This window comes from Nesoenas mayeri (assembly GCF_963082525.1).
Source record: "Nesoenas mayeri genome assembly, chromosome: 3".
NCBI classification, from domain to species: domain Eukaryota; kingdom Metazoa; phylum Chordata; class Aves; order Columbiformes; family Columbidae; genus Nesoenas; species Nesoenas mayeri.
In genome coordinates this window covers 100,218,557-100,362,735 of record NC_137544.1, presented here as the reverse complement: position 1 = coordinate 100,362,735, position 144,179 = coordinate 100,218,557, and the positions used below count along the sequence as shown (strand labels likewise).

At 42.7% G+C, this 144,179-nt stretch overlaps 5 protein-coding genes across 12 annotated transcripts; 1 reads left to right on the top strand and 4 right to left on the bottom strand.

Annotated features, from left to right (window-relative positions):
- Positions 1 to 1,016: 1,016 nt before the first annotated feature.
- On the bottom strand, positions 1,017 to 4,832 carry HLX (H2.0 like homeobox; the record flags this gene model as incomplete). The annotated part of the gene is made up of 4 exons (XM_080341183.1): positions 3,616 to 4,832; positions 2,840 to 3,019; positions 2,165 to 2,349; positions 1,017 to 1,367 (listed from the first exon to the last, which is right to left on the bottom strand). Exons 1-4 carry the CDS (start codon positions 4,187 to 4,189, stop codon positions 1,017 to 1,019), a joined length of 1,290 nt encoding a protein of 429 aa, XP_080197309.1. The 5' UTR covers positions 4,190 to 4,832.
- A 34,661-nt stretch (positions 4,833 to 39,493) lies between these two features.
- LOC308039183 (mitochondrial amidoxime reducing component 2-like) lies at positions 39,494 to 49,400 on the bottom strand (the record flags this gene model as incomplete). The annotated part of the gene is made up of 7 exons (XM_080342298.1): positions 39,494 to 42,089; positions 42,630 to 42,701; positions 42,790 to 42,851; positions 43,884 to 44,024; positions 45,714 to 45,876; positions 48,761 to 48,934; positions 49,129 to 49,400. The coding sequence occupies 7 exons, from the start codon at positions 49,398 to 49,400 to the stop codon at positions 41,960 to 41,962; spliced, it is 1,014 nt and encodes a 337-aa protein (XP_080198424.1). The 3' UTR covers positions 39,494 to 41,959.
- Positions 49,401 to 50,407: 1,007 nt separating this feature from the next.
- PFN3 (profilin 3) lies at positions 50,408 to 50,812 on the top strand (the record flags this gene model as incomplete). Its single annotated transcript, XM_080341465.1, has 1 exon — positions 50,408 to 50,812. The coding sequence occupies one exon, from the start codon at positions 50,408 to 50,410 to the stop codon at positions 50,810 to 50,812; it is 405 nt and encodes a 134-aa protein (XP_080197591.1).
- An 11,204-nt stretch (positions 50,813 to 62,016) lies between these two features.
- Positions 62,017 to 64,766, bottom strand: LOC308039349 (required for drug-induced death protein 1; the record flags this gene model as incomplete). Its single annotated transcript, XM_080342598.1, has 2 exons — positions 62,017 to 62,136; positions 64,458 to 64,766. 2 exons carry the CDS (start codon positions 64,764 to 64,766, stop codon positions 62,017 to 62,019), a joined length of 429 nt encoding a protein of 142 aa, XP_080198724.1.
- Positions 64,767 to 68,948: 4,182 nt separating this feature from the next.
- MARK1 (microtubule affinity regulating kinase 1) lies at positions 68,949 to 128,361 on the bottom strand. Of its 8 annotated transcripts, none has more exons than XM_080341528.1 (18): positions 127,736 to 128,361; positions 104,672 to 104,875; positions 103,931 to 103,984; positions 97,035 to 97,083; positions 95,818 to 95,883; positions 94,747 to 94,817; positions 93,719 to 93,775; positions 89,775 to 90,011; positions 89,566 to 89,685; positions 85,339 to 85,438; positions 84,644 to 84,756; positions 83,197 to 83,371; positions 81,885 to 82,078; positions 79,270 to 79,370; positions 76,869 to 77,030; positions 75,804 to 76,058; positions 73,007 to 73,051; positions 68,949 to 70,896 (listed from the first exon to the last, which is right to left on the bottom strand). In XM_080341528.1, exons 1-18 carry the CDS (start codon positions 127,784 to 127,786, stop codon positions 70,542 to 70,544), a joined length of 2,409 nt encoding a protein of 802 aa, XP_080197654.1. In that variant the 5' UTR covers positions 127,787 to 128,361; the 3' UTR covers positions 68,949 to 70,541. The 8 variants fall into 8 exon arrangements, 7 of the variants coding, with proteins under 7 accessions (XP_080197654.1, XP_080197655.1, XP_080197656.1 ...); XM_080341529.1 differs by having other exon boundaries at positions 75,804 to 76,055; XM_080341530.1 differs by having other exon boundaries at positions 83,218 to 83,371.
- Between the last annotated feature and the right edge of the window lie 15,818 nt (positions 128,362 to 144,179).

Genomic DNA, 144,179 nt, shown 5'->3' with positions numbered 1-144,179 from the left:
GACGTCACAGAGCGCCCCCCCCCGGGCCGCGCCGCCATGCCGTGACGTCACAGAGCACTATCTTCCAACCCCGCCTCGGGTGTCTGGCGCAAAGGTTACACGGCAAATCAGGGAGACACCAAAGCAAAGCAAACCCTCTCACCTCTCTGCACCCCCAGACGCACCTGAGAGTCGAGGGGAGTCAGGCTGCCCAGTCCCGCTTTCCGTCAAAAAACAGAAGTCACCTCACATGATACACATATGTACGTACACGCATGCGGATCTACAAATGTAATTGGCAACTTTCTCACCGGACGCACAATTTCGCGTAATCAAATCCGGTCATCTCCTCCATTAGAAAAGGAAGGGGTATAGGACAACGAAAAATTTTTTAAAAAAAGAGGAAAAGGCTGCCTGAGGAGACTTTCAAGGTGAGGAGTGACAGTGGCTGCCTTTGAACGGGGAGAAGGATGGTGGGGCAGCCTCACCAGCCCGCTGCCCTCGTCAACAGAATGACGTGGTTACAAATCATAGCAAACATTTTATTTACAGGAGATATATATATATATATTTATAGATTTTTGTCAGTGCAGTATTTCTCGGCCGGATTATTCGAAGCAACACGTTGCACCTTGGCAAAATACTTCACATTGTAAATTGTTTGGGGAGTGGGGAGGGATTTCGGGGCACGTTCTCGGAGTCCTTCACTTGGATTTTCCTGGAGAGGTCGAGGGGCGGGAGACGGAGAATAAAATAAAATTTTAGAAAAGAAAAAAATAGAGAAATCCCGCTCTCCGGCGAGCAGCATGGAGGGAAAGGCGGCCGCCTCACACACAGCCGCCCTGGGGCTCCCCGCTCCGCCCGCGTCCTTGGCCCCTCGCCCGGGTCCGGATCAGGCGCTGGCCGCGGGTGGGAGCGGCCGATGCCGTGTCGGTGCCATGCCGGTTCCGTGCCGTCGTTGCCGCGCTCCCGGGGCGGAGAAAGGGAGATAAATTAGCGCTCAGGTCCTGGGCGCGGGAACGGCGGGGCCACACCGTCTATAGGCCGCTCCGCGGCTCGGGGCTGGCGGCGGCGGCCGGTGGCGGGGAAGGGAGGCCGGTGCAGCCGGAGGAGTTGCCGAGCCCGGCGGCAGGCAGGCTCCGCTCCGCGCCCTCAGTCCGTTCTGTGTCGCTGGGGGCCATGCCGAGGGAGTCGGCGTCGCTGCTGTCGCTGTCGCCCTCGGAGCGGCTGGGGCTGCGGTCGGGCTCCGCGGCGGTGGCGGGCGGTGCGCCGGCTCGCTGGGCCGCTGTCTCCGGCTCCGGTTCTGGCGGCGGCTCCTTGTCTTTCTGGGCCTGTGCCTCTTTGGAGTGCCGCCACTTCATCCGTCGGTTCTGGAACCACACCTTCACCTGCGGCCGCGCCGCCCTTAGACGGGCGTCACGGCCCCCACCGCGCACCGTGCACCGCACCGCGCACCGCACCGCCCCAACGCCTTTACCGGGGACAGGCAGCGCGGGGGAAATAGGAGACGCCGTCCTCACTTCCCTCTGCCCACACCCTTACGCGACTAAGGTGTCTTTATATTTGTTTTTTCTTCTTCCCCTCGTTTGCGTGTTTGAATACAAAACTCCCCCTCTACTCCTCCCCCCCCCCCCCTTTTTTTTTCTCTCTCTTTCTACTTCTTCCAGGAAACCAAATCTTGCTCAAGAAACCACGGCGTTATACAATTCTGCGTGCTGCGGGCCCTCAATAGTGGAATCATTACAGAGTGGCGTTTAATGATTCCGTTTGAAGAAGACTTTTCACTTCCCCAAAACTAAGGATTTCACAACGCGGTGAGAGATTTAGAGAAAAAAAAAAAAAAAGACACAAAAAATAGTGTGTTCTCTTCTACTTCCTCTGACCTAAACTGCCTCCTACAGCGAGTTGCAGTTGAATAAAGCGCACGCTAGTGATCTGCCCCGGCCTCGCTCTCCTCTCTGCTCGGCCTGCTCCGCGGTGGCCAAAACAAAGGCGAAAGCTCCGCGCCGGGCCGCACAATGCCGCGGAACCTGCGCACAGGAGATGCTCGGGGAGAGGTCCCACTCCTCAGGCGGCCCCGCCAAAGATTAAGGAAGGGAAAACGCTTCGCAACCGCCTTCCCCCCCACTCTGGTATCCCTCTAAACTGGACGTAAGTTTCGAAATAAAAGCGAAGCCGTTCTTACTTGAGCATCTGTCAACCCCAGCATCGCCGCCAGTTGCTTTCTGTCCGGTTTGGTGACATATTTTTGGATTTCGAAACGTTTTTCTAAACCTTTCCTCTGCAGGTTGGAGAAAACAGCCCTGGACCAGGAGCGTTTCCTCTTGTACGTCTGGGGCAGCGTGTCCTTGGTTAAAACTGCATACGGACCTAGAGGGTGGGGGAAGAAAAGCGGGGGGAGAGAGAGGGAAACGGCGTTATTTATATCGATGCCTGAAAGAGAGCCTTAAATCGATCAAAAGAACAGCCAGATTGAGGTGTACGGGGAAGGCCCGGGCCAGCGTGGCCCCTGCCTGCTGAATGGATACGTGTCGTGTCAGCATGTGCTTTCTCGGGCAAGGATGGAGCGATTTGAAACCCGAATTTATTTCTTTCCCCCCTCCCCGCCCCTTCTCTCTCAGCCCAGGTATTATTTTGTACTAGATGCGGGTCATCCGGGTCAGGCCCTAGCCAGCTCTTCCTCCCCCAACGCAGCCCGGCTTTCGCCCAAAATCTGAGCCTCACTACAAAACATACGCCCTGGTCTTTCAAAAGCACCTGGCGGGTCCCTTCAGGAGGAGAGCGCCTGGGGCCGGGGGGGGTGCTGCTCCAGAACGGAGTGCCCTGTGCCACGAAAGGGTCAACGAGGGACGAGATGTACCTGGAAAAGTGTCTTGAAACTGGTGCTGAACTGAGCTCCTTGGGTTTGTGTTTAAGGGACCCAGAATAGCAGAGGCCTCGTTAATGGGGTCTAGAGACGCGAAGAACTGGCCGGCGGAAGGCTGCAAGTTGGGGAGATGAACCCCAGTTTGGCGGCTGGTAGTTAATAAGGAGGTCAGATCTGTGAGTACAGGAACAAGGAGAGCTCTGTTACACCGCAGTCGAAACCGACACCCCGGTACGCTGCGGGAGACAGGGACGGGGGCTGGAGAAGCGGGTCCCCAGCCGGGGAGGCTGAAGGAGGAACTGGGCAGCCGCCTACTCGCCCCGGGTGCTCTCCTGGAGATAGGCGGCCGTGCCCCGGCAATCAGACATCCTCTACTATATTTACTCCATTGATCAGGATGTTCACACGCCGCGAGGGGACATGCGCTGCAGCGAAAGGCTTTAAAATGGGCTGTGCCCTCTGAGGCAAAATCCTAGGCCCGCTTTGAGAAGTGGAGACCGTTTCGTTCGCTATTTTTACGCTATCGCTATTTTTCGCAGCGGCGCAAGTCCTGTGCCGCGGGCTGCTGCCGTGCGCAGGGCCGGGGGTGTGGGCTATTTTAAGGAGCGCTATCAGAAACTCTGATTTAGAACTCTTTTTTAAAAAATAACTCTTTTATCGGCTAGATCGAAAAGTTTTCAAATCGCGGGTATATTCGCTAAAAATAATATAAAATAATAAAAGAGTAACAAGCGCGCTAGCACGGAAAGCGGACGAGCCAATTTTTATACCTCTCAGCGTGTTGCCTTCCTTGACTTTGGGGTCAAACTCCGCCGATAAAATGCGGTCGATGCCGAATTTCAGGTCCTTGCTGGCGGGCGCCGGCGCCGAGCCGTGCGTGTGGCCGCCCGGCAGCCGGGCGGGGGCCGGGGCGCCTCCGCCGCCCGCCGCCGCTGCCGCAGCCGCCGCAGGGGACCGGTGCTGCGGGGGGCGGTGGTGGTGGGAGTGGTAGGCGGCGGAGAGCGGCGAGAGGCGCGGCGGGAAGGCGGTGGCGGGGGTGTCGGGGGCCACGACGGGCGTGGGCCGGAGCGGCGAGGCGGTGGCGTGGAAGGGACCGCCGTGATGGACGGCTCCCAACGCCGCCGGCATCCCGGTGCCGGGAGCTCCGGCCAGGCTGTCGGTGGGTCCTCCCGCCGCTTCGCCGCCGGCGTGGAGGATGTCGGCGATGCAGAAAGACGGTTTCTTCGCCGCCGCGGCGTCCAAAGGGAAGCAGCCGGCGGCTGCCGGCCCCGATGCTGAGCAGTACGCCGCTGACCACAGGCTGAAGTTGGAGGCGTAGAAAGGAGCAAGCCCGGCCGTGTACATCCTGCTCGGGGAGGGGACGCAGCTCAGCTCCCGGGTGCGCGCCGCGGAGCTGCCCGCTGCCCCGGGTGCATGGGGAGGGATGGCCGGGACAAGAGGCGGCTGGCGGAGCACTTGCCGGAGGGGCAAGGCGGGGGAAACCAACCACCCAAAAAAAAAATAAAAAAAAAAAAAGGAAAAAAAGAAAGAAAAATTCCCCAAAACCCACGACGAGATTGAGAGTGAGAGCGGACGAGGAGAGGAGCAGCGCAAACAAAACAAACTCAAACCAACCCCCCTTTCTTCGCACTGGGGAAAAAAAAATATTCACCCCTCCCCAAAACTTTCTCTGGCAGTGACACTCCCGGCTCCGGAGCAGCCCTTGCTCCCTCCCCGCGCCCAATCCACGATCCGCGGGGCCGGGCAGCACCGCCCGCTGACACGCCCACGCAGGGCCGGGGCGCGGGTACGGGACACTGTGCCCACAGCGCGCAGTTGAGCGCTGTTTGCGTGGTGACTCGTACCAGCGACTCGGGCCAGTTTGCCCCAAAGAGTACCCGCCTCTCCCCCCCACATCTCCTTAAATTCGGCCCTCGACTTTGAATTCCCTTCCTCCTCCCGCCCCCTCACCGAAAAACAGCGCAAGGCGCTGCGCTTGTCCGCGTGATTACCAAACGTTTGAAAGAAACGCGCAGGAGAATCTTGCCCGATCGGAGGCAGGTCTGTCCTCTTGAAAATTACTTTCAAGAAAATGTGATTCCTGGATGAATGAGCCTGGGGTAGTCTGAAAGAAAATAAGTCTATGTTCATGCACGCAATATATGTATTTGTGTGAGGGAGCTTCGTGGTATTTTGGGCCCAGCACATGTTGGATCCTGCGTTAGCAGCGATTAATTAATCCTATCTTGTCAACGACGTAATTTTATAGATTTTTGCCTTGTTATCCAGCCGGGTGGCTGCGTCTGCTTGCACACCAATTTAACCTTAAAGACTAGTTCGTAATTTCGCAAACCTCTGACAACCGAATTATATATTTATATATATATATATATATATAAAATACAATCATAAGATACATTCGCTGCAATAATTTAGGGATGAATTTATTAAAGCGTCTTTTGCGCTTTCCCCCCTTCCTTCTAACATCCACAATCGCCCGCATCTGACACTGAAAAAAACCATTAATTTTTGTTTTCACACACATAAAGCAGTCACTACCTTTTTTCAGCAGGCTCTTGTGTCGGACGATTGAAGATTTGCTTTGATTTTGTTTCCCCCCAAAAATATATTTTTTTTTCAAGTAACTTCCCAAATTCTGAAGTTTTTTGGGGGAACTGCCGGAAAATAAAACTCTTTTTCTTTCGCCAGCTATAAGACTTAACTTCTATGTGAATGTTGAACCCACCTGCAAGCAAGAGTGAACGTGTTGCTTAGGCTGACCCAGTGCACAGGTAAAGGTGAAGCTGTTGCCCAGGAAAAAACAGGCACATCTCTGCTTTGGTTTGGTTTGGTTTGCTTTTTATTAACTAGACGAAACCAAAAAATAAAAGACATGTTTGCCAAGATGTGTGCGAAAACCGAAGTCGGCGAAAGAAAGGGTTGATCAGATTTGAACTTTTCCTACTTCGACAGCGGAAAACCCCTTTTCGTCGCATCTTTCCTCCCACCCTTTATTCCCCCCGCGCAGATGACCCGACCCCAGCCTCTTGCTCTCAAATCGGATCGAACGACTCCAGTTTCAGTTGCGTTTCCACCGCCGGGCAGAGCCGCGCCATCAGCCCGACTGAAGGAAGGGCAACGAAGTCTGCTCTGACCACTGCATCCCAGCTGCGAACCCCTTCCTAAAATTATTACCGTAATTGCCACGGATAGCGATACCGTTGTTGTACGACCCCGAGGCTGCTCGCCAGGCGGTCGGGAAAAATAAACCAAACCACCACGGTGTTTTTCTTTATTTTTAGGAGCTTTATATTAGGAGCTGCGATTAACAGCATCGGAGGGAAGAGCCTGTTTGCGGGGACTCCCTGCAGCCCCGACACGGGGTACAGCTGCGGCTCCGCCGCCCTCGGCGCTGCCGATGCCCGGGAACTTGACCCCCGGGGTGGGTCTCGGAAGGGCGAAGGAGCTGGGGAGCCCGAGCCACGGGGGCAGGCACCTTGCCCCGGCCCACCCGCTCCGCGCCCGGCTTGGCAGCGCTGCGCCCCCGCGCATCCTCCGCGGGCGAAACCAGGAGCACCTGCCTGTCTCCCCAGGCCGCTCCCTCTCCCGGGGGACAGGGCTGTCCCCTCTCCTCAAAGGCCTCCTCAGGCCTTCCTCTGTCCGCGCACCTTCCTCCCCGGAGGAGAAAGGCTGCGCGGCCGCGCTGGCCGGGGGAGGCGGCAGCCCCTCCTCTCCGCGCAAGGAGGGAGAAGGCTGCAGGAAACCCGGGGCTCGCTGCAGTCCAGGTCATCTCCTGTTTTTTGAGAGGTTCCAACTCGGACTAAATGAGCGGATATGCCTGCGAGATTTGTCCCAAAATAGAAGCGGCTTTAGTATTTTAGGATACAGCAGAAATCCTTATTTCTTCCGGAGAAAAACTTCATAATGAGCGCGAGCACTTCCCTTTTCAATATTTGTGCAACTTTATCTCGACCAGCAAGTTGCTTTAGTGACGCAAATCCGCCCTTGTGTATTGCAACTACAAAAATAAATGCAAGGAAATCAATTCCCTTCTAGCAATGAAAACATAAATATACAGCTGCGACTTTCCCCTTTAATCTTGCTTTCCGAGGGACTCGAGAAGGAGGCGAATGAACTGAGCAGGCAGGAGAGATGCTTTTTTTTTGAGGAATGGTGTCTCAAAGGACTTTTTTTTTTTTTCCCCCGATGCCGACGAAAGAGGTGGATAAAAATATTATTCGAGTTCTTCCGAGGGGAAAATCGAAGGGCTAACACTGAGGCGTTTCTGCTCCCCGTCCCCACTCGTGGGCAGCGGGCCGGGAGCATCCTGGAAAAGGCCGGGCCCCACGGGGAAGACAGGCCGCTCTTTTGGCTATCCCTGCCCCTTCGAGCCCCCCCGTCCACGCGTCGAGCCGCGGCCGACAGATAGTAGCCAGAGCCCCCTGGCCGCCGTCCCCCGCAGCCCGGCCGGCAGCGAGCCCCGAGCGGTGCCCGTCCGGAGACGGGCCATTCCTTCGCCTCGCAGCCCCCGCTAGGGGTTCGGGGCCTCCGCCACCGCCGCAAACAGCGCTCGGGGTCCCAGCTGCTCTCTCCCCGGGGCGATGGAGCCTGGTCCGCACCCCCGAAGCGGCCCGGGATGCTGCCGGCGCGGCCTCCCGACTCTCCTCCTCCGCCCACGGCCAGCGCGACCGGGCGCTGGGTGCCTTGCCCGTTGGCTTTTAGGCTTATATATGTCGTTCTGTTTATACCTATATCTGTATATAGAGACATAGGTTTGTAATATATAGAAATAAAGACGAATAGTTTTAAAATCCTACTCGCTCTCTAGGAACACTTTTAAAAATAATAATTTAAACTTCGTTGACGGTTTCCTCGGGCAGCGTTACCGGGATGGCTGCCGTCGCCCCAGAGATCCCGCCGAGCCGCCCTGCCCGCGGCCGGCGCTGCGCAGCGCTCAGCACCCGCGGCCCCGGCCCGGCCCAGTCCGGACACAAAGCCCGTTCTCTGTCGCCATCTGCCGAGCGGGCCGGGGCCGAGCGCGGAACCCCCTCACGCAAGGCACTCACTATAGGAGGCTCTCCCCTCCAAACTCCCCCGCTCCCTGGTCTCTGCGAGCAAGGAGCAAGCAGATTTGGGGAGCCAAGCCTGCCTCCCCACAACATAGCGCAAAGCTCGTGGTTGCAGGGTGGGCAGGAGCCTTGTGCAGATTGCCGGGGGGCGTTTCTGCCGGCTGGTGCTGGTGCTGGTGCTCCCCCAGCGCCGCCCCGGGTAAAATGGGGCAGCGGGGCCGTCAAATCTGACCACAGACCGATCCCCCACCCCGGGGATCTGCAGCTGGAGGCAGCCCACAGGTGTGTGCCACAAGGCTAGTTGGACTTCCCTCAGCTGGTCAACAATTTGTTAACTGGAATGCTCAAGAGAAGCCAAGGCACTCTGGGCAGGAATTGCACAGAACCACACGTGAATTAAGTGACTGAGCTGGTCAATTCCTTGACATTTCCCGTCTATCGTTTCATGTGCTGTTTAGTTGAATACCTGTGTCAGTAAGTAGCTACTGATGTTATGCCATCTGTTGAGTGTGAGTGCAAGGTGCCAGAAAACAGGCAGGATCTGGGTTTCCATGCACTAGGACAGGATTTCAAGTCTCCTGTGGGTGCATTTGCAATAGCTGGGTTTTAAGTTGGGTTATGGTGTGGGGGAATCACCTAAACCTGGTCACTTGCAGCTTTGCATCATTGAGAGGCCTCAGCGTGGACAAGCAGGTATCCTCAATGGGAACTAAGTCCACAGAGCATGTCAAAATTACTCTGATGGAAAATCCCTCTGAAATGCCAATTACAATTGTTTGAAAATTCCGTAGGTCACACAGCACAGGTCCACATGTTAGAGCAGATCAAACCCCGAGGCTCCCAGCTCCAGGGACAACATGCTGGCCACTGAGCTGGAGACCTGTTCTCACACGCACATTTGCACTGTCTTTCTTTCAACTGCTGGTTTAATGAAATACATTAGATCATGTGAAGCTGAGGTCTTTCAAGTGAAGAGAATTTTTGCATTCTCTCGAATGCTGTGTAGTTCCTCGAATCCCTTCAGACAGAGGGGGGACCTGAAAACACTGATTCCTCTCTGTCCCTGAGTGTCTGGCTCAGAGATCCGGGATGTGGGAGGGCACTGCATCTTTCCACAGCCATGTTTACAGGGTAAGGGGTGACCTTCCCTTACTTCCCCCCCCCCTTTTTTTTTTCACATGAAAAGCTGTAGATACATAAATCTTAAAGAAGGGTTAGAGTAATAAATAGCAGCTGGAAAGAAGCGCCTCTCTGCAGCTCTGGGAAAGGAGGCTGCGTTCTGAGGAGCAGCAGGGTCAGGACAGTCCCTTCCTCAGGGTTTCCTGTGGGTTAGAGCAGGCAGGTCCTGCCCACTGTGTTGGCTTTCATGAAGCCCATTTTTAGGCATCTGATGCTGTGCCTGGAGCTGGGCACTGTGAGCCTGCAACTCCGTAAGGGTTTAGCTGCTGGAAATTGAGTGCCAATCTCCCACATTTGCTCCATCCCTGCCTGCCTAATTCCCATCCCCAGGGATGTCCAACTGTAGAAAATTAACTCTGCCAGCAAGAAAAGATTTTTTGGTTTTTGGCTTTTTTTTTTCTGCCATAGTTCCCCAAAGTACCTTCTTTACTGTGTGGCTAGCCAGGGTGAGGAAGCTGGGGGAAACACACATTAGCGGGGGGAGAGGTGGCAGAACCACTATGACCCTCTTCTAGTGTGCTCTAACCAGTCACCAGGTCACCCGTTAATTTATGTGCTGCCTCTTGGAGTTGCTTCCTGCAGTCTAAAATGAATTCTTCTTGCATGGAAAGACCCTGAGTTTGCTTTCAATTCCACCAGCATCACTGATTTCATGAGTTACTCCACCTTTACACCGCGTTTGGACCGTAATCTGCTTGCAGAGGGAGTTATCATGAGCTAGTTGTGATTTTCCAGGTCACACCAACAGAGAGGTCTGCAGAGAGCTGGCCTGCAATTAACCACTCAGTGGCTGATTAAAGGTGATGTGATGTGCAGAAGTGCTGACCTCCCACTCCACTGGGCAGCTGCCCCCGATGAGGGAAGCATTTGCATGCACATGCTGGATTTAGTTTGCATAGTGATTAATAACAAGTGTCATTGCATAAAATGAAGGTGATTCGACTCTCAGAACAGAAGGATCATTTGTGGGTATTTCCTAAATCTGATAGGAGAGTATAATTACACCTATTTTCAGCTGAGACCCAAAGAAGCAGCTCTTTAACTGAGGCAAACTGCTGCTGTTGAGGACAGGCTCAAGATATCTCAGTTCAAATTCCATATGTAGGTGTAGGTAGAGACGGAAACTGAATGAGGGACTTTTTATTCCCATAGTGGATCATCACCTCTGTGATTTTGTCAGAGCAACCCCCTCTATTTCCATAAACCCAAGCCGATGCTTTAGGCCCTACCACCCCTCCAGCAGCAGTACGTTAAAGGCACTGTGCAGAAAACCCATTCTATATCAAAGACGGAAACATTAATAACTGCCTAATAAAAGTTTTAGTAAGAAACAGTTTCCCCCTTCTTGCCAGCAGTGGTCAAAAATGTGGGGAAGTTGGAAATAAAGCCATCAGAATGCAGCTGTATAAAAGGAAAAATCAACCCTTGAAGAAAGTCAAGCTTCTAGAACAAAATTACTCTGTAAAACTCATCTGGATTTGAGAACAGTTATTGTTTTTCTTCCAACCCTCCTTTCATGCTCTAAGCAGACTTAAATGTAGTAGGTACACATCAGTCTGGCTTTAAAAACAGCTCTTTCCTTGCTATTAGAATATAAAAAATCCCATCAGAATAATGCCATCACAGCCCTTAAAAAAAGAAATAAATTTAAAAAAATTTCCCATTTTAACCCTCTTTTGCCCAAGGGAGATGCTTTCTGGTGGATGCCAAATGTAAGTGCCAGCCAGGGAAGTTTTACAGTCCAATAAGCGTGCATGCCAGATTATATAGCATGTATGGAGCACCCTCGGGACCTGCTTCTCTCATTGGAACTGAATCTGCCCTAAACACAGTCCCGCCGTCACTCACTGCTCAGCTCCGTGGGCAGCTCAGGGCTTCCCTATGCCAGGCTCCACCAGGTCTTGGCAGACGCAGGTCCCCTCCCTGTGAAACACCCAGGAAGGTGGGGAGATGCTTTTGGAAGGGAGCAGCATGCCGTAAGGTATCCCTTTCCCAGCCGCGGGTCTGGGATGCTGCCTACAGCAATAGCCGCTCCTCTGCACCTCCAGCAAATGGAAACAAAAACAGAGGAGGTGCAATCAGCAGAGCAACGCAGCACACAGGGGAAGTCATTTCCTACTGATACCTCTAACACATCATTTTATATCTCGGTGCCTGGGGTCTGGTTACCCTTATCTTAGCCAAAAGACTGTAACGGTCATAAAATGTATTTTGCTTTTATTTCTTCTAGAAAACTTTATCATGAGATTTTGATTATCTGTCCTGCAGTAGTGAATTCCAAAGGTTCTTTATCTGCCATGCCTGCATTCACTGTCCTTACTTTTTCCTTCTAATTTCTCAGTTAGTTCCTTGCAGCATCCATTCATCCCCAAATTGTGAAACGGAGAGAAAAAAAGCAATGCTGACCCATTTTTCCTTTCATTTGTCACTATGTCTAACCCCAATGTTTACCCTTGCCCCCAGATGTATAAACTCTTTTCTAAGCCAAGACATTCTCTTTTTCCCAGCTAAGCAATTTGTTTCATTTTGAGGCCATGCTGAACAGTAATACGAATCTCAACACATTGCAAGTCTCAGCCTAACTTTGCAAGGAATAAAGACAGCGAAGACTGTCTCATTACTGCGACCTTTTCCAAATACTGATGGAGCAGCACCCTCTAGCACAAGCTAACAATAAAATCCACAATAACAACAACCCTCCTGGGTCAAGTTGAGTCTTGGTGCATCGTCACTGGAACTGCTGGGGATGAGGTCAGCCACAAGGCTTTTCCCTTCTGTACTCCAAAGCTTTCCCAGATTTCCTCTGCTTGGACTCCCATGGGTGCTTTGGGCACCTGTCAGATGCTGAACATGGCTCAAATCTCAAGCAGACCCAGGTGCAGCACTGGCCACAGGCAGGCGACACAGGCTCACCATTGTGCCATGCTGCCTTCATTTCTATGGGATGCTGCTGCCTGAGAAAGCCTGGAGATAACAAATGTTCATTGCCCAGAGTCTGCCTCACATCTGGGGTGTTTTGAGATTTGCAAGAGGAATCCTATCCAGTTTCATAGAATCATTTTGGTTGGAAGAGACTCTGAAGATCATGGGGCTCAACCATTAACCTAACTATGGCACTAAACCATGTCCCTAAGATTCTCATCTATAGATCTTTTAAACACCTCCAGGGATTGTGACTCAACCACCTCCCTGGGCAGCTTCACAACCCTTTCCATGAAGAAAATTTTTCCTAATATCCGATCTGGACCTCCCCTGGCACAACTTGAGGCCATTTCTTCTTGTCCTATCACTTGCTACTTGAGAGAAGAGCCCAACCCCCTCCATGCTACAACCTCCTTTCAGGTAGTTGCAGACAGCAATAAGGTCTCCCCTCAGCCTCCTTTTCTCCAGGCTGAACAGCCCCAGTTCCCTCAGCTGATCCTCATCAGATTTGTGCTCCAGACTCTTCACCAGTTTTGTTGCCCTTCTCTGAACTCTCTCCAGCACCTCAATGTCTTTCGAAAGTACCAGGGGCAAAGGGAGGGTGAAAAAGGGGTTGGCTGATGCAGGGAGGGGGCCAAGCCTGGGGCTGGGCTGCAGGAAGCAGGGCTGGGGTTGTGGAGGGGGGACCTGGACTTTCGCTTGGAGAAAGGTGATGGTTGCTGGGAGAGTTGGGGACTAACCGTGTGTGAAAGCTGAGGCTGAGGGTAACGTGGTGTTGTATTACTTCTGGTGCACTTTTCTCTCATTACTAGCAATTTCCATAGGTTTCACCAGTTTTACTGTTGTTAGGAGGAAGGAGAACAAGAAAATAACGTGATTTTGGCAGACACTGAGAAGGCTGGGGTGAGTGAGGGGGAACAGGGTCATTCCTGGATGCTATCGGCCACAACATGGAGGCAAGTTAACTGTGTTGTGTCCCATGCAAAATCCCATCACTGCAGTGCACAGCTAGGGATTTTATGAAAACATGGATCTCCCTTCTCATGCTCTAGAAATAACAGTGACTAAACAGCTACTCCAAATTTCATAAAAATTATTAAAAAAACATACCTGCTTAATGAGAGGTGGAAATTTTCTCAAGCATTTCAAGGCTAGACCTTCCTTTCATTAAGAACTAGAAGGGAGCTGCGATGCTCAATCTGGGGAAGAAGAAGGAAACCCTCAGTGCTAAACCAATGTGCTGCTGAGGTCCAGGAGCCAGCATTCAGCTGCACAAATGTGGGAGGGAGCCTTTGCCAGGGGCACATGCGGGTCCTTACAGGACAAATACCAAAGTGGCAAAGCCAAGTGCCAGAGCCCTGGGAAGAACAGGCGAAGCACCAGAGCTAATGAGCTATGTGGTGGTTCCACCTTCCCTTTAACGCTTCTGCTCTTTAATGTATCAGGCACATTTTTAGTCTATTTGTGGCTTCAGTGTTAAAGGGGAATGTAAGGAGTGATGCTTTTTCTTGAGATGTGATAAATAATGTCCAGGGCTGAGATTTGTTTTGGGGGAGTGCTATTTTTAGGTTGACAACAAGGAGTTCCAAGGTGAGGTTGGATCATGTGGGTAAGGAGGTGGAGGTAGCCCAAAGCCATCCCAGTGCTCTCCAAATTTGAGGCTGCTTTGGGGAGGAAGCAGGGGCGGCTGGAGGGAGGTTGGACCCCTTCCCTCACCCAGCCAGGGGAGGTCTGCAGGAAAAGGGGCAGCAGCACTTTGCCTGGGGCTGTAGGGATGCTCCAATTTTCTGGAGTAGCCCTTCTCCTCCAGCCCTGCTCCCTACCACCTCTAGGAGCCTCTGCACCACAGCTGGATACAGCCCTGCTGGGCTGGGAAGGGGATATCTTACAACAGCCACAAAACCCCACAGCACTGGAGAGAAGAAACGGCTCTGTACCTTCTCCGTCTCCACACTGTATTTTACTATTTTCTTCAAATGAAGCAAACATCATTATTTCCCGTTAGGTGTTCCTGGTGCAAGAGTATTTCATTGAAAAATGGTTCTTAAATGCTAATGGGAATTATACTCCTGGCGTGATTTATATTAATAAGGCATGTGCAGTTCCTTAGTACATTCAGACCCAGATGGGAAATGAGATTTTTTTTTTTTCTTTTTTGTCCTTCCACACAACATCTGATGAAGTGCTCCAAGCATACAATTTAACAAGCTATTCTCCTCTGGCCTTACAGATGAAAAATAGTCCGTTGTGTCAACTCCTCAGATGCCTATTTTTACACCTTCTGTTTGTTCTTAGTTTGACGTTGTTAATCACGGTCCCACCAAAGCCCCATTGTTCAGCTCTTCAAGAAGAATGTTGTTATATTGACTGTTTGTGCGTCAGCCCAGCTCTCTCTGGAGCTGCACTTGGATGAAATTAGATAATTTCCATTAGGAGAACAGGCATTATTAGTCCCCAATGCCAAATTGAAAAGAGAGCCAAGATTACTATTTCTGGCCGTGTTCACCTCAGGAAGGAACCTTCTCAGCTTTAATGGGATTTTGCTATTGTTGGTTGCCTTCTGTTTGACACCAGGCCAGCAGGGTTGAAAATTGTTTAGAAAGCTGCATGAAATATAATAGAGCCCAAGCCATTTGCTGCAGCACATTCCAGAGTGATGTTTATTTTGAAAAAAAAAAAAAAAAAAAAAAAAAAAAAAGGAAAAGAAATTATTGTCCATGGCAGAAAAAAAAAAAATCCCACTAACTTGACTCTCAGAACATATGCTTCTTGTTGCTGTTGTGCTTCCAAAACGTGCTGCCAGGATTGGTGCATTACGTACAGAAGTGATAAATCTGATACTATTTGTAATGATCTACAGGACTCACAGAAGTAGTTTACAGGCACAGGCAGCAGCCTCCAGGAAAATAAGGTGAGGGATGACACCAGGTCAGGCCCAAATGAAGAAGTCAGGACCCACGCTTGTCAACAAAATGTGCATCTTCATGTTCTGTGGCTCGTTTTTTCCATCTGTAATATGGGGCCAAGCAAACATCTCTACCACTCGAAGAAATTAGGAGGACATGTGCTTCCCAGACTTTGTCTTGGTACATGCTAGGGGTCTTCTGAGTAAGGCTCAGCCCCTCCATGGCCCTGGGAGCACAGTCCTGCCCGTCCCACCACTGGCTGTCTCCAGCAGTGGCCGAGGTCTGCTGTGGCTCTTGATGTTCGGAGGGTGACTCTGCTTTCTCCCCTTCATCATGTCCCTCACCGTCACCTCACCCACACCTCAGGATGCTAATCCTCAACAGCCAGCCTGAGAGTGGGGGCGGTTGGCTGAACTCTTGCTCAGCACCGAATTCCCCATGGGTCTCTTTCTGCTCCATATAGTACTGTTTTGTTCTGTGAACGCCATCTTAAAATAATTATTAATGAAAGCAGAATTGACTTTGCAGCAAAAGTTTCCAGTTCCTCGGCATTTCCAGCTTGTAAGTTATCTAAGGGTACTGAAATGCAGGACACTTTTTGGATGAGATCAGAATCCAAAACCACATTTTCCCTCCAGGCTCCTTTGGAGCCAGACCCACCTTTACTGCACTTTATCCCTTTTCTATTCAAGCTGGTAAGAAGCTGAGCAAATAGAACAAAGTTACCCATCTTTAGAAAAATAAATAGAGCAAGAGATCTTCAAAGCCCTCAGATGAGGATCCATACAACAATGCCAGCATTATCCCTGGGCAATAAACCAGAGCGCTCCTTTGTTTATATTAACCTAGTGTTTACTTCTATTTTAATCAACAAACATTGATGGATTGCATAGCCTTGGCTCGAAACCATCTGACAAATAATTAAAAATACAATTAAGATAAAAGGAAAAAACCCATGGCAGATGCCAGCCGACATGTTTCCTCTACACAAAGCTGCCACCCGCCTGCCCAGAGCTGCTCTGACTCAGTGAGAGCAAAGCAGTGATTGCCCCCAGCAAAGCCAGCAGCCTACCCCCTACCCAGATCCAGTGCATTGGCCACCCTCCAGTGTCTGCCCCCATGGACGCTCTCGTGGAGCTGGGGGTTCAATTCAAATTTGGCAGGTGCTAGGTTGAGATGACTCCTTAGCATGATTGCTCATTTCCCACATCAGCTACCCAGTGGCACTGGCATTTTTAGGAGACGTCAGGTCTGAAGTTGACCTCAGGCTGTCCCTGCTCAGAGCTTCCTTTAGCATTCATCTGACACAGGAGAGGTTTTGGGTAGGCTGTAGGAGAAGAAGGTGCCCCTTCACTACAAGGTTTGGCAGCGTGGGTCCCCTGGGAGGTTTCCTTGGCCCCTTTTTCCTCCCACCGCCCTGAGCCATGGGAAAGTCCTGTGTCACCATGCAGGTTTTGCAGCTCAAGAAATAAACTGGTCCCAGTGCAACCTGTTGTGAAAAGTCATCTGTGACAGCTTGCAGAGGCACATGTGTCCCCCCAAATCCCATCCTAATTGTCACCCCTGGCAGCTGCAGGAAGTGGGGCTCTTGGTATTCAGACACATCAGGGTGAGGTTTATGCGTCTCAGATGGAAGTTGCTCAGACGACGCTCAGGTCCCCATTTTCACCTCTCAATAAACCTTGGAGCTGACTCAAAGAGTGAAACATTCAGAAACTGCAGGTTAGACAGAAAATAATCTGTGTTTACAAGGCTGGGGGAGCTCATCTGCACCCTGGCTATCTCCTCACATAGAGCGTTTGTCTCCTCATCGACCTTTTCTTTCCTCTTCATGCTGTGAAATGTTCATTGTGTCCTGCTAAGGAAAGTTTGATAAGGATCTTGCTGAGAGTGGCTTTTAGGAAAACCCCATTGCTCCAAAAAGGAACCAACCATTGTAGAGCCAGCACTTCAAAGTTAGAGCAGTATCTTGTGGGGTTTTTTTGTACCAAATAAATAAATAAAATGAAGATGAACAATGTGTTTCCATTTAAGGGGGAGTGTGGGAAAATTCAGGTCTCCTCAGACTGGGAAGCGGAATGGTATATGCTGACTAAGAAACTGGAAATAGCACGGCTGTCAATTGGAGGAATTCAGGATTGAATAATCACATCAGTCAATGTCAGATGTGAACTGCAGCCCCAAACCTGATCATTTGAACTCGTCAGAATTCACATGATAAAACACACACTGACTGTTCGAATTGCATGTGGTTTCAGGAGCAGCTCAGAGCTGGGCTATCCCCACTGCCAAGCAGGCACAAGTGTGCAGCCAGCCGGACACCCACCAGAGAGCTGAGTTTCCAGCACAGGAGGTCATGCAGGTTGTATGTGCCACCTTATGGTGCAACCCAAGCTGGTTGAAGTCCTTGCAAAATTCCACTCCTTGGCTTCAGACACCTCCATGTGGGAGCTCACTGCCTTGATGTTCAACCTCATTGTCTGCTTGGCACTTTTGTTTGGTTTTGAGACCAAGGTCCTGGTTCACAGAGGGAGAGCAGGTCGCTACCATTGCCTTCACTATGGCATTTGTCACTCCATCTGGCACTGGCCAACATGTATGCAGCCTTAGTCTAATACTTCATGTCTAAGAACAGTGCATGTTGTGTCTAGCATGACCCAACCTCAGGATGGTGGTGATGACAGGACACTAGTCCTTGGCTGCTCCCCCTTCTTGCATTTGCACCCTAAGTTGGGGGTGATTCAGCTGCAGGAGATGGGAACCTATGCCATGGCCACTTCTTGCCCCATTAGAACCCCTAGTTCATCCCAGACGTCAGGGATGATCCAAGTGTCCTTTAATGTTTTCTTTTATAGATAATTAGGCTTTTTTTTTTAATTTAGCTGTTGAAGAAGGGAAAATAGAGCAGGAGAGATCCATCCTTTGGTGCTGTGGGACTTGATGCTGTTTTAATAATAATAACAACAAAATATTGGAAAGGAAAAAAAAAATTCAGCATATCAGCATGTTTTTAAGGTTGGTGGGAAAAAAAAGACCTTCTAGTCCCAGCGGTATCAGCGAGGAAAGCAGCCATTGGATTCTAGTTCTTAAAAAAAATATCTGAGTCATGCAGAAAGTGCTCAGCTTGGGTAGCTTGTGGTTACTGGAGTGCTGGGAGGGGGAAGGGAAACAAGCTCCCAGCCTAGAGCCTCATCATGATAATTAACACGTATGTGGAGATCTGTTCTAACGAGGAGGCTGCTGCTTCCCTAGCGGGAAAGGGAAAAAGAAGGTGAGGAGGAGGAGGGAAGGTTGATTTCCATTTCACTCCAAAGTTGCTAAATTCAGCCCTTCATTTGCTGAAGAGAAGAACTAGAAATCACACTCCACCTGGCAAGATAATTTTTTCCCCTAGTCATCAAAGGCTGGAAAACGGGTGTCTACACTGCAGGAATTTTTCTGAATAGGTGATGACAGTTACAGCTTTATTCCTTTTTCCACTATGTTATGGAGATTTAAGTGAGTCCTCCAATCTGTACTCACAAGAAAGCCCGCTTCCCAAAGGTGGGATCAGGCAGAGACCCTCCATACCTGCAGGGAGAGGGTGATAAGTACACATGTGGTCACACATACACACGCTGGCATGGGGCAAAGGGCAGCACCGCACGAGAGAGCCCAGAGCACCGCACAGACACTTTGCTCAGAGGCTGGAGCTGGGGTGATGAAAGGGGAGGAATGGATTCAGGTATTTTGCTTTTTTCAAGCAAGGAGCTTCTTTGAAGGTAGGGAAAGACACAGGGAGACACAGCAGGGGACGAGGGATCAGGCCACGTTACTGATTTGACTGGATTGCAGTAGATCCCCGCAGTGGATCCCACGCTGTTCTCTCACCATATCTCTGCAGCAGCAGGTGCTGCCTCTCCCACCTCTGGTGGAAATAACAGTAGCATCAGAAGCAATCTCTCCTCTTGGAGATGCTCTGGAGAATCATAGAATAGAATCAGAGAATCACTTTGGTTGGAAGAGACCCTCAAGATCACTAACTGTTAACCTGTCACTAAACCATGCCCCCAAGAACTTCATCTCTGCATCTTTTAAGCATTCACAAGGGATGGTGACGCAACCACTTCCCTGGGCAGCCTGTTCCAATGCCTGACAACCCTTTCCATGAAGAAACTTTTCCCTAATATCCAATCTAAACCTCCCCTGGAGCAACTTGAGGCCTTTTCCTCTTGTCCTATCACTCGCTACTTGGGAGAAGAGCCCAACCCCCTCCATGCTACAACCTCCTTTCAGGTAGTTGCAGACAGCGATCAGGCCTCCCCTCAGCCTCCTTTTCTCCAGGCTGAACAGCCCCAGTTCCCTCAGCCGCTCCTCATCAGACTTGTGCTCCAGACCCCTCACCAGCTTCGTTGCCCTTCTCTGAACTCTCTCCAGCACCTCAGTGTCCTTCTTGTAGTGAGAGACACGAAACTGAAGACAGGGTTCAAGGTGCAGCCTCACCAGTGCTGGAGCTGGGAAACCTGAGTGGGGAAAAAGAAAAGCAGCCCCCTCAGCCAGGCTCCCTGCCCCGAGCCCAGGGCAGCCCACAGGGCCCTTCCAGAGGGCACCATTTCTTACTAGGGCACACTCCTATGATTTAGTCCCAAACATAATGTCGCTTTTGGTTTGATGGTTATATTAAAGTCATAAGATTTAGGAGCTCATTCCTCAGGTTCAGGCCTGCTGCTGGTGTCTTAATCCATCACCAGCTACAAGTGAGAAGAGATTTCCTTCCACCCCAAAATGCCGTCAGTGAGAACATCCAATCTTTCAAGTTTTCAGTAAAACTGGAAAATGTCCACACGAAATGTTGCCAAAAGAGAAACCTTTCATTTTTATCAACAGTTCCCAAGGACATGCATTTTCTCAACAGCTCTATGGACAGGCTATGTGAGTGAGAAAGACACAAGTTTTAATCACTGTTCCTCAGCCAGGCCAAGTGGAAGGAAGATGTTTTTTCTGTGGCGTAAATAGAGGCTTCATTTCTAAAAGAAACTGGTGATAGCAATGGGATCCATCATTGAGACACTGGCTCCTCAAACTTTCTGAAACGTCAGACCAAAATGAACAGCCCAAAAGGGAACAAGACAGAATCACAGTTCCTAAATAAATAAATACATAGCTGAGTTTTTCTTCCCATTCACATGCAGGCATAGGAAGGAGCCTCCCAAGGTCCAGCTCCAGCTCTACAACCACCCCAAATGAAGAGGACTAGTAATTCTCTTTGGACCCATCTCTCCAAACATGCTGCAAATCCCTTCACAATGAGAAGCACTTCATAATCTTTCCATTTGTGATCATCCCTGCAAATTTAAATGCACATTTAAAAAATAAATAAGGCATGGGTGATGTGCACGAACAGGATTGCTGCTTCCCCCTTTTTAAAAATCAATAAAACATCCTTAAAGTGGCCCCTCAATGAGTTCTGTTCATTTATTTTTCTTGGAAACATCAGGATCCTTAACTCCTTTTAGACACATAAGAGGTGAATGATTAAGTTGAAACTATTATCTTTGCAAAGAGCATCTCTGCTGGCTGCCGGCCAAGCGGAGAGGAAAAGTGAAATGAAATAAACAGGCTGGAGCTATTGTGTCCCCGACTGGTCCCTGTGGCGAGGTGCTGGGAAGCCTGGACAAGTTGAAAGGAGGTCTCTGGGTGGGGACTGTAAATGAGGCAGGGCAGATTTTGGAAGAATGTTTTTCTGGCCAGAAATAAGAGCATATGAATAATTTAATGTGAGACAAAGTCAGCCCTCGTGTAAACAGGTGCCACTTGGAGCTGCAGCGCGCTGGCGGCCATTCCTGCCAGCTGTGGCTGCACCCTCCTGCTACCCCAGATAAGCCATCCTCCTCCTGTCCTCTGCCACCCCCCCAGGACAAGAAAGCAAACCCTTTGCCAGCAAAGGGCACGAAATGGACATGACCTGGCAATGTGTGCTCACAGCCCAGAAAACCAACCATGGCCTGGGCTGCATCAAAAGGAGTGTGGCCAGCAGTTAAAGGGAGATGACTCTGCCCCTCTGCTCTGCTCTGATGAGACCCCACCTGGACCTCTGAGTTCAGCTCTAGGGCCCTCAGTAGAGGAAAGACACGGATCTGTTGGAGAGGTGACAGAGGAGCGCCATGAAAATGATCAGAGAGATGGAACACCTCTCCTGTGAGGACAGGCTGAGAAAGTTGGGTTGTTCAACCTGAAGAAGGCTCCTGGGAGATCTTATTGCAGCCTTTCAGTACCGAAAGTGGGCTTATAAGAAAGATGAGACAAATCTTTTTGTAGGGCCTGTAGCAATAGAACAAAGGTAATGGTTTTAAACTAGAAGAGGGTAGATTCAGACTAGATATAAGGAAGAAATTTTTATGATGAGGGTGATGAAACTCTGGAGCAGGTGGCCCAGAGGGGTGGTAGATGCCCCATCCCTGGAGACATTCAAGTCCAGGCTGGAGGGGGCTCTGAGCAACATGATCTGGTTGAAGATGTCCCTGCTCATTGCAGGAGGTGTGGACTAGATGATCTTTGAAGGTCCCTTCCAGCTCAAACCATTCTATGAAATAAATCAAGCTTCAGAGTGCCCTACTTTGTGAGGGTTTTATGTCCACTACTATTTGGAAACTCTGTGCTGCTACAGCACTCGGGGGCTGGGGGCAGGGAGAGGGACCCCATGGTGCTGGGCCAGCAACAGGTATGCTCCCTCCCTCATGGGACATTCACTGATATGAGCCCCCACATGAGATCCACAGCCATTGCTCCTGGCTCTGCCACCAGCTGATGGTGTGCCAGTTGGTTATAGCCTCTGCTTCCATCTTCCAGTTGACATACAAGCTTTGAGCAGATGTTGCCAGATGAGTCTGGGAAGAATTAAAGTCTTGTACATAAAGAGATGAGCACCCTCAGGGCCCAGTTCCTGGGGCTCCAGCAGTGGTGGTTAGTGCTCCCTGAGGCTGGTGTGCAGCTCAGCGACAGCACCAAGGCACCGAGGAAGCCCAGGGCCACATCCAGCTGTTGGTGCAAGACACAAGCTCTGGGGTTGTAGCTGCCTGGGGAGGGGGCTGTTCAGAGCCCTGGAGTGACACACTGACACAGAATGCCCAGGGAAGGGCTGTGCCAAGGGGACAGCAGTCAGCTGGACTGCTGGTCTCAACGCAGGCACAAAGGGACATCAAATGTGACAACTCACTGGGCTTCTCCTTACAAAACACCTGGACAAGTGAGCACCTAGAAAGGTTACAAACACACTCTGTTATAGCCAGATCTGATTCAGCAGAAATTACATGACATCCTGAAAACGAGGTGATTTAAAAGACCTAAACAGTTTAATCCAGCTCTTTTTCCAGACTTCAGACCATGGAATTAACTTGTCTTCAAGGGAAACATGAGATGCAAAATACTGACTGATTTATGACTCCAAAGGATTTACAAGCAGCACTTCAATATCTTGCTCAGGACAGAGACTTCAGTAAGTCAGCAGGTAGAGTGGTGGGATTCACACAGGCAGTTAAGCAGGATGCATATTGAAGCTGCTCCAAAATTCCATCTTACTTGTTAATTTATTTTTAAAAGTGACTTGTAAGGTATAGCAAATTGTCCCTGGACATATCTGAATCAAGGAAAAGCTTGAAATTACCACCACAGGCCCATATGTCAGTTGACTGTTGCTTTGGAATCAGCCCATTGGATTACTTCAAAAAAAAAGAGAAAAAAAAAGAGAAAAGAGAAAGAAAAAAAAAGGCCAGAAGTAACATTTACGTCACAAGCCACATCTGCTCTTGTAATTACTTTCCTGTCTGTTTTTGGCGGAGAAGGAAACCCGACAGAACTGGTATCCAACAATGGATTACAATTCACCGCCTTGAAATCTCCAGTTTTTCTGAAGGGGGGAAAAACCCGCGGCTCACAGCTGATCCTCAGCGTGTTGCCATGAGGACAACAGAAGAATCAAATGCTTGGCTTCGACAACGTGTTTACAGATCACTCACCAGGAAAGAAAAGCTTAGAAGAATCTCCCCTGTGAACTTCCTACGTGCATACGTAGCCCCACACAGCACAACAATGCCCAAGTCACCTGCCAGGCTGAGCTGCTGCAGGAGAGGAAAACTCATGTGAACCTAAGGGTGCCGGCTCATTGAGGCTTAATCTTCAAGTCACACGTAATCAAAAGACAAACAGTCTGGCAGCAATAGCGGCAATAGCACATGTGTGCAGAACAATAGCACAGCAGCCAGGACAAGCTGTTTAAGTGCGAGTCACTTAGAAAAGCGCGGAAAACCTGGCAGACTACAGAAAAAGAATCAAAATTTAGTGCAGCGCAAGCAATTTCCAAATAAAACATGTAACATGCACAAATTATCTGCTAGACAAGAAAGGGTGGGTTTTCTGCAAAGGTGAAAATGAGGGATGACGCAAAGATCCTTTCGACTATACGCCTTAGCTTGGATCGGCTAACAGATAGCTTCCTTTGCCTTCTCCAGAGCAGAAAGAACAAGAGGCAGCATCTGTTCACTGCCGCAGCAGAGCTAAAATTTTCTTTGGATTTGAGACTGTGATAGGTAAACCCCGAAGCATTTCAGCATCTCAGCGCTAGGGCACAGAAAATCCTTATTCCATTACTGCTACTGAGTCTCTTGGCAGTGGCATCGTGTTTCCAGCCTGGATGCGCCCCTGGTGCTGCAGCAGCGCGTCTGAACACCAAATTCTCTGTGGAGATGTCCTGAGGAGAGCTGAGCTCGCCCTGGGCTTGCTCAGCCCCTCATTTCGCTGCCACCGTGGCAGCGATCTTGCCCCTGCGTGCAAGAAAAGGTTTATTTCCCCGCACACCACCCAAGTTTTGTATTTTTAACTTATTTTTCGGCATTCGGTCCTGATGGCGGCGGGCAGCCACAGCCCTTGCTGCCTCAGCCTGCCAGAAGGAAGCTTTGGCTGCATCCCCGTGTCAGCTGTTGGGAGAGAGCGGCGGTGACTTTCCCAAGCAGATGGGAAAATGATCTGCCAAGGAGAGCTGGATCCAGACGCTTAGTGTGACTTTTAGCATCAGGTCTTTGGGGACCGATTTCTGTGCTTCGCCTGTCAAGCCCAGAGCACCAATCCCATTTCATCTATCTTCATTTTCTTGCTTTCCTTAAAGCAACTCTAAAAATTACATCAAAACTATTGTTTTAACAGACATACAATAAATCAGACATCCTAAGGGGAGAATGCTGCTGTTCCCTCAGCCAAACACATTCCTTCATTTCCTGGCCAAGGATGGTGACCATCAAGACAAGCATTACATTTCAACTTTGCTTGGGCCTGAAGTCAGCGGTCGGCAAGAGGGTCTCCATCTGGAGTAATTTTATAGCACTAGAACGGTTCTCCTCCAGTGGCAGCCCCCGCTTGCTAATATAAAAATACTTGGGAGAAAAAGCAATACATTTTATTAGGTTGGAAAGAGGTTAAAAAAAAAAGCAGCTCTATTCAAGCCTTCCATTAATTTTTATGAATATCTCCAAAGAGATTTATTTTTATGACAAGATTGAAGTAAAGGAATAAAACCCGAGTTTCTTGACACTTGCAATTACGATTTCTCACCAGAGGCAAGTCCGGAGTGTCTGTCGCCAAGACTTGCTCACCTTGTTCACACAAAGAACACTTCTTACAGCCAGAGCCTGGCTGTAAGAGGAAGGATGGCCCGATGGTTGGCATTCAGGGGACCCATGCTCATATTTTGGTGCTGCCACAGGCTCCCTGCACGACCCCCTCTGCTGCCCTGTTTTATCCCAAAGATGTTCAGACCTGTTCCTGGAGTCCCACCAAGTGCTGAAGTAACCCATCCCACTTCGGAACCTAGCCTGTGATAATCTGAGGTCATCTTTTGCCTATCAGAAGCTTAGGCAAAAACTTAGTATTTTTACCCAGTAAATGCAACATACCCTCTCTGGACTCAGCATTCACATTGCCCACCCAAACGCCAGTCCTTTTCAAAACCTCCCATATTGCTGGTCTCCGCTATCTCCTGTGGTGGGGAGCTCCTCAGCCTGAACACACAGTGTATAAAAATACTTCCTCTATCTGTTTGGAATTTGCCACCTTTTAATTTCATTGAATGCCCCTTTGTTCTAGAGTTATATGACACAGTCCCGCCAATCTATTTTCTCTAGGCTATTTATTATTTTCCTTTCCCTCTTAAAATCTAAAGCAATGTTACAGAAGGAAAAAGAGGGCGAAAAATATTTAAAAAAGCTCTCCAGGAAATTGTTCTAATAAAAAAATGATTATACTTCATGGTGTGGCCTTGCTGCTCTCTACAGCTGTTGCAAACATAACCAGTGTGGCGTTGAGCGGTCAGGACCGAGGCACCACGCATGAGATGCACACATGTGGTCCACGTGGTCCAGATCCACCGGGGAGCAGAGACAGTCACCAGCCAAGGCTGTGCCTATGGGCACCGGCAGCATCCCCAGCACTGCCAGCATCAGAGCCAGGAGTTTGTTTGTTTGGATTTGAGGCTGGAATAGGCAAACCCAGAGACATTTCAGCATGCCTGGCCACCCTCACCACTGCCCCAGAGGCACAGGTCCCTCAGCTGCCCGAGCACATGCAGATGCTCACAAGCCATCCTCTCACCAACCCAATAGGAAACATGACAAAAATATCACTCTGATGAGTAAAAGCCTCTCAGCTGGGAGCACTTTCCTAATGATATTTCTAACACCAGCTGGGAAACAGCTGGCCAGCTGAGGTGCTTGCAAGGCTGCTGGGGCAGCTTGTGCAGCTCTGGGGGTGTTCTTCACCCTGCAGCCACTGCAAGATGTGAAGCAGAAGGGCCCCTGGCCAGCCCCCCAGATGCAGCTCCATCCCACATAGTTTATGTTTTCAGTTGCTTTTTCAAAGCATAGCTGATTTCTCTGTTGGTATGCTGCCTGGTGACTGTATGGCTCCTACTGGGAAAATCTGGGCAGCCTGCAGAAGCTGGGTGAGATGGCCTGGCACACGGAGGAGCACGGGGACCAGACTGGGGATTATCGCAAGCACAGCAATCCCACTGGCCCCTGCTGGGCTTCTACAGTCCAAGGGGATGGATGAACAGCACCTGCTCAGTCCTGGCAGCAGACACTTGTCCCTGGTTGCCCAGCCCACCATCCACCTCGTGGCCAACAACGTGGTCACGAAGTACTGAAACATTTGAAGTAACAGCTACATCTTTCGGCCCTAAGCCAAGGGACAGCACTGACATTTTTTAAGTAGTCCTGAATTAAATAGGGCTGCTAGCTTCTTGTTCCAGGCTGGCTGCAGACTTGTACTTATGACAACACACTGATTTATACTGGGATCACCATGTTCTTCCCTACCACAAAAGCCTGGTTGCCTTTCCTCTTCTGCCTTCCTTTAAACAAATGGAATGATAAAAGCTCAAATTCTGCAAGGCATCTACTGCAGCCATTTCACAAGTGATGCTTTCTAGCAATTCAAGCAGCTGCATCCTCCCATCATCCAGATGCTCTCAAATATCCAAGCAAGAAGAAGACTTTATACCACAGGGTGTGGTTCCTCGGGGTATACTGTTCCTCCTTATTCCCGGACGAACAGATCAGGCCTTCACAGTTCTGATGTTGACCTTGGAGTACCAACCACCACTGGCTCTTAGCACTGGATCTAGGGCCACAGACTACCACGGCAAGACAATAATCACAGCCCTCCTGCCTGCTTCACCCAGCAAGCGACTGTTGTGGAGGGAAGGATGCTGGGATGCAGAAACAGCAGCTCCTCACACACCCCTGGCTGGAGCAGAAGGAAGAGGGATGGACATTCAGCCAGACGCTTCAGCTCACCATTCCTTCCCTGGAACAAGAGGGGTCCAGCCTTGGCCCCCTATACAGGCTGACAACATATATACTTTTCAAGGGTCCTAAGCAGCCTTGAAGGGCTCAGAGCAAATCCTGCAGTGAGCAGGAGTGGTGCAACCAGCCTGTTCACGTACTTGTAAATGAAAAAAACCCCACAGCTCTAACAGGACGTTGTTTGCTGAAGTGGAGACAAAGTTCCCTTTGCTGGAATGGCAGGCAAGTGTTCTGTTTGTTGTTTTTGATTTTTATTTTTTTTCTGGCGAGAGAGGATCTGCCTCCCTGCTCTGCTTCCAGCAACCAAGGTCCCAGAGGGCAGGACGTGCCACGCATGAGAACAGCACATGTTCTGCTCGGTGCAGAGCGCTGGGACTGTCTCCCACTGCAGTGAGTAAAGCAACTAAAGGCAGCTCCATTTTAAACTCAGGAAGATACAACTTTTAAGGAGGACAATTTTGCACCTCGGTGCAGCACATCCCTGTGGACCCTGCTCCCAGCGCGAAGTAGAAGCTCCATGTACCAGCAGCGGTCTGTCCAACTCCTGAGGAATATCAGGCTCCGGGTACAATGAATCCATCTCTCTGTCTGTCCAAGGCGGTGCAAGTTTATTCAGGCCAGGGCAGGCAGGCCAGGGAAGCCAGCAGCAGGCTCAGCCCAAGCCGGGCTCCCCGCAGCGTCCGCGGTGTCCGACTGCCCTCTACCCGGCAGCGCTCGGCATGGCTGGCCGAGCAACCCGCCCCATCCCTCCCCTCACCAAGTAACGCCATCACTTATTAAAAAATAAAAGCATCCATCCCTTAGGGCATACTCTCTTTAGTTTCTCAAGACTCATGCCACAGTGCCCCGAGTAAGGAAAATGTGCCACTGCAAATGTTTATAACGTTTGATTTAATGTTATGCAGCTTCTCCCAGCCATAAGCCAGAACAAATACTCCCAAGATTTATTACATCCTTTCCTCCAGGGCCTTAAGCAATTGTGCTTGATTAATTCAGCAGTTAAACAGCACCAAGCAGAAGCATGATAACTTCACATCCAGGATTCCTAAGATGCATACTGTTTTCCACAAGGATTTAGGTCTAAAACCAGAAAGATGAGTCTCTTATCCATTTGCATGGGGTAACAACATGCACTGGATGTTTTCTGCTTGCACAGATGCTGAGCTAAGTTTCTTCTTGCTCCCTGATGTTAAGAATTCCTCATCACTTTTTGTTGGAGTAAATACCTGGTCCTCAGTTTACATTCTGGGTAGGAAAAGTATTCTCACTGCCTTACTGCAGTGTTAAGTGATAGAAATATTTATTCGGTACCACTGTTCGCAGGAGTGAGACCTTCTGGTGCATTTCCCCTGTAAACATCTATTTGGTCAGCTCAACATCTCCTGCAAATAGAGTGAAGAAACTTCTCTTTGCTCCAAACCCACACACAAACACCCAGATTTCCCTCGATGCTGCTTTCTTGCAAGTCTATGAAAGAGTTTTGAAAGTTCATTATTTCCTTTCTCTACATGAATTCCTTACAGCAAAGTCTCCACAAGGAGAGACTCAGTTGTGTAGGTAGCACACTGGTACAATGACAAGCAGTTTCCCTCCGGAAAGGCATTAGAAAAAACAGAGACTCAAGAGTTTCTTACACATCTCCTCAGGACCTCTCCTAGCATGACAAAAGCTCTTTGAATGCTAGCTAGAAAACATGAATGAGAGCTGGAAGAAAGTACGTAGCTTTTCTGCTTCATAGCTTCTTCCACAGTCCCATTCTGCCCCTGTGTGCCCAAGGAAGGGTATAAGCCGAGGAAGAAAGCAAACCTGCCTTTTGCATATGGTTAATGAATTCATGGAAGCAGAAAGAAGCACTTGTGGATGGTGTATTGGCTTTGAAGTGCTACAGCAACTGAAAATAGCGAGTCTACTTTATATCATCACTGCAGTGAGCAAAGGGTACTAAACAGGGTGTACTTCAGTTAACTATAATGCACAGAATTTATTGCAAATTAAACTGTTTACTGTACAAGGCAGTTTGCAAGTCCTGTCATGCTCACAATGTTTTTACTGTTGATTTTTCAAGTATTAAAAAGCCATCAAAACAATATTAATGGAATGCTCCCATGCCCTTCCATATTCTCAAAGACATTTGCACATCTTCAAGTAATCGAGAAAAACTACCTAGATTGTTTGCATCTGACGGGCCATTACTGTTCTACAATACCCCCTGAAAAACGCATGTTAACAGTGGTTTGACAATAATGTATTTGAAGTTGCACAAAAAAATCGTGGAATGTATAGACTAGTGCTTCAATTGATTTGATATATGCTCTAGCATTTGTCTTGGCTGCATTAACAAGGTCTGTTTTACCAATACATTTGTATTTATGATGACTAAGGGCAGATTATAGTTGTTAAAATTTGTCCTCCTGGCATGAAAACACCACTTTGTCATTAATACATTTTGTAGTATAAACTATGATGTCAGGTCAATGTAAAGGGTAAAAACTTTCCTAAAGTATGCACACATCATTTTTTTTAAAGCTATTGAGCCTAATGGAATAACAAAGGTCATAATAACAAACCATTACAGCTTTGGTCTTGGCAACCATGTCCGCAGAAGAATCCTCCAAGAAACAATCATCATTTCTCCAATGTTATGGCATTAAGACGACAGGAATGGTTCACAAATGAGTCATGTGAGCCCAGAAACGCAGTAGCTATGTGAAAGCTGAGCAATCAATTATTCATTTGTTTACTGAGAGCTTTCTCAGCTGACATTAACCAGAACTTCTTAAAAAGAAGAACTTTACAGCTGTCCTTGGCTGTCCTGTGAGGCTGTGCTCAGTGGCTGAAAAGATTGCTTAATTTCTCTGTACGTAATCTGGTATTTTTATTGAAATAAACAACAACACATGAACTAATTAACTGGGTTCAACCTGACACCCAGCAGGTGTCAAAATATCAAAGACCCAGGGCTGGGGTGATGATAAAATGGGAGATCAGGCCAGGGAAAAGGAGGTTTTAGCAACCAAAATCTACCTCTTGCTCAAGATTCAGTACATTAAATCCCAAGTAAGCTTTTCTGTACATGGATTATTGAGGACACATATACACATTTTTGTCACATTAATACACACAATTAATCTGCTCTAACTGTGATTAAATTACATTTTTCTCATTTTGTAGTGATTGTTTACCCTAGACCCTAACAAAGTTCATACACTGAATTCTTTTTTCAACCACAAATGAGTATGATTTAAAGAGGTTTAAATATCACACCCTTCAACTCTCTTTAATTGATGTTCTTTTTGCCTTTTTTGGTTTGAAAGGCCCATCCAAACCAAGGAAAACTGCCATAACAAAAGGAACTGAGGAAATCTGGACATAAACACAGTGTAATCAAGTGCAAAGCAAGCACCTAAAAAGAGCTGATCTGAAAAGAGCCAATTTTTTTCTTTTTTTAAGAGAGTTCCCTTTGATAAAGAAGATGAGCAACACTAAAGCTTAGGATAAATGCAGACAGTAGAAAAATGTTTATACATGGGTCCCTACTGAATTACATCTGAACTCCATTCATATTTCTAGATGAAACAAACTGAGGAAAACCTGGAAGAGTAAAATCTTTCATGCTGACATTCCTGTTGTGGTCAGGCTAGATCCTCAAGATGCCATCTGTGATACCAAAAAGTAGTAATTAGGGAGCTGGAGATTTTAATCCTTCAAAATTGTTAACAAATCAAAAATCCTACCTTAACCTTTTGATATTTACCCTGGTCAGTCAGCCTCAGTTTCATTTTATTTTTCTTTTCAGACAATGTAAAAAATATGTCCGTACTTTAGGAAACACTTCACCCTTTATATTGACTTGCATCAATTTCTAGGAATAAGGACAGTAAAAACTACACTGTTTTAAGAGCGCGCCTTTAAAAAGCCTGTTGTATTTCTAGGGTTTGTAGTAAGAATTCAGATTCTGACAAGAAGAGAGTCCAACAGGATTTGAGAGGCAGCGTGGCACCGCTGTGAAATCCCCTCACTGCAAAATAAAGGAATCACCTCACTTTTTGGATGCTTTTTTTGCACTTCCAAAGAGGCCTCACCTACCCACTTCGAGCATGTTTCTTGAACTCACTGTGCCTTCTCCATCGTTTATAAAAACAACTGAAGAAAACCAGTAAACCCCAGCACGTATTGGAAGAGCAGCAGGTATTGCTGGAGTGCCTGGCTAGCCAGGGGAAGGCTTGGAGAGGACCCAGAAGTCCAACTTTTACTTCTTACCCTCATTACGCCTAATAACACTGACACTTCAGATAGTTCATAAGCCCAGCTCCACCTTCCTACTTTATGAAGAAAGCGAGTACCAATCCACCAATCCACCCATGTCAGAGACAAAGTACAGGAGGCTCAGGCTGTGCTGGGTCACTTCAGGCAGAGCCAGAAACAGAATCCCCATCTAAACAAAAGCCTCATCCATTTTGCTCCACTGCTCTTCTCCAAATGATTATGCCAGTCCTATGAGCTTTAGGCTGCCTATAGGTAAAATCCCACACATCTACTTTCACTAACAGACAAATGAAGATATAACCATTAACAAAAGAAAAAGCAAATCAGTTCTGCATTAGCCACTGCAAAGAGGAAATTCAGGAGAATAGAGAAATCCTGATTCCCATCGTGCAGCTACAAGCAGAAAACAGATGGATAAAATGTGCACCACCACCCTTCCAATATATTATTCTCTATTACCATGAGTTGCTTCCCAAGATACTTAACCATCTAATACATAAATCTGTGAAGAAGGAACCCAGTCAATGTTGCTTTTGATAGACATACCTCTAAAAGCAGTCATCTCTTCTTTCAAGCATGTGACTTGTTACCTGAGAATTATGGGGGTTTTTGTTTGTTTGCATTTTGTATGGCTTGGTTTTTTTTTTGGTTGGTTGGTTTTGTTTTGTGGCTTCATACATAAGTTTATGGATGGAGATGTATAAAACACATACAAAGTCTAAGAGCTGATCAAAATGAAAACCTGTGACATGAAGCCATGTATATCTAGAATCCTTTGAAAAAGAAAAATCTGATTTAAACAAACTTTTTAGCATTTCAGTTGATTTGAACTCTTATATATGAAATGCACTGTAAATATACACACTTATTGGAAACACTGTTCATTTGCACAAGATCTGAGCTGCTTATTCAAATCACAGAATGAAGCAGCCATGAGTAAAAAGTGAGAGCTATTACTCACAAAAGGTTGAACCTTCCTAAGGTCACATACCCTCAAAAGAGTCTCCACCTTTCGAAAATCTGAGTTATAGTCCCATCTGCAACAGACAGTATACCATTTAATGAAGCTAGTTGGAAAACTTATCCCAGAAAGTAATGCTTTTTCAATGGTAATAATGACTGGACAACATTACTGTATTTCTAATGTAATTCTAACAAGGTAATGGAACCCAATAATGCTACGTTAACGTGTAGCATGAAGGTAATATTGCTGCCTGAGCTTTCTTTTCCTAAAAAGGCTGACTGGGGGTAATGTAGATGAAATAATATTTTGATTTATTTCACCTTCCCATACCCACTTTTGTCACAGATGACTAAGCCTCTCTGGTACTCCGACCACTCTCTTTTCAAGCAGTCCAGTTGAAGAAAGGGCGACTATACATGGGACATCCGCGGTACAGAGGTAGATAATTGCTGCCCCAACATATTCTTCATTTCTGGAAGCTGCCACTGACACCCACACCTGCTACCATGCTACGTGCTGGTTGTGGCTGCAGGAGGGAGCATCTCCTCTCAGCGCTTGCACAAAGGTGCAGCCAGCTCCAGCTCAGCAGGACCTGCTCGAGACTCTGCTCAGCACCGCTCAGGCAGCAGCAGAGCCCAGAAATGGGGCACTTGCTCTCCAGAACCTTGGCACTTGTCAGAGTATCTGCCCCTTCAGGAAAAACCTGTGAGCACAGACAAAGCAAAACCACAAGGACATACTAGCACAGGGAGAGCAGACAGGTGGTGAGGGAAGCAAATGAATAAATACTGTTGCAATACAGATAGTGAGACTCATGATGAAATGACTCACCACAGCCATTTGACAGCTTGACAATATTTTTTCAGGACATTGTTCAAGCTATAATAGCATAGAAAAGAAAGCAAAGCCATCCCATCCCTCTCCTCTAACCTGTCTTCTAGTTACACTGGTCTCCTAGAAAAAGTACAGTAAACCAGGACTGCCTTCCTTGTCATATTCCTTCTGCCTCATAACTCTGCTGATCAGATAAAACATATGATCTAAAACATACTTCATATTCATTTCAGGACTGTTGTTCTACTAGAATGGATAAGCTCATGCCATAAAGAAAACCTGAAGATCAAACATCAATATATCACCTCATGACATGACAGGAAAGAATAAATAAAGTTTGGTGAGTCATAAGATCTGTACAGGGATATTATTTTTCCAGAGGTCTATGTGATGCAAAACCCAAATCCAACAGGAATACAGTAGTTATTTCAGAAACGTGGTTCAGGAAAAAAATATTGTCAGATAGCTGTAAGTGTATTCCTTTGCTCAGTTTGTAAGTGGGAGCTTGGATTTGTCCATGCACCTGATTGTCTTTGCTTTCTTCATAGTTAGGAGAAGACAGAGGCACCTCTTGAGGGTGCCTTGGCACCACTAGCTCCAGACTCCTCTGCTGGACCCTGCAGCTAGGTGGGAAGTGTTCAAGAAGGGGCTTCTCCTGACTGAAAAGCTTCTCGAAGCAGCTAATGCCTTAAGAAACACCATCACGGGAAGTGAAACCAGTTTGTTAAGATGATTCAGAGAAGGATCATTTAAGTTGTGCCTCAAGTACCAGTAAAAGTTAAACTCAGCATCAGAAAAGCAGAAACACTGTCTCTAAAGCACAGTTTTTTTAGCTGGCACTTTTCTTTCCCCAGCAACAAAAGAGGGCAATATATATTGCAGTATCAAATATGTTTGCAATGCCTGTTTGTAGATATGCAAAGCTCTGCTTTCCCAGCTCATCATTAAAACCCCCCACCTGATACCAAAGGAGCTGGGTGCTTTCTGGGTTTGCAACGAGCCTCAAAGTGTATCTGAGAGAATTTGTAAGGCTACATGTTACCTAGCGTGGGTGGCCTCGTTCACAAGTTTTATTATACATTTTTCCTAGGGTTCAACAAGTGAATTGAAATACTGTAAAATAAGGAAAGCACATAAAATCTTACATAGTCAAATGCCCGATCCTCTTTCTATGGAAGAAAATGGCAGAACTTCCACTGATGCTCAGGGCAGAAAATTAAACAGTAAAACAACCAGTGGTGTGTTTGTGGACACACCACAAGCAGTGCATGGGAGACGGAGGTCCCTTCCAAGACCCCAGTGGAAGGAATTGCATTTCCAGTGACACCAAAACACCTAAATATAATAGCAAGGGGAGCAAAGCAAACTCCTTGAAACATTCAGCTAAGGGTGAGCTGAGCTCCACTAACAGCAACAGAGCCCTGACAGGTGAACAACAGCGACTGTATTCAAATGTGGTTTTAAAGTGTATTTATACTTTATCAATGATTTAAGATCTTAACTTTTGTATTTATTTAAAAAGCAGCAGCGCTGTCAAACAGCTGACAAAAAGAGTAAAATGCAGCTTTACTTCTTGAACATCTGGAAAAGGATAGAGGAAGGAGAATAGTTTGCTGACAACTGTAGAGCTAGCACAGATTTAGGACCCAGTGTTGCCAAATGCAGAGCTTCTCCAGGCAAGAGTGGAGGCTCCTCAGCTGGATCTGTCCTCCGGGATGCAGCAAAGGACATCAGTCCCTCAAATTAATTATTCCCTTTCCTGGAAACCTACGCTTTGTTATATTTATGGGAGCTTCAAGTTCATGCGCAGTCCTAAAACGGGCTAGAGAGCGCACGCTGAACTCTTATCTGGGGGAAGTTTATGAGTTTTGTAAGATGGTCGAAAACGGGAAGAGTTCGGTTTATTGCGTTGAAGTTCCTTATAGACACAGTTCTCATTTATCCACAAATAGCTGTTCTAGTGAGCAGGTACACAGCAGACAACTGCATTGGAACTTCTTGGATGTAGACTCCATCTGGAACAGGTTTCGCAGCAAAAGTGCTACATTTCCAGTGCTGCATTTTTGTATGTAAACAACATGGTAACGGAGATGCTCCAGCGTGGAAAGCTTATCAGGCTAAACAGCTCACACACAAAAAAACCCCTCAAAATCCAGAGCTCTGAAGAAGCACAAATCCCTGCAGTGCTGTTCAACAAAAACATCCTGAAGGAGAAAGGTGAAGATCAGCTGCAGCACACTGAGATCTCAAGTCAAATCTTACTCACTGTATTCAGGTGAAATGATTCTTCAGTTTCAGGTCTCACTCTTGGAGAAGCTGGATGTGTAAGCCATACATCCCTTAAATTTACCAGTTCAAAGGAGAGAACCAAAGGTGCCAGTGATTAAGGCTGTGTGTATTCAAATGATGAGCTACTGAAATGTGGAACATATCAGGAACCATAAAAAGAAAACAAATAAGGAGTGAGTCACTCTAAAAGCAATTTCCAGCGGAAACTGAGGGTGAAAATGTATCATATTGTGCTGTGAGTTTTGACAAGCATAAATAAAACCTGAAGTGAAACCGCAGAGGTCCGTTGTACTCTGTGGATATATGAGGGTAATTCAGCTTTTCACTGTGTCCACACATTACATATGCCATAGGTTTGGTTTGTTGTGTTTTCTTGTTTTCCCAGAAGGTGAAAGTTAAGTAACAATCTAAATCACCTTTAAACTGTCAATTCTTTGCACAGTTTTCTCTTCAAAGCTATCTGTTCTAGCATAGGCAGGAATTAGCATTTTTTTTAACAACTTAAAGTGCCAGATCTATACAGTAAATGGCTGAACCTATCAGGTACAATGTTTTACGCACCTTTCCAGCCTCTGCCAGTTGTGGTATACTTACGCATTAATTTTACTTACATCCTTCAAAGACCAATTTGATTTGGGAGAGTGCATCAGCACACGTTAACATGTTTCTGTAAGCAGGGAAGACAGAGATCATAACACACCTATGCTGGCAGTGCCCTTGGGAAAGGACATCACTACGGTAGTTGATGCACTAGCACACGTAGAAAGAATTCACAGCATAAAGTAGCAAAGGAAAAAAACCAAAGGGCTGGAAAGGACTGTGGCAACTCCTCTGATTTAATCCCTGCCCCAAGGCATGATCACGTATGTTATTTCTGGGCAAAGTTTGCCCAACTTGCCCTTAAAGATCTCCAATAACAAAGCCTCTCCCAATACCTGCACAATCCAGTCCAGCTTCTCACAGTCTTTACCACTTACTAATGTTTTTCTGTTGCCCAACCTGGATGAGCTCTCCTGCTCAGCTACCCACAAACTGAGGGCTGCTGTACATATAGGTCTGCTTAAATCCTATCTGTTTATGTGAGCAAAATGCTTGGGTTGCAGTAAAGTTAGGAAGATAGGACAACTTGCAGAGAAGCCATTCCTATTCCTGTTCCAACAGGCAGCATTAAAACTTACATTAGCCTTTTGCCTGGAAGGAACAAAATACAGTTTTGCCTCCATCACAGAGTAGCTGTGGATCAGCCCCAGCTACTAGTGATAACACACCATTATCACCAGCCTTTGCTTCAGAAAAGGAAACAACTACAACCCATAACCTGAGGGAAGAAGAGCTAAAGGTGTCTCTATCCTACAATGCCAAACACAAGACAAAAATACCCCCCACAGCACCAACCCAAGCTCCTTACAGCATAGGCAAGCCACCACTTTCTAATGGCAAAATGCTGGCAGGAGCTGACACTGTCATTATCAGAGCATTTCAGCTCTCCTGTTTCACTCTGGTCCTCTCTGACAAAGTGAGGATGATCATCCGTTCTCCTGGGGTTTGAAGGAAGCCCAAAGCCTGCCAGGTGCTGAATTAACATGGCCAAGGTGCTGCAAGCCCTTCACGGGGTAGTCACAGAATCACAGAACGGCTGGAGTTTGAAGTGACCTCTGGAGATCGTCCAGTCCAACCCACCTGCTAAAGCGGGTTCACCCAGAGCAGGTTGCACAGGAATGTTTCCAGGCAGGTCTTGAATGTCTCCAGAGGAGACTCCACAACCTCTCTGGGCAGCCTGTTCCAGGGCTCTGGCACCCTCAGAGTAAAGAAGTTTCTCCTCATACTCAGATGGAACCTCCTGTGCTTCAGTCTGTGCCCATTGCCCCTCATCCTATTGTTGGACACCCCTGAAAAGAGTCTGGTCCCATCTTCTCTACATCCAGCCCCGAGATGTTTATAAACATTGATAAGATTCCCTGTCAGCCTTCTCTTCTCCAGGCTGAACAGACCCAGCTCTCTCAGTCTCTCTTCATAAGAAAGGTGCTCTAGGCCCCTCATCATCTTTGGATGGTGGACCACTGTTGGACTCTGGTCACCAGAGTATTTTATAAGTGACTCCTGGCTGTCATTCAGAAGCGGTTCCTGCTCCACCAGTCGGCTGCAGAAACGACACTCAGCAACATTTTTCACAAGCTTGTTAATATGCAGGGACAAAACCCAAGAGAGACTGGAGACTCCCAGTGCCTTCCACCACCCACTGGTGCCACCTCCATTGCACGCAGCTGTTGCAGCACAGCCAGGAGGCAGCTGGCTGGTGCCTGGGGCTGAGCCACAGCATCCCAGTGCTCAGAGGAGGGATTTCCCCAGTGCTCTTCTAAAATAGCATGAAGAGGTGCGGGATTTTTTTGTTGTTGTTTTTGTTTTGGTTTTTGGTAAAACATGAAGAGTGCTTTTTCCCATTTTTTCTGATCCATCAAAAGGATATTAAAAGAATGGTGCTAAAAATACCAAAATTTTGGCAAAAAGGAAGGCATACGAGAAATAAAACCATTTTCAAGAAGCCATGCTCTCAAAAACAGGAGCCTGTTTTCCTCCCATCACCACTACTGCAACCCCAGGAATGCCGTTACCTTCATTCAGGGTGTGCTGCACAGTCATTTCATGTGTTAACCTTCACAGACAGCCTCTTGGTTATTTCAACTATTCATACGTCATTTCAGCAATCAGAGGTTATTATAGATAAATCCTACCGACTTTAGAAAAAACTCCCTGAAAAAACTGCTTTGTTGAATGAAGCATCATTTCTGCAATGTCACACCTGCCTTGAAAGCAGCTTCCAGAGATTTCCTTCCTGGCTGATTTTTTCCCCCCTCATTTCGTCCCTGCTGCGGAATTTGTGAGGGCATCTCAAAGCAGAAAAGCATCTTGCAAGATTTTGCCTAACGCATTTATTCCTTCTCAGAGATGGATAGTGTGCATGGTATCCTCAAGAAGCTGATCCATGTGACACCTTCATGTGCTTACTGTCAGCCTTGTGTCCCTGCCTGGCTTGGGCTTGTCCCACACGACTGATGGAAGGTTCCCTAAAGCACAGGCTGCTGTTCAGTCACTGCACTGGCAGGGCCCGGTTCCAGTCACAGATGCGACTGAAACAAAAATAACCAGGCACAAAACTTGACTTGGGACAGGCTTGAAGAAAGAACCTCACTCAGTTATTTACTTCTTGGCACTGCTGATTGCCAAGACTTCAAGTTCAATATGGGGTGAAGATTCAAAGCAGAGAAGCAGAACTCCTGACACCAGTGGGATTAACCATAAATACACTCACTCTAAACCAATAAGCCTGGGACATCCTATATGCCAAACTGATTTTGCATCCTTCTTTCCCAGTATATCATCTTCAAGAGGTCAACATGTGGCATGCAGCTACAGAACAGTCAGACGATACATTAATCAAAATCCCACATGTCTCAGTACAGCACACCTAAGAGGACTTTGGAAAAGACAGTAAAAGATTTACTGAAGTTGTAAAACCAAGATAAGCAACATCATTCTCCAGAGAAGGCAAGAAGACAACCATCAGCAGCGAGTACCTCCCATTAGCGTCCCAAGGCCGTCCCATCACTCGCTTTTATCTGGCTGCACTACACCCCAAAAGGCTACGTGAACAAATGAAGAAAAGAGCCACTGTAGTTCTAGGAAAGATGTTCAGCCTGCAGAAAAGGTGACCAAGTACTCAAATACACTCAGGTGCTGGAACAGACCAGAAATGAACACCCTGTGGTAGGCCTTTTTGAAACCTCTGCCATTTGGAGTGGCAAGGGCTAGGAATCTCTTATTTTTTAATGGAGAAGTGGAGCAATACCTTTGGAAGGCTGCTTTTCTCATTAAGAGGCAGAAGCATGGATCTTTCTCTTTTTGGGGGGGAGGAGTCTTGGCTGAAGATGTACCTACCTCAAATCTTAAGCAACCAAGAAATTTCTTCCCACAAGGACCATCCTCCTCTCACAGAATCTTCTGCAAGAACTACATTGGTGCATTAAGTACTCTAAAGGAAGTTTTGACTTTATACTTGAATAGGACACGTGACCTTGTGTTGAGTGTACTAAACTTCTCTACTTTCAAATGCATTTTTCTCTATTTGCATAAGTCTGTGGAAAAAAAATAACACAGTCTATACACAACTTTTTAATCATCTAGATCACAAAAGTTGTAAAATTGAGCCTGAAGATCACTTACATCTGGTGGTTCTGCTTTCTTACGCATATGGCTTCCTCTAGTTAACTGCATATTCTCCTGAACTTAGAGATAAGATTTAAAAAAATAATCACCACTGTTAATCATACACGAGGTCCTGGAAAAAGCAGCAGAAGTTTAATGCCAAAGCAGAAAACAAAGAAAATATAAGATTCACAAGTTTGACACGTTACAAGAGTTTGGATAAAATAGAAGTTTATACTTCTGTTTTCTTCCTCTGGAGTTAAAAGAACAATTAACATTTTTAAGTGCACATTTTAAAAAACAGTGGTTTATGACTGACATGTTTTCAATCAATTTCCTAAATGCTTTTAGCAAAATCAAATACAATTCCTACAGTTACAGCAGTTCAACACTTACGTTAAGATATTTATACTGTAATGTTCCTCAGTTACACTCTCCACTTCCTGGAATGGCCCTCTTTCATCACATCATTGATTTAAGTGTAATTTGTGAAATTTGTTGTACTCAAGACACATACCTGTTTTAGGATTACAGCCAAATTCTTCTAAGAGGTTTTTACAGGGATATATCAGGATTTTAGACATATGGCATTTTCTTAACAGGAATGCAGATGCAGTTTCTCATTGGAAAGACAGACGCACTTCCAAATTAGCCCAATCGATGACAGCCTAACAAGAAGCAACATGATCTATAACCAAACAATTTGCATTACATAAATCTTAATGTGATGCTAAAACAACAGTGAAAAAATGTTTGGCTAGAGGCAAAAATTCAGCTCTCTTTCCTTCCACTTCCTTGACTTAAGAGACACACACTTAACTAATTACTCGGGTAGGCCGGCAGGCTGTCTTTCTTTAGTAACACCATTAGGAATTCCACAGGTTTGAGCTTCTAATGTTAAGGATCTTCATCTTTTTAGATGATGTCTTTTCTCTCATTTCCTCCCACTAGTTGCTGCATCAGGCATAACGATGCACAAATATGCAACATGCAGTCTGAATTGGGCACTTGTCCGTCACATGAAAACTTAACACTTACAGAGGACTCTGCTAAGGAAAGGAAATCTGGTGTAACTCTGAGTTCACAAATAACAGAAAACTACCTTCTCCCCACGCCTGCTTCAGGCTTGCCATGTACATCTGTCCAAATCAGCTCGAAGGCACGACAGCTCTGCATTTTACAGGTCTGAGTTGTGAACATGCAGCAAAATTTCAGTTTCATATTCACAACAGAAAACGAAGAATCTAAACACCAAATTGGGTCATGATTTGTCCTTCTTCACACTTAATTAGATTCCTCTTTTTGGCTAGTTCAACACCCTTTCTAGATCCAGTAATCCATAACAAAGCAACAGACATCCAAGCATTTGAAAGGCATCTGGCTTTTGTCTTGGAGGCCACTTAAAAAAAAAAAACAAACCCAAAAAAGTAATATTTAAAGACACTACTTCCATAATCCAACTAGCTTCCTGCCATGTTTTATGCAGTATAAAACATAGCAGAAAATATACTTATCAGCTTCACACAAATGGCTGATATATTAGTTAGAATAGGGGCAGGGATGGGGGGCAACCAGAGATCTAGGTGCATAACCAGTAAGGATGTTAACATGCTCAGCTTAAAACCCAGCTTAAAACTTCCCAAACGTGTGCTTAGCAGCCCAACTTTCCATAGTAAGAGAGTCACTAAGCCAGAGAGGAACTATGCATGAACACAGAGTCCTACAGCATTGACCTGCACATGAGCTGCAACCGGGCAGGCTCAGAATCAGATCGCTCCCAATAGCTTTTCTTCTCCACCAACATGCATAAAGTCTCTGATCCAGTGAACACTTAATTCTTTTAGTTAAACTGGAAGTTCTACTGATACATTATCAAATGCATCACTACTCTGCAGCCTGTCATGGTGTGCTTCACAGGAGAAACTGATAGTTTCTGACCTCTGCTTGATAGAGTTTGAACCAAGTGAACACCCAGTCTTGCTCATCGTCAGCCAGTGTTCCCACCTGTAGATTAAGAGTAGCATTTCATCGGCTCACAAACCCCTCACCTTCTGATCCTGCTCCAATCTCAAAAGACAGCAGCAATACTCAGGAAATGACGGCAGGGTAAGAAACATTGCAAACCTCCAGACATAGGCAGGGTAAGATGCTTGGGACCAAAGAAGGCTGGAATCCAGGACAGAGCCTTGTCACCTGCACTCCCTGTTCACCTGTAAAGGCAGCTCTGTGACCAACATACTTACTTTACACTTGGCATGAATGGCTTTTGTGGCTCTTTATAGGCACTGAGTGTATCTAATACACCACGCAAAGTCCTCATACATGATTTTGGACTCTGATATCGAGCTTGACATAAAATTTTACAAGGTGTGATACTCTTAGTAGTGCTGCGAAGTCTGTGTTGGATTAGAGTTTCTTCTGTTACAGCCTCCAAAAAAACTAAAGATGTGCTTGCTACAGGCATGCTAGTAGATGACATGATTTGAAATCATTGGCACTTCGTAGTCTCAAAGAACCCCCTGCACCTTACATAGCACAAAACATATTGTGAACATATGGAACATAGCACAAAAATATTGCAAGGAATAAGAAAAAGTTATGCTGGTGAACATGATCATGGGAAAACAACTTGCATATCAAAGTGAAAAGGTGTCTTCTGATCAAAATCTCTCTCACTCCTGGACCATCTTGTACACAGGATCTCCAACTCTAATCGTTCCAGTTTTGTCAACGGCAAAGTATTTTCCAAAGAGAGGGCTGGATTTGTATATGTGTCGCTCAGATGGATCACATAAGCGGTAACTGCAGAGGGAGAGCACTGCTTTAGGATCAGTGGTAGAAAATTCTAAAAATCAAAATATCAGTGATGAGAAAAAGGACATATGAACAGTGATGTCCTGTTTTGGTCACCATACTAGACAAAAAACTAAACAAATACTACAGTTAAGAGAACCAAGCTGTTGAAATGGAGAAAAAACAGCCAGACTGTATTCACTTATCCATGTATAATGCACATACAAAAGACTTTATAAAAAGAAATGCCAAAGTTGCAAAGTTAGACCTTTAAATACTTGAAATACCTGTTATCCCAGGCATTCACCCTAGCAGAGATGAAAGAGACAGGGAATGTAAAGTTTGCAAGAAAGAAGAGAGAACTTCCTGAATTTTCTTACCATATAGAATTGCAGAAAGCAGAATGAAAGTCAATATACACAGACCTTTACACTGCATTATTATGTCCCACACATACTTCAAATCGCTTTTAAAACACCAGTCTAACATCTGTTGGGATCTAGCCTAAACCCACTCCCACAGTCTAAGCAGCAATGGTATTTTTACAACCTTTTCAATGTTTCCAGGGGCTCCTTCCTGTCGAGGACCCCAGTGTCTGGGTTAACGGTTGTTAAAATACACCTGCAATGACAGACAGTGCCAAATCAATAACTGCTTCTTATTATGCATCTCTATACATTGATATAAAGTAACAGTCTCAAATGTTTACCTGGCACAACACACTGTCCCTTTCAGCTCTACATCGCCAATAAGAATATCCTCCCAGGTGTCCTGAAGGAAGGTAAATATTATGCATAGATTAGACATATCCACATGCAACCCTTTTTCCCCGGAGTGGCACAGCCATTCCTAGAATAAGCAGTACCATTCCAGATGATCACCTTTATTTACACCTTCAAAGTAAGTACAACTATATTATTGTACTATTTTAATGAAAATTCTGTGGTTACTGCATGCATACAGTTAAGGACCCACTAGTAATTATATCTGAAAAGAAAGATCCACAAGTAATAAAGCCTGTTCTGCAGCATGCACCTGTCTGAACCTAAAGGAAGCTTATTCTTGCTGTATTTGTGATAATCTGATCTGTGACCTCTAATAAATCACTGTTTTTGCAGAAAATGAATTTTCAGTTGAAGTAAGTTTTTGCTTCTTGTCTACACAACCTTCCTGTTATAATCGTCCTTGGAAGACAAAAAAACCCACATTCCTATGTTAGGCATTTCTTAGCTTTGGGAAATTATCAGATCTATCCAGAGCAAATTCTTTAGAAATAAAGGGCAACATGACACAAAAACACTTAAAAGCCACCATCATAATTTTACTTCATCACCAGATATCTTCCTAGATAGTATTTTTGAACTTCCAGAATATTGTCAGAGATGCAGTGACAGACCGCAGTATTTAAAGGGTCAGTTTTACTCTTCTGCCAAAGGCTATAAAACATCACACCGTCAATTTACAAATTGTTCATTTGAATCATTGATCAATTACAGCATGGATAGCTTTCTCAACTTCATACTTAAAGATGAGCTCTCAGCAAGAGCCTGTCATTTAGATACACTTATTTTATCCTTTGCTAAGCTAAATAAGCATTCACAGACCTGCCTCCTTCCTCAATGTTTCACATGCACTGACGTGAGCAGAAACTGTACCTCACTGAAATCCAGTTGTAATAAATAAATAAATAAAATCACAGAATAGCAGCTTTCCTCATCCTTGTAGGCACCACCACACAAGGAAATCAAGTTACAATAAAACATAACCAAGGCTTCAATAAGACGTTTAAGACAGTTATCTTACCTCCTCAAAAGCACCACAATCTGCCACAAGAATATTTGGTCGGAAATTCTCTATCTTAACTTTCTTCTCCAGCCTGGAATTTAGATCTTCCAGTGAAGCTTCTGAGATTATCAAGACTGGGCTACAGTCAGGATAGGCAACCTACATAAACAAACACAAACAAATCCTGAGGCTGCTGCGAAAGCATGGGAGCCAAGTTACTGAATGGCACAAGGACAGATATGTTGGAACCAGTGGCCACATATCAGCTTGACAGTGTTAGGCTGCTGCACTCAGGTTTTAATTTTCCTGCAAGTAGGTTAACAAGTAAAATAATATGCCTTTTCCTAGTTCAGTAACCACAGCAAGTTTCATTTGCTCAAATTGTAAAACTAAACTTCTACTCATAGAATGAAACCAAAATTATATAAGGTACCACAACTTCTTACGAAATAATAATGTATGCATGCCCCAGACATTTATTCTAGGTGTCACAGACAGAACTAAGTATATCAGTAAAACATGTTAAGGTATGAAAGGCACTTAAGACGTTTATGGACCTGCTGAACTTATGTTTGTTGACTATAATCAAGTAAGTAAATGCCTCTGCATAATGAATCTGCCTTATAACAACACCAGGGGGAGTTTCACATCCAGAATAGCAACACTAAATTGCAACTGTGCATTCATCTGTTTGAGTTTGCTTGGAACTGGGAGAGCTGCCATTTTAGCAAACAAGGCTGAAGAACAGTATTACAAGAAAACTCCTATGTATGTCAGTTTCACAGGAAGAAGAAGAAAAAAAAAATAGGTAAATTTTGGCAAGAATTTTAGTGTATAGCACTCCTGTCTTTCTCTTATATTGTCTTTTCCCTCCCCTTGTACACACCTTTACAACCACAGGAGATGAGTATTAAAATAACTATGTAAAAAATTCTGCCCTCTTTTCATGCCAGGATTCCTGAATGTCACCCCTTCTAATCTGCAACCCTTTTTGCTGAAACCTAGTCTTCTGTATTGGTTTTAGTGCCCCTACACAATAAATGCATTCATATAAAAGTCCATAATTGAATATACCTTCTTCTTGTTCTGCAACAAGGAAAACACTGATGCCCTATAGATAATAATATCACATCAGTAAGGCAAGATACTCACAATTTATATTTGCTTAAAAAGCTTATACTCATCAGCTACAGTTGAAACCATCTTCACGAGAGAGAGTTTTTCAGACAAAAAGATGGGCATCAGTGGCGCCAATGACATGAGGATGTCTGAGCACAGCGTTTCCTTTCCCTATGTGCGTTAGCTTTCTCTAATATCAGACCTTCACGCCACTTCCCACAGCAAGAGAGAGAGAGATGAAACCTCTGTAACCTTCTTTGGATTTTAATTCCTAGGCCCACAACTACAGAGCCCTGGGTTAAGCATCGTTCCCTGAAACAAAATGAGGTAACACATCACCCATCAGTACACGCCTAGACGTGAACAAGGGATAGAGAATGGAGGTTTTCTGTGCAACACTGATTACACTATCAAAACATCTCTAAAAATGTGACTTCTTCTATTCACTGAGACACAAAGGGAATGCTATGAAATTCTGCAATGTAATAGCACCTCTTCAAGTATCAGCATCAGACTCTTTAGCTGAGAATGGTCAATAGCTTAGAACAGATTTAAAGTAAAATTTGCGCACATTATATCATCACAGAAAAGGAGAATATTCATGTGGTTTAAGTAGATGAACACAGAGATTGCTAAACTAGGCTGAATCACCAATGATGGAATGGGTAAGTTTTGGTGGGTGGAAGTGGTTAAAAGAAAGTACTTCTGAGTAAAAGACCATTAATTTACCTCATCTGTGGTTCGGAAAAGGTTTATGATGTCCTTGGACTTTCTTGGCAGCATGGAGGACTCAAAGTGCACCAGTCTATATGGCCCTGAATTCAGGAAAGTGCTGATCCACTGAGCCACTTCATCTCCACAGTCCCTGCCCTGGATATCCAGTCCAAAGACTCTAAAGGGTCACAAGACATATCAGCAAGTTAGCTAGAAAGCTGAAGGCTTCAGCATGCTTATTATTCAAAGGCAAATAACTTGTTCTAACAGTAGTAGCAAGGTACAGTAAACAAACCACCTGGATTCTAACAAGGTGGAAGTTGGCTTCTGAATTCGGCACAAGGATCATTCCCAGTGTGCAACCTCCTAGTGCCCACCTTTTTTTGAAAGTTAAGGAACATGGACACGGCCAGATGACACCAGCTGGTGAAAGCATGAGCCATGAAATAGCCTTTAGGTGCTCAGAGCTAACAGTAACATCAGTGACCAGCAACAAAACCACCTGTTTGCCACACTTTCAAGTGAAAAAAGAGTCCGCTCTTGCATTTGCATGTGACTGCAACACCAAAAGATTTCACCCAGAAATCAGCTAAAAGGTAATTAATCTCAGAAAATGAACAACAGTTTGAAAGGACGTGGTTAATTACCGTAATTAACATTTTACAAATATTACTAATTGCAAATGTCCCTGGTTATTAAGGAAGCTTTCCTTCAGATTTTAGTGCTATAAAAATTTAGCCAGAGCTGAGTGAAACTTTTAAGCTCAAACCTAAGATTTGGAGCTATTCTATATGCTAAGTGCGGTTAAACATTTAGAACAGAGGCAAAGTCCACAGGGCACAAAAAGCCACTGGCAGCAGGACACAAACAAGTTTACGCAAGAAACACTTTACTGGCAAGAAAAAGTAAACCTCAACTCAACATTCCAACGAACTTCAACACCAGTCACGAACAGTTTTACTATGCTCTTCAAAGTAGTGATTTTCATCCAAATGTGCTGCGTGCAGTGTTTTCTACCTCTGCAATCATACCTGGGACAGCTTAAAGGATAGAGATGCTCAGGCAGCTCATCTAGCCTGAGCCCAGCTCCTAGGAGCCTTCCTTTACTCATCTCAGGGAGAGATGAATTGTTAGGGTGCCTGTAGCAATATCCTGGAGGGCTATAAAAAAAAAACAACAACCCTTCAACATTTGCAGAAATAGAATTGTGCCTACACAATGGCTTCAGTCCTACATTTGGCTCCTGAAAACACAGGCTTTTAAAATATCCAAGTAAAATCTGCAACTGGATTTACCAGTTTTAAAGATTAGCGTCTGTGCAGCTCTTTTCAGCAAGATGCGTTACTGCATCCCAATTTGAAGGCACCATGCTCACCCAGCAGCAAAATAAATACACAAGTCTGTGCAGAGGGCCCTGCCAGCAGCACGAACCACAGAGCAAAAAAGCTATTCCCACCTAAAAGCTGGGAGAGAAGAACTTCAGAGCAAATGCCAAATCTTCATTTTCCTGAATACATTCCTGTTCCCAAACCTCACACTTAGGAACGGATGAGAAGGCATCAGCCTCAAGCTGAAAAACAGCAAATTGTTTAAGGACAGCACAGTCATCCAAAACATCAGGATTCGTCCTGAAAAGTGTAAGGCAATGTCTAACTATGGGTATCACTCATTTCACGTCCTATGAGACCACCAATAATACCAGACAAAGTTGTAATTTTTGAAGTCCATTTATATGTACCTAACTCTTGCTTACTTACATTTCCTAAATCTGGCAATTTTAAAGCCAGTGAGGGCAATAGTTTGTTATGGAAAAAAAAAAACAAACGAAAAACCTCAACATTGAGATTCAAAATTCAAAAGTCGAAGCTATATTTTTATTACTGAAATGCATGTAGTCTTTTTCTAATGGCACAACAAATTTTAGAAAAACAACATCTTGAAAACCACATGTTTTTGCAGTGTGTGTGTCTTTGGTTAACATATACACATTATAGACGGATTTTTAAAAGACTGTCCTATTTCTCCATTATAATTCGTAACTTGCACCTGCTTTGATACTGAGCTATGCTAACCAAGGGTTTTCACAGCAACAGATTTATGCGAAAAGCTACCCAATGCAGCTCCTTTCCAGGATTCTCTTATTTTTAATTACAGCAGCCAGTACATTAACCTTCTCTGCTATCTAAAGGAAACACACTTATCAGTATCTTTGTATTGGCAAACACCATTTACAATTACACAGCCTTACATATTAATTGACATTTTATCAGGGAAAAAGGTTTTCTGCTTTCCCTTAGCGTTTTTCCAGCATGGATTTCAATACATGTGTAAAATAACTAGTCCTGAAATTAACGAGCATAACTGTAGGCACACAGCTGAATGACTACATTTGGAAGCTGTTCACATGAAATCGCTTTGAGATACAATGCACAGGGAATGACTTGCTGTGGGGACACCCATCTTACCCCTGTGACCACAAAGCGTGCCTCTGGCAACCGAGTTATTAATTTAGGCATGTCAGTGAAATGTCTACAGACAGGGGTGAGGGAATCTAAACATCAACATCTCACCAATTTCAAATAGCCAGCATGTATCCAAAAATGTTGACGCATATACTAGTGGTGACCAAGAAATACCAATATGTGTGACTGGGGCTCTGAGATGCAACTGCTCACCCAAGCAAAATGAAAACACTAAACGCAAATGAGTAACCTTGACAGTCTATGAAGACTGAAGAGCATCGTTCATTTGGCAGATATATAATGTACAGCCTTTGAATACTGTGTCACCTTTTCACAAGGTTTGTTTTCAGCAGTGTTTAGCGGACTAAGAGTAGACCTCTCGCTGCAACAATTAATCCTGGACTCCTGAATAACACATGGCAGGAGAGTGAAACACTCTCCAACTCCATAAGAAAATGGAAACCACTACAGTCTTGAAATAATGTAGTGTGTAAGTAAGAGTATTTATAGAAAGGGGACTGGGCGAGGCGGGGGAAGCCCCTAAAGCCAGGGAAGTCACCCAGCTCCCCACAACTCCTCCACGCTGAGGTCCCTCGGTACCTGCAGTTCCGCACGGGATTTTTCCTGGGGAGCTTGATGGGCACGCACACCGGCTTCATCTCGGGGGCCTCCAAGGTCAAGTGCCCGTCTTCAGAGCCCACAGAAATGAGGACCAGCCGCGGCTCCTGGCGAGCTGTCACCATGTGCCCATCTTCCTTGGTCACAAGCCAAAACCTGTTGCGTGACAGGGGACACAAACGCACTGGACAGGGCTAAACGGCAGGGTCCCCCCGCAACCCTGGCACAACAGGTGCCTCTCCAAAGAGAACAGCCCGCAACCGCGGAGCCCGAAGGGAGCCCGGCAGCGGGGCCGGGGCCGGGCAGGAGCACCGCGCCAGCCCCCGCTCGCCAGCCCACCCCCGCCGTACCTGTCCCGCAGATCCCCGCTCTGCAGCCCCATCAGCGTCACCCGCGCCTGCGGCACCGCCAGCCCCCGGAATGACTTCACGGGGTACACGAAGAGCTTCAACACCGTCCCCACCCGCTGCAGGCGGAAGCGGCGGCGGCGCCCAGCCCCCCTCCTCCAGCGCCAGGCGCCCAGCACGGCGCCCAGCGCCAGCAGCAGCCCCGCCGCGCCCCACAGCCAGCGCGGCCGCGCCGCCTGCAGCGACAGGCCCAACGCGCCCCGCGCCCCGCTCATGGCGACTTGGCCGCGGCGGCGGCGGCGGCTGAAGGGGCCGGGGCGTGGGCGGGCCCCAGGGCGGGCGGGCGGCCGCCCCTTCCGGCCCCGCCGCGGCTGCCGCCCAACGGGCCTCGCTGCGGGCGGCGGGCTGTGGGTCTGCTCTCAGCCCGGAGCCTTCGCCAGGCCCAGGGCGTCGGCAGAAGAAAGAGTGGCGGCCACAGCGCGGAAAATAAAAGTTTGAGTGCTCGCTGGCAGCGTCCAGCTTGAGAAAACACAGGCGGCACATGCGTTTTTTTAGTATCTGGGCTTTTATAGAAAGCAATGTTGCAGGGAAAGTATGAACTGTGCAGGGACACATGAGTTCGTGAAATTCAGGCTTTCGGGGCAGCTCAGAGAAAAAGGGGGAAAAGGGAGGTGAAGAGCTGGTGTGGGGGCAGCAAATGGCAGCACATGACGAAAAAATTTTACAGTGAGGGTGGTGAAACACCAGCCCAGGTTGGCCAGAGAGGTGGTAGATGCCCCATCCCTGGAGACATTCCAGGCCAGGCTGGACGGGGCTCTGAGCAACCTGATCTGGCTGAAGATGCTCCTGCTCATTGCAGCGGGTTGGACTAGATGAGCTTTGAAGGTCCCTTCCAACCCAAACTGTTCTATGATTCTGTGAGGCTGGGGTAGGGGCATCCCATGCCATTTGACTGCCCATGACAGCTGCCTGGTGCCAATGAGGCCCCTCCAAGAGTTTCCCTCCTGTCAGCAGGGTCATGGGGAAGTCACTTGGTGGGACAGACAGCTGCAAGGCAAATATGACATCATAGAACAGGCTGGAGTGGCAAACGCCACTATCGTCACGGGCTTTTCGTCACAGGCAAAGGAAGAGCCTTGGCTGTTGATTTCACCCAGCTCCCCATTCGAGCTTGCAGGGCTCAGAAGGTTTAGGCTCAGCGTGCCGAGACCAAAGTCCCAGCAGGTGGAAAACAGGGAAGCTTGGCATTGGGCATTTCAGAGATTTGGGTAGCTGGGCCACGATGGATTACTGGAATTACTACATCAACAGCATCCTGGCAGACAGGAATGTGGAAGATGTGGCTATTGTGGGCCTCTTCGACAACAAATGTGTGTGGGCCGCCAAGCCAGGAGGGATTCTTGCAGCCATCTCGCCTCAAGAAGTGGGCTTGATCACAGGCCAGGATCGGAAAACACTCCTGCTGACGGGAATCACCGTAGCTGGCAAAAAGTGCAGTGTGATTCGTGACAACCTGCTCGTGGATGAAGACAATGTGATGGATGTCAGAAGCAAGGGCAGTGACAGCAGATCCATCTGTATTGGCAAGACCATCCAAGCCCTGGTCTTCCTCATGGGCAAGAAGGGAGTCCATGGAGGAGCCCTCAACCAAAAGGTCCACAATATCATTGTGGGCATGAAAGTATGAAGCAAATAGTGCCAAAGAGACAGACACCTTTTGCCTGAGCACAGGGGCATGGTTGTTGCTATATCAGAGAAGGGAAATATACCTGATGTTGTTGTGTATGTCTTTGCCTGCTTCTTTCATGTGGTGGGGTGTTGGGCAGGCAGCAGTGCTGGGACACTGACAGGCTACCTGACCAGCACAAGGAGGTAACATCTACATTCCTCATTAGATGCTCAATATTACTTGAGTGGTCTCCTTGCCCTCTTGCGTGATCACTCCCTGTTACTCTAATTTTACTGACTGATTTTGGGCTGAAGGTCTCTGATAACGTTAGGTTTGGGAAAGGGCAGGAGGGAAGGCAATTCCTTTGCCCTCTTGTTCGCCACTTCACTGTTTAAATCTTGCCCTAATGCCATACGTGAGTTTTGAGACCTTTCTCCTTCTACAAGTAGGCCACAACATAAAGATGAGCAGGACTTACTGTTTAGGTTGAATTTGCCCCTGGAACAGGCCCAGTTTGTTCTGGAGATTAACTGCTAATCAACGGAGCGTTGTGCTGCTGCTGGACTGTGTGCAAGGCATGTTCAGAGACAGACCTGCTCACCTTCCACATCATTTGAAACCCCTTCTTACGCTACTGTACTGAGCAAATTGGGTTTTTTACGAGGTAAGTTATTTGTCTTGAGTCTGTGGCACACTGTCTGGCCTTGAGATCATGCGTCCCTGTAAGCTCCCCAGGACACCCAGGAGGACATGGACTTGTGCCAAGCATTGCAGATTTCCTCCTCCATTCACTAGATTTCTTCGTCCATTCACCAGTAGAACCCTCCCTGCCTGCTCCTGCTTGTAACCATAAGCACCCAGTCTGAAATGGGGCAGAACTGGTGCACTTGAGATGGGACTGATACCAGGAAGACTTGAGGGTTGTCTCCAGCAGGGCCGATCTCCTCATGTACAGGCTTTCCTTGTTCCATCGCTCCTGGCAGCAAGCCCAAGTCCACCACACGCTGTCCTGCTACAGCACGGGCAGGCTGTGACCGCTCACCCACAGTGAGACACCCCATTCTCCATACCCTTGGGACCCCCACATTGTGCCAGGTAAATCGCAGGTGCTAAACTGCTTGGTCTGGTTTGACCAGATTTCCCACACCACCTTCATATCATTGACCCACTGAGTCAAAACTAATTACTCATGGTGGCTTTTATGACTCTGCCACAGACTCAAGAGGAGAGCCAGCCTTGCTGAGCAGACTGAGAGCACTTGAATGCTCTTCAATAACCATTAATCTTCTCATTTAACGTGGAGTCAATGTTTTGTAATTTAATTGAATTCACACAGACTTCTTTAATCTGCAACTGCACCCACAGGAGCAGAAAACGCTATACGGGGAACCAGGCGTCTATTGTATTAGCAAATGTTCGACAAAGCTGCAGTGACTGTCTAATCAGTAAACACTGTCTGATAAGCTGTGCTTACAAGTATGAATCAAAACAAATTAACTCAAGTACTAAAGGGATAAAAACACAAGTACACAAACTAGTTTTAGAATCTAACAATAAAAGCAATGCATCAAATGCAATAAATGAAAAAAAATTATGCTGACCACAAGTTTTTTAAAAGGCATGGGCTTTCCTTATGAACATTGATGCTTATTTTCACAAGCTTGAGGCAAAAATGAGTAACTATCTCCTGTGATTTCTCAAGCACTGGTAGTATTCTCCTCAAACCACAAAATGCAGAACGCTTTTGCCCTCCGAACTTCAGTCTACGAGACATCAAAATGACAGGATTTGGAATAAAAATAAAAAAATTTGGATGATTTACTGGTTGCTCCCTTCTTCTGGGTGCCAGAGAAAATAGGTCTGGAGTGTATATATACTTTACAAGCATGAGAATTTGGAGAAGTATGGAACTATATAGTGCAATAGCATTGTGAGTAGCTACAGCTCCTCCCTAGTTATACATTATGGGCAGCACAATGGTGTACAAAAGCAAATTATTTCAGTTTGAAGTATTTGTTAACTAAATTCAGAAATAAGTCACCTTTGCTTAGGATTACAGATTCCTTTAGAGAAAAAAATCTGAAATCCAAGAAGGACCTTAAACTTTCACTCCCTAAATCTTCCAGCCTGGAGCCCAAGGAGATTTTCTTCAGACCAGCCCTGAAAAGCAGCTCCTACATTCAACCCTGACTCTTCTTGGAGACTGTGGCATGAAGGAGCTTAAAGAGGAACAACAGAAGGCGGCAGCATCTGCATAATCTCTCCCCTCCTGCTGTGATAGAAGGAATGCAAAATTAGAAATAGCTACAGAGCACATGGCTGTGGCTTAATGTCTCAGTCCTACTACTGCAGCCTTTGAGAAAAACCTTCACCCATACAACAAGCACCCCTCAAAAAGCTTCCAGTAAATAGCTTGACCATCAGGTTTTTGTAATCCTCCATCCCAGGTGTACCTGTGCTTACTTAGGAGCCGACAGCTCCTTCTGCTATAAAGCAATGTGAGTAGAGCAATTCAGACAAAACATAGGTGCTGCTTTTGTTGCAATCCATAGTCTCTCATGTAACAGGCCTGTGTCTGCTTGTAGCCAGAGTAGGCACAGTAAACATGCACTGAGCAGGAAATTACTGTGTTTTCCACTGCTTTTAGCTTCATCAAACCTCAAGACAGTTGTGCTGAAATTCTCCACAGCAGGTCTTTGCCTCAGGATGCTTAAAATGTGTCTGATCAGATGGAGGATTTGCAGCATCAACCCCACAGCAAGCTGGGGCTGGGCTCTCTCGATCCTGGAAGCCAGTGATGCTGGTTTATGTTGAAAAAGTATGGTGTCAGCTCAGAAGCATCCATGTGACAGATTTTCAAATGGTTTCAACAGGTTTTATGGAAAAAGTAATGACATACCTGCTTTCAGATGCAGTGGGCAACTGGAGATAGTTCTAGAAGTGAAACTAGACTCTTGTAGCAGTGGCTTAATCAGAGGTCTAGGAAAGGTGAATGATGAGAAAAGAGTTCAAGAATTTTACTTGTTTAAACTAGAAAAGACAAGTGACTAGAGATCCTGTAGGTCTTCAGATATGTGCACAGTGCTGCAGTTTGGAAAGTCATAAAATACTGTGCTGAGGGGGAGATTTGAATAGACATTACCAAAAAAATCCTGGTGACAAAGATAGCAAAATGCTGGCCTAGATTAGGTGGCAGCATGTTAGGAGAGATCTAAATGTGAATCTGGCCTGTCTCAGTGGAGGAATAGGGGTTAAATGCCCACACCAGGGTTGTGCCAGGTATTTTTCCAGTGACTCTCTGATAGTTCAGCAAAAGGCAGAGATGAGGGGATGACACGGCCATGTATACAGTCATCCTATTCTGATTCCAGCAAGATATGATAAAAATTATGTTACGCCCACACACATGCCCAAACTTTAACCTTCTTCCAAACTTAGAACAAACAGTAAATTCAAAAGATTCCTTTGTAGAAAGGAGGGGAGGATAAAAGCTTTGCTGCTTCCTCTTATAATCTTAAAGGAAATCAGAGTTCAGTGAGTCATGCACTAGAAATGAGCTCGGTGAAATTCACGTATGGAAAAATCTCAGGCGAATAATTGGTGATGATTGAATTAAAAATAGAGTCATTAATGATGGATACCTTTTAATGGAGGCAGAGTAATGAGATAAAGGGATTTTTTTTTTTTTTTTGAGCTTTTTCCTACACAGAGAATCATAAATACATAAAAGCCGGGCAGGTTGTTAGGCTGCTTCAGTCACTATCCAGTCATGTAAGAAGATGAATTGAAAATTGTCTTTTTCCTCCAGTCAAATGCTTAACTTCAGGTGCTCTAAATTCACCAGAACATTATAGAAAGGGTTGTTCCAGGCAAATGTTCAGCCCAGAATTAACTAATGCAGGCTAATGACATTACTAGTTCTCATGTTCCAAAAACTTAGTTCTCCAGGTGAATATAGCATCAGTCAGGCAGCTTTAGGAGTTTGAATAGTTGGGGAAGAGCTGCATGTCATCTGGGAGAGCAGGTAAGGACCAAAGGAGGGGCTTTACTGGGGAGCAGTGCATTCCTTCTGCAGCCTGAGGACTAACCCACTTCTGCAGCTATGGTTCAGCAGCCATCATGGGGGTGGTCAGCATCCACCAAGGACAGGAAAGTCCCCACCCCAATTCGGACAGAGCTGAAAAAGCAATCTGATGCTAGCTTAGTGTTCCAGGAAAGGAAGGAGCAAGGATTGCTTTACGGGCAGCAGAAACATGGGAAAACAGAAAGCATCTGGATCCAAATACGGATGGCACGCTGGAGCTGGGGTCCAAGGCAGCTCCTGGGGAGGGTCACTCCAGTCTCCCCACCTCTGTCCCCCCTGTGTTTGAATTTACACATCCTGTCTTAAGCAGCTGTGATCTTTCCAGCAAAGGATGAGATTCAGAAACAAGAAGTGGCTGTAGCTTATCCCTTCCTGCAGCAAAGCATCCTTAATGAACATTTTTAAGGCAGAGCAAGAACCTCAGGGCAAAGTGTAATGTGTTTTTAGGGGCTGAAGGAAAAGAAAAAAACTACACACACACACACACTCAAAAAAAACCCCAAACCAACAACATAAGAACAATGTTCCCATGGCTTCCTGTTTGAAACACTTGCAAACAGGAGGCTCAGGATTCAACTGGGTAGAAAACACTGGTATATGGAGACATACGTCACGTTTCTGGGACCCAACATCCTGAATGTGGGTCTGGCCAAACCAGGAGGCCAGCCTAGGGGATGGCAGGAAATCCCTGCAGGAGATGAGGCAGAACAACAAGGCAGGCTGACAAGGCTGGAAATCTGATTTTTTTCCCAGGAGATGGCACTAAAGGACAGTTGCCTTTCAGCCGGCACCGTGCAATGCAGTGGAAACTTTGCTGGAGGCCAAACTCTTCCTCAGGCAGTTTGTGTTGCCATATTCTCAAGTTGCTCCTTGTTGAAAGAAGCCAAGCTTTATTCTTAACGTCTGTGCTTTTAGAAAGGGTGAGGATGTCAGTCTTTTACATCTCCATATGGTAGGTAAATATAAGCTTTCTGCTTATCATGGCAGGATCCCACTCACAGCCTCAGAGGGTCACCCAGGCTGGAAGGACCTCAGGAGGTCTCTCCTCCAGGCTTCTGCTCACAGCAGGGTCAACATTGAATTCACACAGGGTTGTTCTCCACTTTTCCTCAGTCTTTAATAGTAAGACCAGTTGTTCTCTGAGTACCCAGTCCCCTGAACTGGAAGACAATGATGGGGAGCAGTACAAAGCCCCCATAATCCAAGGGGAAATGGTTAGCGACCTGCTACAGCACTTTGACACACACAAGTCTATGGGGCTGGGTGGGATCCACCCAGGGTACTGAAGGAGCTGGCAGAGGTGCTCATCAAGCCACTTTCCATCATTTATCAGCAGTCCAGGCTAACTGGGGAGGTCCCAGTTGACTGGAGGTTGGCAAACGTGACCCCCATCTACAAGAAGGGCCAAAAGGAGGCATGTCAGTCTAACCTCGGTGCCAGGGAAGATCATGGAACAGATCATCCTGAGTGCTATCACGTGGCACGTGCAGGACAACCAAGAAATCAGGCTCAGTCAGCATGGGTTTATGAAAGGCAGGGCCTGTTTAACCAACCTCATCTCCTTTTATGACAAGGTGACCTATGAGTGAGGGAAAGGCTGTGAATGTTGTTTACTTGGGGTTTAGTAAAAGCTTTGACACTGTTTCTCACAGCATTCTCCTGGAGAAACTGGCTGCTTATGGCTTGGACGGGCACACCGTTTGCTGGGTAAAGAACTGGCTAGATGGCCGGGCCCAAAGAGTTGCGGGTAATGGAGTCAAATCCAGTTGGCGGCTGGTCACAAGTGGTGTTCCCCAGGGCTCAGTATTGGGGACAGTTCTGTTTAATCTCTTTATCAATGTTCTGGATGAAGAAACGTTGAGTGCACCCTCAGTAAGTTGGCAGACAACACCAAAGTGGGTGGGAATGTTGATCTGCTGGAGGGCAGGATGGCCATACAGAGGGATCTAGACCGGCTGGATCATTGGGCCAGCAGTGTGCCCAGGTGGCCAAAAAGGCCAACAGCATCCTGGCTTGTATCAGGAATAGTGTGGCCAGCAGGACCAGGGCAGAGATCACCCCCTGTACTCAGCACTGGTGAGGTCCCACCTTGAACCCTGCGTTAAGTTTTGGGCCCCTCACTACAGGAAAGACATTGAGGTGCTGGAGAGAGTTCAGAGAAGGGCAGTGAAGCTTGTGAGGGGTCTGGAGCACAAGTCTGATGAGGAGCGGCTGAGGGAACTGGGGCTGTTCAGCCTGGAGAAAAGGAGGCTGAGGGGAGACCTTATCGCTGTCTGCAACTGCCTGAAAGGAGGTTGTAGCATGGAGGGGGTTGGGCTCTTCTCCCAAGTAGCAAGTGATAGGACAAGAGGAAATGGCCTCAAGTTGCATCAGGGGAGGCTTAGATTGGATATTAGAAAAAATTTATTCACTGAAAGGGCTGCAAGACATTGGGACAGGCTGCCCAGGAAAGTCACCATCCCTGAGGGTATTTAAAAGATGTGTAGATGAGGTGCTTAGGGACATGGTTTAGTGGTGGACTTGGCAGAGTGAGGTTAATGGTTGGATTTGATGATCTTAAAGGTTCTTTCCAACCTTAACGATTCTATGATTCTATGATTGTACAGTCATGCCTTGAGAGCCTCCAGGGTCAGACACTCCCCAGCCTCCTCAAGTAACTTTTCTCATGCTTAATTATCATATTAGTGGTTTTTTTCCTGCTTGTATCTGGCTGGAAATTTCCCGCTTTCAATTTACGACCATGGCCTCTTGCCATCTGGCTGCAAAGCTCAGTAAAGAGCCTGGCTCCATCTTGTTGGCAACTCCTTCTTAGATATTGAAAAGCTGCTGTCAGGTTCCTCCTAAGTGTTCCCTCCTCACGCTGAACAAGCCCAGAGCCCTGAGCAGATCCTCATAGGCGGCACAGGATTCAGGAAGGAGCATCACCCTGAGCTCAGGCTACACTTCACCCCAAAACAGGCCTGGTAGCCTCATACTACTTCCTACAAGGAGAAGGGGAGAATGTTATTCCTTTACTTCTTTTAATTTAATGATCTCCATTAATCTACAAGCTCTTTAGGCTCTCTGCTGCTCCTTGAAAAAAAAAGGATTTTCAAAGCACGCTCTGCACAGGTAACTGAAGCAACTTGGTACACATTTTAGGACCAGTTTTGTCTTAGAAGAGGCCAGTGCTTAGCTAACAAGGGATTTGGGATACAGAAAAAGAGACAACTGGTTTTACAGCAACCCAAGCCAAATCCTGCCCCCTTCCCAGTCTTACAGACAGGCAAAGGACAGAAAGGTCATTCATCCCTGAAGTGAACCTTGGCCTGGGACTGGCAGAGCCCTGGAAGTGACGTGGTGTGGTGCAGCTCTCCTCAGTTCCAGTACTTCAAAAGCAAGCTGTGCCAGAGTGCTTCCTTGCTGTTAATGTTGCAGGACAAAGGACAATAGCTGCGAGTCCTCTGCCATTTCCTCAGAGCTTGCGGTAAGCCAGAGTAGTAATTAAATGCTCTGGCAAAAACAGCAGAAATAAGCTTTATTCTGCTCCGTGACTCATTGAGCAGGCAATAGGAATAGCCAGGGATTTAATTCAGAAGCGACTTGCCAGGCTGTCAGGTTAGTGGAGTTCATTCCTGAGACAAGCTTGGACGAGCTGACTGTTTCTTGCCACTCTTGCATGTGTTCAGCTTCCCACACTTACATATCGTGCTGTTTGCTATAAAACATGGTGAAAGGTGGGTAGAAATCTGAAGGGAACCCGATAGCACAGTAGCACACCACTGAAAACAGAAACCTGTGAGGTGAGGCAATTGGTAGGGGTGCCAAGAAGGCACCTGAAGGGAGGAATGCATTTCATCCAGCAGTAATATCCACCACATCCCACCTCTGTCAACAAGAGGGTCAAGTGTCCATTGTGTTCCTAAAAGGAACTTGGAAACAAGCTGCAGACAAGACTGTTTTAATAAAAGAGCCTGCTTGCACCCATGGCTTGAGCCTGCTGGGGTGGCTCCTCCAAGGCCAGTCTCTCCAGGAGCACATAAAGCCCGTGCAGAAGCCCAGAGTTCATCCTGCAGTGATCTCCTGGCTTGTCACACCATCAGGGCTGTCCTGGAGAGCCCAGGCTGTCCCAGCCACCATCACTGACATCTCACCCTCCTCCAAGTCACCTGCAGAATGCCAGCACAACAGCTCTTCTTCAGATGGAGGTTGTCATTTCCTGTGGTCTGAGCAGGATGACCCCCCAACCCATACTGAGTGAGTCGGGGAATATTTCCTCTTGTCTCTCAAGCCACCAAGATGTTGCACCAGCAGGGATGCTGCCATTAGATTGGATTTTAGGAAAAATTTCTTCAGAGAAACAGTTGTCAAGCATTGGAACAGGCTGCCCAGGGCAGTGGTGGAGTCACCATCCCTGGAGGTGTTTAAAAGATGTGTTGATGAGACTCTAAGGACATGGTTTAGTGCCAGAGTTAGGTTAAGGTTGGACTCAATGATCTTAAGGGTCTCTTCCAACCAAAATGATTCCATGATTGACAGGAACAACAGCCCTCTGCCATCCAGCCTACTGAAAAATGAACCTCACCCCCTCCAGATTTAGATTTTCTAGATGCTGCTGAGCTGGTGAAGAGAGTAACAAACCCTCAGGCCAAGGTTTGGCCTCACAAATTCACTTCAGCAGCTGAGGAGTGAATTACTGCTCAAGGAGGACTGAGCAGCAGCACAAATCAGTAGCCTCAGTGAGAACCATCAGTTCATTTTGAGGAAAGAAAATAGGCTCGCATGAATCACCAGGTCTTTTATAGCAACAACAGAGGTTACTTGATTACTTTTCTCTTTCCTCTTTCTTTCTTTGTTTTTGGTCTATTTTAGAAACACTGTTCTGCAGAAGCTGACTCTCCAATCTACATCAAGCTTTTCATTTCTCAGGCTCACACAGACACACCATTTACATATCATTCTTGTTCTGTATGGATGGCAACTAGGCTATTCCCTTAAAGTTGCACCAGGTGAGCAGAGACCATAGGTCGGCAGGCAAAAGTCAGTGGTAACCACTGTGCTGAGCGGTTCATGAGTTAAAGTTCATGTTTACTTTCATGGAAACTCTCTGCACTGAATGGGTTGGACCCTGGATGTTGCAATGAGGGAGCAGCCTTGCTATTCAGAAGGTATGTGAACAAATAGATGGACACTCATTTCACACAGAAAAATGGAGACACAAATCCCCCCTGCGTTGCTTTAGTCATAAAAAACTCCAAACAAACCAACCTAATGATTCATGCACTGTAAAACAGAGAGGTGTAACAAAATGTGAAGTTAATCCCAAAATGCACAGGCTGGTGTGGCATGTGGATTGCAAGGCAGCCCTGTTTTTCCTGCAGAAGACACAGCAGTGATCAATACCCTCTGGCATGCTGGCAGGACAGATCAGGGGGACAAATCTGTCCCCAGAAGGAAGCTGAAGGAAACAACCAAAGGCATGAAATCAGTGAGTGAAATCCCTTTGTGGCTATTCCTGCCCCAACTCACACAACCTCGGATCCTCTGCAGCCTCATCTCCAGACCTTGCCTTTCACACAGAATCACAGAATGTCAGGGATTGGAAGGGACCTCGAAAGCTCATCTAGTCCAATTTTCCCGAGCGTTCCCACAGAGTCTGGGCCACAACAGTGTCCGTCTGGGCGAGGGCTGAGGCCGCGGGCAGAACAACGCGGGGAAGTTTACACGGCAGCTTCCCCTGGCTGCCCGGGTCACTGCTGAGCGGCACCTCCTTTCTGCGCTTGTGCTTGTAGGGAAACACACCACATGGATCCACTTTCGTTTCATTGCTACATTTGAAAGAAAGTGTGGTTTGCTACGACATGCAAACCCCTTTGTTCCAAAAAGGAAAAAAAAAAATATGCACAAATGAACAGTATTTTTTTTCCAGATAAGTCAATTCCTTGATTACAAAAACACTATCAAAACTAGAAAGATCTATAATACAAAGAAAATGCTAGCAGGGAAATAACTGACTGATACCACAAAAGACTGATAGAAGAATAAAAAACAAACCACAAACAACAAACCACAAAACCCGTAGAATGTTGAAGGCCCATAAAACTCCTTGTTCCTGTGTCATCAATCCAAAATTTCTATCCCTGGAGGTGTGACACGGAAGCTGCTCCACCCGCACCACTGAGCTGGGTCATCTGATGTTGACATTCTTTAGCTACAACTTCCACCTATGGAAATGAAGATGGAGGTGGCAGGTTATTTGGCCCCATTCTTATACAAAAACAGTCATACATTCTTATACCAAATGCTGTATGTAGGGATTTTTTTCAGATGAAGCTGGTAATCCATTTTCTTTTCCAGTGAACGCCACAGAACCGGGTTTTCTTACAGCCGCAGCTTCCAAAATCAGGTATGTCAGATATAAAGAACATTCTCAGTAAAAAAATATACATGCAGGTTTCACAGCAGCAGAGAAAAAGTTTAAAATACTAATCACAGTGAACCTTTGGTTGGACTCAACGATCTTGAGGGTCTCTTCCAACTGAAATGATTCTATGATTTAATGCTTCAAAATCAGAAGACAAACACCCCTCATTTTCATTCTGGATTTTTACATCAGTTTTAAGATTTAAAGGCCCTTGATTTCTAGTGTTTGAGATGAACAACCACGATGCAGCCAAGTTCACTATGTCTCAGACCACAGTCCACTTATATCCGAGTATATTTTAAAGTATACTCGTAATCTTAACCCTCTTTTCCTGATCTCTCGTTATCTGTTTCCTCCACTGCTTCGACAATTCCTCTCTGTAGCCAGACTCCAATCTCCACCTTCCCAGCTGCACCAAATCCTCTGCTTCCCTTCATTTCTCTCTCCCTCATCTGCTTGCTTTTCCGTACATCCTTGGCTCCCTTCCACACACAGCTGCAGAAAACCAGCTCATGTCCAAGGACCAACTTCAGCTCAATTAGTCGAAGATTATTTCCTCATCTTTGCATTTCTCCAACCCGGTCTGATTGTTATAAAGCGCTGGATGGTCTTTTTTTGCAGAGAAGAGCACTCGGTCGAGGGAAAGGGGCTGATTGTCCAAGAGGTTTCTCAGGTTTAAGGCGAAGAAAGCAGCGATGGGGTCGTGTCCACCCCGGCGGGGCATGTGGGGCTGCACTAGCGCATGGCAGACGCCACCTGAGTTGCCACCCCAAAGGGAGCGGAATATGCCGTGGCCAAGCCCTGCAGGCCGACCACCAAGTAGCGACATCCCTTCTGCAGAGCTTTGCCGACGTTCTGCGGAGACAGACAGGTCAAAGGGGATACATTAAGAAAGAAATAAAGGTTGGGTGATAGAAAACACCTTCACATAAAATTGTTCCAACAGCCTCTTTAACTCACAGTGTCACCCACCCAGAAAACTAACTTCTTATTCGACGGCTAGTGAGGGCTTGGGCATGGAACGGCATTTTACCATCTATTTTTATATCAAAATACACACCCACAGGGTATAGTTAAACCGAACGGATGCAGCCTCCACAGGAAGCCGGGCTTTTACATGGGCTTCTATTCAAGCGTAAAATTAGTTTAAATTCACACCTAGTTTCTAGAGGTACGTGTCTGTATGTTAGTAACTTTTAAAAGCACATAAGCTATTAAAACTAGGGCTGAACAAAAAGGTAGCAAATCACTGAGAATAGTTCTATGGAAATTTCATAGCTTGTTGTCAAAACAATATTTTTTTTGTCAAAATAAGAATGTTTTGAGCCACTTTCATGTCTGTACACATTTAAAAGCTCATCTGTGTACTGCATTAGAAATAACTTGCAACAGGTTTTTTAAACAAAAAACCTTAGCCTAATTTTAATTTCACTCTTGATGGTTTTTGCTCATATGGTTGGTCATGACTGGAGAATTAATACAATGTGGTCAGTTTGGGACGATCACCAGAATTAATTGTTAGCAACACACTGTGGTTGTGTGGGACTAGATCAAAACCATCTTTTGTACTATGGAAAACACTGAAATAGAGGACACACTTTTAAATTGGTGAAATCCAGTCAATATCTATTATATTCCTAGGATCTCTTAAACTTGGCTTACAGTGGTGCTGGCACATGAAAATGTTCAGCTGTCACGATGCCACTACATAGCTGAATTTTGCTGCATTTACTTCTATGGAAACTTACTTGCAAGGAGTTTGGACGGCAAAATAAAAAGGCAGCTTGAATCCAGCGTTTAGAGCCTGAGGACAAAGCAGGAGATGCGGGGCCGTCCCTTTCTTCTCCTTCCCTTCCCACATCTGCACCCTACACAACTTACCTACCCTGACCTCACCAATGCTGCCACGAGTTGGTGTTCACTGCCAAAGCCAAACTGGCAAACCCTCCCCTCCCACGGGGATGTTGTCTGACCGGTACAAAAGGGAATATTGCCGTGTTCTAAACGCCATCACAAGCGCCCTTATACCACCAGTACGTATAGCGATAGCACAACAGCAAATCTGTGAACTTCTGCGACACAATGGCACTCACCAACCTGCTCTGTATGAATCACGCCTACGCTGGAAGCTCTTTGGACTCGAGACTGCTTCGTACTACGTGGTTTTTGTGATTTGGAAATCACTGTGTTGGAAACTCGAAGTATCAAATCCATCACGAAATAATGAAATATTCTGTTAATCCCTTTATGAAACAGTAGCAGTTGTGAGGCAGCTCATGACTGTGCTGTCATCTGTAAACTCTGTGAATTTCAAAAGTAACTTTGCCAATGTAACTGGCATTTTTTGCACGTCAGACATAGCAAGCATATCTGTAGCAAAATCATCATCTTTTAAAAGAATGCAGTAGAAAGCCAGGTATTGTACTGATATCTGTAATCTCCCCGGCAGGAAAAGATTCCAGGCACCAAACAGGTTTTTCCTGCTAACGCAGAAACTATTCTCTGCTACAAGACATACCTGAACTGCGTTTAAGTGACACGAACAAGAGAAAAACAACCAAATTATTCCAGATATCACTTTTGTAATCAACAGCACCCACCCTTGAGGGAGAAAAAAAATAAACCACCAGACTGCATGACTCGTGACTTTCCACACAGGAAAGGAAAAGGAACGATTTTGATCCAAAATGGTAGTTACACAATAAAGAACATGTTGCGTTTTTTTTCTTTAACTCACAGCACTGATTTTTCAGGGAATACCTAGAAGGCAAAGTGGCAAATTGCTGTACTGGAGGGATGGTATTAGCCTTTCTTTCGGTCACTAAAAAAAAAAAGGCAGGCCAATTAACTAGAAGTTTTAAGGAACGGTGTCAAAACAATGACGCCGAGGGACATGCAGAACAAAGACAGGCAAAGCCCCCGTCACATGGATCAGCTTAGTGTCATTTTCACTCCGAAACGGCAGATTTTCGACCCTCTGATCTAGGTGAGGGTCGGTGACGATCGTGCCTTCCCCAGCGGGACCCGCTGCTCCCCGGCAAGGGCAAGAGCGGGCGGGCGGGCTGAGCGCTGCCGCCTAAAGCGCCCGAAGGACACGGGGGGCTCCCGAGAGCCCCTCGGAGAAGCCGGTACCGAGACCCCGCCGCCCGCCCGGTCCGGGAGCGCCGTGCCCTCACCTTGCCGTACTTCTTCAGCCGCTTCCCGTAGGGCCGCTTGCTGGGGGCCCGCGGCGGGCGCAGGGGCTCGTAGGAGCCGGGCAGGAGGGCGAAGCGAACCTTCCTGGAGGCAGCGCCTTCCTCCTCCGGCGCCGCCGGCTGCGGGGCCCCCGCGCTGCCCCCCGCTGCTGCTGCTGCTGCTGCTGCTGCCGCCGCCGCCGCCGCCTCCTCCTCCTCCTCGCCGGGCAGGATGGAGACCTGGTCGTCGCCGGGCCCGCGGCGGGAGTACCTGCTCCTCACCTTGGCTCCCAGCCGCGCACCCACCGTCATGATGCCGCCGGGCGCCGGCCGGTCTGCGCGGACCTCCGGCCGCCTCCGCCGAGCCACAGGTGTGGCCGGAGGTGGCCGCTGCCCCCTCCCCGGGGCGGGACGGCGGCGGGAAGAGGCGCCCCGGTCCCCGCTGTCCTGCGGGTTGTGTCCGCGGAAACCGGCCCGGGCCAGCCGGGCGAGGGCTGGCGGGACCGCGGCGCTGGGCACCGGCACCCCCGGCCGCGCCGCGGCTCTGGTGCGGAAAACCGTGTCCCGCTTTGCTGCGGAGTTGCACGGGGAGCCCGGGACGTGCTTCGCCTTAGCTCAGGAGAGGGGAAACTCGCGCTGTCGCCGGCGGTGGGACAGGGGGACGCAGCCCCCGCACTGTGCCCCGGCCGCTTCGGCCCCCGCGCCGTGACCCCAGCGAAACACTGCAATGGCTCCTTCCCTGGCATCCCACGCAGCGCTCCGTGCCAGCACCGTGTTTGGGAGGTCACGCTGTCTTCCCGTCCAGAAAAAAGGCCAAACGCCCTGGCGATCTCTGTATGAAAGGTGTTCCTGCCTACACCCTCGGGTGAACAGCATCTCCGACGGTCGGGGGGGCTCCGTTTTGCTACCCAGGGCCAAGGGGAAAGTAGCGGAGCCTTCATTTAAAGGCGAAGTTTTTGCCTAAAGGCGGGGGAAGCTGACAGCTCGGTGCCTTTGCAGCTGCCCGGGCTGCAGTTCAACAGCTGCACGTCCTAAGCGATGTTCGTGTAGCTGCGGTAAATCACGAAACACACAATTCTACAGGGAGGATTGATATCGTTTATTAATCCAGTTGGTGTATTTATCAGCATTTGATGCATGTACAAATATTTCATGTGAGCAGATGCAATAAAGGGACATATCGATCCCTTATTGTGGAATTTTCTTACCAGGGAACAAAGCCTTGAACCTGAGTCTCCCTGAGACGTGCCCATAACATTTAGCAAGTAAATCCTGCACCCAGTCTAGTTCTGTGCCATGGGGATTTTGTTTCACCATTGTCACAGCTCCAGCCGGAAAGCTGTGTAATGGAGAGCTTGGCCAGTCCTCTGAAGGGTGGAAAGCGTGAGCCAAGTCTCAGGTGTCTCTTCCCCTGTTTTATACTAAAGGCATCACCACTCCTGCTGGCATCATCAGGGTTTTAATTTAAATCTCCAGAAGGCTGAGGTGAACACCTGACACCAGGACAGGGTTTCATACTCCATGTCCTGGAGGTGCAGCTATGTACTAAACACTGCAGAGCTGGTGGAACAGAGTAGCACCATAGGTCCTCTCCTAAATACCTATTTTTATGACAATCACAAGGTAGGACGCCAGAAAGAGCAAGGTGGGGGAGTTGAATTTTGCATGCTCTTGTGTATTGCTGTAGATTTTCATGTGCTACTTCCTTCGATAGTTTGACAGATGAAGTAATCACCTGATGCTGACTAAGGAGCAGCATCGAAAAATAAAGTACCAGTAATGTGTTAGTAGCTGTTGAATGGTATCTTTCATCTTGTTAACCTCAAGCCACCTTGAAGAAAAAAAATGGCATTAAATATTTTTCTGGGGTTTTGAAAAGTGTTTGCGTCTACGTTTTCTATTTATAGATCCATTACTAAAGGTATACTTTGCCCCTAAATGAGAAGTGCAAGGACAGTGAAAGATAATCCATTTTCGTAAGAAGGGGAGGCCTTTCCCCACACACGGGGTTTGTACCTGAGTTTGTTCTATTTTCCGGAGTTCAGCTATCAAAACCCCAAAGAATACACCTCTTGATGGAGATTTACATGTTTGAGTGGCCAGCAGGGGAACCACCGAGATCGAGAGGCCTGAGGTACCTCTCAGGTGTATGACCCTGGGTATCAAAAGTCTCATATCTAACAGCCCGTGGAATTTTAGCATTATCTTAACTACATGGCATTAACAATGCCACTTGCTTATCAAGCATCATTTTTCATCCACGGAAGCAAGAGTGCACGTTTGTAGCCCTTTCATTGACCTACATGTCATAACGTTTTAAACTGGCATGCATGCAAAGGGATCTACTCAATTTGGAAGCATCTGTATACATACCTTAAATAAATAAATAAAGCGACACTACGACCCCAACCCAAGATGGCAGAACTGTTTACCCCCTCACCACCACCCCAACCACCCCCTGGAAATGCTGCCAAGGAATTCCAATGGAATGTGTAAGCTCCCTGAAGATCCAAGACATCCCCATCCCTTCCCGCAGCTGTGGAATGTGATGTGGCATTTAATAGTCTCTTGGATTTCCCAAGCTAAAACCGTGCTGATAAAATGCCATGCTGGTCCCCTTCCATATTGAAGTCAAGCTGCACTTCAGATCCAAACGTTATCTCACTTTTACCCAAGTAGTAGCTTACACATAAAGGCTGCGTAACAAGGCAGCTGTTGAGGGACCCAAAAAACAGGCACTGAGGATTCAGTGTGTGACATCTCACTGATTTCCATGCCAAGTATCCTCTTCTTGCCAATAAAACCAGCAGTTCTGAAAAAAGCCTCTTTCTTGGATCTTCCCATCTTATTCCTGCCAGGAACAGGAGATGTAGGGAGCCAAAGGAGGCGTTTGGGTGCAGCTACACCTTTCGCACTCGGATCGCACCCTCGCTGAAGCTCTTGGTATATTTGTTACGGGGAGCAGAACATGGTTCGCAGCTCATCTTCCAACAGGCCAAAAGAGGGAGGTGAGCAGGGGCTGGGAATCAGGGCAATTCCACACTGCTGGCAGTTACCGAAAAGAATACCATTTGTAAACCATCCATATACAGAAACATTAAATTGGCACTTTGGGGGGCCATGTTTCATGGGAGAGCGGAACTAAAATCTGTAACCTCTGTCGTCCTGCAAGGCTGTTTTGTGTAACGTTCATGCATCTCTGGTTACACGAAGCGCTGAAAAACAGCGACAATCTAGGACAGTGTCAGCCGTGTAAACACAGGGCCTGTACAGCGGGAAGCTTTCCTAAGCGCTTAATCTACCGTCTCACAGCATGACCTATATTTTTTTCCACTGAACCTTCTGAAAAAGCAAAGGGTTTTGTTTCATGACTAAGTTCACACATGATTGTCCTGGTTTTGTTAAAAACAAGTTTCTCTTTCAGTGAATTGTGCCTGTCAGCTAAAGCCTTCATATTAACTGCATTTTCCTGGAGAACCAGACACATGTTTTGGTAAACCTAGCAATGGAATGCGAACTTATTGATAAGCACGGATGGACATCTCGCGAGAGGGGCGACGAGAAACAAGTGACCAAGAAACTGACCAACTGTGTATAACATTCCATTCACGTGAATACTTCATATAAAAGTGGGAGATCACGAGGATCTCGTCCCTTTTTTCCCTATGGCCGACATTAGGAGAGGACCTTGCTGGTCGTCCCTGTGAACTGAAGCCTAGTGACAGACTGAATCCAGCTCTGGTTGGCTGCAGAGCCTAATCCAAGACTCCGGGTGCCGGCTCTGCAGTTGCCAAGACTTTCAAGATTGGTTTTGTATATTTTGTATTATTTTCTCTGTTTTCATTAGTAGCATTAGTAAAACATTGTTAATTTTTCTAATTCTTTTCTTTCTGTCCTTTCCCTCCCGATCGCCTGTCCTGAGTGGGAAGGGGGGAGGAGGGGCAAAAAGGGGGAAGTGGGGGGGAGAGGAGGTTAACAATACATCTGCCAGGGTTTTATTGTCACCCCGCAATCTAAACCCTCGACAATGATCTTCAATTAGCATCATGGTTATGTTCCAGTGGTGTATTTTCAAGGATAATTGAACATTCACGGACATTTACATGTAAATTAAGCAGATGCACAAACCCCTTCCTGAAGCTGATTTTTGGTGAATTTCTGGAAAAGCTCCTGGACGCACATTTGTAAGAAAGTGCTGAACCCCCGATGCTCTCCGGCCAGTGCAAGACTCAACCCAAATTCCCAGTGTCGAAGCCAAAGTCTGTCCACCTGCAGGCTACTTGGCTACCTGCAGTAGCTACTGTGCTTTTATAAAGGGCAAACAACAAGTATTTTAGTATGAGAACTGTTCAAGTAAGTTTTAATAGAGTGCACCAGTGAATCAAGATGACTTGCATCAGATTTTGTTTCAACGAACATCAGATTAAAAAATAAAACAAAAGAAAAGGGGCTACAGTTCTTTCTTTCCAAACACCACCCTTTTTCTAAGGCAACAATACACGTCCATTTTCAAAAATAACTGTTACATAGGAAAGCTACATCACAGTACAGCATGTAAAAATCCATCTCGGTCAAGAAGCCATTAGAGAATGGCACATTTACTACACTTACAGCCTTCTAACTTAGGGTTACAGAGTTTACCACAGCTTTTTTTTTTTAATTTTTATTTTTTAAAGTGACAATTTCTTAATGAACTTTCTATTCTTCACAAGAGTGTGCAGATGGGGCCCATATGTTGATATTACAGTAATTACGACATTAAATAACATTGCACAACCAACCTCTATGGTTAATTCAGTACAAAATAACAAGTATTAAAATGTACCAGTACTAGTGGTTTTACATAGTTTATAATCATTAATTATGAAGGAAAAAAATGTGTTGTGTTTTTTTTTCTTCTTTTCTGTAGGCAAGTGCCTAATTACAAAGCTGCACATTACAAGCATAATGATGTGGAATAAATACAAGAAATCTGGTAAAATATTAAACACAAACAGGTTACATGGGAACAAACTGTACAACCACAAAAGCATAAATCAACAATTTCTCATTATAAACAATGTATGTTTAGCTGTAAAATATTATGTGGAATTACATGTACTCTTTGGGGGCACATGTTCCAAAAGCCAAGCTAATTCCTGAGGTGGTATTAGTAACTTATACAATTGGTCAACACTTCAGATTATCTTGTGCTATTAAACAGTCCCAATATTAATAGATTTCCATAAAATGGAATTTATAGTATTCTGAAGGCAGCAAACAAGTGATATTTTACACCATGATATTCAAATGAAATAGTTACGGTTCTCCATTCTGGTGCTACATTTGTTGACGGGCCACGGGAGTAAGCGCGGTGATTTGCGGGCACAGCATCACGTGCGCCTGGTTTCTGTTCCCCCACAGCTCTGAGCTGACCCAAGGCAGAACAAAGGTTTTAAACTGTAAGTGCCAACACTGTAAACATGTTTGTATTGTTTTTTCCCCAACCAACCACTGTCCAATAACAAGGATAAGAGCCAAAGATAAGCAGGAACAGTCTCGTGCAGAACAAAAGCCGATTATTCATCGACTTTTGCTTCAAATCACGAACAATCTTTAAATAATTAAAAATGGTCAGGCTACAGTTGTGAAAACTATTTTTGTGCATTTGACTCGGGACACAAGTTTTTTAAAAAACGCATGATAGAGGTAAGACTTATAAAAACCACCGAAAATGTAAATGATAGGGAAGAACTTTTCCAACTCAAAGCATCAAACATACATTTCTGTGCAGAAATCTAGACAACTATACAAGATCTGAATTTAAGCAGTCATCTTTTTATTATACAACTCTATGAACATAAAATGAACAGAATGCTCTATATACTTACCTGTACATGTGAACATAACTTCTTTAGCTACAGTTATTTAATATAGGTCATACTGGATTTAACTTTACAATTCTGAATAACTATGTATAACCTTATTGCAATAAGGGCAATTTCTACATGGGGAGTTTCACAGGCCAATCACATTAGGCGTAACCAGTACATTCAAAGTGTAGATCATGTATGAATCTTCCCTGATCCCAAAAAATTTAGGTTCTCTTTACAGCTTAAGCTCGTTCGCTATCTTGGATGCAATGTTCTTAAATGCGATAGAAGTCCCAGATATTCTCTTGAAACGAACTCCATTGAGCGACAACCGTGGCAGTTTGCAGACTTCCATCTCCCACTGAACAAGGCTCTCCTGTCGTGCGTCACCGTGGACACAGAAGAGCAAAAACCTCTCTTTTTGTTCGTAATCACAGTTATTAGCATCTAACACTTTCCGAATCTCTCTCATCATATCATTTGGGTCCATAGAACTAGTGGTCTTCATACTCCACGTGAACCGCAAGGAGCGTGGCTTCGAATCTTTGCTATCCTCCTTCTCTCTGTCCTTTGGCTCCCCAGAAGTGCTCCTGGAAAAAGGGACATATAGAGCAGTCAAAAACAAAAGCGGTACAGCCAGGAGACAGAAGAGAAATACAGTTCTTGAACAGGGGTTTCTAAACTGCGACTGTCACACGCAATCTACTGCAAAGAGAGTTAGGTGGGAACTGCTGGAACAGTTGTGCACCGTCTCCCGCACGCACGGGCGCTTCAGCACAGCACTGGCAGCTGCCACCAGCGCTGGCGCAGCTCCCAGCAGCGGCACAGAAGCAAAGCAAGTTTGGAAACCCCTGCTCCGAAACATTCTGATGAGAAGATGTGCAATGGGAACTGCGGCAGACACACGTTACTCCATACTGCTCCAAAGAAAGTGGGATCTATGTAAAAGCATGACTGAAGTTCTGCTGATTTCATGATCTGGAGCATGCCATACACCAACAAAACTGAAGTTGAGGGACACCACCCTGAAGCGTAACCCATACTGTAAAAGCAGCAGAGGAAGAAGTCCCACCCTGCAATTCACATGTCTTCAGTTAGTTCCCACCCCTCTTTTCCATGTTTAGCCCCTTTGGCATCTATAATGTATTTTTGACCTCTCTCTGTAAAAAAGACTTCATAATAATGCGCTTTATTTTAACTGATGAAGCAGAATTTTGTGCTGTAACTTGGTTGTAAACAGCTTGTTTGTCAAGCAGTTGAGTACACAGTCAGCAGCTCTTTCACAAGAAGAAACGGTGACATATAGACATGAAGTGCTTCACTTGATAAACGACTTGGACAAAATTTCAAGGGAGTAATTTCCAATGAATGTTCTTACTGACGTTACCGTACCAAATAGATTACTTATTCCATTGTGGAAAGCATTTTGAGAAACAGCACTGATTATTGTAAAGCAATTCCACAGCTATTTTTGCTCTTGTCCCAGATATTTAATATGCCTAATGCCTTCCCATCCGTCACTGCGGAAAGGTGCTGTTCTCATTTTGATAGTCTATAAACTGTTGCTATTCAGAGAGGAGTCAAAACAAGCATTTTTCATTTAACTTTCAGTGTGATCCCCAGAGAACCACGTCGATATTAAGGGATACAGCATGGCAGAGATAAGATCTCAAACAACTTTTAGCCCAAAACAGACACTGTAGGATGACAAAAAGTAGAAGAAGCTGGAGAATGAAAGCAAGAGCTGAAAGCAACTTCACACTTCATTTGAACATTTGATTCATGTCTTCTCTCTTTCCACGTCAAGAAATTGACAGCTAATAGACTTGGAATTGAAAAGGGCTAATGTAGATAAAATGCATTGTGTATTATACAATGTATCCTGTTATGAACTTGCTGCCTTTTTTTTTTCCTTTTTAAATAAAGGCTTTCTGTTTTCAAAACTAAGTGGATAATTTCTGTAAGTGGCAAGTTTAGAATGCAAACTACAATGCCTGTTCATTAGAAAGCATAAAAATAAAATGTTATGCACTGTGCTAAGCACACCAAAAATGCAGAACCAAATGCTGAAACATGGCAAAAGAGCAGATATACTGGAAAATGAGCACATGAAGGAATGCTTTATTACTAACGAAGCATCTATAGATTCGTGTACAGCAGTTGCCATACAAATTCAATATTTAGCAGTCATCACCCTTTTTGTCTGAATGTCACTTGTTTTATTTCTCAGAGCAAAGTGACATTCATTTCTCAGGGACTATAAGGTGTTTACTTCTGGCAAACAGCAGCCTAAGTAATGAACACAGTATGTAACTATGGTAAGAATTTAATATATACATATACATACACACACACACGAAGTATACTACGTTTTCCACTGAAACCAAAAGTAAACACCATTAAACATTTATAAGCCAAACCAGGATTTTAAGTGCCTATATGACTGGTTAACTCCTACAGGGGGCTTTAATATTCAAAGGAATGTATATAAATAAAGTTTTATATTAAATACTTGCAAGAAAGCAAAAAATAAGGGATAAAGGACCTCACCAAACCCCCCTCCCCCCAAATAAAAACATTTTTGAAAAGCAAATTCTTTAAGCACTATTCTATTTTACATCCTGATTAAAAATATCTAAGAAATCACTTAAACCTTGATGCGAAAGACCTAGGAGCGAAGTATTAATAGTGGCTCCTCACCTTGAGGTGTCAGTTCTGCCACTGGCTTCGCCTTCACTTGGATCCCTCAAAACAAAGTTAAGGTTGAGATTCAATGATAAAGGTGAAAAATTAAAGTTAAGATAACCTACATCTAGAACAATGTTAAATAGCTATTGAACAAAAAAAAAAAAAATCAGTATAATAAAGTCAAGCCTGACAGTGTTTAATAGTTTTTTCATAGCTGTAATTTTAATTTTCCCTTATATCGTAACTTCTTTCAGCTCTGACATGTAGTTGTTTATTTTTTTTTTAACTGGTGGTAAAATTAACACATTATTCTCAGCCTCCTGCAGACAGAGCAACAGCCACATATAGTTCCAGCAAGCACAGAGGAGCAGTCGATCAAGGTGGTCCATGGGGGCTCCACTTCGCACCCTTCCTGGCCAGGCCTTTAGACCTCAGTCCCCAGCCTACTTAGGTTCTTGCAGGTGCTTAAGCACACTCGAGTAATTAAAGATACAACATGCCTAAGAGTTTGGAAGACCAAATGTTTGGAGCCCAGCTGAGGAAGATGACTTCAACATCTGCTTAACTTTAAGCAAATCAGCTGTTACACTGACTTTGGTAAGATTACTGGTGAGCTTGAGGTTAAATGTATCTTTTTAATCTTGTTGAATTAGAGCTGTACTTTACCAAGGAACTGTTTTGTATTACGCCTTTTCAGTGTGGAACAACTTGAAAAATATCCATAGATTGTATAAGCCACCTAGGTACGTTCCTAGTGCTGCTGTACATTTTAGCACCCCATTTCCATTAGTTAATTAAATTAATACCTTCAAAACACAAATACTTTAGTAACTAACAAAGAAGTATCATTTGACATAAAACACTGATACAAAATACTTCAATATCCTATTGACTAAGCATTCTCATTATGCATTTGTTTCATATACTTACCAGAAAAGGCATTTACCTTTGCCAAAAGATAAAGTCAAAAAAGTCTTTTAATGACACCTTCTAATCAAAGTATGCTTTAAACCATTATTTCCTGAACAGTACAGAAGTTAAAAGGCATGCAGTTATGTGATCCAACTAAAAGAATAGCAACCCCCCCACATAACTCCCATCCACGTAATCCCAGACACTAAAAGTCTCAAACAGTCCAAAGGTTAAAAAAAGAAAAACAAAACACAAACAAGAAAACTCCACCAACAACATCACCACCACCAAACAAAATCCCTACAGGGCCTTCACTACAGGAAAATGTATTTTTAGCAGAATGAAACATAATAGGAAACGGTATAAAAATGTTCTAAAGTAAAGATCATTTAAAAATACATCAATTTACAGTAGGCTAATTCAAAATACATAGTTTACAATGTTATTATAATATCGTAGCTTAACGTAATGAAAATATTAATTCTCTGATGTGACTCTTAAAAAAATTCAAGACACTGTTCCTTGCAAATAACAATGAACTGTAATGCAAAAAAACATCCTGTGATCCTGTGCTCTTGGAATTGGGTAGTTACTTAACAGAAAATGCCATTCTTCCCATTTGGAAATCTATACAGCCAACACAGTTGACTAACTTCGCTGTAAACTTTTTTCTTTTCAAAACCAGGTAACAGACTCTTTCCCTCCAACTACATAAGTGCTGGAGATACAGGACTATGATCCTCATTTTTGGTATCTTCATGTTTCTGAAAAAAGAAAATCATTCACTTTTTCTTTTTTTTTTAGGTCACCACAGGAGGTATTAGATACACATTGATGCAGCATCAGCTCACCAAGTTAATTTTATGAGGAACATCAATGCACTTCTAGCTTTCTTGCTTCTTTTCCCTTGTAATATCTTATTTACAAATTTGCAACTACTAGCTTAACCTAGCTTTGAATTTATCACTCTTTTACATACATATGATAGAATTGTACCTAACAGCATAATTCTGAAAAACAAACCAAACCAAACCAAACCGGTTTCCAAGATACAATTGTTGTAAAACTGACAATAACAGAGTAAAGATATGTCAATAAACAGGCTTAAGGATTAGAGGTAAATCACTGTTAGAAAGAGGCAAACTGAAAGCTAAGTCCCCTTTTGGGAAAGCTGTTGTGACTGCCAAGTCAGTCACTTGCTATTAAACAGTGTATTTGAAAATCTTTCCCAGCACCTCTCCTCACAGTATTATTACTGGTAGCATCATCACAGGAATGAAGGGAGGTCCAGGATGTGTCCATTTTCTTCTTTCAGAATCCTGAACTCATGTTTGAAAAAGCTGGTAACATGATACCAAAACATCAGTATTTTCAGACATCTGGACTTCTGCCCACTTCTAAGCTTCTCATTTATTCAAATATTTTAGAATTCTCTGAAACAATTTGTGAATACCAATTTCCTCTAAGTACAGCAATAACATCGTTGTAAATATAGCCCTTGCAACAAACTGCATTAAGCAAAATATTGTTAACATTAAGTAATGACTCATTTTTAAGTCACTGATTTCAGTATTTAAGTTCATGTGATTTCAACTTAATTTTAGCATCTTAGCATTTTAGCTGTAAAGCATGAACTTTAAAACCTTCTGAGCAGCCTTCTCTTGCTCCTTCAGGATAAAGCATCAAAATAGCTGGTCAAACAGAACGGTTACAATATACACAGAGAAGTAAAACAAGGCAGGTTCTGGAAGGAAAACATAAAAACAAGCAGCATTCTAACTAAATTTACATTTACTTCAGACTTAAACTGGAAATTCTCAATGATTTTGCAATTATGGCCCTAGTTATAGACTGGGCACCTTTTTCTTTTCTTTCTCTTAAAAATCGAGGTACTAACCTGCGAACAAACTTGGAAGTTATCTTGCTTATTATACCAGTTGATGTCCCTCTTCTAGCATGTGCAAAAGCACCGGTTTCATGGGATGGTGAGGCGGGCGGTCCATTGTAAGTGGCATTACGCCGCTCCCTGAGCTGCTCACCATGGAAAGTGCTTCGACTTGAACTCCCCCGAGGAAAGCGGGTTCGGTCTGGAGTGGTAGTGCTAATACTATGAGCAGACGGGGAAGCAGCAGGCACTCTTTGAGTTGCACTGCTGGGAAAACAGAAGCATAAATAAAGAGAAAGACTATATGCTAGAAACCCTCCTACACGACAACCATTTCTCAAAGACAGGACAAAAACCCCACTTGATACTTTTTTTTTTAAACCTGAATCTGCTACTGATTTGTTCTTATGATTCACACTTCAAAATAATCAAGAGTATTATCATTGTAAGATCAAATTATCTCAAGTATTAAAAGCAGTTTTTAAAAAAGTATACACAGATAATATGCCAGAGGAAAAAGATAGAAAAGTCTGTAGTAAGATCTAAAAATGTTCACAGCCCTCTTCCAGAAAAATATATTCATCAAAAGCTTTAACACACAAGCACTCCACAAAACCCAAGAGATATTTCTGACGAAGTAACCATCTGGCACAAATAAATGTATAAAGCTATACGGGCAGTTAATAGTAAGAGCAACTATACCATGGTGCTTTTAGACAGAAATGAGCCCAGCAATCTACAAAACCAAGAGGTTAGCATTTCGGTATTTCTTTTGAATTTGTGGTGGCCTGTGTTGTATGCTCCTGTCTAAATTAGTTAAATTTTTAACTGCTTAAGTTTTCCAGAAGCTTCCAGAGGGAGGCAGTCAAGGAACTTCTTTAACTGTGTGCAAACGTGTGATGAACAAAATCAGGCTTAAATCACCTGTAATACCCACATTACTTGAGCAAGCTACTGTTCTGAAACAGAATGCAACATGACAGTGTTGAATCCACTGCAACCGTATTGAAGCGTATAATGAACTGAACCACCACATTTTTAAAGGGCATGTCACTAAAACCAAAATCAATCTATTACCTTGGTCGGTAAGCTTCAGTGCCATCTTTGATGGTTGGCAGTGTAACTTTTATAGGATGACCGGAGGCAGACATGGACTTTTGATGCCGAGGCCGTGTGGACACGGCAGAAGCCACTGCGGAGCCTGCGGAAGACGTGCTGCTCGCAGACATTTCTGTGAGGCTTTGGCCACCGGAGCAAGGCGGGGGGGACGGACAAACGAAAAGGGAAAAGGTTAGTGTAAAACCCCACAGAAAACAGGGAAAATAACTATTTTTTTTTCTTTCAGAACATAGCAAGTGCTGTTTAAATAACCAGAAGATGGGGTGACCAGGCTGCCTTAGTCAGCTAAATTAAAGAATACAGAATTCTGAGACAGTTACGTTTGCCCAGAAATCGAATCACCATGCGTGTTCAATTAGGCCTGTTCATTCCTCCCAAGATTAAAGCTTACACACACATTATTCAAAGTACTGAAGAAAGGCTACAAAGAGGACATGGAAAACGTAAAAAATACAAAAAAAGGAAATTTGCAAAAGACTTAAAATAGATTGAATAAATAGACTCTCCTTTTGTGAAGTGAATACCCTTAGTTTCAGTTGAAACAAACACCTAAAACATTTGGAACTGCTGTCACATTATCTCTTGGAAGAGATCGTGATTTTGAAGGACCAAGTTGTAGTTCTCTGGACTATCCCAGCCACCGCAAGGCTGAGGATGAGCCAACTCTTACAAGATACAGTTCCACCTACCAGTACTTTTATTTCTGCTTCGCCTAAGTGGCAAAGAAGAGATGAAAGTAGTGGTAAAACTGTTGTGTCATTAATTTTTAAAACAAAAGTCACTTAAGCCAAACTACAGCTTTGCCTCTACAAGCATAAATGAAATTACATTAATGATATATTAGCAACAACAGTCCCAAAGCTAAATAATATCTGTAGCAAAGTGGTAAAGATTTTGGATAAAAAAAAATCTGATGACAAAATGTTCAACTACACCAAATCCAAAGTCAACTGCAACACAATGTATTGTAGGAAAGGCAAATACACAACTTGAAAGAAAATTAATCTCCTTTTTTCAGAATATGCTGGAAGAGCTGAGCATATCCATTGCATTCATGAAAGGAATAAGGATTAAGAGTTGCCTGTCTTTTCAATACTATAGAAAAAAGGTACAATAACTGTGAAATGAAAAAGTTTGAAATAAAATCCCTTCTCATTATAGTGGTTTTGGTATTAAATCTATTCAAAGAAAAAGTTTATCAGTCTTTGTGAGTCAGAAGTATTATTGTAGTACATATTTTAACCCTATATCTAAAAAAACATATGTTATTGTCATTCTTTTTAAAGAAGGATTGTTACAAATTTTGTTCAAATATTTTAAACTCTACACAAAGATTTGTAATGATGACATTTGAAAGCACCTATCTAGAAAATTTGAAATTAAATACTAAAATCAGTGTTCATCTTTTTAAAACAACTCTTTAAAGCACTTTAAATAGCTGTACTTCACATGTTCCACAGCTCGTTTTGCTATAGATCAATGGCCCAATACTTTTCCTATTTTTTTAATGATGCATTAAATTTAAAAATTTAAACATTAAAACAGAAAACTAAACCAAACTAGTTTACTAGATAATGTTATTTCATGCTTGCAATTTTTTGTTTCATTTTACCGTAACTGTTTTATTTAAACAGCTTAAAAAAAATCAGAGTAAGATCTATTGCTGCAAACTAAAAAAACACCCCAAAACAACAAAAAAACCAAACAACAACCAACCAACCAAACCCCACCAAACCTAGTTTATTAATTTCCATTAAAGGCAGTGTTTCATTTTGCACTCAGGTACAGAGGTTAACTAACATCAAGGATGAACAAAGAACCTATTTCAAAAAACCAGTAATTGTGGCAGTGTTAAATACTATTGTTTTTAATAAAACATACTAAACTGAGTGTAATTATCATCCCACATACAGATACAAATGGTTACCATCACTGCTAAAATATTATTTAGGTCAAAAAATTATGTTGAAAAGGATTGACAAGTCTTAACAATTTCAACTTTTGAGTGATTAATAGGAGAAATGAGAAAGGATCATGTTAAAGTGCTAAGGCAAATCCATCTGAAGGTGTCCACAGCAGAACTGCCTAATTAGTTGTGAGCAGAGCTACTTTACTCTGCGTTGGAAGACAACCCTTGGTAATAAATGTGATTCCATAAAAAGAGGCAAAGGCAGATCTACACATTTAGTTATAAATTTCACCCTATACCTGGAAAATGCAGTGGAATTGAAAACATACAGTCAGACTTTATGTATTTCACGCCATGCTTCATAATGTAATATATTAATTTCAGAAACATGCTTCTTCTATGCCTCAGTTCTTGTACCCAAATTAATAGGCAAGAAAAGCTGAAGAATACCTGTTGTCCTTCCCATTCTGTATTGCAGAATAGCGATCCGAAGTACGTTCACAAACGTAAGTGTTCCTCCTTGTCATTCCACTACCAGAAAATACATTATTCTAGAAGAAAATTGAGACTAAAATTAAATGAAGTATTTTCTTTTATTGTATATTACAATCTACAAAAATGTAAGCACCAGAAGCAAATAAAAACAGAATTTCAGCCATTTATGTATATTCTTAATATCTTCAAATGTACCAGGCAATCTGTTGACACAAATAATTTATATCATCAGCTTTTTTTTTTTCCAATAGCTCTTTCACCATGTCATTAGTTTACTATTGAGAGTACACTAAAAGAAAACAGAGAAATTTCATTTTCCTGACACTTGCTTTACTAAGTACTATTATCCAATTCTCACATACTGTGTTAACTGAATTATTTGTCTCTGGGATCAAAGGAACAAACTGGAATCCCAGAGAACGCATCTATTTGGCTGGTTGAAAGGATTCTCTATGAAAATTAGTTTGCCAACCAGGCCTCCAGCTTTACAGTTTGTTGCCACCCATCAAACGAGTTTCCAAGAGAAAAATGAAATGATTATCGATTGTGTCAGCAACCTAGAAATTATGATACCAGTAACATGGCAAACAGGTCTTGCAGCAACAAATACTGATGAGACTTGGTTTGCCCACACTTCGTAAGATCCCTACAAATATCCTTCTCCCCCTGCCCCCTGATTAGCGGCTGAAGCCTTAACTTTCAGTACATGAGGTACAAGTCTCAGTTTTCAATACAGTTCATACTGAATTGGAGATAGTTTGCAAAGTAGTGACTTTACATACTCATGCACGCTGGCAAAAGATTTCAAATAAACTTGGGTACTGTAGGACATCATGAACTCTGCAAGGTTTGCTGTGTGTTTAGGTCTCCCTCATCTAGAACTTTTTGGCGTGATGATCACCCTGCAGAGACTACTGAAAGAACTGTTTTCAAAGCCAATTTGTAAGGAAGATTAACAACTGCAGTAACTGTCTATGAAACTCTGCTAAGTTAGACTACTATGACTGAAGCTGATAAATATGTTTTAAAGAAATCCTGCCTTCCCTAACATCCTGTTACCCTCAAAGTTACACAAAAGTATTTAAAAATTGTCCACATTAGCTTTGTTCATTTTTAATTATTTTTAAAAAAACAAATTCTTTTTTTCCTGGGCAAGCTGCTCAACCTTAACTACTGTTGCAATATCAGACGCCACTATTCCTTAATCATGCCCATCACAAAGCCTTTCACAAAATCCCCAAAACAGTAACAGAGCTAAAAATGTACAAATACTGATGTTGCCATTAGCAAGTACACCAGTTTCTCAAAGATACTCCATCTAATTATCACAAAGCAGAGAAATGCTTTTGACACATCAGCTTGTACCACACGTAACTGTAATCAGCTTTGGGGCAATATAGTTTTGGGAAAGCTCAGACATGAAATCTAATCTTAGAAGACACAGAGTCCCTGAATGCAATCCACATAAGTCATAATTCCAAAGACTTTGTGGGGGAAATAAGTTTAAAGCATCTGCAGATGTATTGTAGACGAGGCTTGTGGAACATTAAGAGTTAAATGAACTTCAGCATTTATTTTGTTTAAAGAGAATTCTAGCAGCAATGCGTATCATCTTCCCAGAATAACCAAGATGGGAGCCAGCACATAGAATTCCAAAGGACAATCAGAATTCCTTCTGCCTGTCGACTGTACTAAAAGATGGCCAGAATTCCTGTATTTAATATAGTGTCTCTTAAATAGAAAAAAGTATCTTAAATGATGATTAATGTGTATTTATTTTTCTCCCTGCCTCCCCCCCGCCATGAACTGTTGCTCCTAAGTAGCTGTTTAAACACTATGCGATATTTTTTCATTGTGTACCCTAAACATTGATATTACTGCACAGGAACTTCTACAAGGCAAAGAAAGATGCTTTCGCATTAGGAGAGACAGACTGTCCTATTTGGAACAAAGATGTCTGAGGCAGTAATATGACAGCGATTTACAAAACTACGAATGATATCATAATACAAGAACTAGCAATTTAATAATTTCTTAATTCAAGAATCAGGTTGTAACTCGTAACATTAACAGGCACACACATCAGGGAACAAGTGGGTTTTTCCTCCTCACCTCACCCCATTTCTGAAGTCCAAAATGAAGTGGTTTCAGAAAGCTAAACAGATAAATTTACAGAGAAAAAGTTCATGAGGGACATTATGTAGGATTATTCAGATTAAATCTCTGATTCAGGAAGTCCCTTAACTTCCTTGCAGACACACAAGCATTAAAAGCCAGAAAAAGAACACTCCATATTGGCTCCGCTTTTATGTTTTTTTCCCTAAATATCCACTATTTGTCTTGACAGATATTCAGTTAGCCCAAGTGCAGACATTCTCATGGAATGGGGAAGTGAAAGGTTTATTTTAAAAGACACCCACTGTAGCTTATTTCTGTCTGCCAGTAAAAGTCACCAGAAATAGACTTAGTGGCTTATTCAGTAACCGTTATATCTATAGTAATGTTATGCTGCAGATTTTGTTTAAATAGGGAAAAATAAATATAATACACCCAAAGCACAACACACTCACACTGGGAACTGTGGTTGATTTCTTTCTTTCTGGACCCACAAGTGGACTTGCAGCCATCTCCCCTTTGGATCCCACTGTAGTGCTGCCAAGTTTGCGGGAGACATCCTTGTCCCAGTCTTCTTTCTGCTCGCTTTCCACGCTGTTTGCCTGAGCCCTTTTTGTGTACGACACCGCGGGAGGAATTGAGGGACCAACTGCCAAATAAAAGCAGTATTAATAAATACCTAAAAATAATCACTGCGTTTTTCTTGGCCAAAATAGTCTAAATATAATTCCCTGAGTCTAAAAAAAGGCATTTGAAAAACTATGACTGCAAACTCAGCACCAACCTATTAAATTGAGCTTTGACAGCCTACACTCTTTTTACCCACTCACTCTTCAAGACCAATTTCCAGTTCAGAATTAGTTCCCATTTCACATCAATATGTAAAACCTAAAAGAGTATTTGAATTCTCATTTTAAATCCATGCAATTTGTGCGATATTATGAAGAAAGAAATTAAAGAATACTGTCCAAATTTTTTTTTAGTACTTTTTGCCACATATCGTTTCTTCTAAACACTGTGAAAGATCCTTTTCCCCTGGAAACTCAAGAACTTTGTTTAAAAGCATGTTTATACTTGGAAAAGTTGAAATTCTTTTCCTCTTATTATTCTTTAAAATGCTTTGGGGCAAATCCTCCATCACTATAATTTTACATTCCCTTGAAATAAAATCCCGTCTGCTGACAATCTTCACAATATTGGTTACTCTTTTGAAAAAAACACACCACTACGCTAACACAGATGGAAAATAACAAAAAGCAGGGGGGGAATCAGAAATAAAACTGTAAACTAGGCAGAGAAAAAGGCCAAACATTCTAGAAATATTTCTAGTAATTTGACAGTTCTCTTTGAAAAAAAAAAATATAGTTTTAAATACGCACTCCCTTCTGATGTAGCCACTTTCACCTGAAAATGTTTCCTGAATACTTGGTAAAATCGTTGCCACTTGGAAACGATTTGTCCCCAACTCCAAACGTACTGATAAACACAATGGTTTGCTGCCTTTGAGTTTATCCAGACCAATATTTTGCTATTACTTCCTAAACAGGAAACATCCTCAAGCTCATTATTTAGTGAATCAACCAAGTAACAAGTCCAAAAAACTAAATCTGTAGATTACATTGACCCGGATTTACCATAGAAGCGCTCATACAAATAGAAGCATCACAGTGGAGCATGACGAGATACACAACAAATGCACAGAGTGGTGGACCTGCCAGGTTCACAAAGCACTGCACATTCAGACTTTAATTGTGTATGTTACTTTACTTGTTGGAATGTCATCCCCACCATGATCACTGAACCGCCGCTGCTTCTGGTTAGTCGATATACTCCGCTGGACCTTCAGGTGAGCAGGAGACTGCACCGAACTGTTGTTGAGGTCACTGCTGGGACGAGACCTTTGACCCAAATTGCTGCTGGACAAGGAATCGCCTCCTTCAAACTACAGGAAAAACATTTTTTCAAAGCGTAAACAAAATTCAACATTACTGGTACTTTTATGGCTTAATAAAGCAAAGCGTTGCAGTCAAAGGCATTTTTTTAAATTTAAAATTGTATCCAGTTTCATTTTCTTCAAGATGAGTTTTATCACTTCATCTGCGTTTAATGTGCTTTAAAAAACACACAGCTAAAGCTAAGAAGTTAATGAATGCTCAAAATAAAATTAGAAGAATCTTTCCAGCATTAAAAACTGTGCTATTTTAAAACCTAAACCAAAGAACGGCTCCCCCTGCTTTTTTTTTTTTTAAAAGCTTGAAGAGCATTTATAGCTTCAGAACAATTTCAAAACGCATTGGACTGAGTCAACAGGGCTAAAAAGGCAAGTACTAGGGAATCAAGGATTCTTTCTGGACTTCAACACATCTTTATAGGGTATGTAACTCAGCCACCGGTTTGTTGATATCTAAGAAGCCTAAGTTTTAAGTAAGAGAAGTGAAAAAGACAAATCTCCTCTTTCAAGCAGTTTAAGTCAAAATAATTTTTGACAGATTTCCTCCATGCTCTGCCATCACAAGGGAATTCTTGTTCAGAGATGTTGTGGGAAAACGCACTCAAGGATGCACATATCAGATCTACGCTATCTTGGAAATGAAAGAAGGCAACAAAGCAGCAGGAAAAAAATACTTCTAAAAGAAAAGCCGTGGTCTGAGCTTCATTTCTTAAAAATCTCTGTGATCACAAAAGACCTACAGATTCCTCTAGTTCCAAAACAGGCAAAAGGTTTTCTATGACAAATTTATTAATGACAACGCAATTATTTATTAAACGATAAAATATACCGTAATATAGTATTTGAGTTCGAAAGGGTGAGTACAGCTCTGAGACACAAAGGATGTCACATCTTAGTAGCTAGAAGAATAATTGCTCTAGTCAAATCAACTATTTCTGGTTTTAACTGTAGACACACGACAGGAAGAAGACTCAGCATTTAGAAGTCATGTCACTTCAGATTAACAGCCAGCCTTTTAAAAAAGCAATTTAACATATTTACAAGAAAACATGAAGACACCACATTCAATCTATTTCTTCATATGGGAACTAACAAAATATCCAAGAAGATATGAAAAAGAGAAAGACACTAATAAGTTATCAGTCACAGGTATTTTTTTTTAAAGATGTTACAGAACAGTTCATAAAAACATCAACTGCCAGAATACTCAACTCAGTTAGGTATAAAGGCCAAAACAGAAGACATAAATTAGATGGCACTTACTTCAGGTGGTTTTCTACCCAGAAGCAAATAAGTAGCCATGACTTCATCATACTTTTGGTTTACTAAAGATTCATGGATTTCTTCTCTTGAAAAGCCCATTGTAACCATAATGTCTAAAAGTAAAAAGCAGATACATTAGCAGAATAAGTGTTTGGGTTTACTGACAACTTAAGAATAAGGAAAACAGAAAAAACCCTTATACTTTAACAGGTAACTAGGTTCAACTCAACCACCATCATCTTCTCTATGCAAAATCAAGAAGGCTGCAACTCTCCTCTTTCATGGTCATTTTCTTCTTGAAAACTCTCAATTATGTTATTCAACATATTTCAACATTATTCAACATTAAGTGTTATTCAATAAACAAATAAAATAGTGGCAAACAGAAAGTATGAATAGCTACAGGGCCAAAACAATATATTTTTCTGACAACGGTTGATAAAAATTGTTGCCCTCATAACAAAATCTGTTTTCTTCTGCCTGTTAAATTCTGTAATCTTATTTGTCTTTTGCTGTGCTTGTAGATTCATGTCAGATCAGTGAAGTCACAACAGCAGTTATAAGCAGCATTATAATGAAATTTCTCAAATAAAAAGAAAACAGTTGTATGATGAGATTGCATCTCAAATTTTAGTTTGACTTGAAGATAAAATTGCCAATGTACATCAGCTACAACATCCTTGTATAAGTCTTACCTATTCTCTTGGTGTCATTAAAATCTGGTTCAGGCTCAGTATATGGCTTTAGTTCTTCTTCCTCATGGCCGACATTCATCCACCGATCCTTCATAATTTGCTAAGAAAATAAATAAACTTTAGGTCTATATGTCGTTTACCATACCAAATTAAATCCATGCTAGTTAGACTGGGGAAAAAAACCCAAACTTTAAAACTCATAATAATCTGAATGCTGCTCTTTCCCTCACACCTTTTCCCCCTCACATCTTAATAGTTTCTTCTTTTATCTTTTGCATCCTTTTGTTCAATCTCCACCTAATATTTACCCTTTACAATACAATCCCCCTACCCGAAATATCAGAAAAATCTACTGAGAGAAAAAAACCCCAACACACAAAAATCTTTAATTTTGTACCCTTCACTTCCATCGTCTCTTAATCTTGTCTTGCCAAGTGCCCAACACGCAGGCTCTAATTTTGGTTGAGATGCCTAGATGTTACTACAATACCAACTCTATCACAATAAATAACTCCTTCAAATAATAACAAAGGAAGCATCTAGAAGCTAAGGAATATTTCAGGAGTGTGCCGATGCTTCCTACAGTCATTGCTCTCTAGATCACGATGCCAACTGGCCATTTTTTCTTATGGATCCTCTCACTGCACTTGACCTAAATATGTTCACAGTTTGGCTGGAGGGAGAAATGCCTCTTAACTCTCTCTATGCCATGCAGATATTTCCTTTAAAAAATTCTCATGCATTCTTTGGAAAATTTCCTCTGCTTTGGCCTGGATCTTTGATATGTCTGCAAGACACTCCAAGCTGGAATCCATAGCCACCACCACAATTTCTTCTTCAGGATATATTCCATATTTTTAAATCAGCTAAAAGCATTTTACCTCCTACAGCAACAGGCACACATGCCTCTTTAGGGACAGATGCTAATACTGCTCACTAGATTGATGGAAGAGTGAAACAAGTGCCAGCAAGTCAAGTTGCCCACAGGCTCCAAATATGCCTCACAAACACCAAATTTAGTTATCTCTCACAAAGAGGAAAAGAGTCGGTTTTCTACTGATATAACCAAATTCTTTGTATGTAACACTGCTGCTAAATGACAGACTCAAATAGCTGTATCCTCACAAGAACAATACAGAACTTTGTATTTGGGCCAGTTAACATTTTGCTGACAATAATACTTAAAGATTTGTTCAAAGCTCTGGCACAGAATTGACTTTGTTGGCTTTTCAGAGGGATAAAGGGGAAGGAATTGTGAACACATAATGCTATATCACATTTCTGGCACATAGAGCATGATTCTATTTGACAACAGATTTTGGTTATGTATTTGGAGCCTTGCAGTAACATGATAAGACTCCCCAAAGAGTAAGCAGTATCCGCCATTACAATTTTTAAAAGACACTGTTAATTAAATCTAAAGTTTAAGCGCAATGAGGTGTTTGGATGCCAGGAATCACACTGCTCGAATCCTACCTCCCCTTTCTTGATCCTTCTTGAATTCAGAGACAAGCCAAACAATTCCCACTTACAGTTTTTCATGTCTCTTCATTAGGTGGATCTATTGTTCAATACAGCCTAGTCTAGGTTTCCATCTGTTAAATATCTAAACTTTTGCTAGCTTCTGTCTTACATAGATGATCTCGTAGGCATGCTGAGTTATTGCACAACTCTTAAAACAGGCTCCTACCATCACGCGTTTTGAAGGGACACATATGATCTAGTTCCAGGATCTGTTTAAGTTCAGCTGATTAAAGAGCAGCAGCCTTGGTCAGGGAATTTAAAGATCTGACCCAAATGTATTTCTTAAAGATCAACCCAAACTGAATTTCAACCAACTACATGTTATTGAAGAGGCTTTCCTCAATTTTCAGAAAAACTATCAAGTAAAAAAAAGCTGGCCTGGCTCAAGATATGTCCATCTCAAAATTATTTGCTTTATTACTCTTTGCAAGCACAAATCTGCTCAGTGGGAATTTCACGTAGTGTTGATTGGAAAGAACTGAAGACTAGGCAGGGAGGAGGAATTTGTTGAAATACTGACAGTTAAGAGAGATAGATATATTTTCTGATGATGCATTTTTTCCATCTCTTCCTGTGAAGATTTACTGTGTTACAACAATGTTCTCTTGCTTCTAAAATGTTTTCTCTCTGCTGCAACCATAAGAAAGTCCAGACCAAACATTTTAAGAAAAATTTACCTGGTCCTTACCAGAGGAAAATTGCTAAGCCTAACCCATAGGGTGCTGAGCCTGCGTCAGGCTCAGCTTCGGTGTTAATGTCACCAACAAACATCCTAATAGACAGTCTGGGAATAACAGGCACGAGAACAGAGCGGATGCGTGGCTGGGACTGAGCAAGTAATTAAAAGACTAAGCACAAACAAAAATCCTCCCCACCTAAGATGACATTGTCTTTCCACTTTTAGGAACTTCTAATAAGTATACACTTCCATTCTAAATAAGTATTTTTATAAGTGCTCAGACAGAAGAAATAATCATTGCTTTCCAAATCATGTACCACTGCTTTCTAATTCAACAAACATGTGATCTCAGGAACATTAATGTTTAAAAAGTTTGTGATGTCTCTCTCCCTCAGATTAGCATACTGATCAATGTCCGTGATCAGCAGTATTCTGGTACTGGCTCAAGATCCTCTGTCACACATATCATTTATTGGCTCTCTTCCATACAATGTGACAACTACACCATTGCAATGAGGCTGCCATCCAACACCTCTCTCCAGGGACAAGAAGGAATTTTAAAAGAACACTACAATATCCAGAGTGGAAGCAAAATTAGATTTGAAGAGAAACTGCTGTAAATCCAGAGGAAAGCTCAATAAAAGGAAAATCTATTTTCCTAAGACTTAAACACGACACAGGAAAAAAGTGATCTTTCACTACCTTTGAGTGACCACACTCCTATCTTTGTGTCGTCTAGACAGTAATAAATACAACATAATTAACAAATATCAGTAAAGCAGAAGCCATCATTCGCTATTCTCTACAGCACATATTTTTTTTCATGTTGAAACTAGTTATAACAAGTCAGAAACCAGCATCAGCTTGAAATAAATTGCATTCAGGCAGAGCTCAGTAACTGCAGGTTTCCTTGCACAGGTAGCATTCAAGCCAGGAAATGTAAGTCAGGCCACTACAAATAAAAAGCTGCTTAAATGGGATTCATTGTCTGGAACACCATCCACTGCTGCACAAGTAGGCACAGAAAGATGAAACAAAAGTCACCGGTGAATAACTCATAGAAAGACTATTTTAAAACCATTCTATTTACCTTCTGCTCTACTTTCATGTCTATGGTAAGCAGATGTTATTTTTAGAAGGCTCTTTGTTAAAGAATTCACAAAATAGAACAGAACAGCATTTAGAGTGAACTCTACACAAAGTATACGTTAAATATCAGCTCCAGAGTTACCCCACAAGTATCTGCCCATACAGCAATCTTGAATAAAACAGCCCCTTAAAAACACTGAACCTTTAGACACCTTGCAAGTGATGCACACATATTCTCCATATCCTGTGAAGAGAAAACCTAACTTACTAACAACAAAAAAATCATAACTCAGTAAAAAAATCCTCAAAAGAGGTTTTAGCTGAGGGACACAGCAGGTATTATTATGCATGTTAATTTTTCGGCTATTCTGAAACAAAGCTACCAGATGGGGGAAAGAACAGGCTGAACAGAAATAACTAGCAATTATTAGCTTATCATTCAAAGAGTTCTTAGTCTTCATCTGTATTACAGAACTAAAACAAACAAAAAACCCATCTAGTATTCTATCACAGTTGTATCTATCCTTTTTAAGAAGGCATGCTGGAAATTCTAAGTCAAAAATGCTGACGGTACTGCCTGCCTCTGTTTTTTTTTTTTTCTGAAAAACTCCAAGCAGAAGATATTTACAATCTTGTCCTGCTTTCCACATGGTTTGAACTAGCTCCATTATCTGACCAAATCAAGTGGGAACAGTTTGCACTTTGAATTGCTCTTAAATGATAGTCTGTAGTCAGCTGCAATTAAGGTTAGACTTTCATTCATTAACACTTTCTATTTTCAAGCTGCACTGTTGAAAAACCAAACAAAACACTAAGACTTTTGGGTGCTTAAAACAGCAAGTACCTAGAATGAAAAATAAAGAAGTCTTAAGCAATTATTATATTCTTTCTTAATTTGAAATCCCCTTTTTCCCCCCCAAGATGAAACTACTTACTTCTAAGCTGCCTCGTTTTATTGGATTCAGTACTAGCAGCTTCTTAAGTAGATTTTCACAGTCTGTGGACATATAGAATGGAATGCGGTACTTCCCCCTCAGTACTCGCTCCCTCAGTTCCTTTAAAGTAAAGTTTTAAAAGGTGAGCCTACTAATGACATAGAAGATTTAAATAAAATTAAAGCCAGGCTTTCATACTTCAGCTGTACCTTTAGATTCTGACCATCGAATGGCAACGATCCACTCACTAGTGTGTACAAAATCACCCCAAGGCTCCACACATCCACTTCGGGACCATCGTACTTCTTTCCTTGGAAAAGTTCAGGAGCGGCATAAGGCGGGCTTCCACAAAACGTGTCCAGTTTATTACCAACCGTAAATTCATTACTAAAACCAAAGTCTGCAATTTTAATGTTCATGTCTGCATCAAGTAGAAGGTTTTCTGCCTAAGAGAAAAACAGAAGAGGAAAAGGACAATTTAGGTATCAGAATAAGGTCAACATATTACAGTGTATCATTTATCAATAAATGCAAGAATGTTTCTTTTTCTAAAATGGTTCACCATCTGTATCTTTCTTGCAGAACTAAAGAAACTAATCCCCCTTAAAACACTACCAAGATTGAAAATCGACTATGTTTACTCAGGAAAATACAGCTGTTAAAAGCAGCTAAACAGACTTTAAAGTCAGCTAGTGAATCAGCTATGAAGATTTTCTGCTTTGGAAGAAATAACCTAGTTCAGGTTTAGACTGAAGTATCTAGACATCTCAGAACAGCAGCTTCAGCTTTTGACAGGTTCATGCCAGCTTCTGATGCCAAAGAGCATAAATCTAATCCCAGACATCGTCTACCATTTTGGTGGGGTAAATGTTAGAAGGGATTTAAGACTTTAAAAGAAGATCTCTCCTGCTTGCAAGACGAAACACTTCAAGCTACGTGTTGTATTTCAGCATCTTGTATCAAAATACATAATAAATCTCCCTGTAATTATTAGTGTTTGCTTCAGCAATAACAGCATCAAGGTGTTTAACACTCAAGTATTAACATTCTGTATGAAAAAATGCATGTATTATATGTCTAAGAATATTAATGCCTGTGCAGCAATCATCATGTGAATACAATGCATCACACATACATAGATGCAAGTATTCAGTAAACAATATCTTATACTGAGTATCAAAGGTAGGTCAGAACATTAAGAGTGGGGTTATAGGAATACTAATACATTACTTGAAAAAAATAAAGTGCATTTCTGAAAATGTAAGGATGCTGTGCAAGGAGAGCAGCAGAACTGGGCAATGTTTACCCATCTCACTGGGTCTTGGCTCCTGATCTGTATATCAGCAACACAGGAGCAGTGCTGAGCAGCGCAGGAATCCTTTTTCAGCAGGGGGACAGGCACCAGCCAGAGCAGAGGATTCGCCTAATTGCCAAACATGAGTTTTATAGCAAATACAGGCATCTCTCATCAGATACTGCGCTCACAAAATAGTATCTTAGTTCAGGATCAGAGAAACAGCAATCGACTTGTTAGTTGCTTTGATTTAAAAGGGTAAACATGATTTTGTTTGGTTTTATTTGTTTGTAGGTTTTGTTTTTAATAATTTAGCTTTTTTTCAGGAGTAAAATAGGCCCCATTTTTATAAACTAACTGTCTTGGAAAATACTTTATTTTCCCAACTCATAACCTCTAATTGCAGCTTGTTCCAGCTGATGTGCCTGCAGACAGAGATATTTTCTATATTTGACAGCCTTCTACATTAGTGCACAAAGACTTCATTTTTCTTGTGGTGAAAACATTACTGTTAGTGCAGCTGCTCTGCGATTACAATAGTCCTCCCAGTCCAACAGTACACTGCTACCCAAGTACCCCATGCTTCTAGGTTTCTTACTTCAAACAAAACCACCAAAAAACCTTTTTAATGTGCCAAATAGAAAGACTATGCTCTTGTTGGCTACATGTTCGGAGCAAAAAACATTAACATTCACTGAAAAGGTAAGTTTTGTGCATAACAGGATGAGCAAAGTTGGAGTTGGTTATAGCTCTTTCTATGCAAGCTGTTTATAATCATAGAAAATTAAAGGGAGACAGTTTAAGTACCCATGGACCTTGCACTCCTTCCTCTTCTGCCAGAACAGCCTAGACAAACTGGCACATTCTTTTACATGTCTTCCTCGTTTAGTCTGAAGTATTTGATGAAATTTACCATTACTGCTATTAAAGTCCAAAAGGCTTATAAAAAATCCCCAAAGTGGTGCTCTGCCTTGCAGCGCTAACAACATCAGCTGGTCAGCATGCTCATACCAGGACGAAAGTCAAGAGAAGCAGATGTGAATGCAGACACAACTTTCAAGTTGCTTCTTCCTTCTCTGCAGCTCCATGCAAAGAGTTTTAAATGAGACAGATGACACATAATATTTGGAAAGAAGAGATTAAGTGGAAACACCTCCTCAAAGCCATAGGTTTAGTCCTTTTTTTATTTGGGGAATGCATTTTTCATCAGCTAGGCTGACTGGCTCTCAATCACACCTAAGACTGAATTTTTCAAATGAGTCTAGCATAACTCGATCCAAGAGATGACAGAGAAAAGCAAACAAAGAAAATACTTTGGACTCTGCCTGCCTATGTTGCAAATATGAAGGAGATCAGCAGAATATTTGTGACAGATGGTAAAAGGGATCCTGTGCAAACGCTGCAAAGCGGTTTTGGATAGTCTAGCAAGCAATGCTGTGAGCTGTGTATGTGCTGTGGAACGGAGACATGAATGAGGGGTGGAGCTTGTAACAAGCTCCAGGAGAAAGCGTGAGATGTAGGATGCTAAATCACTGCAGAGGTTAACGCAATAAGACTCAATAACGTCGCTGGGCTGAGCCAGGCAGTGCCAGATACATGAGGAGCCGGCTGGTTCCCTGCTCCCAGCCACGCACAGCACAGAGGCAACCAGGGAAAGCAGATTGTCCGGCCAAGCCACTGGGTCCATGGGTACAGCCTTCTGAAAAGCTCAACAACAGTAGCCACAGTAAGCTCCAGGGAGCTTGGCAAAACATTCACAGTCTCCAAACCACCATGTAAGATAGAGAATTATTTTTTTATTATATTTTTTTTTAAAAACAAGATTTCAATGAGATCCAGCCTTTTCCTTCCTTGCATTCTGACTTCCGAGCGCTGGCCAGGCACCTCCATCAGGAGATGACAACAGTCCTGGGGCAGGGAGGACTCAGCAAAGAAGGATGTGTTTGTTATCTAGCACCATATGCACACACAGGAGCTGGCAGATTGAGAGGTATTAGGGAACAGATTTGTAAAACACAGGATAAGCATATGCTACAGTGTATTATAAGAAAGTTAAGACAAAAGATACTGGTGGAAAAAAAAACCCTTGGGAATAACTGAATCTCAGCTTTTCACAAGTTTTTAGACACATCAGTAAAAAAGAACCTACACTAGCGTGTTTTCTTTGTAAACATACAGAGACATCAAAGCCAGAGCACAAGCCAACTTTTAAGTGGGTGAAGATCTTGCGTCCAAGTCCCATGATATCTAAACTTGGCAGGAAGAAGACTTCAGACTGAAGCCTTCGGTTGCACCTGCAAATGCTGAACTCTTTAACATGGTCTGATATGTTTATGCAGACAGATGACTACAAAGCATCAAAAAAAGGAAGTTCAACTAATTTCTCTTCACCTTAGACTCTTCTGCCTCAATTAAATAGTAGAGTATAAATGAGAAGTTCATGTGGATTAAAAACATTTCTTATGAATCACTAAGAAAAGACCATTTTATATATCTTGCAATATGTTTTAACTGAAATTATTTTCATTAAGTAGTGCTGACTGGTATCACTGAGCTTCTATAGCTTCAGTGTATAGATATCTGCATGCCAGGAGGTACAATTCTTTGGAGCGCATGTCTTTTTTTCAAAGGCAAAACCGTAACGAAACTAACATGTTCTATTCTTGTCTCTCCCCTGTTCCAACAGGCAAGCTACATTATTTTTGTGCTTCAGAAAACTGAGAGTAAAATACAAGTGATAGTTACAGTTCCCTCATTCACATGTTTGAGGCATTCAGAAACAGCGGCAAGGCCAAGTATATAGAAAGAAATTAAGTCTATATTATCAACCAGCAAAATGAAAAATAAGTAACAGCCTACCTTAAGATCCCGATGAACTATGCATTTCTGATGACAGTACTGCACAGCAGATACAATCTGAAACACCATAATCAGTGAAATATTTTATTTCAGTCTCAGTATAAGTTTTTGTATATGACTTATCAATTTTGGCTCATGATATGATTCAGTAGAACATAAGAAATTAATAAATAGAGCTTTCATTTTAGAAACTATTCATGTAAATGTCATTAAAGCTCAAATACTAAAACATCCCTAAAAGCAGCTCATATTCTTATTAAAAAAATACATACTCCTTAAGGTAATAAGAGCAACATCTATTTTAAATGCAGATCATCCAATAGCAATAACTATAAAAGGACATTATTCCACCTCATAACCACATAGTGGGATGTACCATCTCAGATTTTATATTCTGAAATACCTGCAGCATATCTCTGCAATTCATTCCTAACAGAATAGCTTACTCAACATTTTCGTATACAACTTTCATATATGTGTAACAAAAACCAAGTCTGAAACAGCAAGTTAAAAGTAGTTGCTTTACATGTTAGTTATATACCTTAATTCTGAAAAATACCAGATCTTTTTTATTTATATTAAAGCTTTTCACAAAATAATCACTAAAAACAGGGCAAGAAAAAGATTAATATGAGAAAGTTTGTAACGAGAACATAAAAACCTCTTACAGAGTATCCTTCACACGAAACAGCGTGACATGACACAGCAATATATGTCATCATATTATCTCTAGATAGAAGAGCTGTTAAATTCTAAAATATTCAGAAAAGGATTAAAACCTCAAGTGAGACACAATAAAAAAATGTGGCTCTTAGGAACATCCACTAAAAAAAGAATGTAACTATTTTTAGATAATACGTAAGAAGCAGATATTTTTCTCTTCAGGGATTTTTTTCCACTCCAGCTTTAATAAACATTATCACAACAATGAATATTTCTTTAAAGTAAAAAAAAAGTATGTTCACAACTCTTGTCTATCTGAAAACACCATAAACAGAAAATAGAAAAAGCAAATGTTAATTTCATACCTGCCTGAATTTTGCACGAGCTTCCTTCTCTTTCATCCTTCCATGTGCAACTAGGTAGTCAAACACTTCTCCTGACCATGACAAGCACAAAACATCAGTCCTGCTGCCCAGGTTTTACTTTTGACTGTCATGCACAATGAAATAATGCTTGAAAACAACATCTCCCTACCCCCCCGCCCTTGGTGGGAAAGGATACAGAAGCAGACAAGAAAAATTCCTTTCTGCTGTTTCCATTGGGTTTTATTTTTCAGACATGTAATAGTCAAGACATACAAAAAAGGGACCCTTCATACTAAGGCTTCTTCAATTTTAAAAGATAAATCTGCTTAAAAACCGCTGTGAAACAACGAAGACTAATAATGAAAAACATCTATATTGCATATGAGACAAACTGGGAAACAGGCAATTTCTTATCTACCGAATTTGTTTCACTTATCTCTAGTGGCTTCACTTGACAGTATCTGTATTACTTCAGCTTTTTCCTTCTTATTCTCTAATAAAGCTGCTCCAATACCTCTCAGATCCCCACCTTTGGGGTGCCTGAGGAGCAGCCTTTCCTAGCGGGTCCCTATCCCTGTGCTGGGCTCCCTTCCCACATTCAGACATTTCCCACACAAATGCTGAGCAGCTCCTCAAGCGGGGACCCACTGACCCTCTCACTCCCTGTGGTCCTGCCTGTCCCTTTCCTTGGGATCCTTATTCCCATCCCCCAGACCTGTCTCTCCAAGTGCTCTGGCACACATTTGCAAGACAAAATGAGGCACAAGTGGTTGCCTTAATATAGCAGATAAATACTGAGCGAAGTTTTTGCCAAGATCTGCACCAGGTTATCTCCTGATATTCCAGCAGAAACTCAGAGCAGTAACTACCCTTAAGCAAACCTAACAGGTTACTTTACAGAACTGGATGCAAGCAAGAAAGTCAGCTCTTGGAGGTCCACTGGGACTGTTGTAAAAGCCAGACTGGAATAACCCATAGACCATAAAATCCTTAAATCGGTCCTAGGCATGGAACGGGCATGGTTTTCTGTATTTCAGTTTATCCTTAAAGCAGAATTAAGAATCCACTTACCCCCGCTGGCATATTCCATTACCAAATACAACGTCTTTTCAGTTTCAATAACTTCAAATAATTTTACTGCAAGAAAAATGAATGAGAGAGACATTGCAGCAGGGAACAAAAGCACAGCACAACCAAAAAATTATACTGATGAAGCGAGTATAATTTATGGCCAGTGATAACACTAAACCATATGAAAACCTTACAGCCTTCAGGTTAGCATTCTTTTGAGGGGAAAAAAGCAAAATTAATTTCTAAATCACGGTTGATAATAAAGCATATTAATTCACAATTTTCTCCAAAGTTTATGCACACTGTACAAACGAGTTCATGCTGAAATTAGTGTTTAATTTGACACAGACGTCTTTAAAATCATACAAACCTTCCCTGTTTCACTATTAAACTGCTTCCAGTTAGAAATCTGAGATTCTGACCAACCAAAAACTGAGTGGGTACCAGAAACATTAAGTTTAAAAGACTTTCCTCAGCTTGTAATAGTACCTACTTGTTTAAAGCAAACACACTCCCACCGCCACCCCCAAGAAAACAAAAAACAGCAGAAGCTAAGAATGCTGGAAAAGCAACAAACAGTTTGAGGGATGAGAAGGGAGTGCCTAGCATGTAATAACTTGTACACCTCATCCATACCTTGTATGCAACAAGCCCTCTGGCCGATTCAGGACCATTAAGTGTCTCTGGAACAAGACTGTCCAGCCCTCCTCAGCCAGAAGAATTGTCATCACAAAGTAGGGCCCTGAAGCTGTGGGGCAGGTGAAAGAACTAAAGCAGAAAGGGAAAATTACATACTTTGTAATTCTGATTTTCTGGAAACATCAGTCAATGGGAGTCTTTCCTAGACTCAACGGAGTTCTGCTACTTTCACCCAAGAATCTCATGCTCTTTGGCCTCAAGAGTAATTTCAATGGACGAGGGGAGTTAGGACCCTCAAGAGACTGGAGCGCTCAGCATCTCCTAATCCATGTTAAGGCTTTCCTGGACTGAGCAGCTGATCTCCTCAGAGCAAAATTCTTGTTCCAGCCCGAGTCAATAAAGGAGGGGAGACAATGAAGCATTTCCTGAATGCCCACTGTTCCTGTTATCTCAAGAAAGTTTCATGAACAAAAGTGTAACATAAAGTACATTCAAATAAAGATTCAAATAAAGCCAAAGAGACTAAAATATAAACAGTATAATAATAATAAAAGTTTGCAGAAATGCAGGGCTCCTACCAATATTGGGATGATTCAGTATCTTCATTATTCGTACTTCTCGAAACAACTGTTAAGGAAGAAAGAAAATTTTCTTACTGTGTATTTATGATGGAAAAGTTACACAAGATATGCGATTTTAGATGGCAAAAAGGAGCAGCATAAGCCACATAAAATAGCACTAGCATAGACTATAGATAAATATAGTGCAGTGAACTGCAGAATAGGTAAGCTATACCTTATACATTAGATAAAAATAACCACTACCAACTACATATCAAAACCAAACTGATTTTTAAGCTTTATACAAACAGACACAGATAAGTTTTAAAGCCCTTTCTGGATTTTCACATTGACCAAACCCAACAGATTATTCACAGAGGTTTTTGTTACATCTTTGCTCTCATTTCTTTGGTGATCGGGAAGCTCAGCTAACCACCCTGAACACATACATAACTGCAGGTGCAAACATAAGGTGTAGCACTACAGAAAAGTCAAACACACAAATGTTGAAACACAATTAGAGACCAGTAATCCTGATGTTCTGCAGTCCTGCCACTCCACAGATGTGAAGCAGGTGAGTTCACTTTTCTCACAACTACCAAAACTTACACAGCGATGTCCCCTCTCCCCATAGTAAGGCCTGAAGGTTTATGATTGATTACAGTCTGCTTTACAATCCTGAGTCACATAATTAAAAAGAACTGGACAAACTCATAGCCCCAAGTGTATATATTTAAGAAAATGGTGAGTTTGCCTTTTATTTTTTTTTTTCCTTAAAATCAGAAACAAGGCATCTTTGCTCTTAAATTTCTAGTATGCATGGGTTTATTGATTAAATAAGAGCTGAAGCAAGACTAACCTAGGGGCTCGAAGGGAAGAAGGCAAACAAAAGGAATCCTAAACGACTACATAGTCCTATTATTCTATACTTGAGGCTGTCTAAGCTTGCACTGTTTTACTTCAAGCGAACAGCATATCTGCATCATCACATCCATTTACTGTGCTGCATGCTCTTTGGTCCTATATTGGGCTGAAGTAGGATCCTGAAATGAAGGAAGAAAAGCTTGCTGGCTTCAGCCTAATGTTCAGATATTTTGGAAACATCTTAGCACTACAGTCCTCCTTATGGAGAAGCTTGGTTCAACACACAGAAGTGCACTGTTGCTATTTTGCTCACCTGATGTCTCAGAGGACATGTCTCCCTCCATTTTCAAAATTAGTCCCATTTGTTCAGATATTACTCTTGCAAAAGGGTACAAAGATGTAAGCCAGAGACTGAACACCTCATCAAATAGTAGCACTTTAGTTTCTATTTTATGATGCCTGAAGCTACGAGTTAAGAGAAATTCTTTTGCTTAGACAACACTGATGTTTCTTCACTCCATTTGTGCAACTTAGTCACAACACTTCTAGAATTTTGAGATTATTCTACAAGACTAGAGAGTAACATCTTTTTGAAATTCAGCTTTTGATCAAGTAACATTATTGTAGTTCTACCTTAATTATTTCAAGCTAGTTACTATCCACGTGCCTTGTAAGTGCCCTTAAAATGATTTCAGAAGGAATCAAAGACCCTAAAAGCACTTTTCTGAGAAAACAAAAACAGTATGATACTGTTTGCTTGTGTTCAAAACGTAACACATGGGCATGTAATACTATGCACTAGAAATAACTTCAGCAAATATTGTTTCCTCATAAAGCCAGTCATACTCATGAAAAAAACCCCTCATATCAGGCTGTTCTTTGTGCATTTATGTTTTTCTAGGTATTTTAATTTGTTGCACAAGAAAAGGTTTCTCAGTTAAATCAACATCAATTAGTTAGAAGCTAATAAATCTAAAACAGTAGGTGGTATAGCTTCAGAAGAGCTTTTAAGCAGGTATGTAGAAAACTGCAATTCCTGCCAGAAGATTAGAAAGATATTTCATATTTCATAACTTAACAGTTACAGCAATGAACACACGTCTTCATAAGCAGGATTACAATATTTGGCTTCTATAAATAAAATAATTTCAAAACTAGAAAAAATATTACTAATAAACACAATTTTACAAATAACGTGAAGCACAGCAATTGAAAAAAAATTGATGTGCATTATTCTACTTAATATTCTCACAGGATCTAGAAATTTATTAGTTGGTTTAAGATTCAAACTGATTTTACAGGGACACTAAATTTTGTTCCACATAATACACAAATTTTTCTTCCATAAAGGAAAAAGCCTATCAGGAAATAGAATAAAAGTCTATTTTCCTCAATAGAGAATATTAGTGACTTCTAGCCTGATGCAGATACTTTGTTACATGAAGAAACCTTTACTTGCTCTGATTCTGAATAGAAGACATTACCAAGACCTAAATCACAGAATCACAGAATCAACTGGGTTAGAAAAGACCTCAGAGATCATAGAGTCCAACCCTTGGTCCAACTCCAGTCCATTTACTAGATCATGGCACTAAGTGCCACATCCAATCTCAGTTTAAAAACCTCCAGGGACGGTGAGTCCACCACCTCCCTGGGCAGGCCATTCCAATTCCAAAGCATAGCTTTATTCCATACAAACACCAATACAATTTTTTACAACATCTTGTATTATATATCCCGTTGAACAGATATTTTTCAGAAATGAAGTAGTTACTCTCAACCTTTTGAAAGAAAGCAGCTATTCTAAGGCAAATTCTAAATGTATTCAAAGTCACAAGGTGAATCTTGATGGTTGGTGACTCTGAGGTGGGCTTCTTGTTTGTTCGGGGATTTTGACTCAAAGGCACTTTTAGCGCTGGTTGAAATGCATTTGCATGCTTAGAGCAACTACCGGACAAGGCTGGAGCAGCCAAAGTTATCTTAGAAGATGCTAATCCAGACAAATCACGTCAAGAACCAGCTGAATGGATAGTGGCTATTTTATTATTCAGATAGGACAATGTCACAGTATCACAGTATCACAGTATGTTTGGGATTGGAAGGGACCTCAAAAGATCATCTAGTCCAATCCCCCTGCTGGAGCAGGAACGCCTAGGTGAGGTCGCACAGGAACATGTCCAGGCGGGTTATGAATGTCTCCAGAGAAGCCTCCCTCCAAACGTATGAGAGGATGGAGAGAGAGAAATCAGTAGAGTAAGACTGAAAGAATATTTGAAATCTTGGAATCTACCTGCAGGCACCTGCTGACTAAACAGCTTGCCCTGGAAAAGATCAAAAGACCCCAGGTGATGGTAGTCCCTACAGAAATGCCCCCTGCAGCTGCTTGCCCATTGCTGAAACTACAGCACACAAGGTTGCCTTCTTCATGGGGAGATCTACGTTCCTCTCAGAGTCGATATTTTGCAGTTGTTATTGGCTTCTGACAAGCTTCTAGCAGTTGTGTACTTGGAACCTGGTATTTTCAGACCTTTTTCTGAAGTAACTCAGGTATAGGCATTTACAAATCAGGCAGATGTAACTCATATTCCATAATACTGCTATATAACTAAGTCAAGTAGCTTTGGTAAACCTGCTTGGCTTGACAGATACTTTCCAACCCAGAAAGAAAGAAATTGTTTGCAAGGCTGAAAGAAGAGAAGTAATGCAACAGTACCGTGTAGACACCACAAACACAGTCACATTACACCTTGTGTTGTTCCTGGCCCATGCAGTCAAAGGGGATGTGTAAGGGTCTCTCAAAGGTGCAGTAGGGAAAAGGAACCTAAGTTTGATTTAGACACATCTAAAAATGAAAAGAAGCCCTCCGACACCCTAAAAAAGGGAAAATCTGAAATGTCACTTGCTAATCAAACCCTTTAAGAAAAAAAAAGCACCTTCTGCTGTGCTAGCATTTTACAGAAGAGTGACAGAATAATACTTCAGAAACAGCTCTAGCACAGCCAGTACAAGACAACATCTCCAGTGTAGCAGACATGCAGAAAATAGAACAGCTATTTTGATATAAATTCTAGTTATGATGAAACCCAAATACTTACATTTGGGAACAAATTATAGTCATAACTGGAAAAAGCTGAGTCAGCACACTATGTTACGATCAAGACAGTGAGTTCACAAAAAAAGCCAGCTCTATCTTCTAAACAGGCGCTCACTAAGATGAGAACCACATACTGAACAAATTGAAAACAAAATAAAAGGCAGTGCCCTTAATTTGTTTATCTGTTTAAAGAGGTAGAGGACCTGAAGGAAGAAACACAATATAACTTAATACTATCATGTTGCATGCACAAGGATGCAAATTTTAAAATTTATAAGGTCACCTTACTTGTGTCATCTCCTAAAATTCGATGGTTTACGATAAAACAACTAAGTCTGTGAAGTACCCTGTCCATACCATATGGCATAAATAACATTGGACAGTGGCTAAGAACAAACTAAACACCTTCTTTGCTTTCATATCCGTGACTAACTACAGACCCAGCTTCTATGACACTTTCAGAAACTCAAGTATGTGCTCAAATATTTCTGTTTACAAAACAAAATAGTGCAGGAAAAGCTACGATGCCTCAACTCAATTAAGTCAGTAGCAAGTACTATGGCAAAACCTACTTGCACTTGGTATCCCTTACAGTACAGTGAATGGCAGGAGGACGGTTTTGTGAATAACCCTGTGCCTAAGATCACTACATATTCGTCTTGTTTGATTAATAATAATCAATAGTGATCGAAGGCCTAAAAGTTTTGCTGACCTGCATACAACATACCAGCTTTGAAGTTTTAAAGCCTGTCCTGTCAACTATGCTAATTTAGATGGGTTCGAACTCAGGAGTGGTATTTTTGTGGCAATAACATACTCCAGCATTCCTCTATAAACAGTAATTAGAAAACTTCCTATTATCACCACTTCCCATTTCCAATGTTACCTCTTGAAATAAAAATTGACTACTTAACAGTGCTACATACAGTATAACCCTGCTGACAAATCATAAGAATTCACATTACAATGATACTACATTGTACATAAAGAATCACAAACTTTACGTAATAGTTCACTGCAGAAATAAAAATAAAGATGACTGATTTCATGGAACAGAATAAGAATTTTTTTATTGTTTTATCTACAATACACAAATGACCTATCAGAATACTGTAAGAAATAATTCCAAGCATGCTGATGAACCACTCTCCCACCCTTATTTGCTTTAAAAAACTACAATTGCCTGAGTGACTCTGCAAAAACTGTGCTTACATTTACTTAAAAGCTTTCAGGGAATCAATATTCAGCTTCACTCAAAATTATCAGAAAATTGTAGACATTTAGAGCTTCAAAACAAAGATTATTTTTTCTGAAAATTACAATGAACATGTTACAAAGGAAAACTTTATACCAACAAGTTATCACACTTTCCAGTGTAAGCAGAAGATGCATGGGATAAATATTTCTAGAAGTTATTGAAGAAGAACGGAATTGTTGTTAAATCCCTAATTCAATTTCTGTCCTTAGCTCTATGATAAGCTGCTTCTACCTGTACCTAAAAGTGTTTCTCTTATCATTTTCCCACTCAAAAAACACGTAACAGCAGCAATGTCCTACTACATGAGTGTTTTGTGTGCTACTGGTGCAGTGTGACAGCATATTTTGTAAGCTATGAAAGTTTCATTTATACTTGGAATGATTTAGCAAATTACTGTTGAATATTTTTGTGTAAATATATCTTATCGCTAAAGCAATTACCCTAGAACTATCTCTTTCATGCTTCATTTTCCTGGACATTTTAATGCTTTTTATCCTCTCTTCGTTCAACAATGAGACAAATTCAGCTGGCTCTCCAAGCATAAATACCAAGCTAGGTAGGAAACAAGCCACATGAGCAGCACAGGATTTCCCCAGTATGCTCTGTCACGTCCTGCCTCTGTGGGGCCCTCTTCACTAGCCCAAGTATTAGCAAAGAGATTTGCTTAATATAGAATATAGAACGTAAGGATAGCGAAATTTTGGATGGACTCCGCACAGCAGGTTGAATTAAAAAAAAAAAAAATCCTGAAGAACCCACACTCAAAAATACTACAGAAGAGAAACTAAAGCAAATAAATCAAAGAATTAAAAGACATCAAAGAAAAAAGTCATATTTAATTTCCCATAATCAAAGTTACACAATAAAATAAATGTAATGGCAGCCAGAGATAAAAGAGAAACAAGCCCTAGCTTCTCTCTCTCTCTCATTCTACAGCTATGGACTGCAGCAGTCCAGTATTTGTAAAGAAAAAATATCCCCCCTTTGTTTTTTTTTTAAATAAGGGGCAACCTCCAACAGGACAATGCGAAATTTCTGTGCTTCAGCTAAAACCAAACATATGCATAAATAGTAAAAAAAAGCCCAAACCAAACAAAAATCTCCCAGGGTTTTGTAGAAACACTCATCACAATGGTTATGAAGGACTTCTGAATTTGTCTACAGTTACAAATAAACAAGAATGTTCCACTTATTTTCAGCCATTTTCTCAATTCTATATACAAAAAGCTAAAGGTCCATTGAGTTTAACAAATATTTTATTCAAGCTGAAAGAATATAAAAACAAAAGGTAAAAATTAAATTAAAGCCATGAAATTGGCACTCTTATGTCCACAAAACCTAATTACTACATTAAAGAAAAATCCAAGAAAAATACTATCCTTTACAGCATTATATCTTGATTTAGTATGTAGACAAACTACTTGTGTACTTAAGATTTTCTTGTCAGCAAAGATTAAAGCTGAAGGAGGAAGGAAGAGCAAAGAAGTGATGTTTAGATAGGAACCATGCAGAGCAACTGCCTTCAGACAAATTGCACATGCACATTATAGCCAAGCCAGTAGGATACCAGTCTCCTAAGGTCACAGGTACACCAAGATGTTTGTTTAGCAAGATAAAGGGACCAAACATTTTGACAAGTAAATAAAAGATCACAGTTCAACTGTTCATAGAATTTCAGATATTATGGTGTATTCTTACCTTTTGCAGACTAGTAGGATTTAGCTGGGTTTTATCTATTATTTTCACAGCGACCTTTGGGGAAAATAAAAGCAAAGCACGGATTACAAAACTCAGAAAAATGTTTGAACAAAAATATATTGCACTTCTGTGAGCAAAAGCATAGATGTGCCTATAAGACGTGTATGTGTCTACTTTTATGCATTTCATCAAGCAAAACTTCCTCACCTATTATGATCTACCAGTAGGAGTTCAGAACTTTGCCACAAGATGGTACCACCAAGGAATCAGTTTTATACTTATGTCAGTGTTTGGACCAAATAATGTTATCCTGTTTACTGCAAAACCAGGGCCTTCAAACACGAGATCAATCTATGTCTCAATACATTTCAATATCAAGGATCTATCTATCAGTAAGATTATCAATACCAACAAAGTTTAACTACCATTAGATTTCTCTTTGGTTTTGGAAATGGTTAGGGTTGAACTGACCCACTCCCACCCCAAAATACCCCTTGATGCGCAATAAACTTTTTTATCTCTTTAACAAGGATTTACATTCTTAAGAAAAGGAGCCATTAGATGGAGAACACTCAGGCACGTCAGGTAACTTTTCTTATATTCTGAAACAAGCTTTTTGCACCTTCCTTTGCAATGACAAAATATGCACTTTTTCTATTCAGAAGAGAAAGGTAGTATAAAAGTAAACATAGTGAAAGAGAATATAAAACATTCTATCAGCCTTTTTTTTTAAAGGCTTACCTCTCTTCCAGTAAGCACATGCCTTGCCAGTTTCACTTTGGCAAAATTTCCTTTTCCTATTGTTTTCAGTAAGCGATAATTTCCAATGTGAGGATGCTCTTCATTGGTAGATGTAATGGAGTTTCTACATCGGGGGATGTTTTGTCTGCTACTCGACTTGATAGGCTGCACATGTGGTTCAGTGTACCCATCCACAGAGGTATGCTGGAAGACGAATAAAATAGTTGGGAATTTAACTACTGGGATTTTAGACAGTTACAGCAGAACAGACTGTATAAAAAGGTGGAGGGGGAGTAACTTATTTACTTTTACAATATAACTGACAACTTTGGATGGTAGCCCAAGCAGGACATGCTGTTTTCAGGCAGAGAAAAAACGTCTGTAGAAAGATTTTACCAGCTCCAAAAGCAAAACTAGATACACTTAGGCAGTAATCAAGAAGCGATTAGACTTTTTAAAATGTGAAACTATGCCAAACTACACACTACACCACTATGTTGCAAATAAACTTGTCTAATCATAATCAAATTCAGTCTTTTAAAAATACACAGTACAAAAAAACCATTGGTACTTTGGCATATTTGGAAACAACGTTTCACTCAATTATTTTTCCTTAACTTTTTTCACTCAGCATTATGAGAAAAATATTGCTTCAAGTAAGCTTTGTTCCTCAAACCTGTTTGTATATTTTTGTAAGTCACAGAAGTTCTCATTCAAGTAATAATCTACATATTTAAAAATAATAATCTATTCTTAAAGAAAACTCCATGATATAAATATATTTTAAATCTCAAAAAGTCTGAAGAACTAAAAGGCTGTTATTTTTAATGCATGCCACACATCATCCCACATTAAACGTTAGTCACTGAAATCTGCAGTGCTTCTGTACTCTTTTAACTTCCAAGTATGTAAGAGGCAAGATACAGATGGGGCTTGGACACGTTCCAAAGAGAAACCAAAGTAAGGGAAGATGTCAAAGGGGTGTTAAGTGTTTCAGTATATCAAATGCTTTCTGACATTAGTGGTAGATGGATACAAATGTTTAACAGGTAAAATTTAGCCTCTGATCTTTTAAGTTACAGCTTTTAAGGTAGGCAAATACTGTAGGCAGAAAAAGTCTTCTCAGACCCAGTGTTTAGATTTTGTAACAGAATGGGATGCTTACTCCCAGCTCACCCAGTTCCAGCTAAGCATAAAGCACCAACAAAACTCAAAAGACACCTGAGTATTTTCCCACTATTCAATGCTACAATCAAAACGTGGGTATCTTGGTATCTTTATACAGATCCTGTTTCTTTACAGACCAAAAGCCCCCAGATCTTTGGCCTGAAGCTGAAAGCAGAGTCAGAAGGCAGCAGGTGGTTCCACTCTTTCTCCCAATACCCAACCTAACACCAGTCTATGCTGATCTCACTCGTCATCCCTCACGCAAGTAGCTATTTTCTTATACAAAACAGTATTCAAAGCAGTGCTTCCAACTTCAGACTGCATTTATTATAGACCTAAGTCAATTCCCTCCTGTAAACACCCAGGCTTACAGATAGTCCCACTGAGCCCGGCACAGTTATTTCAGGACATAAGCACTAGTAGAATTGGGAAAACTAGCAAACAGCTGCAACGCAACCGGAAAAAACAAGGAGTAGACCACAACCAGAATGTTCTTCCCAAATGTAGCACAACTCTGCTTACATCACCTCCAGCATTATTAATTATTCACTATGGCCAGGAGAACAGTCCTAAATAGAATTTTCTGTTTGTCTTTTCATTACCTGAGTCTCTCTGCAAAATACTTTACTCCCACTGCTGAACAATTTCCAAATTACTGCAGAACCAAGCAAGCCAGACATGTTTAGATTCTGTATATCAGACAAATTTATTCAACCATGAAATAGCACACTAGCAATAGTATTTATCCTTTGGAAGCACATAATTAAAATACTTTCTGTGGACTTGGAAAGAGAGGATCAGACGGACAGCTCCAGGCAAAGAGGTTTTGAAACATTCCTTCAACATCAGATACGAGTCCTACATGCAATAAACCAGAGCCCAAATACAAGTCTTGCCTAAGAAAAAACACCCTGAAATATCAATATTTGTTTGGTGCTAATAATTAATATATTACATTAATATAATAATTAACATATTATAGCCGTACCTAGAACCTTGTCTAGAGCTACGGCACTATGCTAAACAAGCAAATTTTAAAAGTCTTCAAGCCTATTTATGCACACAATTAGTTTTTCACTACTTGTAATACAATGCCTACCAGAAGCAACCCTAATATCAATTGCCAATTTTATACATGTCATAGGATTAGCCTACTGCCTGGAGATACTGGAAGAGGTCTTTTAGATAAACAGTTGGATAGGCAAACAAAACTAATACCATAGGCCAAGTGAAAGATGGCTTCACAGCATCGATCATTTTAATGCAGATTTAACAGGTAAAGCAGTTATTTAATCCTAATGACAATATAACACAGAACTGAATCCGAAAAAGGTAACAAGATTCATAGTCACGACAATTCTCAAGTTTGGTCTTTCTATGATGGAAAAAACTAAGCCACTCCAGATAGTTTCTTAATTATTCCCTCATATTATCTTCAGAGTCAACCATTCCCTCCAGCTACGCTCAAGGATGACAGAAAACATGCATAAAGAAGGTCAAGTTTCTTAGCTTGTAAGCCACATATATAATATTTGAATTTTTAACAACACTGAATGAAATTCAAATTATTCTTCTTAAGTCTTGAAATAGGCCTCTCTTTTGCACATAAACATGTTGCTATTGTTGGAAAGCACAGAGGAATTTAAACTAGAAACTCATCAACTTCTACAAATAAGCATTCAACAAAACTGAATGATAATGAAGATATTGAAAAAAAATCAGGTCAAATAATGGTATCTCAGAGATTATTTCCAAACAGTGCTAAAGCTGAATTCCACAGAAGGATGTAACATCCACAATGTCTAGAAAGACAAGATATGTAGTCTTAAGATCTTTCTGGTTATTACAATATGTTCATTCATTATGCATCAGCTACTATGTGGCTGTTTAAAAATGCCATTTCAGAAGAACGATCTCTAAATTCTGAGAAATTTGTCAGGGTGCTGGAAACAAGAAGGCTGTAAAAACCAACACTCTCCTTGAAGTTCACTGCCATCTAAAACCAATTCCAGCTAATGACCTGCATTGCTCACACAGAATTTTAAGGAAAGATTCTGATATTTCTGTAGATACCTTGATAATATATCTATATATCGATATCTATCTATCTATCTATATATATATAAATAATTTAGTGGGAAACACTATCTTACTAGTACATCATAAACATGACTTCCAGTATGTTCACTTTATGTCAGTGTGAAATAAAATGTCTAGAAATCAACATAAAATTAGATGTTTCTTAAAAGAAAATGAAATTTTAAACAAAGAAGGTCCATCAGTGACAAAAGTTTAGCGCTGAAACAGTATATTAGAGTAGCCATTTAGGTACTGTGCATGTCGGGCAACTATTAAAAAAAGAAAAATCCCATACAAAACCAAATCCACCGCCTTTTCAGAAATCTCCAAAATGTAATTTTAGTATTCAATTTTTAGATTGTGACTGAAGAGAGCTCAATTAAAACTTATTACTCATAACTAGGCTTGTTCCTGACATGTCCCATTAATTACAGAAAGTCAACAGCACTAAAATCACAAGAGAACTAACCTGACCCATCGCTTCCCAAGACTCAAAGCTATCGTTTTCCTTGTTTACCCCAGGCAGCTTTGCAAAAGCAAGATGACCTGATGCCCAGACACATTATCTTCAAGAAAGTGCAGAAGGACTAACGCCACCAGGTAGATACAAAGTGTGTGCTTCACTAATTCAGCATCCTTTGGCTACTTAGCCACTGGAGTAGTTTTCTCACAAATTAGACATTAATTAAAATGAAATCATCACATATATTAACTGCTCTTACGGTTTAGTTTTGAAAAGTCCCCAAAACCATTCCAGACACCAAACCACAAAGTCTTTCTCAAACAACACTGAAGGCCTCTCTAGTAACAGAGCAACTACCACACATTGATCTGCCTACAAATACACTTCGCTTGATTAAACAAACATCTTAGTCCTGAATTTTCCCCTTCTTGAATTACTGTGTGGTAAATTCCTTGGTACAGTCAGCCCATGAAAGCAAAGTGTGCACACATGGTGCTAGAAAAGGCACACGATCACACTCTCTCTCTCAATATTACCTCCTGTTATGAACTTAAGTTTCTTGCAGCCAAGTTTTTATACTTGTAATTCCAAACATTTTGAAGTATGTGCCATACAGATGAACATTTGTACTACCTGTCATATTTTGCAAGGTCATCAAAATAGCTAGCCCAGACAGGGGAACTCTGAAGGGTTTAGAAGACTGTCTTCTGAACAGCACTGACCTGCACCAGCTTTGATTCACAATACAGGAAGGAAAGGGCAGAAAAGTAGGAAGTAATGTCCTGGACGTCCAGCTGTTTTCATGTTTTAAGTGCTTGCTGTCCATAACTACTTTAGGACCTAGGAGCTTCTAGCAAACCACCTCAAGCAAGTCTTCCTGTTGCCGAAATAATCAAACTAAACTAGAAGAGTCCTATTTTTTGAAAGATCTTGGTAAACCTCAATGTAGTAACCAACCGAAATGTTCAGATCAGCTTGTTCTGCATCATATATCAAGAACACCAAGAGGTCCAGCTTTACAGTTATGAAGTATGGTGCAACTTCGAACTGCACAACATTACAGTACCTGATCCATCAGGTAGTGCCAGAAAAAGAGGATTCCCAGAATCACAGACTGGTTGGGGTTGGAAGGCATTTCTCGTGATCATCTAGTCCAACCCACCTGCTAAAGCAGGTTCACCCAGAGCAGATCGCACAGGAATGTGTCCAGGCGGGTTTTGAATGTCTCCAGAGAAGGAGACTCCACAACCTCTCTGGGCAACCTGTTTCAGGGCTCTGGCACTCCTCTTTCAAGTAGATCTCACATCTGCACAGCTTACTTTTGCCACACATACCAATCACATCACACTGCAATTACCAAAACACCTCTAATCTCAATGAAAACATTAATAGAGCACTATGTACTCTAATTTTTCCTGTCTTTCAGACGTGTGAAAAAGTGCTTTGGAGGGAGCAATGAAAAAGGCTAAATGTATGCACACATGATTCCATGATTTCTTATCAGCAATTAAATGCATACTAGATTGTCTATACATGACAAAAACTTCGTTATTTAAAAACCAAAAGAAACAAACTACAAACAACAACCAAGGCCCAAAGCAATCAATCTGCTCCACTGAAATAGGATAACATGCAGGACTCAGCTCAGGAAAACCCAAGAAGCACACACAGAGTGACGGAAAAAATACATACAGATTTTAAATTCTATACCAAAGTCAATACATGGCAGAGACAGAAGAGAATTAGACAAAATTGTGACATTTGTCTTTAACTTGTACCTGTACTCTGAGCCTGCACACACAGGCTTTCCAGAAGTACACAAGGAAAATAATCAAACCCACGTATGTGCATCTTTCTGTTTATATCAGATTTACATAATATGTAGGAATTCTAGGCATGAACTTTTGAAAGAGCTTGAAGCTATCAGCAATAAGTAACAATGATTTTGAATAAAGCTACCTCGGTCAAGCATATGGAAACATTTCATTAACTGATGCTGTAACTCTGAAAAGCATTTTATATAAAACTTAAAAAAAACCCAAACCAAACCAAACTATAAACATGGAGTTCAGTATATAGTATCAAGTGAGATACTATACAAAATAACTTTCCCTTACTTTTGTATCTCTTCCCTTTTCTTCCCAATTGCAGTATTCTGCATTTCAAAAACAACTTCAAAGCTAATGGTAAAGTATTTCTATTGCAAGATAAAATGCAATCCCTTCATTTCAATACACAATAAAGATTACTTTCTAAAAGCATAAATACATGCTGGTGATGGGTAAACTTATGCTGAACATTTAGTAAATCTCATCTTGTGCTTGTTACTATGGTATCTAAGGCCCTTAGAAGTTTTGGTAGCTTTTTTTTGGTTTTGTTTTGTTTGGGTTCTTTTGTTTGTTTTTAAGTGCTTAATATAGCTTTGTGAGACATATCAGAAATAAGTTTGCCAACTCTGAGACAGAATTGTTTTTCTAATCACAAACTACACAGGATACAATGTTTACAGCTCCATACTTGAAGCAATCTAGGGTAGAAAATGGAGGCCACGATCTACCAGTGCAGCACCATACATAGCTAATGTGAGTTTCAATAGTTCATACACAAGGTGCTTCAGAACATTCAATTTTCATATGGTGACACTAACCTGTCGTAAATCCTGTCCATGTTATAGTAAGCTTGCTCCCAATTTTATGTTTTTAACACAGCAGTAATGTCATATTGAAGAGGGACATTCATTATCACATGGAATCACAGATACTTTTTAAGTATTAAAAAAATAATATAATGTGCTGGTCATCCCCTGAGAAGTCATAAAAACAAATAGTTCATAGCATTAAATCAGGTCTCGTAACCTGAACTCACTAACGTGCTTCCTCCTCTCCCTGGGCCTGAAGCCCTCAGCCCGGCCAGGCGCGCAGGTGCAGCAGAACAGGACCTTCCTGCTTTTGTTCCATTTCGCTCAGAATTGGCACAGTTATTTCAACCTGGCACTTTCCTTCCTGACTCATCCCAAACACATAAACAAGATTTTCCAGGGCTAATTCAGGACAGTCGGCCCATACCATAGCCATTAATTGCTACAACAAAGCTGAACCCTCCCTGTAGCCCCAGTGAAAACTGAGACAAGCCAGCTAAAAGCTGCTGCAGTAAAGCACAGATGGAACTGAGGGAAGGTAAAACAAAAAACAACAGTTTTCCCTAAAATTCTCTCACATTTAGTAATTTTTATTTGTCATTTGGTATACCACTAGAAGCTACAGTCACTCCTACTAAGCAAAAGAGTATAACATTCCCTAGCTTGTCAAAATAAAATTATTAAAGTCCGTTACCCACAAAACTCAACACAAACCTGTGTTTCTGAAAAGCAGCAGTTACAAGAGGGGGAAGGAAGGAGAAAGGCCATTCCTGCTGCAGCCTCCTGGACACAATTAAACACTGCCCTTCATACAGAAAGAGTTCTTTCACCATTTCTTGCCAGCCATTGCTCTTTCCTCAGGGGGCGATCAGTTTAACCTCACTAGACTTTTTTTTTACTTATTTCATGAGATCTTCTAACTCTCCAGCACAGAGCTCCCAGTGAGCGTTCCCAATTCACCCAGAACACCCTACCAGCAGCCAGAGATGCAGGCAGCTACAGGGCACTGCTACTGAATGCCATGGCATTCACAGTTTGCTCAAAAATCCTCAGAAAAGAAAACGAAATGCTAACGTTGATCATTAATTGAACCAACCAAACAGGAACATGAACACACCCAGAAAGCAAAACTTCTGGCAAAGGAAATTGGCAGGAGTTTTTATTGCGCTTATAAATGATGCAGTCAGGTCATTCTGCAACCGGCCTGATGAAAGGCAGGAGAACGGAGACATGAAACAACTTACAGTTCAGGATCATGTCAAGCACATGGAGCTTCTCAGGTGCTTGGAGGACTACAAGAAACAGAAAATGCTTAAATACCAGACTTCAAGACTAAGGGGAAAAGGCTGTTTTTACAGTCTGCAGACATGAGGCTTTTCTCCAGATGAGGAGAATGGCAGCAAAAGGCAACATTTACTCACAAATGGGCTACTAGATCCTAAAGCTAAGTGTCTCTGACACTCGTGACCAAACAATCAGTTTTCTGGTCCAGCTGAGGTTTCTTCTACAGAAGGAAAACACATACACAAACACCTTAACCATAACCCTTTTTTTTTTTTTTTCAGTCAAACCCGTTTTTCCTTTATTAGGTCCAACGCCACATCACGTACATTGTGACTCAATAAAGGAAGAAGTTCTCTCAAATAAGGTAATATTTTAACATTTGTGTCTCCAGGCAACTGTGTACAATCAGGTAGCATCAGGAAAATGCTCGAGTAATGCACCGATAGTTTATGCTTTGTCCAACCCCAGTTCCTCTGGAGACCAGGTTCCAAATCCCAATCTTTCTTTCTCTCAAAGGTTACAAAATGGGAATTTTCTCCTTGCCCGTTGCACACCTAAAACAACTCTACAAGAGTCCACATGTGGCATGATGGCTGCTGAAGTAGCTCACATGCTTGCAACCCACTTACAGCTGCACCACAACTGGGGCAGTGGGATGGAGAGTCAACACAGGGACCAAAGCCAGACAAAACCCAGCTGTCCCTTCTGCCAGGGTAACCCCCAACTCCCCGAGCACGAGCACCCCCAGAGAGTTTCCCAAACATCAGCACAGGCCAAAGGAGGAAGTGGAACACCCAGCACCAGGAAGACAGGGCCACAGCAGCTCCACGTTAAACTCTCCTTATCCCTGTCCTGACAGTGTGCTTCCACATGGAAAAGAAAATTGATCACAGTGCTTTTCTTGATAATCCAGAGGCAAATCTACACCAGCAGTGAAACTTAAGCTAGGAGATATTTATGTTCTACAAGAAGGTAGAAAGGAAAAAAACAAAGAACGGAGGGGAGGGAGGCGGGGGGGCGAGAGAATACCCACCCACACACAGACAAATAAAACCCAAACCAAAGGAAAACCACAAACAAATAAGCAGACTTGCTTATTTGTGTTGTGTACCTGCACAGGGTGTGCGAGACAGAAGAGCACACAATGCAAACTTACAAAGCTACCCTTTAGGAGTGATGTGCATGGGCAAAGCACCCTTAACATTTTTGCTACATAAAAGGGAAAATTAAGTTACTTCTGTAGGAAGCTGGGCAGCATTTCTAACATCTTTACATCCCCATTAGTAGATTCATCCAATGGATCCAATGGTGAAGCCATCAAGATAGATGACCATCTTATTTTGAAGACTATTTTATCTGAAGGTCTTATTAACTTTCTGTAGTAAAGCCTGCTTCTAGAAAGTGATGAGATGGCCAATTAAAATATCCAAACTGATAGCAATACATACTCATTGATGCACACACGTCCTAGAAAAGAAACCCCAGAACAGGGCAGTGCAGCCTCTGTGATGTTTGAGGATCATGTCAAGCTATGTTTTGAATGAAGCTACCCAGTATTCTGAAGAATTTTCTAATGTTCTTTTGCCACACAGCTTTTAGGGATCTTGGAAGTCTAATCTAAATGTCATGAAGACTCATCTTAATATTTCCCTTTGTAGAATAAAGTACATACAACAAAAATTTATCTAAAAGTAGTTGAGCAACCAGTAAATGTTGAGAATTAGAAGAGGAAAATAATGCATGGATCTACAGCAGATCAAAATGCCTATCCCATGGCCTTCCACTGGACCTGCAGCCTTTGGGGAGGGGAAGGGAGTCCTCCTTGAGCTAGGAAGCATGTGGCATGGCCTCTTGCACTACAGCATACTATTAATAGCTTAGCTTCTTCAGCCTCAAGGTTTGATAATATTTTCTGGTCAATCTCTCTACATCAAGGCCTTCTGGTGTCATTAACAAGTCTTGTCTCAGAAGACAGAAGTGCACAGTGCCTACTGGACCACACCTGCTAGGGAGATGCAGTTTTAATGTTTAAGCTAGGACATAATCAGACTCAGCATTCTGCAAACACTTTTTTTTTTAATAAGCATTGATACAAAGATGGACTTTGAGAAGTAACGTATATTTTGGCATGGGAAAACCAGCCACCTTTCTAAGAAAAGGAAGCACCTTATATGATGTAGGACGCTTTTACCAAGGAGCGGGCGCTCAAGCAGCGCTAAGGTTCCACGACTTTGTCTACAGAGAACACTCTAGCAGGGTCTGATCTGATGGTAGGAGCTGTGGGCATCATTGAACATTGTTGGTCTTCTGAAAGTGTAAACCATATTTTAGATACAGAGCAAGATTATGATGATGTACTGAAGCCAGCTGGTATAGTGGGACATGGTGAACCCAAAGAAAACAAAACCAAAAAAACCTGACACGAAGTAAACTGAAGAGAATCTTCTGCTGAGTGCCTTCTGCCTCGTTTTTCATGTAATTGTTAATTAACAGATCAAATAAAACATCCTCAGTTGGGCTATAGTAAGTATTTACCTTTATATGGATAATACTACACCACATTTCAACTTAGCAAACATATTCCCAACTCTGTACAGATTTACAGTTATCTTTAAGCTGTCCAAACATTGTATGTCACTTGGACCAGCTCAGGTCTTCAAAGAGTGTGCTCTACACAGAGCTTGGACTATAATATCCTCAAAGTCCCTTGTTTCTAAACTCATGCAGCCACCTATTTTAATCTGTAGAGTTAAATTATTTATGATCACAAGCTATCACAATTTAGCACTTCACAAATATATGCAACTAGGAACCTAAATTGAAAAAAAGGAAATAAAAAGCAAACACAAGCAATATTCCTCAAAGATTTTGCGAAGTTTATAATACAGCTAGAAAACAATAATGTATTTCTTTATATGCTTTAAACTGGCAGATACAGTAATACGGCAGATAATGAACACTGACAATTGCATATATACCCCAGGTATCTGTCAATGTACTGAATTCAAACCATAAACAGAAATCATGTATGAATATAGCTGAGATGTAAAAATCCAAGCACAAGAAAAAGAATGAACATAAATGAAATAATCTGTGTTACATAACTCAGCAAAGGAAGTGAAAGAAAAAACATCAGGGGATGCAAAGAAAATACTAAAACCAACAGCCGCTTTATTTACTCAGCCCATTAAAATAAAAAGGTAAGAAAATGTGGAAGAAATTATGTACATATATACTGATGAAGCTTAAGAATACAAGTCAAAGAATCTACAATTAAAGGGCTGAGCAAAAACTAATATGTATTCAAAATGAATACAGTCATTAAAACAGACGGCCAACCCAACAGCAAGGAAAAAAGTATATATATATTTTTTTTTAAAAAAAAAAGGAAGTATGACACTCTCTTTTGAGTCCTTGACAATCAGCAGGTGAGGAATCCCAGATCCCCAGCTATGGTCTTTAGATATTACCCCAGCCTGCAAGCTGTCAAAGTCAGACATTTCCATACTTCTTTATCTATATGGTGAGGTACAGCAAATAACCAGTAGCAGCAATGGTGGCCTCCAGACCACGATTAGCAGTGGCAATCGTTGGTTCTGTCCTGAGCTGGGCATCACAACAGTTTGGATAACACTAGAGCAATGCGTCTTACAGTCTGGAAATCCCCAGTTGAGGTGGCTTACCTAATCAGATGCCGTCTCATATTAAAACAGGAATTAATTTCTTTCGGTCTTAAGAAGGAGAAAGTCAGTAAAGCAGACAAGTCACGGGAACCCAAGGACAATGTCAGCAGGTGACAGGGATTATCAGTTTACCAACCAGCAACTGGGACTCCATCCTGAGAACCTTAAAGGAGAGTTATCCTTATACAGATTTCAAATTGATATCACTGAATCATTACGCCTATTCGGATGGGTCAGACAGCAACATCATATTCTCTCTTCTACCACCAGCCTGCCAAGGGTCCCTCTCCCACTCACGGTTCTAAGATGCTCCTTGCCTTTTAGGAGATAAGGAAAGGCACAGCGCTGTAGGAGACATGATCACATATCCCCTTCTGCAATGCTGTGATCCCTACATCATCTTAGGCTCACCAGGAACTTCATTTATAATTTTTTTTCCTTAATTTACCAAACTAATGAGTACCTTTCCAATTCCAGGGGATGCGAGCTGTTGCGTTAAGTATCTTTCCTATTTCACCACACACCTAACAAATAATATATTCATTTTCTATCATCTTCCTACCCCCAATAGCTGGCCTGAAATTAGGCACAGCTTTCTATCTTTCCTCAAAAATTACCTGGAGGCAAATTTAACTCCAATATATGACAACTATACTACCTGCCAATATACTTGACAGTCTCCCAGTTCGCTTTTTCTTGTCTTTTTTTTTTTTAATTTAAGAAAATGGCTCATACACCATTAATATTTCACTTTATCATAATAAATTTAGTCTAATAGTCAAGTGGTATGTTTAATCCAGCTTCTTTAGTTTAGTAATTACTATGTGAAGGGAACGAAAACATACAGATGGATACAGGCATCCAGTTTGTCTCTTCTATGCTACCCCAGAAGGCTCGACACCACACACTTTGAAAATAATCCTATCTAAACAAAATATTACACATTACTAGGAAACTGATTTAATGAGTAACAGTGAAAAAGCTTGTACACAATACAAAAATACAAAGCTTTAAAAAAGGTCAAACAAAAATAAAATACTGATTATTATTGCTGTTGTTATATCTTGTTATATTTAGAAAACATTGAATTTGATTTTTATATGAGCGCTATATTTCTCCCGTCACTGGATAAGCAGGAATACCTTTATTAAAACAAACTTTTAAATGCAGTTTTTATTTTATCAGTCTACTTTGCTTTGCGAAGGTTGAGGGATTCAATTTCCCTTAGCCTGTTTACAAACACTACTGTAGGCATACTTTCTCTAATAATTATGTCTTTCAATGACTAATTCCAGCACCTATATTAGATCAACCCTCATTGCTCATAACTTTCTTTAGATAAGATTTCTCCGGACTATGCAGTAGATGGAGCAAGAGCTTCATTGTGAAGTGCTTTAACTTCACAAACTCTCTTTGTCCATGGGCCATCTTATGTCTACAAGTGGAAGAAAGAACTCTCAAAAGCAGACAGCCTTGTTCATTTAATGTCCTATTAAGAAAAGCAAATTTGAAAACCTATCATTCATATATATACCTGGTAAATACTACTCAAAAAAAGTATTATTAATATTTTTATATACATCTCATTGTATCGAATGATTACAATTGTTATTCCTTGTAGAGCCTGATCTTAAGGAGAAAAATACTAATTTAGTCCTTCACCAAGTAATGACACTTTGCTGATTTTCTTTTTTTTAAAAAAAAAAAAAACCACTGGTGGACAATCCAAAATTGCAGTGGGAGAAAAATCTGATTACAGTTGGAAAAAATTACTAAATAAAAACCCAAATGCTTCAAAGAATTCTATTACCTTCAATCGATAATACTATCTGGAAGAGAGATATGAGTAAATACATTACATATGTAATCCATTTGTGGAAAACAACCATATCCTCTGTAAGAGCTCAATGTAGCATTTAACAGGCTAAGGTAATTTCCACAGCAAGAATCAGACTCTTCTTAATGTGCAAGATTCTCTGAACTTTTAAGCTATGCCTCTGCTTATTTTAAGTAATGACAGAAACATCTAAGAATTAGGAAGATACTTGTATACAACTGAAGCCAAGCATGCACTCTCAAAAGGAATTTCAGATATTTACTGTTTATGAACAAGTAATTTACACTGCTGCTACACGTACTGCAGTACGCCCTACACTTTGCTTTCCCTAATTCTGCAATTCTCGCACATTAAATTCCTCGTGTATCTACTACGTTTATGAAAAAAATCTCTCTCTCTACAAAGAACATTATAAAATTGTATGGCCTTTCTAAGTAATCATTATAAAGCTTTGGTTACTCTCTGCTGCTATCTGAGAAAAGAAAGCACAGTTAACTTTACTAGGGGGGAGGGAAGGAAATGCAGAGAGAGGAAAACAGTGTCTGACATGTATTTAAAGTTCTAACAATCTTTCTTGCTAATAATTTCAAGAATAGTCCCCAAACCAGAAACAATTCCCCTCAATCCACCCACAGCAAAACATTTCTTCACTCCCTTTAGCTTAACAATTCAGATTATTCCCATAATAAAATGCTCCTTGGGATTCATACAAAAGGATATTTATTTCTTGAAGGATAAACAGAAGCTACAACTACATAGCTTCAGTAAAGCTTTGTATTGGTTTTGCTTATGTCATTAAATGAGCAAAACTGGAAAAGGTCCCAGAAAGAGTGAGAAGCATAAGGAAGTCAGCAACAAGCACATAAGCTCAAGCACAAAAGCATGTTAGTAAGCAAAATGTGAGGGAAAACAAGGTGGGGGAGAAAGAATGGGATAAGATAGGAAATTACAGGTATTAAATGGCGAGCAAGTTCATGAACATGGGTAAATACACTCACAGAAAGATGGATTTGGGAAGCATGCAACAATAAAGCTGCTGTGATGGCAGGTTACAGACTACTGCCAAGTTTTAAAATGAAATTGGTCAAGTATTTGAGGGACTAAATAAGAAAAATGGTCTATGTGATAACCTTTAACATTAAGATGACAAATAAATGGCCTTTTCCCCTCTGAAAAAGGGCGCTGCTTGGAGACAAGCAAAATATGTTTTTATTTTTCTTTCTTTCTAAGCATTGGGTTAAGAAGGAAAAGAACCAACAGCAAGGAAAGTAGGAAGCAGGGAGGAAAGCTTCCAAGAGAGCTGAAAATAGCATTCTATCGCAGTGACTAAGGCTGTGCCTCCGCTTACAAGAAGGTGCGTGTTTTACTGCATCACGAGAAAGGCGGGGGCCCTTCTACAGAAGCACGGCGGAGCAGAAGTACTACAGGTTTTACCACGAGGTTAGCCTTGGGTGGGAACCTTTACAGCAAGCCCTGATGGAGCCTCATCTATCCAAATCTAATCTATTTTCTCCAACCACATCTGTTTAATGAAAGATAACACTTCTCTCTAACAACCTTGCCTAATTTTGTGTCTGCTTGAGATTTTAAAAGTTATCATGCACTACTATTACTTTATAATACAAAAACAATAAGACATTGTCACGAGTAATATCGCTCGCTCTTGCAAAAGACTGCCATGGGTTATCAGGTAACTCTGTGTTCAGCTGTGTGAACACCCATGTGCTACACAAGTGCTTTCAGACATGAAATAAAGTTCTGTCTAATTATTCAAGCTATTCATATCACAACTATGTATGTTTAAAATACAGTTCTGCAACATTACTGGACAAACCTCCTTATGTAGAATCCATTAAAATATATCATAACTTTGGATATCATTATCTGCTCTCATTAACATGATTATTTTCCTACTTTTGTGGATTCTAGGTACCAGATGTTTAAACATAAAACAGGATTATTACTCCACTTACTGTCAACACAACACAATGGTCATGGTGAACAAGGCGGACACTGATCTGAAGTCATTAACATGTCTCATTGTCTCCTCAGTACAACTCAACTATGTTTATCAGTCCTTACCCGGGAAACCATTAGAAGTATGAACACACATGTCATGGTATTATACTCACTGGGCATCCAAAATGACTGAGCAGTTTAAAGAATGTTACACTGCTTATTTTTTTCTGCAAGTACTTCTTTAGATTGGGTAAACGGCTTGGAAATTAAAACCATGAAACTATCTAAAGCTTCCTGTAACCAAAAGTCCTCTCTCTGATATATTGCCTGTCTTTTGAAGAATGCAAGTGTGAAGAAAAATAACCCTTTTTTTCAAAACACATTGTATTACTGTATTATGAATGTATAGGTCTTACATTTTTATAAAATGTTGCAAACTTGAGATAGTTGGCACAGAAATGGTCAGGAGTCATTGGTACAGAACACTCAAGTCTTCACAGAAATCACCTTGACAGTAAGCCATGCTAATGGTAACAAAACAAGCGAAGCGCAGGCAACTTCTCATTGTATCACCCCCAGCCTACACCTAAGGTGTCCCACAAGCATAGGAACAGAAAGATGAAAGAAAGAAAATTTATTTTTCCTTGATCCATATACAACAAACAACAGAATACAAGAACTTGAAAACACACAGACAATGCATTCATTCCAGCAGAACAGAGAGCCTGCTTTCCACGATGATTTAAGTGATGTAAAGTGACTGTCGATCAGCTGTCCTGATAAGACTGAGAATTTCAGAATAACATCATGATCTTCTGTTCTACAGAGATATACAGAAAACATGCACTCTTGGCTTTTACATAAATACAGTCTATTGATCAATCATTACAGCCTAAGCTGTGCCCCGGCTTCAAGAGCATGTCCAGCTTATTGTTTTAGAGGTTAATTGCAGCCCAGCTGAATTCAACTGTGCACACGCCTTATTATGACTGTGAACATGCGCCTTTCGGCATAAGTTGCATTTTCTTTGAAAGCCTACATAAAGAAATCCCTAACAAAATGCTCATCTGAAAACAAACAAAAAACACAAAAACGCACCTTCTTTTGCAACTGCTATCTCAGTTCACAAAGAAGCAGGATTATCATAAGCACAGAGAGTGCTTTCCACTGCTTGTGCCTTAAACTATTTTGCCATGATAGCTACAGCATGTTTGGTCACTACTTAGAAAAAATAAGGTGAAACAAGCACAAGGAGACCTGCCTTCAGAGACAAAAAACAAACAACATCATCTTAGTCTCTTGCAATTTTTAACCTTAGATTCACTAGGATGCACACCAAAACTGCCTAAGCTGCATCATCACATACAGCTACAAAGTCTGAAATTGACCTTGAGATCTCAGCAATCTTTTAGCTTTAGTATTTTACTAAGTTATTCGCAGAAAAACAAAAGAGAAATTTTCTTCCTTAGCACTGATCAAGGAGAACACAAAAACATGTTAACAATTTAACAGGCTTGGTAGCTGATGTGGAGAAAGAGCTTATTATTAAAACTGAGATGCAGTTGCATTACATTCATTACACTGAATGACGTGAATGTTTTGGTGAAACCTGCTTTCATAGTTTTTTCAGAAATATTCAACTGTGGAGAACACTTCTTAATTTACCACTACCTAGAGAGAAGTAAACATTTGAAAATGAAGACCCAGAAAAAATTATGAAGTCATAAAAAAAAGTCCTAGTGATTCTGAAATTCCAGGAAGATTTAAAAAAAGGGGGGTGGGAGACAAGTAAGCAAGCATCGTGTTTCCAACAACAAATAAAATTAATAGATCATGTTATGACGGCAAGATAAATAAGCTCAGTTTGAAACATGTCACTGTCTGCAGCAACTTACAAGTAGTGTATTTAACCTGGAGGACAGCATACAGCAAAAATGTATATTTAAAAAAAAATAAACACAAAAAAAGGTCGACGCTACTAAAAGATAACATCTAAACAGAAGTGATAAAATGCTTTCTCTCTCATATCACAACATGTGAAAGGTTTGCTCAAACTCTCAAGTTGTTAGTAGGCCAATTTGTAAGAAATCCACCTTTGGGCTTTATTTTCAGCATAGATTTCCAGCTCCACAAGTATCTCTCCTTTTTACAAGATAGTTTCTCAAAGAATCTGCACTAGTGGAAAACAGTGTTTAAAGTTCTCTCTCAAACATTAAGAATAGGTCTGTATTAAATTCTGAAACCAAGAAAAAATTCTGCAAGTGCAAATACAAAGCCCTGATTGAGAACATAGTTTAAACGAAATGGCTGTATACACACATAAAAGAAAAAACGGATTTCTACTTTATCTGTGTTTAAAATATTGATATCAATCAGAAAAAGCTCCCTCTGCCAAGCAACAGCAATTGTGATGGTTAAAACCACAACTCTAGTGGAAAGATTAATTTCTAAATACAATTGGATGCTGCAAGGAAAAACAATCCTGCCTTTACTGATGAACAAAACATTTTAAGGGCAGAGTTAGAAAAATTAAAAAGTTATATTCATATAAACAGTACGTCCATGTGATCAGGAAAATATGACGGTAGAGACCCCACCGATAACAAGGCTCCATGGAACATAATCTTCTTGTTCTAGTTCAGCGTTTAACTCCACTGACCATGTAAGTAGTTTTCAGAATGCCAACTACAAACAATCCAACTTGATGTTCACCTCTGAACCTCAAGTGAAGTGAAACAAGCAGTACAATCAAACTGCATTAACTCTTTCTGAACTTCAACACTATACGCCTATATGGCTATATTTACATTGCCTAGAAAGAACAATGAAGTGTGAAGCTACATTCTCACTCATTTGTTCCAAAATATTTCTCTTTACCAAGAGAAAATGAGACTGAAGATCTGTATCACCTGTGCCATGACTGAGTTACACAGAAGGTTAACTTCAACATGGATAACCTGCTTCCTAACAAAATGAACCCTGCTCTTTCTGTGCATAATGTTCTAGCTAAACATGTGTTTCCCCACAACCTAGGAGCTTGCCCAAGACCTGAACAAAAACAAAACAAAAAACAGTCTGCACAGAGAAAACACAAACCTTCAAAATAAGATTAGGAGAACATGCCCTGTTCTTACCATTCAAACAAACATATGACCTACTGGTGTATTTATGATAAAGAAAAATAATCTTACAAGGAAAAAAAAACCACAGGCATTCTCCACTTTGCTAAAGCCCATCTCCTGTGGATAAGAAAGATACAGCTGTACTCTTGAACCCATAAGGCTTGGAAATTAGGCCATTCTTCTGCTTAAGGCACTGAAAGAAAGAATTCTTGTCAGATACTTTCTCCCACGCCCCCTCTGTCCAAATCAAAACCATGTGTTCTTATTGTGCAAAAGCAACTCCAGAAGAAAAAAAACACAGAAATAAATTAAACATGGTATAATTACTATAACCCTAACCTGGCCACTCCATTCCATCCTCTTACCTCTTACCCTGTTCACTTTTTTTTCCTCTTTAAAAAGCAGCTGTCTCCTTGTCTCCACTACCAAAAAGTCATTCTTAACCACACCCACTTTAGCTGCCATCTGAGACATCATCCTCCGCTCGCCAGCCTGCAAATGGGCGTGTGTATCAAAACTATAATTATTTGTATGATAATGAAGCAAATCACATGATCATAGGTCACTGTATTGTCCTTAAAACTTCCTCTGCCATGACATCTCTTAATCATTCTCATATGGCAGTGGCTAGGCAAGATAAACCACAGTTCCCACATTCCTCCTTGACTCCAGCCAGTGTTATCCAGCACTTCTGCCTTGCTTGGTCCTTCTTCTGCCATAAACATGCAAGATCTCTGGAGCAGAACTGACCACCTTTCCCATGTCTGAAAAGTGCAAAACAAAATAGTACCTTAAAACTTAGCTATGTGGGTGACACCACAAGACAGACAAACAGTAATACCTTCATAAATAATAGTAACACCTCGCAAAGATTAAACTTCACTTACTACAGAAGAAAAAGTATTCTTATGCCAGACTAAGCAGTCCTTATGTCAGAAAATGCAAATTATAGCATTCTCATTTTCATTAATTTTACTAAAGCAAGTAGTATACAGCCAACTGCGAGTCTTTTCTTATACACAGCTCCCCAAAAACATTTTAGATAATATACTGATGTATTTCTTTTATTTTGCCTTAAATCAGGAAAACCATTCCCCAATTCAATGACATGACACAATACAACATGAAGGAAAAACACAAAAGCCCCACTTTCCTCAATCAATACCAACCCAACGAAAGCAAAAGAGCAGCCAGTTCAAAATGTTTGATTCCCATCTCTCTCCACCTCAGAGATAGGAAGCTCAGATCATCCAAACTAATCCCAACTGCAAGTGTCTGAATGCACTGAAACATTACCTACCACAACCTATGTAAAATGTTAAGTATTTACAGCTTCCTCTTGATACATGTACGAAATCAAAACACAGGAAAATTATTATTTTGAACACTTTTGCCTCTCACTTGAAAAAAAGGAAATCTGGTAATAAGCAAAAAAATAATCTTCACTGCACTGTGTCCTCCCAATAATTTCCTCAAGTTTCCCAATAAACTGTTCAATACGAATAAGGGCAATCATACTCTATTTTTTTTCCCTTAAACACAGCTTTTGTGAAAGAAAAATAATAATTCTAATGAAAAATATTTATGGACATATGCTAGGAAAGTTAAACATAGCACTGGGAGACCTAAAGAACAGCAAAAAGTAAAAGAAAAGGGGGTGAATTTCTGTAACATGGGCGTATCGGTTACACACATACTGACTGTTTAACTACAACCGTTTCCTTCCACCTGTCGTTTGTGCGTTGCCAGCGGTCCCTGTACCTTTCACTCCAGCTTTCTGATAGGACCTTATCAAGTAATCTGCCGCATGATCTTCTGCCTTCTAGATTATTTTCAAAGGGCACTGTGGGTTAAAAGGCGCAAAGAACGACAGAAATATGCACGTTTTTCACCTGTCCTACCAGGAGCTCCCGTAACTCAAGGAATGCATATTCTTATGATAGGTGCTATATCAAATTACTATAATTTTTTTTTTTAATGACAAGACATGCTTAAATACTCACTGAGAAGAGCATATGTTGAAATTGTATTTATTTTCTACTTTAAAGAGCATGGAAAGTAGCTGCCAAGAGACAGAGGGTGGTGGTGGTAGGATAGCTCCCCATGATTTCATGCAACGGCCTCACGCCACGTGCAATGCACAGCTGGATGTGTATGTAGGTTTGTACTCAGAACCATCAATCAGCTTTCCCTGGGACACAGAGCTACAGTCTGTCCCCTGAGAGTCACACAATGGAGCAATATGGCTGAGACAGCCACGTGTATGAGACAGAAGAAAAGAGTGCTCTCCTAAAGATCACCATTAGCTGCAGAACTTGGGAGAGCTTCACTAATATATGTACTTGGGAACTGGAAGTACCAGGACAAAATCACTCACGTGCACACTGCTCTTTAACTCCTCATTCTTTCCAACAGCTTCTCCCTTCTACCACCTCAGTTACCCAGAGCTCACTAGCTACACTTTGTGTGCATCGAGACACATCGGCACAAACACTTCTCTGGCCCATTATTATTTATTAGCAGGAGGAAGCACATTAAAAGTAAATTAAGAGTCTCACCTCACCCTGGCAGAGTCCATTTTAAACCAAGGAATGCTGCTGTTTGGAAAATCAGTAAGAGATCTCCTCCTCCTCCTCCATCCCACATTTGACACGCAGGAGCAAAAAGTCGTACGTAAGGGAGACCACAGGTGCCAGAGAGGGTCTCCCAAGGCTCCCCAGAGGGCAGAAGCAACCACCTCCTTCAGATACCTGCTCCAAAACCCAGTAGATGCCATAATCATGACAGCACTAGAATTACTTTGTGCAGAGATGGGAACTTACTACCACAGAGCTCTTTACTGGCAGATTACATTCATTAGTATTAGGTTACAGACTTATGCTAAGATTTTCAGGAGCAAATCTGCAATTTTCAATATTTTGATATCCTTTACAAACTTGGGGTTTTTTTACATACCAAATGCACCCTCTGAAATAATAATAATAATAATAAAAATAATAATAATAATAATAATATTAATTATGATAATAATAATAATTCCTCACTTATCTCTAGGTGTCAAAATAGAGCATTAAAAAGTAGCGTAATATTTTCTAAATGAACTACTAAGACTTTAATTGAAGTCTTCATTCTATAGAAGTTGATGATGTGTAAGAATATTTCCATTAGCTTTGTACAAATGTAATTTGCAAGTCTTATGTGCTATATTACTAGATATGCGCATAAATATTTCTTATCTCTTCCTGTCATCTATCTCTCCTCTACATTCCGATATATATTTAAAATGGAGATTCATGAGTAACGTGTATCACTCAAACCTGGACTTTGTCATTTAATTAAATCTAATATTTCATTTTTACCTCAAGGACTTGCTTTTCTTCTGACACTAATACAGGTCTCATCAGTCCACAAAAAGTAAGAACACAAAGTGTACCTATTTGCTTTAAGCTTTAACTAGTAACCACACTGATACGAAGACACTAAGCCAGGATTTTAACTATATTATCTCATTTCTGTTACCTTTGCCTTCCAAACCCTCTTCTCATATTCACTTTTCATTTAATATAATTTGGTAACCTACTCAGTAGACACTGCTGCTTTGGCTTGCACAGTAACAAACATGAGCTCCTACTGCTGGCCAGAACTTTTATAGATTAATGCAATACAAACAAGCATCTTCTTCAACCCATTTCAACCCACCAGGCCATCTTCCTTCGTTTCTTACTGGTCACTTTCCACTCAAGTAGAAGTTGGATGTGATTGCACACGCTGAATTCCCTACAACTCCTTTTTTCTCTCCTGCACCTTCTGCCACCTTCCCAAAGGCAACGAACGATATCTAGCACACATTCCAAACATACCTCTCTAAATATTGGTCCCCACACTTCAGATGAAAATTTCACACCTCCCATGCTATTTAAATAATCACCACCGATGGACAGGACCAGACATGGTCCAGAACTTCACGATTTCTCAGGTACCACATCTATCATAACCAAGGCTGCAGGAAGACCACCACAACAGAGCACAACGCTGCTTCTGCTCCATCAAGTCCAGGCGGAGCAGAGGAAAAGCACAGAGATGTTTAAACAGAATACAAAGGAAGATACAAACAATCAGCTCGGGAACTATCAAGGACATGACCACAGCTTTGCTCAGACGCAACACAAAGCAAAACAGAGGAAGGAATACAGTAACAGCAACGCCGGGGACTATCGTCGAGGTGCAAACCAAACAAAGAGCAACTAGGACTGAATCCCAGAGAGGCGAGACAGGGCCTAGTGCCAGGCGGCCAGAGAGCCCAGGAGCGGGTGCCCCGGCCCAGGGACTGGGGTGCCTGGCGTGGGAGCCGGGTGAAGGCAGGGCAGCTCGGCCTGCGGCCCCGGAGGCCTCTCCGCGGCGGGGGACGGAAGCCAACCGCCTGTGTGCGCCTACAGCCAAGTACATATAAGGGCAGCCCGGCCCGGCCCGGCCCAACAACGCGTAGAAGGGGATTGCCCGTCCGCCGTGCGGAGCGGCAGCCGCCTCCGACCCTGCGGGAGGCCCGGGGCCGCGGGCGGGCTGGGGCGACGTGGAGCCCAACGCGCCGGACCCGCCCCAGCAGCGCCGCATGGAGGAGCCTGAGGCGCGGGCAGGCGGCGGTGCCGGCCCGGCGCTGGGAAGCGCCCGGCCCGCCGGGCGAGGGGACGGCCGCGGCCCGCCCACCCCCCGGGCACCTGGCCTGGGCGGCAGCGCAGGCCGGGCAGCTGCCAGGTGCCGGGGAGAGGCGGCTACGGAGAGGACAGCGGGCCGGGGAAGGGGCGCGGCGGAGGGAGGCCCGGCGCGGTACTCACGTTCTCCGTGTCCCGCTCATTGACGGTGGGCAGCGGCGTCCGAGTGGACATCTTGTGGGCCGCAGCGGCGCCGCGCCCGGCGCGCCGAAGGGAAGGCCGCCCGCTCTCCTAGGCCGCGGCGGAGGCCGCCGGCTGCCCCCGCCGGCAGCCGGGCGCTCACGGCGGGACGCGGGGCCTCCTGCCGCGCTGCCGGCCCCGCTAGGCGCCCGGCGCCATAGCCTCGCCCGCCCGGCCGACCCTCCGCCCGCCGCGCTCCCGCCCGCCTCGCCGCCGCCGGGCTTCGCGCAGCTCGGCCGCCGGCTCCTCCTCCTCCCTCCTGCCCGCTCAGGTGAGCGGCCGGCAGCGCAGGGGGGGCCGCGGCGCCTCCTCGCAGCATCCGGCGGCGGCACCGACTCCTCCTCCTGCCGCCGCTGCCCCGCGCTCCCTTCGCCGCCTCACCCCTCCCCTCCTGCCTGCCCCCGCCCCGCCGCGCCGGGCCCGGCCCCGCCGGCCAGGCTCACCGCCCCGCGCCGCAGGAAGGGCCGGGCGGTGCGGGCGGGCGCGGCAAACGCGGGCTGGGCGGGCGAGCGGCCTCCGCCGGCGCCACCGTCCCCGCTGCCGCGGCACCCGTCCGGGTGGGGGCCGGTCGGGAGGGCGCGTTGGGTGCGGGCCTGGTGGAAGCGGGTCGGGGCAGGTGTGCTGCTTGGTGCGGGAAGCCGAGGGGAGCGGGCGTCCCGGTGAGCCCGGGTCAGGGCCCGGCGGCAGGGCCGGCTGCCGGGATGGCGGGAGGCTGCACTCCCGTGGGGCCCGTCCCGCGTCCCTCAGGCTGGCGGCTCCCGGGGTGGCTGACAATCCGAGCCCCGCTGGCCACCGCCCTCCTCCCGCCTGAGGGACGCGGGACGGGCCCCACGGGAGTGCAGGGGCTCGCTGCGGCTTGGCGAGCAGGTCTCGGGGACTCTCCCGTTACCAGGAGCCGGCCTCGGAGAGGGCAGTGGAGCTGCTCTTTTCCCCTCCCGCACAGGTCGCAGGTTTTCTGGAGGCTCCTAAAACCCTGTGTCAGCATCTGTGTAAATCAAGTCGTTTATTTGTCCGCCTGAGCCAGCCAGCCTCCTTTACCCACTTGAAGCTGAAATCGGATCAAGACGACTCGGTACGACACGTCCCTCTGCTCGTGTCCGACCAGCACACGGTCCTCAAACACTGAACTGATGACCTCATGTACTTAAATTAGAACCATACATGCATTTTTGTCTTTGAAAAGTCACTAGTTTTTACATGACAGCAGCTTTTGCTATAAAACCAACTAAACCGCTCACCAAATTCTAAAAGTAATCTGTAAAAATAATAATAAACACCTCCCCTGCACCAAAACCGAAATAAAAACAATGTGCCTGAATTTCCATTGCAATATTTTGACATATTTTTTTACAGCTGAGGCTGTAAACATCTTCATAAGTGCTGTTAACACAGTCCATGTTCTGAAAGGCCTTCCATATGAAAAGTACTTTGGAAGGCACTTGGTCATATGTCTGTGTCCGGGAGGCCCTTACGTTCTTGTGAAAGGTCATGGATTGTCATTTATTACCTATATTTATAGGTTTTATATATATGTGCCTATATTTCTATGTAAACACACTAAACAGAGTATTTTTAGTTCTGGCTGTGCTAGTTCTGGAGTGATTCAGGAGGTGCCCCCAGCTCCTCAGCGCTGGTTAGCCAACAGTGGGGTTCTCCACGTGTCTGGGAGAACAGCTCTTCCTGTGTAGCTGATGCAGGCACAGGCAGAGAACATCCCCACATTGTACAAGCCGTGCGACTGGACTCGCTCTTTGCACATTCAGCATCACGTTGCTCTGAGCAGGCGTGATTTGTCTGTCTGGTATGATGGAGGTTCCCAGCTAGTCCATGGCCCAAAACCTCCTAAATCCTTGCAAGGGCCTCTGTGACCTCCTGGCTTTCTCCTCACATAGCTGTGGATATTACAGCTGCAAAGGAAATTTCCAGGTCCTTCATTTTCCTGGGAAGAAAATCCAAGATTGGGTTTACTTGGGGTAAACAGACATGGTCTAGCCAGCATGCCAAAACAAGTTTGTTGACAAACTGGATATTAACCCAGTTTGGTTGCTTAGCTCATCAAAATGCATTCACTTTTATCCCAAATAAGAACAAGGCTGTGTCTGGGGCTCTGCGTAGGGCCTGACTCTGCAACAGTTACTTGATCAAAACTCTTGATGCAAGCCAGTCGTGGTATGGATTTGTGTACGTGCTTGTGGTCGGAGAGGCGTGTAAAATCAAATGTCTTCTAAATGTGTTTAATGGCACCACTAAGAGAAAGCTTAGAAAGACTTCCTGCCTTAGGATTTGAATATGTTTTGGTCAGTTATTCGTAGGAGAATGTTGGTTCAGCAGAAATTAAAAGTGTAGTAATGGAATAATTCTTGTTAGCTGAAGATCGGCTTTGCAGTTGTTTTGGCCATAGTTGCTACTGTTATCATCTTCTTTCACATTAATAAGGTCACTCATTCATTTAATAGCTTGTTTTACTTTTGTTCGGTTATTACTACAGGCCTCTCGTTTCCCCGAGTGAAAAAATGCGGGAACTGAGGAGCTGTGTGGAGGAGAAGGTAACCACAGAGATGGTCCTGTCGTCCCCCAGCTGCTCTCCAAAGAGACAATACAGACAGTGGGCAATGGGCTGAGTGCCAGAATGGCCTGGAAGAAGGATGCTCCAAACTGTCTGAGGCCTGTGCTAAAATCTGCAGAAAGTTATTGCTGCTTCAAACAGCATTAAGTCCTGCTTGGTGCCAGTGTGAGTCAGAGAGCACCAGCAGGGCTCAGTTGGGAGCAGCAGCACGGCTTCTGTGGCTGTGGAGGGGTGCAAACAGCAGGCAGCAAGGGAAAGGCTGTCATTTTGGGAAGGTGGGAACTAGCAGGAGTGTTTTGCTTGGGTTCCATGTTTTGAGGGTCTGGAGGAAGCCTTGGTTCCTCATAGCAGAAGTGGAAGGGACAGTCTTGTATCAATAGAAAGCTCTGGGCAATGGTTGAGATCTTTTACCCCAAGCTCTGAGAAACCTGCACAGGCCCGTGCTTGAGCCTGAGTGAGTACCAGGTTGTTTTGTTCCTGGTTAGTTGTTCAGGCAAAGAGAGAGGATGCAGAGTGCAAGACTTGAGCTCTTACACCATTGTTATTATTATTCTGCAATGCACTCATTCTCTGCATTTTTTTGCCAGAAATGACATGTTTATTTACGACTAGACAACTTTGTTCAGTGAGGAAACTAAGGTGTCAGTCAGCTTTGTAGGCACTGGTCCCTCCCAAGGGAAGCTCCAGCAGTGAGTCAGCTGCAGCTTCCCCGCACACAGGCAGAACAGACTCGTTACTTCGTGCCTTGTCAAAGCCAAGCCCATGTGCCTCCTCCTTCTCCTCCATGAAGCCAGCTGGCGGGTGGTACGCTCGCCTTTCTTTTTGTTTGCAGGGTTGTGCTGGATGAGAGCAGCGCAGCCAGGTGAGCACAGAAACCCTGGTCCCTCCAGCCTGGCACAAGGCTCCAGCGCTCCCTCTGGACCCACCTCAGATGGTCTGCGGTTCATTTAATGACCTGCTTGAACTTCAGCCCTGTCCACCATCTTAACAGTAACTGAATCCCATCCACAACTGCAATTGCAATTTCAGACACTAACTTGAGTGAAAGCTTTTCCTGCAATTTTCAAATTGAATACTCAACAGTGAAAGGGTGAGAGGTTCAAAAATACTGCAAGAACAGATGACCATTAAGATGTTAATAAAACAGAGCAAAATCTTGGTCTTTATTGCCTTTCATTGCACCAGGACATGTACTGTATTGTGGAAAATTAAATTAAAGACCTGGCAAATATGCAAGAGTGATGCACCTCCATCTGCATGTAATAAGACTGCAATAGCATTAAGGACTCCTGAGGTCATTACAAACTGCAGATGCAGGGCTTCATGGATTACTTACTTTCATGAGGGACACAGGACAAAATTATATGTACCCTGAATAGATGTAGACTTTGTAAATATATAATTAGTTACAGTCAAGATTCCAGTTTTGCCATAAGAATCATTAGGAAGTACAGTCTTGGTTAAAAGTTAAATAATGTATAATTAGCCCCAAATACCTTAAGCCTCCAAATGAGCTTTTTTTGTTGTTGTTTTTTCCATTTTAATAGGAACACATATGTTTTGTGAATACTCTTATGAAATATATGCAAACAAAGGTTTAAATACATTTAACAGGCCAGAATTTGTCTCAAGCTCAGTTGTACTGAAATTTGTCACTATATGTAGATAAGTTTGTGTCTTCACATTTTCTGGGTAACGATTTTTATAGTTTTGATGCTATTATGAGGAACAACTATAAGAATGTCCACGTAAGAACTTTGTATGAAAACAGTAAATAAAAGCAGAATTTGCCACTGATCAGCCCGGATCTCTGGGAGGAGTATAATAAAATCATAATACAACTTTGTAGTTCTAGAGCTTTCTTGCACATCCTCAAGGCCTCTAGCATGGTATCAGCTAATGTATTTTACAGAAGCCAATCTATTTCACCACCTCTAGAACAAGTGGGTTGGCAATGGTCTGAAGAATCTAGTAAGGACTTTTGCTCCATCCCTAGGTATGGCTTGAAAAAAACAGAAGGGTGTTATAAATTGGTCCTACATTGCTAAAGATCTCTGTACTGGCTCTTCATAATCATTGCTAAAAATAACTAGTTTTGATTGTTTCCTTCAGCTTTGATATCTCATCTTTTGACGCCCCCGGTTGCTACAGCCACAGCCAACTTCTTCCCACATCTGAAGAGTTTCAAAAAGGAAACTATCAAGCCGCTGTAGCGCTGAGGTACAACCACAATGAAACCTGGGGCAATGGCAACTGCATGAATTTCAGCCCTTGTTTCCATTTGCTGTAGTATTTTTTTTACTGTTGTGGCTTTCAATAGTGGTTTCAAACTTGCTTTAGAAAAAAATCTCATTTTCTTTCTTTCCTTTTTGTAGCTCGAGTTTAGATTAAATATATTGGCAGAGGAGGTAAGGTTTTAATCATTTTCATGTGTCAGCACTGACCATATATATATATATATTATTTTTTTTAATATTAGCATTCTTAGGCTATGTATTAGAGAGTAATAACAATTAAAACATAGTGTAGCATCTTGGGAATACCTATAACGTAATGCAATGTCTCGGTATCCCTTTTATGTGAAAAATATTTACTTGTTACAAAAGCATGTTAAAGAGTAAAATAACTATTTAAAGCAGGTACTTGCGTGATTCCTGTCACAGTTGTATCTGAGCTATCACACAAGACATAATGCACCACTGCACTGGACCTGGGAAGCTTCCGTAGCTGGTGCTCAGCTGTAGATCTGAGGAGCGGAGGGACTAAGTGGTCTATCCAGGAACAGAGAGGAAGCCAGGGACAAAGGAGACAGCAGACTCTGTATGAGTAGTCCTTTGGGACCCTTTGGGTACAGATTTAAAACCAGCTTTAGATAACCCCAGGAGATGGGGCAGGATGGCAGAAAGCCTGCAACAAGATGTCTGGTGATCTGCCATTGATCTTCAGAGGGCCATCAGAGACCAGCAGTGGGGGAAGAGTTGGGAAAGGCAATTAACCTAAGTGGTCACAGATGTTCTCACTCTACATATGCCCTCTGCAGACTTCAGTGGTGTGGTTTCTGTGGAAACAGAAACTCTGTGCTAAATGGAGCTGCTCTCCCTGGCAGGATCTAATTTTTTTTTCCAAAGATGCATTCTACAGTAGCACAACATGAGCTTGTTGATGCAGAAAGGTGCCAAGCTATCCCACAGCAGCATTGCATATTCCCATCCAAATTAGAACAGCTTTCAATCCAGTTTTGATAAGAGTTAATCCAATAAATGATTCTGTAACTGTTGCAAAGACCCTGTATGATCCCCAGTTAGTGCCACATCAGTTCCAGGACTCTTTTGTCTCTCGTGTTTAAGATGACCAAGGAAAGAAAGATTTGAACTAAACTTCTGACTGCAAGATTTAAGCATGTGTGTGTGTGCCTGTGTGAGTGAATATTTTTTACTTATTTAGGACAACTTTCATTTAATCTTTTTGTAATATCTCATTTGGTTAAGATACCTTGTTGAGTGGACTGGCTTTCATTTTTTACTGAGTCATTCTACCACTTCAGAGGCATAAAATGGCTTGGGATGCTGGGTACTTTTTTCTTCTTTTCATCTCCCCCCCGTTTTGTTTTCTGCTGACTGCACTGAACTGGCAGAACAGCCTTAAAGATAATTGACAAAATGACAGGATAGAATAAAATGTTGGAAGGGAAGAACTGACACAGGCATTCCTGGACTTTTTAACAGTTAAACCACAATGGCCTGTTCAAATGAATGTATTACTTCCAGAAGAGAAAGTGTATTTTATCCCTTCCACAATTTGTATGTGGAACAAAATGGCAAACAACGGCGTATTGCCGTGAGTCATACTGACTACCTCTTAGAGGAAGCTAAAGACTAAGCCGAAATCCATCCCTGCTTCTCTGAGGTTACCAGGGGCAAAGAAAGGCCATCTGGACCTCCTGTAACAGGCATGAACTGGAGCTGGCAATAACCTTGGCTGCAATAGCTTCAGAGGTGGATTTAGAAGACGACAGATTCTAGAGGTCTCCTTTAAAGAGTCCTAGGAGGGTGTAAAATGACCTGGGCAGCAGGGCTCACTTTGCATTGACTGAATGACTGCACAAAACCAACACCCTGAAGTCAGGTGCAGGGAGATCAAAGAGGACCTTACTCTGAGTTACATGGTCACCCCGAGTTGTGATAACTGAGCGTACGGGGCTGTAGTCTGACACCAGCGCCCTCATCTTGCACAACCACATCATCTTGCTTGCCCGGCCTGTGAAAGGAGCATTCCTGGAAACAAATAGGAAAACACAGCAAACAAGAAAAGAAGCACATAGTTGGATTTTACTTTTTAAGTTAGCCAGAGAAGTAAGAAACAATGTCAACCCGATTTCCAGAATGAGCTAAAAATAGACCAAAGAATTTATTTTTAGATGTACCAAGCTATCCAATAACAGCTCAGCTTTACGGCATGTAGGAATAGGATCCAGATTCTGATTTTGGTTATATTGCTGGAAGTTTTCCATTGGCTTCAAAGATAATTAGCAGTTTCACTAAAGTAATTTGATCAGAATTTGGCCGTAGATCTATTGTTCCTTGATGTCATGCACTTACACATAAGTTTTAGTGGAAAAATAATGATTAAAAAAAAAAATGGAAGTGACATACTGATCTACCTCACAGCTTTTTGACATTTAAATGATTTTAAGTGCTTTGAGAATGAACAGTGCTATATGTATGCTAAGCATTATTATGCATTACATAAATGCATAATATCAGGCATGCTATTTTCATCTTTGCCCACAGCATGATAATGACGTATCCTCAGTAGGATGAAAGGCAACACTATATTTAATAAAGGTTATGGATTATGTTTGTATTTCATGTTGTTAGGTGATATAATGCTTCTGATATCTAGGTCACTGTTCAAATCTGTCAGGGGTTATCCATGGCCAGTTGTTCTGATCTGACACCTGGTATGCTTCTGCTGCTAGAGGAAAAGTTGTTCTTCTCTGTAACTCATCAACTTAGTTTAGAGCCACTGAAAACACTGTGATGATGCCAGTGCTTACAGGGGTGGAAGAAAATGCCAGTCTTTATTCTGAGATAACCTATTCAAAACTCAGCAAAGCAGTGTTAGTGATAGTGATGTAAAATCAATTAAGGACATATGGGTAAAATAATGTAAAGTACAGTACTTTTTTGGAGCATGAAAAAGCTAACTAACATATCTGAGAATAAGATTAGTAAGCTAATGGTTTACTTAAGATAATAGTTCCTTTTTTTTTTTTTTTACAGACATCTGATAAGGTTGCAACAAAGTATGGGATAAAAGATCTCACTGGAGTACCAAAGCATTTTCCAGTATGGTTTGCAAGTCCATCTTTGAGAATGCCAAAATCTACTTCAGTTGCAAAACTGAAATATGTATTCACATTTTTCAGGGTAGGTTTGTGTCTCCAGCCTAACTTTTGGCACTGCTCCTGTGTCGCCAATATTTACCTCCACAGGAGTACATTGAAAATCCACTGGATCAAATCTTAAGGCCTTCTGGTCAGTTTTTATTGAGCTCTTACTAGAAAGAGAACTCGCAGTAGTTCAAATCCTGATGGCTGAAAAGCAGCTGAGCACGCACCCTTCCCTCTGATTTCCACAGCAGTTCTTGCTGAGTAAGGGCTGGATGTGTCTCCTGCTCCTGCCTCAGCACTGCTGACATGAACAAGTGGGAGGAATATCAAGCTTTGGTGAGGACGGACCTCAGGAGCTGGTCCATTCTTCTTTCACACGGATGGGAGTGTCACAGCGCGCTTTCCTGCCTAATCGGTCTCCACACAGCCTTGCACAACTCAGCCTGTTTTAAGCTTTTAACCAGGGTGTAGGAGTTCAGAAAAAAAAAAAAGAAGGCAAAAAAAACCCCAAAACCAAACAACACAAACCACACCTCCCTTCCCTCAAGAAAAATGTAATTGCGAAGATTTGTTTTGATGTAGCATGTACAGTACACTTGAGTCACTGAAAGTGAACCACACATCTGTGTGAGTATTTTTTCTTCTCCTAATTTTCATTCCTAGTTAGCTATGCATTTTATTTACCTCTGAGAGAAAACACTCCAGAGACTGGATCCGACTCCCAAGTGAGGCTCAGGGTGGAGCTGCCAAGGCCATAATCCCCAGGGATGCAAGACAGCTCCTCTCTGTTGGCCTCACTGGGGCCATCCCAGTATATACCAGCAGACAAACTGGTCCCCATCATTGTTAATGCAGACAGTCCTTTGTGTGACTCACCTTATGGACCAAAGCAAATGTTAATTCATAGGAATAATATCAAAATAGTACATGGTGATAGGTTCCACTCTCATCGTAATTGCATTACTAATTATCAGTGCTACTTATTCTTTATAGCACTTGTTTTAGTAATCTCAGGGAGATCAGGGGCCTAGTGTATTAAAAGCTTCACATAAACAAAAGCCTTGATATTGTGATATGATCCGTGCTAAAAGACACACATAAATGCAACTTCAGTGTCAAGATCATGGTCTTTGCAAGTTCTACAGAAGACCAGTCTAAAATTCAGATTATGCAATAAATGGGCATAGTAAATAGCAGGGTGAGAATGGAATGCCTAGGGACAAAGCCAAGAAAATGATTGTTCAGTTAGGGTAGGTGGCCCAACAAAACTGACTAATACCTAACGATCACATACTCACTGTAGAGTCACTTATTGTGAGCAGCAACAAGAAAAAAACTAATGAATGGTGAGAGAAATGTACTGATTGGGCCCCTTAGTATAGACTTAAAATGCCATCAATGAATATGGGAATAACTTGACAAGATGAAAAGTCTCCAGTATTTATACAGCCTCTTTTACTGTGGCATGTGAGTATCTTGCTCATAATGGCCCTCATATCCCATGCAATTGGGAAGCTTTAGACCAGGTCCACAACAGCAGGCATCCTTGGGTGTCCTAGCCTGAGTGAGCCAAACTTCATACTAGCACAGCTGCTGGGACCATCACCCAGCAGTAGCTCTCCAAGCCTTCCCCATCCCATCCCATCCCATCCCATCCCATCCCATCCCATCCAATCCCATCCCATCCCATCCCATCCCATCCCATCCCATCCATCTTCTCTTCACCTTTGCTCTTGGTTTCCCTGCAACAGGACCACCCCACAATCTCAGCCATCTTTCCTTCTATTCCCACCAGCATGAGAGATGCAGGAGAGAATGCCGGGATTGCTGGTTCTCAGGGAAAATGCTTTTTGGAGAGAGGAAGAAAGTAAACTCTTACTCTTCCTACTCATCTGCATTTCACTGGTCTTACCAATCCTGCTCCCTTCAGATCTGCTCAATGCACTTTTGCCCATCTGTCTTAAGATTCTTGGGAAATCTTACGCCTTTCATACTAATGGGAACAGAAGCATGAAAAGAATAAGTGAGGCTATCCAGAAAGTCTACAGTAGCAAGAGACACAAAAAATAAATTGTCTCACATGCAGTCTGTTACCCTAGCTATTGAGCCTTTTTTTTTTTGGTGAAGCTGTGCTTTCTACGTGTTAATTAAGGCTTCATTGGTCTTTTTTCCTCATGTTTTTGGGTCTTGAGTTCAGTAAGAATATGTTTTTCTTCCTCTGACAATGCTGATCAACAGAATTTTACTTACAAGCATCTCTAGGTAGCACGAAAGTTTTGCAAATATTTGTGCAAATGTTCATCCAGTTCATAAACTGCACAACTGGACCATCTTGAAACCTTCCTATGGTTTGGAAAGTTGTGCAGACAGGGATTAGAAACTGTGCCATATGACAAATCAGGCCCAACTATAGGCAGCTGGTATTCTAAGCAACCGTCCTAATGCATAGTTCATGAGCAAGCCATTGGCTACAATATGTTTGTGTTAGTCATTTATCAAATAATAATGAGCACCAAAGGCAGGATCCTGTAAATGGATGAATGAGGCTGATTCCTGCACCTTGGTATGAGGAATGTGTCTCGAGGCCCATGTTTATGGAGCTACAAATTTGTTCTTTGATCTCTTACCAATAAGAAGACTGAAGGAATGCAATTTTTGTTGTTAATATTTTGCTTAATGTTAGTCTAGGAAAAGGTCGTTAGTATTCTATAGCTATCTAGTTAGTCCGAAGAGACATGTCATATACATTAAAGAACACAAATCAATAATTAACGTAAAGCCATCCTAATCCTAAAGTCAAATATTAACATCCTCCCTTCCTTTCTTTTCCTCTTTTTTTTTCCCCCTTGTCTTCTGGAAAATTCCTAAAGAACCCAAGGCTGAGAGTAGTAGAATTTTGCCCAGAGATGGCAAAAAAAAAGAGAGACAGTTACGTGCCTACCTGTCTGTGCCAGATTTCAGGCATATAAGTCCGCAGTAAGCTCAAAAGTTACGTATGCAGGCAAGTGCTTTATGATGTGTCATAATCCTGCAGTTTGCTCTAATCAAGAGAAGGTTCAATACATAGTACCTATAAAACAAGAAATTTTTGAGACAAAAGGTATTATTCTCTAGATTAAAGCTGCTTCTTTCTAAAAGTCTTTAAAAAAAATCCCCTAATTGTCATTTATAGAAACAATTCCATTATATAATCCTTTAAAATATGCCTATTTAATTGTTTTCAAAATTAAATATTGATAGATCTTGCAGCATTAACCTTTAGAGCATTTTAAAAGTTGCAATAGTGACACATGTTCAAAGCAATTCCAAATTCCAATTAAAGCAGAACATCACAATAAACAGTAAAGTTGTAAAGATAAATACATGTGCATAATTTGTTATGTATAGGCATGAACTTTTTTCCAAATGTCTACACACATCTCAAAATTATACCTGTCACTATATATTTATACTTGTATGCATAATAAACTGCACACCCATAGATATGCAAGGTACAGGCATATAGATAGTTTAGATACATTCCCAAGGCATCTTCAATTACTAACATTTTTGTCAGTGGGAAGGAACGTGATCTTTCATAACAATGAAGTAATTGTTTATTTTCTCCTTGCCATCTTGTTGCAGGAATTAGACATTTTGGGTTACTTATTACCATGAGATAATTCCTGCCGGTCTGCTGAAGGCACAAGCAAAGCAAAGTGTTTCCTAATTCCCAGAAGGCATGTGTTATCTCATGGTAACACATGCACACACATTTCAGTGTGACATTTCTTCTTGATACAGGTAAATGGACCTTACTGTATCCAGGATACACTTTTGTGCTTCCCATTAAAATCTCCCTTGTGTTTCCCTGCTTGCAAAATACTTTATCAAGCTGTATAGTACAGAATAAAAATTTCGCAGAGTGCTTGTACCACTGTGATTTTAATAAAATCCAGAGGAAAAATTAAACAGAAACATATAACTGCTAAAAAGCAAAAGGGCTGACAGTTAGGTGAGAGTTGCTGTCTTTACTCTTCTGCATGTGGGAACAGATATTGATAATCTCATGCTGCTGATGTGCAACAGTGTGTGTCTAGCTGTCTTATAACATCTTGTGAATATAATGGAAACATATTATTGCTAAATGTTTTCAGGATGTTGCTGTTGGGGCCTGACTATAACGAGGTTTCCCAACAGCAGTCAGCAAATCAGACGAAGAGCCTTCTGCAAGTCTTCTCCTCCCTGTCTTTCTGTATTTCCCAATGTTCTCAGTCAGGAACGCATCCAGGATGTATCCCAGCTTTCAGAGGGCTCTTTTGACTGCCGGTTCTGCAGTTAGTCGCTTAGAAAGATGGACAAGTCTGTGCGGTGGGCAGCCGTCTTACATCATGTCAACTGCTCTCTGGACCAGCTCTGACTTATTTTTCCACACATTGGCTTACTCTGAGGCAGAGATTCTCCACGCTGTGAACGTCTGCTCAAGGGAGATGTAAAATCTCCCTTGTACGAGATGCAGGAGAAGGAAATATAGGAAAGGCAAGCCCCCAAATCCATTATTAATTTCTGATTGCAGTCCACTGAGATCATTGTACAATGAATGTGGACATGAGAGGACAGATTAATGATGGAACAGAGAGAGGACAGTGAAAATTACTTACTAATTATTGCACTTGGGGATTTCCTCCAGAAACTATGATCCTTCCAGATTCCCTCTAGAAAGGAATTTGCAGCCACTGGGCACATACTCTTTGTGTCAATAATTTATTGTATATTGCCAATGAAGCAACACAGCCCTTCCTTTATGTACAATTAGCTATTACACTTGCAAATGAAGTCACGCATATCACATTATAAATGTGATCTTTAAACCCCAAGTTCTTCCGTGTTACAGAATCATCAACAGAAGAATCTCTTTCTTCTATTAAATGGGGACTTGGATATGGGAAAATTCTCCATGGATATCTCCCATGTACCATAAAAGTTATCATGAATCTGGTTATCTTCTAAACACAGCCATAAATCATATTTTCCTTTTTGTTAGTAAAAATCCCCTTGATTAGTTTGAGACATTAGCAGGCAAATTTTTAGCAGCAGCTTTTGGTACTTCAAATGCTTTCATTCAAGAAAACGGGGAAAAAGACATTGGTTTTGGGGGAACTGGAGAGGCATGCTGACTCAAACACAGTTAGCTGCAGTAGCAAGACCAACATGAAAACCAGATTTTTTTGTTTGTGGCTTTCTTTTTCCCTCAGGTTGTCTGTGGGACTAGCTCCCCTACAGATGTATTTCTCAAGATGACATCCTCTGCTTTGCGTCTGTTACATACAGAGCTGAACATGGGCTCTGAAGTTTGAAACTGGATTTTCAGTCAGTCGGAGCTTAAGGAAGACTTGGGATTTTGGTTTGGTTTCATATCCCATTACATGGGGTAAAATCCTGGCTGTCTTGAAGTCAGTGGTACAAATCCCACCAGTTTCAAGGGGGCAAGAATGTCACCCCTTGCAGTTTAGAGGTCAACTACAAAAAAAAATAGAACTATGATTCTGACCATACAGTAATTATATTAGCTTTATTCTTGTCCATGCTTGTCATGGGTTTAGTTTACTGGATCTATCCATTTCCCTTACTATACATTTATAAAGGTTTCCTTGCCTGCCTCTTTTTGGAGTTCCTGTGATCCGTTCAAGGAGTGTGATCTTCAAATCCAAGACACAGAAAAAACTACTAGGAAGTACATAAGCTTGTGATAAAATGCTGATAGCATTCTGGCATGTAAATCCCAAATCCCAATGGAGTTACAAGACAGATTCCATTTATTTTAATTGTCTCTACATCAGTTCTTTTTAGTGCTTGAGGAGTGCTGGACACTATCAGCTGAGATGTGCCAAAAGTGTTTGTCAGAACAAGTTGGCAATAATCTGTGTAGCTTTTTTTCTCTTTTAATCAGCATGTCTTCGTCAAATGTTCCTGTCCATATATGGTATGAACTTTTTGCCTTTATTCAGGAATTTCCTTTTCAATTTCTGCTTTTCTTAAGGCAGCCTGTACTGTGACAACAGGAAAAAATTCTGGACTGTTATCCAGTCCCTTGCATTTGTATCTGATAAACAGATGGTTTTGTGAGCCTCAGGCAGTGGAGGAATATCATCACATTTATAGAGTTTTAGTGAAAACGCAGATAGTTATTCCAAAACATCATATGTTACACCAATATTTTGCACCAACTGAGTAACGTGGGGTGTTCTGCCAAGGCTCCTCAGTGTGCTTTTTCACAGCTGTGATGCTGTCAGCCCAAAGACAATGCTTGCAGAGAGGAGCCCAGTGCTCCTGCAGACGCTCGGCTGTCTCGAGGCTGTATCTCAGCCAAAAGGCTCCCGGAACATTTTCCAAGGGCTATGTCCTAATGTATATTGCCTGTGCAACATACAGGTCTTTCTAATCGGAGGATGGTTTTCAGGATAGCTGCTGGGCTGACTTATAGTCCCCTCTGGAAGTGTGTAAGGCAGACGCCCCCACTGTAGAACTAGCATTGCATTATTTTCTATGACAGCTATGAGTTTACACATAGATACTGTGTTGCATTACTTTGTTTGTTCAAACCTCATTAAACTATGTGGTGTTTAAACAAATCCAAGCCATGATGGTTTATAGTATCCTCCTTGTTGACCACTGTGTTGGCCATGACCTTGTTTGACTGCACGGCGTGGTGTTCTGGGAAGACAGCCCCTGGTGTGATGACATGCCCCTTTGTTCTGCATCCACCAAAGGGTGGCTGAGGGTTTGGAGATTCATGTCCCTGCTTCTTCTCTAGGTGTTATGAAGAAAACGAGCGAGTATTTCAGCAGAGCATTTATCTGCAACAGCTCTGCTCAGCGCGGCACCACTTTGGGTGCAGTGGTGGGTGCAGCAGGGTACAGATACCATCCTGGGGTCACCAATGAGAGTGACCATTGCACAGAAGGGCTAAAAGCGCCACTCACGCCTGCATCAACAGCTGCCACGCACACAGAGCTTCACTCCAATTGCTACTGCAAATGGAATCATAGAATAATGGGTGTAGCAAGCCAGTTTTGCAATGACTGATCAACAGTGGAGGTTGTTGTTATATAGACATCTGTGTTTTTGTGAGAAGGTTACTGCTATATCACTTAAGAAGACATAGCAATGCAAAGGAGTTTATTAGTTGCACTACGTTTCAAACAGTTTAGAAAAAAGTCCTTACTGACAAGTGGGCTTTATCAGGTGTCTATAACAGGTGACACATTCATATTTTGATTACTAATAATAACAAATATAAGATGACTACAAAAAATTGAATCACATACCCCCAGTAACAGGCTTCCTCTTTGGTGAAGAGGTAATTTATGCAGATCTGAGTTGCTTTCACACCCTTCATGCAAAGACATAATCAGTAAGAATGGTTATTTCCTGAACAATTTGGACATATGTTGGTTTAGTGTTCCATGTCATCATAGAAAAAACACCTTGTGTTATGCTTCTCTGCTTTCTAAAACTTTTAGTCTGTTGGCTGGACAGGAGAAAACAGTGGTCTAATTCTGAACTGTGTGTTTGCAGAGTGCGATGAATACACACTGGAATTGTTGAAGTCAGTAGCAACATCTGTGTAAAAGCTGATGTTTCTTGACATCATGAGTCTGTCATGCTAAGTGCCTGATGGCTTTTGCACATTTGTGAGTGTAAGAGAAAGAAGCTGAAAGACTGCTGGGAACAGGAGGTCAAGAGATGCTCTGGACATATGTAAGCCAAAGAGGGTATGTTAGCGAGCTGCCTCATGTGGTCAGAGAAACAGGATCAGGAAAGTGTTATGCTCCCATTTAGAGACCAGACAATAGTTAGAGGGAAGGAATGTTGTGTAACCAAGAATATGTGTTCGCATTTGTTCATATTTGGAGTTAACAGCATGGAAGGATATTATGCCAGGTGGTACCACAATGAAGTTTTGCAGCTGAGTGGTATCAGGACATGTTTGTTTTGCAATAAAAAATAACAGAAAATAAATGTAAAAATATAGGTAGCACATGGTTTCTTGAATAACAAGCCCCTGGTGAACTGTGCTTTCGGTAATTAGATAGGTAAGTAATAAAGCAAGCAGATGGTATAAGTTAATTGAATACAAATCAGGACTTCTGCTGGAAAAGTCCGCAAACCACAGGCCACAGGTTAAGAATGACCAGTGTAGGTAACGCATTTGTTCTTGTTCACCTTCTGAGGAGTGGGATTGCACAGTGCATGCTGTGGAAGGGCCCTCCAGTTACCCCTGAATGGTGTATCTTCTCCGGATTGCAGCCCTCGGGGACGCAATCGTTAGAGCTGATCACAAAATAAGTTAATCCATGACATTCCTCCACTGCAGCGCCTGTGTCAGGGCTCTTCTCAGGGCAATGAGCTCCATTTCAGTCCTCTGAGGATTCTCCGGGAAATGCTTT

What these genes read in the sequence shown, in the direction of transcription:
- MARK1 (XM_080341528.1), bottom strand. Translation starts at nt 127,786, where the DNA reads ATGTCCACTCGGACGCCGCTGCCCACCGTCAATGAGCGGGACACGGAG. An exon ending in ATCCTACTAGTCTGCAAAAG is followed by an intron (nt 97,084 to 103,930) that starts GTAAGAATACAC and finishes CTTCCTTAACAG; the next exon opens with TTGTTTCGAGAAGTACGAAT. An exon ending in CAGAATGGGAAGGACAACAG is followed by an intron (nt 77,031 to 79,269) that starts GTATTCTTCAGC and finishes CGGTGGCCAAAG; the next exon opens with CCTCACAGAAATGTCTGCGA.